At 43.2% G+C, this 126,013-nt stretch overlaps 1 protein-coding gene across 2 annotated transcripts; it reads right to left on the bottom strand.

The window, feature by feature from the left end:
• Window positions 1-25,717: 25,717 nt before the first annotated feature.
• On the bottom strand, window positions 25,718-110,597 carry ZBTB40 (zinc finger and BTB domain containing 40). 2 transcript variants are annotated; one of them, XM_059915745.1, is made up of 19 exons: window positions 110,464-110,597; window positions 86,481-86,572; window positions 72,100-72,869; window positions 71,496-71,629; window positions 54,922-55,114; window positions 54,163-54,320; window positions 50,373-50,565; window positions 48,486-48,622; window positions 47,876-48,077; window positions 47,381-47,514; window positions 45,593-45,761; window positions 44,838-45,305; window positions 43,894-44,100; window positions 37,916-38,080; window positions 35,142-35,356; window positions 33,754-33,916; window positions 32,964-33,050; window positions 31,510-31,736; window positions 25,718-29,692 (listed from the first exon to the last, which is right to left on the bottom strand). In XM_059915745.1, exons 3-19 carry the CDS (start codon window positions 72,794-72,796, stop codon window positions 29,498-29,500), a joined length of 3,744 nt encoding a protein of 1,247 aa, XP_059771728.1. In that variant the 5' UTR covers window positions 72,797-72,869; window positions 86,481-86,572; window positions 110,464-110,597; the 3' UTR covers window positions 25,718-29,497. The 2 variants fall into 2 exon arrangements, with proteins under 2 accessions (XP_059771728.1, XP_059771733.1); XM_059915750.1 differs by lacking the exon at window positions 86,481-86,572.
• Window positions 110,598-126,013: the final 15,416 nt, after the last annotated feature.

Genomic DNA, 126,013 nt, shown 5'->3' with positions numbered 1-126,013 from the left:
ACCCGCGGACACCGACCCGCGGACACCGCCGCCCGCCGCCCGTGCGCACGCTCGCCCTCGCCCGCCTCACGTCTGCACGTGGACTCAGCCGCCGCGCACCCAGCCACGGTTCGGACGCCACGCGACACCGGGACCCACGGACCCACCCGGGGAGGCCCCGCGTGGACACGCGGGCACACTCTTTCTTACACACGTGACCCTCAGGCACACGCGCCCCCTCAAAGTGCCTCGTGGGGTGATGCACACACACTAGTTCACGGACAGAGGCTCAGAGGCAAACTCAGAAGCACTTCTAGTCAAACATTCTCTCCCCTCCCCCATCCCAATGACTGGGCACCCCGAGTCTCGAGTCTCGGGAGGCCTTAGAGTGCAGTGATCATGAGCTCAGTCTCAGGGACCAGGCAGACGTTTCAATGCTGGCCTTGGGCAAGTTTCTTAACCTCCCTGAGTCTCAACTTCCATGTCTGTAAAACAGGGACAAGAGTGTCTATGTCCTAGGGTGGTTTTGGGAACTATATTCAAGGACCCAGGTAAAGTGCCCGGCATACTGCCAGGCACACAGCCAGGTGGCCAGCTTGGATGATGGTGGTTACTATTCCTTGCTTTCCCCTCCCCTGACTTCATTCACTCCAATTCTGTTCCCAGGATTAGAGATCTCATCCTGGGAAGGCTGCAGGCTGTAGGCGGAGGACGGTGTCGTGGGGCTCCCTCCTGAAGCCTGACCTACCAGCCTCCAGCCCGGTGAGCACCTGGTGGGTCAAGCTGTCCAGGAAGCAGATAAGAGATCTGCAGCCCCTGGGGACTCGCTGGCAAGTGTGTGCCCACTGGGGCAAGTCTCACCTCTGCTCTGCCTTCCAGCTGGTGCACACCACTGCTCAGCCCCCCTCTGAATACACTTCCACTCCTGTGCTCACTGGGGAAGAGTTGGACCAACGGCTGGAGGTTACATGGGATGATAAAGGCCATTTGGGGAGTGTGTGCTGTAAAACAGACCCTGTTTTAGGCGCTTTATAAACTTGCGCTACTTTAAGCCTCACACAGCCCCGCAGGGGAGGTGCAGCTAAGGAAACTGAAGTGCAGAACGGCCATCATTTGCCTTAGATCACACAGCTGGTTAAATGCTAGAGAGGTGCTCAGATCCAGATCCGCTGGACTCCAAAACCCACTTATTTCCTGTGCGTCTTTCTTTGTTACAGAAAGGGGAAGATGGCTCGTATTAGGAGCCCTTTTCTAACAGCTCAGACCAACTGCCTCAAAGATGTAGTAAGCCCCCTGTTAGCTGAAGCGTTCAAAGCGACACTAGCTAGAGACTGTTCAGGGATGCTGTGAAGGGGGCTGGGGTTCAGGGGAGCAGATTGGATTAGACCCGGAGAGGCAAACTCAAATGCCCATGTGAGACAGGCAGGCAGGCTAATGAAACCTGCCAAGGGAAGTGTTCCCAGCTCCAGTCAACGTTGCCCTGGGGGTATGAGCCCAATTTTCTGCGTTTTCAAGAGAAGCTGTATATCTGGAATTTTTATGCGGTGTCTCCTAATATTTAAAGTTGGCAGCTAATGGAAACATTTTAATAACAAGTGTGTGCAAACCTGTGGAGAGGTGGCCACAGCCCGCAGGACTCTAGACCTTCCTTCTTGGCTTCTTTTAGACAGAAGAGTCCCTGGCTGGCACCTCACTCCTGGGCCACTGGGGCAGTGGGCAAGGTAGGGCAGAAAGATGCAGACCGTGCAGGATGCAGTCACGGCACTCATGGGCATCCCACACCCCGGCCAGGGCTCCCAGAAATATTTGCTGGTGGAGGAAGCTTTGTTGGGGGCTGGGGTTCTGCATCCCCAGGTTGAGGTGGAGCCAGCCAAACCTGGGTTTTGTCCATTTTGCAGGTGAGGAAGCTGGGGAATCCTTGAAGGACTTGGTGAGCGTGAGGGGTGGCTCTCTGTCAGGGGCCTGCTCCATATTCTGAATCCTCTTTGACAAAATAAGAAATTCATTTCACCAAACGTTCTGCGGGCCAAGAGCGGTTTGCTTTCAGTTGTCTCTCTGCACCTCTGATACTCCCAGGACACCCCAGCCCAGGTGCACCCTCTCCTGGGGTCTCTCCTCCCACACCTTCCCCTCTGCCTGTCCCGGGTTTCCAAGTAGCAAGTTGCCAGCCTGCCAACGGGAAGGAAGAAGCCATTAGCGCCCCCCCCACCCCGCCAGCTTCACTTCACTTCACTCACTGTGCGCCTCCCAGGCTGGACTCTGCATCCCTCTCTCATGGAATCCCTGCAACTTGGGGCTTTCACCCCATTTTAAAGACAAGGAGAGTGAGGTTTGCGAGGGCTGACTGACGGAGTGGGAAAGTCTGTGAGGTGCACGAGCGGGATCCGTGATGGTTGTGGAATGTGTCTCCTCTCCGGACTGGGTTCTGAAAGCCCACGGCAGGGTCCCGGCTGGGTCCTGTTGCATCCTCCTGGCGCACAGTAGGTGCTCTGGGGACGTTAGCTGAATGATCCAGCAAATCATGAGCAGACGGGCAGAAGCCCACACCCTGTTGACCCAGTGCTTGAGGCCGTCATTTCTGGAAGGCCTTTTCTGGGTTACAGGACACCTTGCTTTCTGGATTGCTGCACGGCTGCGCTAGCCGGATCTGCTACGAGAGCTTGACCTCAACTCTCCAGGGGGTGAATCTGAACAGCGCTCACCCGCTCCCATTGGCACACTGGCGCCTTGGGACCTTACTCTATGGAGCAAGGTGGAGGTGGGGCGGAAAGGGCTGGACTTGACCAAGCAGGGAGGCCTCTGAGCCAGTCCTTTCCCACCTGAGGGCCCCTCCCCGACCCTTGTCTTTTCCTTCTGGGAGTTGGAAGGGGAGTTGCAGGAACGTCTGACAAGTCCATTACACTCTCCATTTCCTGGAATAAATACTCTCCCAAGAGTATTTCTTCTCACTGTACCTTTCTGAGCCTCAGTTTCTCCAACTATGTGAGAATAACGAGAATAATGCATAATGAGGATATGCCACCAATTCAGAGGGTTGCTGTGAGACGCATGTGAGTTCACAGGTGCAAACGTGCTCGGATACCTAGAAAGACAGCTGGGATTGGAAGGCGTTCTGTACTTTAAAGGAGGGGCCTGGAGCCGGGCTGTTCTGCATCCCGAGGGATGAGCTCTGCAGGGCGCCACTTCGGGCACAGGTAGAAGAGGTGTCTGGCGGGAGGTGGGTGTGCGTCAGTGTGTGGGGTTGGGTTCAGTGGCCAGCGGTTAAACCCCGCTCATCCTTGAGCCACCCTAGCCCCTGCCCTGGATGTCTTATTGCCTCAAACTGTCCACTCAGGGCCTAGACTCCTGCAGAGAAACCCCACTCCGCTGCCCCTCCTCACCCTCCGCCTGGCTCACTCTGTGAGGGGACCGGAGGGGGTGGGCATTCCTCACATTTGCATAGAAACTTCTTCTTCTCCCCCAGGCCTGGACGAGCCATTGGAGATCTTAGCCGGCTTCCTAACCTGAAACCCATGTTGCTTCCCTGCTTAGGGCCTCAGTTTTCCCATCTGTGATGTGCCTGCTGTACCCATTTTCCCGAATTGCAATGGGCATGAAGGGAGCGTGGAGCTGACCCTCCACTGGGCTGGTGCTGGGGTTCCCAGGTCATAAGATAGTACCCTGCCTGTGATGTGCTCCCAGGCTGGAGGGGAGGAAGCCCCCCAGGAACTAGTGAGGAAGTAGCTTACATTACATAGGAGAGATTCACCCGGACCACGGGGAAGGTGTTTAAACTTTGTACTTCTAGAGCCAGGGCAGGAGTGCCTAAGACAGCCCTGTCAGATAGAAATATAGCGTGCGCCACATATGTAACTTAATTTTTTTCTAGTAGCTATGTTAAAAAGTAAAAATAGGTGGAATTAAGTATAATAATATATTTGTTGAGTGCAATTGCCGGTATGTAATATTAATTTTGTTAATCAATTCAGTAATTCAACAGCTATGTATTGAGCCCCTCCTGCAGGGCTGTGCCAGATGCTGGGAATAAGATGATGGGGGGGCCCCCCCGGCACAGAGTTTCCGTCTAACGGGGAAGCAGATCATTAAATAGGCAATTACAAAATCCCCCTCCACATAAGGGAATATTTCAGGAACTGTAGGCACCAAAGCTTAAAATAAAATTTACAATTTAAAATATTTCAAAAAAAAAGTCCTCTTGAAGCAGAAAATACCGAATGTAATTCAGCCCTTTCTCAGGGGCTTAGAGTCATTGCTGTGAACACAGAATCATTGAATCTTCATGTGGAAAAGGACCTAGAGATGAGTTAGTCAAGCCACTGCTTGCGGGACAGGAGGAGACAGAGGTGCCTTCAGGGCTACAGAGATGGGTGGACCTATTTTCCCTTGTCCACTAAATGAACCCGGGCTTCTCTGCTTAATAGCATTTCTGTCTCTTCCCTCACTCTCAGGCTGTCAGCTGCCTCTGCTCTCTGCTGTAGAGCTCCCACCTCTGGCAGTTCCCAACTGCCCCCTAAATTGCTGCTTCTAATCTATTGTGGACTTTAAAAAAATGAATGTTTATTAGCATTGCATGTAAAGTAAGAGTCAACGGGTTCTAAGTGAGGGACTTTCCCATGAGTAAAGAATATATGAGATTGGTGTCAATGGTTGTGGCTGTTCAGAGGTCTCTTCCGCTTATTCCTGGCTGGTCTCTGGATGTTTGTTCTCAGGTTGGAGGGTAAATGAGGTGTTGTTATAAATACATAAGAGGCTTATTAATGACCAGGCATGCACAGACTAATTGCTTCCTCCTGTTTGCATATAATCAATCACTTCCACAGTTTGGAACCACTGGCCAGCAGCAGAATGGAGCGGAAAGATGACAAGATTGGGATGGGCCTCAAAGGTCTGGGCGGCTCCATCCTTCATGCTCAAGTCTTTCCTGTCCTGAAAAAACAGAACCAACCCTTCCTTTATCCCTCATCCCCCTTGCCCATCCCTCTCTCCTCCCCTTCCCAGCAAACTTCTTGAAGGAATCATCTGTCCTCACGGACTCTATTTTTTTCCTCTCTGTTCCTCTTTGTCCATTATCACCTCCACGGTCCCCCAAACACACCCTGCCCAGATGCACACTCCGTGATTCTCTGTCCCACGCCTGGTCCTTGTCCGACACCACCATCCACCCAGTTGTAAGTGTCAGGAACCTGAGCTTTATCCGCCTTCCTCCTTCTCCAGCAGCTGTGTACCCAGGACATCCCCAGGTCCTTTGATTTTACCACTCAAATGTATCTCGACTCCATCTTCCCCTCACTATGGCCAGCAGCCAGGCCTGAACCCCATCAGCTCCAACCGTGACAACTGCGGGGCCCACATCACTGGCCCCCCTGCACACTCTCTAAGCCCCTTCAGTCGTGCACCACACTGCAGCCAGGAAGACTGGTCAGTGCAAAATATCATGGCCGGGCCCTGCCCCATGCCCTCCCCTCCCCTGATTAGAACCTTTCCAGAGCCTTCCACTACTCTCCCACATAAAGATGCAAATCCTTACCATGCCTGCAAGGCCCTGTCCAGGTGGTCTGGACTCTGTCACCTCTCCAGGCACCACCTCCTCCCTGTCTGCACTTTCTCGAATGCGCGGTGGTGGTGCCCCCTCCCACGCACAGCCTTTGCCTCTGCAACTCTGCCTTTGGGACGGCCCCCGCCCCACCTCCAGTACCCCCTGATCGTCCTCAGGGAAGCCATTCCTGAGCCCTGGCCCAAGTCAGCTCGCTTGCAGAACCTCCACACCCTGGCTCAGTTAGGAAACTCACCTGCACCTTCCTGTGAGAGCAGGGACCACCTCTGCTCCTGCTGGACTCCAAATCCTCAATATCCCGTATGTGACCACCTCCATAAGGACTTTTGCCTTGGTCCTGGCACCTTTTGGGGGCCTGGCCCAGACCTGGAATGGGGGCTGGATTCTCTTTGCCACTACCTGCCTGTGTGACTCCAGGCAAATGACGTTACCTCTCTGGGGCGCTGCTCAACGTGGGGGAGGCCTCCAGGGGCTCTCAACATCTAGGATGATGTGGCAGAGTATTCGCTATTCTTATTAATCTTAATAACAGCCCTTGAAATAAGTTCTATTATTATCTACACTTTATAAATGAGGAGAATCAGGTGGGGGTGGCGGGGACATTATTTGTCCACAATGCCCCAGCTACAAAGCGGCAGACCCAGGATTCAAACCCAGATCTGTGGCTCCAGAGCCCATGGGCTTCGTCTTGAGGCAGCTGGGACAGGGGAGAGCGGGGGTACTCAGATGAGTGGGAGGTCCAGACTCGCGGTTGGTTGGCAGCGAGGGAGAGCAGATGCCATACTGGGCAACAATTTGTGGGTTATCCCTGGGGGCGTGCTGGCCCTTCCCTGAGCTGTGTGTCTTTGGGAGGTCACTTCACCTCTCTGAGCCTCAGGTCCCGGTCTGAAAAATGGGACACCACCGCCTGCCCTTTAAGTGGTATGGTGCTTAAAAGGGTGCCTGGCACACAGGAGGCCCTCATGCATCACAGCCCTTTACCCACTGTTCTCCGCCCGGCCCCAGGACCTTCCTCAGGGAGCAGGAGGGATTGGGCTGTGGCTCATTATCAGAAAGAGGAGCATTAATATCCCTGATATTAAAAAATAACCTTATCATCATTCTGCCTGTCGGGAGGAGATGAGCCCACATCAGCACTCTGACAGATGGGAGCAGCTCTCTGTGTTTGCGGGTGTTTGCGGGAGAGAGTCAGACAGAGAAGGCGGGAGAGAGACGCAGAGACACACACACAGAGACCCTATGTGTGTGTGTGTGTGTGTGTGTGTGTGTGTGTAGGAGAATGAGAGTGCCTGGGTGACATGACTTGCTGGGGGTGGGTGTGAGTGTGGGGCTAGGGGTGGGTGGGTAGTGATGGCACGTCTCCAGAGCAGGGAATAGCTTTAGGAGGGTGACTTGGTAATACCCAATATTGAATGTACTGAAATGCTAAGCAGCTCTAAAGATCTGTGTCTGATTTTCATTAAGGCCGCTGAGGCAGAGGGTGTGACGGGAGGGGCAGGGGCTCCCTCACTGCCTGGGAAGGTCTGATTACAGGAGCCCGAGCCAGGGTCGTGACCAGCACCGAGGCCACTCTCACCCGCACCACGGCTGCCACCTTCCCAGCTGCCACGACCACTGCCATTGCCACAGTTGCCGCAGCACAGGGGAAGCCCTGGCCCTACGTTGCTTGGTCACCGAGCAGCCTCAGTCGCTGCTGCTCCAAACCAAAGGGTGTCCCCCAGCGCTGCACCAGGCTTCCTTCCTGGGCCTGTTTGCTCCTCTGTCATACGGGCAAGGAACCTGTTGCACTTTCATCCCATTCTCTCCACCCAATTTTCTGAGGCCCAGAAGTGTTAGGATGAGGAGTGGGTGCTGTGCTGCAGGCTGGAGGGGGGGTGCACACCAACGGCGCTGCGGGAACTGCTTGTCTGACAGTACAGAGAGACCTAGAATAGATCCTTTCATGGCCATGGTGGCAACACCGACAAGCTACTGAAGAGCCCAAAGGAGGGAGAGCTAAACAGGGCGGTAATGGTGTGCATGTGGGGAGGAGGAGGGGAGGCGTCACAGGCCCAGAGAAGGCAAATGATTTCCCCAAGGTCACACAGCCAGCAGCAAATCTGGGACCAGAACCCAATCTCCTGGCTCTTTGTCCAGTGCTATGGCCCTCACGGGAGGCCATCTCACCACAGAGCAGCCAGGACATGGAGAGGGGACCAGGCAGGGGCTTGCTCACATGCCAGCCTCAGGGAGAGGTGGGGTGGATCTATGTGCTGCTTCCCAGTGGCAGGGGAGACGAGCAGCCAGAAGGGGTCGTCATCTATGAGGTGCCAGCTGGGGGCTGGGTGCTTTGCAGTTCCCCTCTCCAGTCACCCCACACCAGGCTTGCAGGGGTATCATACCATTTACTTTAGGCTCCCTGGAGGCTCAGAGAGGGAGAGCAAGCTGTCCAAGGTCACCCAGCCAGGAAGTTGCCGAAATGAGATGTGAACCCAAGGATACCTGACGCTCAAACCAGTGTATGTCACTCTCAGCCAGACGACTCCCTGGGGCGGGGTTCTTGGGAAGGAGACAGAGTGTAACTCGGAAGCTGGAGACCCATCTGTGGCTGGGGTCACTTAGAAGGAGCTCCCAAGAGTCCAGTTTAGTTTGTAATTATCCCAGATGTAGATTTACTCCCTGGGATGTGACTGGAAGAGGGGGTAAGAGCCCAGGGCTGACGGAGGCCCAGGCTGTTTGAATTCCGGCCAAGCTGTTCCCGGCCCTGGCCCAAGGTCATTTGTTCAGGAAAGAAAGACAGCTTCTCAGCCCTGTGCGCCCTGCCCTCCCTGCTCTGAGCTGGGAGCCGGGGGAGGCTGAAGGACAACGTTCCTGGTGAAAGCAGATTACCCAGTGAGGGGCCGGCTGGGCGGGATGGCACTGTGGTGACAGGTCCATCAGGGCCTCTCCAGGGGGATATTTCCTGGGGCTGCTGGTGACAGGCCTGGGCTGTGGAGGGAGTGCTGATGAGGGGGAGGCAGGCTGGCCCCTCGCCTGGAGACAGCGATGGGCAGGGGCTCAGCCTCTCCGAGCCTCCTCCCCAGACGCCCAAGGCATCGCCCAGCCACCATCCCTGCTCTGGTTTGGGACCACCCAGTGAATCCATCCCCCTCTTTAACCCCATCACCTCCCTCTCTCCTTGCCACTCCTCCAATCCCGCTTCCACCCGCAGGCGGGGTAATCTTTCTAAAGCGCGACACTCCCCTGCTTACCACCTGCAGCCATCCCACTGTCCCAGGAGAAAGCCCTGGCTCCTTGGCCTGAGAAGCGAAGCCCTTTGTGGCCTGGCTTCTGCCCTTTGTGGTCACACCCTGCACTCTTCTCCTATCTGCACTGGGCCTTTGCACGCCTTTGCCTCTGTCTCCTAACACCCACCCCTCGCCCTGCCACTTCCCCAGGGGGCCTAATTCTACTTCTCCAGTAGGTCTCAGCTTGGACATCGCCTCCTCCTTGAAGCCTTCTCTGAACTGAAGCCCAGAAGTCTGCGTTGGGTGCCCCCCTCCCAGTGTCCCTGGCACTTACCCCTTAATCATCCTAACAGCTCACTGGGGTAAATTCTCAAGGTGTGCAGGGTGTGCGCTAAGTGTTGTGTCCATGTTGCCTCATTCCATCCTGGCACCCACCAGAGTGTGGTAAATGCCCGTTTGTCTGTCTCATCCACCTTATGATTACCTTGAGTGCCTTATGATCACCCACTTTATAAAGGAGGAAATGGGGGCTCCAGGTGGGAATGATGTGCTCAAAGGTACCAGCAGGTAAGTGGCTGCTGTGAGCCAAGAATTCAAGGATCCTGATCACCTACGTTCTATCTCACATCCTATCCTTGGTATCACGGCTTCTGGGGGCTGGTCCCGAGCTCTAGCTGGAAGTAGCCCTGGTAAGTCAGACTGTAGCCAGGGCCGCCCCTCCCAGCAGCCCGGGGCCTCTGGGGCCCTGACAGATCCGAGCAGCCTCTAGCTGGTGGCAGGAAGGGGCTGCCCTCCCAGTGCAGCCAGGAATTCACAGCCCACTCCTCGGACTCTCTCAGCTCCATTTCTGTCAACCCCTCAGCTGACTCTGGAGTTCCTGACCTCACCCAGCTGTGACCTCCTGGCTTCCAGATCGGATCTTGTCTCCCGCTTGTCCCCGATCCCCATCTCCACATTCAGATCTGCCTCTGGCCCAGCCCACCTCCAGCCTGCTGGCTCTGTGCCAGCAGCTGGGGATCCCACCCAAGGCCCTGCCCCGCCCTCAGTCTGGGCTTTGGGCTTGTTCTGTCAGCCTGTTTCCCCCACCAGAGCTTTGAACCCCAACGTGGGAGCTCAGCGCTCTGACCCCACCTCCTCTCCCCACCACTGCCGAGGGGCTGGGGTGCTGGGGATGATGAAGTCGTCTCCGAAGGAGGAAGCTAAAGATGTAAACGAGCCCGTGAAATCCCGGATGACAGCCGTGACCACTGTGGCCATTAAACACAGAGCTTTAACGGCCCCTGAAATACACCTGGGGCACTTGTCAGCAGCGCCTGCTCATCACACGTGCACACGCGAGCCACGCACACGTGTGCAAACGCGTGCATGCACACAGGCTCAGCGAGCAGCCCAGCAGGGTAGGATAGGGAACCCCGGCAGATGGTTTCAGCAGTGCCCTTGGCCTCAGGATGGGGAGAAAGGGGTGCAGGGTGGGTCCCAGGCATCTTTCCATAGTCTGCATCCCTCGCGGTCTCTTCCTCTTTCAGATAGCACTTTATATTTGCATAGCACTCACTCATCCCCTGCATCCTTCTGAAACGGCTTTCTTGTGGGTCAGATGTGATCTAATATCTCCCCCCTCCCCCCGCTTGTCCCACAGCACAGCCTCCGAATGTGCAGCACAGTGCCTGGCACACAGCAGGCACCGGGAGATGTGTGTTGGCTGAATGCATTCAGTTGCTGCAGCCATCAGGGAGACTCCTAACCGAGACCCTTGCGCTTTGTCTGAGGCTCATTTGGTTGAGTTGAAAGCCCTGGATGGGGAGTCTGGGCTCTGAGTTCTGGCCTTGACACTAGCTCCTGTGTGACCTTGGCTTCTTGTATGACCAAGGCTTCCTCCTTTTTGGTATCACTTTCCTTATCTGAAAAGTCCTTGTCCTGCCCTGGTCATCAGAGCATCCGTGATGTTTGTCTGAATCACGTGGTGAATACTGGCTGGCCTGTGGCCCCTGCAGCCTGGCCAGGGATGATGGCCTGGCGGCTGTGGGATCTCAGAGCCTGCGGGGACCTCAGGGCCGAGGAGGCTCTGTGAGGGGTGTTTCCTCTGTTGACAATCATCTTTGTTCACGTAGTGCTAAGTACACGGCACGTAGTAGATACTCAGGAAAGTCTGGCTAGTCTGAACTCAGCCACCAAATCCCGTAAGAGTGAATTTTCAAGAGCGTTCAGAAATCCCTTCTTCTGTGTCAATTCCCCCCAGAGAGAGTTCTGTGGCCTGGCTCTTGCTTACCTCTTCAGCCGCAGGTCTCACCACTCCTCCGTCCCCACACTAAGCAATAACCACACTGAACTTCAGTTTCCGCAGTCTGCCGTGGTTCCCCAGCGCCCCTCCGCCGGTCCCTCGGCTGGCACACTCCTCTTCCCCTTGCCCTATCCCTTCGCCTGGTGAACGCAACTTCAAACTACTCAAACTTCAGGTGTCCAAAACGCCTTCCCTGGCTCCCCGCCCTGGGTGGGTGCGTCCTCAGGCTGCCCAGCCTCCTGAACTTCTGCCATCACAGAACTCATCTCGGTGACATGCCCATGCTGGGCGCCTTCTCCGGCCACCTTGAACTTGGGAGAGCTGGGGTGGTGTCCTCTCCAAGGGAAACTCAGGGTTGGGGGGGTTCTGGCATACACTCATGTCCCCCCACTGGTTCCCACTGCATGATTTGAGTGCCCTCCTGGCTCTTCAGGCAGACGAGGGCCTGCCACATGTGGCCATTTCTGGGGCCAAGACCCCTCCACAGGGCTGCTTGCCCAGTGGGCTCCACCCCTGTGCCAGAGCCACACTCAGCTGGGGACTGTCCTTCTACAGTGCCAGGCACAGGGCTGGTGCCCAAATGTCAGCCATGCCCTCCTGGGTGCCTTTTCCGAACACAGCAGGTCCCTCTCACATTCCCAAGGGCCTCGGGGTTCAATCTTCCCACCTCAGTCTCATGACTTTTGCCCTTTCCAGGGATCATCTTTCAGCGACAACGGGAAGAAGAGTCCAAGGACTTTTCAAGTTCCTGAGCAGAAAACTTCCTGTCCTCGCCGGTGGTAGCTTGTGACAAGACCAAACTCAAAGGATGATCTGCAGTGGGAAAGGTCAGACTGGTGGGGGGACAGCAATGGTGGAAAAGCAGGCAGGCAGCAGGAATAGCGAGGGGCCCGCAGACACCTTGTCACAAGGGCGGGCGGAAGGCTGCCGGGGAAACTGAAGTGCGGGCCACCGGCGAAGGGCAGGCTCGGGACAGAGCTCCAGACCCTGGGACTGGGGAGGCAGGAGGGCCAGCAGGGGAGGCTGTGGGAGAGCCGCTGGGGAGGAGCCTGAGCTGCTTAACAACTCTGTAAAATGGGGATAATCCCAGCAGCTTCCTCCCAGGGTTGTTCTGAGGATGGAAGGAGTGGACGTAGACACAGCTCTGAGAGGCAGGCCTGGTGCGTAAGTTGATGAAGATGCTGGTTGACTACCCACGCTTTTGCTCTTACTGTTGAAGTGATGGTGGTTATTTATTGAGCAGTGTGCTGGCCCTAGTCATGTGATGGCTCATTTCACCCTTGCCACACCGTGTGGGTAAATACTCTCACCCCGGCCCGTGGAGGAAGCCCCGAGGGGTGGAGTCAGCCGCCAGGGAGCAGCAGAGGAACGGGGCCCTGGGAGAAGAATCTGTGCAGAGCCCGCATCACACCTCCCCCCAGGGCCTCAGGGTCTCCGTCCGGGACTCCTTCCTCTGTTTCTTGCTGCCTCTCCACAAGTCCAACGCGGGCTGATCCCCTGGGGAGAGGTGGGGAGCCTATGGGGCAGCGGGATCTCAGCCTGGTGAGGCTGGCGGCTGACCCAGGGAGCCCCCAGGGGGGACCATGTGACAGGGCATGTCTGGGGGTGGCCTGGCAGGGAGGGGACCCCACTCCAGGCCCGGGGATGGTGGCCCTGCCCAAACCCTCTGCCCAACACTCATTTCCAACAGAGACTCGTTTAAGAGCAATGACCAGCTTGCTAGGGGACTTCAAAGATAGTATTTGATGTGTTTTAGCAGCTTCAGCAAAACTCTAATTTGAATTTCAGGCGCTGGTGTGTGATTTCCTTGGTGACAGCTCCGAGGGAGGCTTGGGCTCGGCTGTCATCCAGCGGGGCCTCTCGCTGGCTGCCGCTGCTGCCACCCACATTCCCGGGGAGGAGAAACAGGAGGTTGAGAGGAGCCGGGGCTCCACTGAAGCTCAGGGAGGAGAAGAATAAACAAGTGACAGGGAGAGAGGGGAAGGGGGCGGCGAGAGCAGACACAGAGGAACAGAGAAGGGGGAGGAGAAGGAGGATGAGGAAGAGGAGGAGGAGGCTGGAAAGGATGAGGGTGAGGTTAGAGAACTCGGGAGAGATAGAGCCCCAGAGATCAACCCTGAAAGGAGGGGAAAGAGAAGAAGACCCAGAGGGAACCAGGCAAGAGAAGGAGAGAGGGAGAGAGTCAGAAAGGAGGGGAAAGAGAAGAAAACCCAGAGGGAACCAGGCAAGAGAAGGAGAGAGTCAGAAAGGGGCAGAGAGACAGGCTGAGGGAGCCAGCAAGAGAGCCTCACACGAAGCCCAAGGACGGAGGTGGAGACAGAGATGCAAGGACAGGGGAGGGCAGGAGAGAGACAGGGAGGGGAGCATGAACAGACAGATGGGAACGCTGGGAAGATGCTCGTTCACGAAGCGCTCAGGGCCAGGCCCGGGGCGCTGGGGTCCCAGCGAATACGTGGGGTGCCGGATCCTGGGGTGTGGGGAGGGGGTGTAGCTCAGGGCACTGGGTGGGGCAGGAGAAGAAAGTTCTGCTCCCAGCCTCCCTTCCCCTCACACCTTAGCTGAGGTGAGGGAGCTAAGTCCTGTGTCTCCCGATGCCAGAATACTGCTGTGAACCCATCCTCCCTGCACTGCGCCGACCCCCAGCAAAGGGGCAGCTTGCAAGCAGGAATGATAATGCCTAATCCCAAGGCAGTGTGTGTGTCCCAGGGAGATTGTAGTCCCCCCTACCCCAACAAACACAAACTCGCACATACGCATGATGGCCGGGAAGGAGAGGGAAAGGGAGAGGCAGAATGAGAGAGGGTTCAAGGAGCAAGGAAAAGAGTCACTTCATCTCTCTGAGCCTCAGTTTCCTCCTCTGGGGGAAATCAGGATCGGAATATCACACATCCCACTGGGCTCTTGGGAGGGTAAATGCGATGATTCATGTAAAGGGTTTAGCCCAGCACCTGGCTCAATTGAAGGGACACACACTCAAAAATGGAACCCGGGTCCTGAGATCTATTTTCCCCATGACCTCACCCCCTCCTGGGGACGAGGAAGGCAGTGCCCTTCTCCCCTCTGTCCTCTCTTCCCATGCTGGGCAGAGAGAAGCCTTACAGGGCTGCATGTACCTTCAAGCCCTCGTAGGACTCCCCCAGCCTCAGAGGGAGCTCTTGGTGTCACAGGCCCTATAGCTGCTGTCCAGCCTGGCTCTCAGCAGGTGGGGAGGGATGGGGAGAGAGGGCAGTCCACAGGCCCAGGCAGGGGCCACAGTTCTCCTGGATGCGTGAGAGCAGAGGCTGGGGGTCTGGGGGTCAAGACAAGGTGAAAACTCCAGCCTAGCACCATCCAATATGGCAGCCACTAGTCCCACGTGGCTATTGAGCACTTGAAAAGTAGGTAGTCTGAACTGAGATGATTTAGTACGAAAAAAAAGTCAGATATCTCATTAGTATTTTTATATTGATTACACATTAAGATGAAAATAATTTGGATGTGTTGGGTTAAATAAAATATATTGTTAAATTAATTTCACCTGTTTTTTTCTTACCCTTTTCACATGGCTGATAGAAAATTTAAAATGACACTTGTGGCTTGTATCGTATTTCTATTGGTTTCAGAACATCTGAGCTGGAAGAACTATTAGACATCCTAGAAGGGAAGGGACTTGCTCCAGGTCACACAGCCAGAAAGGAGTGTCCAGAAGATGGAACTTAGGTCTCAGGGACAGAATTGGGAAGACAAACACTAGTCTCCTCTGGTGTTACCTGGGCCACTGGACGGGATGAGAGGGCAAAATTTCGGAGAGTTCTAACAACTGCGAGGTGGATTAGGAGCTTGAAAATGCTCCTGCTACGGCCATCAGAAGATCTTGACCTGAGGCTCTCACCAAGGATGGGGACCAGAGAATTAATGATGCCACAGCCACTGAAGGGTGTGCTCATTTAAAGAGGGGGAAAAAAAGGCAAAGCTGAACTCTGGGCAATTGTGAAGGCTGCAGTCCTTACGTGCTTAATAAAAGGCAGAGTGGAAGTACTGCAAATAGGACCTGCTCTGGGCCTCAGGCCCTCAGGGACCCAGCAGAGGGCTGTGCAGAGAACAAAGCCAGGGTTTTCAGGCAGGAGACCGGGGCCAGTCCGTTAGCCTCTCTGGTGCCAGCTTCCTCGTTTCTGGCCTAGTGTCTGAGAGTGCAGGCTTTGGAATCTGATGGACCTGGACACTGGCTACCTATCAGAGGCCCTGAGCAAATCCCTACTTAACGACTCTGAGGCCCCATTTCCTCTCTGAAAAAAATATGCCTACCTCCCAACTTCAAGGATTGCTGGGAGGATGGGTGGGTGACAGATGTGAAGGGCTCAGGCCCCCTGGGCAGGTGGGCATGGGAAGTATTCATTCGTTCAGCAAGTGTTTTCTGGGCTCCTGCCCTGTCGTAGGCGCTGGGAATCCAACAGTGAGCCACACCTATAAAATGGGAAGGAATCTCCTCATCATGGGGGTGTGTGTGAGTAGATGAGCTCATGTGTCTGTAGGCTGAGACTGGTGGCTCCTATGTGTCTTCCCATATCCATCGCCCTTGTGAAGTAGGTGGGGGAAGAGATTGTACTTATCTCCCGTTTTAGAGATACAGAATGCTGACTCAGTACACTGGGGCACTGCTGGGACCAAGAGTCAGGTATTTTGGCACCTGGTCTGGAATTCTTTCCACCATATCTGCTTGCCATCAAGAGCAATATTTCAAGTTGAGGGATAGAGCTCTAATGGGAGGATTCCAGGCATCTTCCAGTGGTGATGTTATTTTTGAGCTGAGGGTCTGAAAGAAGGAAATTCTCAGCCTCCCCTCAACCCACTCTTCACCCCGTTTACCCAAAGGAATCACTCTATGTAGGCATCTGCTCACTCGGCCCCTGGACGGGGAGCTGGGATCCAGCAGGCTGCCCTTGCCCAGAGCTACCCAGTCACCTGTCCAGCCCTGTCTTTGGAGCCTTTCTGATGCTAGAGCCCCATCCCCTACTCCTACCCCTGGCCCCAGCACGGCACTTGTCATTGGGTATAATGATTGCCTAGTTTCTTGCCTGTCCCACACTAGATTGTAGCTTAAGGGCAGTGTCTCTGAGCTTGGTCACCTCTGTCCCCAGCACCAGGACTGAGCCCTGTTATTGTGTGGCCAAATGAGTGTGTGCTCCAGGCCCTGACCCTCCCTCCCTCCCTCTCTTAACCGCTGCTTCTCTTTTGGCTGTGCCATGCGGCTTGTGGGACCTTAGTTCCCTGACTGGGGATTGAACCCAGGCCACGGTAGTGAAAGCGCCCTGTCCTAACTACTGAGCCGCCAGGGACCTCCCCTCACTCTTTTTTTCATTATTGCTCCCCAAGGAGCCTTTTAAGACATCCTCTCCCCTAATCTCCATGCTCATGAAATTTTAATACCATAGATACACTGTATATTTGTGTATGTACTTTTCACATATCTGCACTTTATACATAAAAAGAGTAAGATTTTTTTCACTCTCCAGTTGCCAATTATCATCCCCCTTAACCTTAACCCATGCCTCCTGCCCCCCTGCCAATTTAATTTTTCTCTTTGATGCTCAGTAATACCCAGCAGACTATATATATACTCATTTATTGTCTGTCTCTTCTACTAAAATATGAGCTCCACAAGAGCAGGGACTTTACTCTGTTCTGTTCACTGTGGTGTCTCCAGCACCTAGAACCCTGTCTCAGCCACAGTGAGTGCTTAATGGATGCCTGTCGTCACATGAATGAATTCTAGGAGGTCAGTGATGTGAGGGGCGTGGCAGGGGACCAGGCCTGTCTCAGGAAGCCTTAGGCATCACCTTTGTTCTTTTGCTCCTTCATTTGCCGCTTTTACTCAGTCGCTCAGTAGAGGCACAGGGCTCTATGGAGGGTTAAGACATGAACACAGACAGGTACTGCATAATTCCACTTCTATGAGAAACTTAGACTAGCCAAAGTCAGAGACAGGAAGCAGAATAGAATGGTGGCTTCCAGGAGGAGTGGGGAAGGGGGGCTGATGCTAACGGGAATGGGGCTTACTTCAGGGCTGATGAAAATGTTCAGTGGGGACACAGCTTCAGTAGGAAATGATGAGAAAGTTCTGGAGATGGACAGTGGTGATGGTTGCACAACAATGTGAATGTAGTTCACACTGAACTTTACACTTAAAAATGGCTAAAATGGTAAGTGTTATGTATATTTTGCCACGAAAAAAAAGTTAAAAAAAAAAAGACATGGGGGCTTCCCTGGTGGCGCAGTGGTTGAGAATCTGCCTGCCAATGCAGGGGACACGGGTTCGAGCCCTGGTCTGGGAAGATCCCACATGCCGCGGAGCAGCTGGGCCCGTGGGCCACAATTACTGAGCCTGCGCGTCTGGAGCCTGTGCTCCGCAACAGGAGAGGCCGCGATAGTGAGAGGCCTGCGCACCGCGATGAAGAGTGGCCCCCGCTTGCCACAACTGGAGAGAGCCCTCGCACAGAAATGAAGACCCAACACAGCCATAAATAAAAAAATAAACAAACAAATACAAAAAAACCCAGGTCTGATCTATCACTCCCCAGTAAAAAAAAAAAAAAAAAAAAAAAAGACATGAACACAAATTACCATATGATCAATATTGTGGGTCATACCGGGTATCAGAAAAGTCCAGGGGAAGACAATTTTGGCTGAGGTAACTGAAGGAAACTTCCTGGAGTGAGAGACATTTGGGCTGGGCCTTGAAGGATAGGGAAAAGCTGGGTGGGAAAGGCTGGCAGAGGGCATGGGTGGGTGATGGGGACGGCTTGGGCCAAGGCCTGGAGGTAAGCTTGCCCCTGAGTGTGTATGCGCGGCTAGGGTACACAGGGCTCCACGCTGGGAATGTTGAATCCCTGTCACTTCTCCCTTCCACCTGGCAGCCTGCGCATGAGCCCCCAGGAAGGCTTGTGGGGAAGCTTCTGACCAGAAGATGGGGGCAACCTGCGGAATCCAGGGGATCCTAGCTCCTCAGGCCTCTTTAGGGGTGGGTTGAGGAACCCCCCGTAAACCTGGGGTTCTGGTCTCGATTGCCCAGCCAGCCAGCCGGGCCCCTCCCTGTTAGAGCTAAGGCCGCAGCCTAACTGAGGTCAGGGGTGGAACTCCGAGCAGGATTGCCTCCTGCTGTTACCCTGTGGGCATCAGAGTCCAGACTGTGAAGCACAGTCTCCTCCGGCAACAGCTGGCCTTTCTGGGGTCAGGTCCAGGGAAGCTAATAATAACCACTTATGGAGTCCCTTCTCTGCCTGGCACGTAAGGGCCTTCACGGGTGTAATTTTATAATCCTAAGAGGCAGGCAAGGACTATTATCCTTCCCATTTCATAGATAAGGACAGTAAGGCTCAGAGAGGTTAAGTGCTTTGCCCAGAGCCAGAGAGCTGGGCAGTGGCAGGGCTGACGTTAGACCACGTGACTCCACAGCCCTGACTCTCAGCCCTTGGGCTACCCCAGGCCCTAGGCTTGCTTCAGACCAGGGCTCGCAGGGCCACTGTGCTGATGGCCCTCTAATCCTGGGGCAGCTCCTCCCCACAAGCTCCAGGAAGCTTCTCTCTCCCAGGCCTAGATGCTTTTGTCGCCTGTCCCTGCCAGCTCCTCCCCGTTGTGCCGGCGGTGGGCGCAGCCCCTCCTACGGTGAGGAGAGGCAGGGCTGTACCAGCTGGACGGCGCCACAGGAGGCTCTCTTTGGCATAGCTCTTGGCACCTGCGCCAGCGTCTTGGCCCAAAGAGGACACGTTCCCCTTCTTCCAACTTCTCTTCCTTGAGAGCAGGGTGACAAGGTACCGCTGGGTGCTGTGCGTGCAGCCCCGAAGCCCATCAGGGCCTTCCCTGAGCACTCGCCACATGGCAGCCCCTTGCCCAGCTCAGGCCTCACAGCTCTGTGCGGGCAGCACCAGGACAGGTGAGGAACCAGAGGTTCAGAGGTAAGTCACACAATGTGAAAGCAGCAGGGTCAGGCCCAGATCCTGATTTCTCTACTACTTGTGCTATATAAGGAATCATAGAACACTGGAGAAGGGCCCTTAGAGGTCATCTAATCCACTCGCTGGGGTGGGGCTGAAGAGACCTGTCCAAGGTCACGCAGCTCGTGAGTGACAAGGAATTTAGTTTTCCCATGACTCTCATTATAAACGTGCTGGCATGTTGCCACATATCTTATTAGCTCCAAGATAAACAAAACTTGCATTTAAGATTGTGGTAGGCTTTTTAAAAAATGTGTTTGAGGCCAGTGCCTTCTACTACAATAGTTGTCAGAAAGCCACAGACACACAAAGGTGAGCCTGTCCCCCCAAAGCATGCTTGGCCCCTGCCGCCCCCCTCCTGTGTGGGCAGTGGCTGGTGCCCAGGCGGCGTGCTCAGTGCAATGTCTTCTCAAGGACAGGACAGGGAGAGGGCTTCCTGGCTGCCTCCATGCCACCTTCTAACTTCAGTTTAGCTCTGGTCTAGAGCTGGAGAGAAACAGGAGCAAGAACTGGGCATTTTGTGTTTATACCAGCGTGACTCTTCCAGCAAGAGGTTACCCAGCTTGGACAAGTTTCTCAACCCTTTTGAGCATCAACGTGCTCGTCTGTGAAACGGGATAACAGTAACGTCACTGGGGAGGAATTAGCAGGATCAGTCACGATGGAGGTAGAGCCCCTGGTACAATAAACGGTGTAGACAACGACGAGGATGAAGATGGGGGGGCACAGAGCAGCGATGGCACTAACCATACGAGTGTAAAGCAAGGGACAGCCTTACTGAACGAAACTAAGTGTTCTGAGCCCTGCAGCCAATGTCTACCACTCACTCACGTGCACCTCCCTCCTGACACGGCACCGGGGGAAAGGTCATGGGTGTCGGAGTCTGACAGACCTGGGTTTGAATCTAGGCTCAGCCACTTCCCATATGACGCTCATCCCTGGGCCTCCAGCTAGTTCTGTGCCATCCAGACGATACCCACTAGCCGCACATGACTATTTAAATTAAAATGTAAAATTCGGCTTCTCAGTCACACTGGCCATGTTTGAAGTGCTCAAAGCCACATGTGACTAGTGGTTCCCACATGGCACGGTGCAGAGTAGACCGCTTCCCTCATCACAGGGAGTCCTCTTGGACAGCGCTCACCTGTGCCCTGAATGTGGACGTGGCGCCTGCTCGGGGCATGCTGCACACGTGGCCTGGCAGGGCAGAGGGCAACAAGGGGCGCTCAGCCCGTCCCTGCTGCGAGCACTCTGGCTGAGCCCCGAGTCTCCTCACTCACCTGGCCTCAGCTGTGCTCTTTCCTGCAGCATGGATGTAATGCCGGGCCCAGCTGCTCTGACTGCATTTCTGCTACTGACTTACCATGTGACCAAGTGATGTCACCTCCTGGAACTTCAATTTCTTCATTTGCAAACTAATAATTCATGCCCCTCCAGCCTCAGAGCAACGTTGCCAGTCAAGCAAGTAAATGATTGCAAGTGCTCTGAAATGTGGGGGCTATAGAGTCGCAGGGACAGCACAGTGAGATGGGGAAAGCCTCCATCTGGTGTCAAAACCGGATTGCAATCCCACTTATCACTAGCTGAGGACCCTTAAGTCCTCAGAGGAGGCCGCGTCTAAATTCCTTCACTGTAAAAGGGTAACAGTGAAGATACTGTAAACTTTCATGTTACCGTGAGGATCAGTGATGGATCTGAAAGCAGCAGAGTGCTACTCAAGAGCAAGGCATTATGGGACCGCTGCTCCTGTACAAAACGAGGGGGGCCCAGCTGAGCCAAGCATCTGCCACCTCCATTCCTTTCTGTGCTCCACCTGCCTGAGAGCCCTGCTCCCACTAGGTGAAACCTCTCCTGCTCCAAGCCAAGAGACCAGGTTGGGACAGAAATGGGGGCACCAAATGGGTCAAGACAGCCTGTTCCGCTGATGCCAGAACAAGACACCGAGCCCGCTTGGGCCACACGGCCAGGTCACATCTAGGAAGTCTGCTTACATCTGTGACATGTCCCTTGGGCTCTCACCTTGATCTCGCTCCAGGCGCCTCGAGGTGCAGCAGGGAGCCGCATAAGGAGCACGGTCCCAGGCACCCAGACCCCAGCGCTGCTCCTGGGTTTGCTGCTCAGCAGTCATACAGCAGGTGTTCCCTGGACACCAGACAGGTGCCAGACACCAAGGAAATGGGGGATGGAGAGATGGCTAATCCCGGGCCCTGCCCTCCAGGGACCCTGTCCGGCTGGCCCTCTTTTTCATCTTCCACTACCTCACAGAAGTCCACCCTACCTGAGCTTCAGAAGCATCCAGTGGGGTCTCTACACTGGGACAGGGACCACCCGAGGCTTTGGGTCCCTTGATAACACGAGTGGTATCATTTTTATTGAGCACTTCCTACATGCTATGATCTACACCAGAGTCTTACACATGTTCCTTTTAATCTCCACAATTCTTAGAGTTTTTATTACCTCCAATTTACAGATAAGAAAAAAAATATCAAGGTAAAGAAAAGTTAACATGCCCAAAGCACACATCTAACAAGGGACAGAGCAAGGATTTGAACTCAGATCTGAATACTCTAAAACAGTACCCTGAACCACTGCATTTTACATTGTCTTCTGATCCTGTATTCTCCAATGAAATGATTGCTGTTCTAGAAAACATTTTTTCCTTCAGAAGCCCAGGATAAGAGGAGAGATGGGGAAGGCAGAGAAGCCAAGATGCTTCCCTGAGCTGCCTGGTGGGGAATCACCCTCACCCACTTGGGCCAGGCCCAGTGCTGGGCTCAGTGGGAGCCGAGGCAGGACCTGTAGCTGTCCTCTGACTCTAAGGAAGAGCCCCGCCTGAGCCGTCAAGGGTCGACTGAGGATGGGTGACACTGTGAGGGGCAGTGGGGCCCCAAAAAGTGACAGTTCCTAGGCCACAAACAATCCAGTCCCCAAACAAGGCAAAGAACACGACTCTTGCTGCTACTGGACACATTTCCAGCTGAGAAAAGCAGAGTTTCAGGCCTGGCGGGCTGTCTCGGGCGGGATGGATAGAGGGGAAGAGGAAGGAGAGAGGAGGTTGGGAGACATGGTAGGCCCACGACAACAGTCCAGGTGGCACAGACCCGTGGCTGAAGGACTGGGAAGTATGGCTGCTAGTTATTTTCTGGCTACCTGGGTATTAAGCAAGAAATGCTTAAATGGGGCTTGGTGTTTAAGAAGAGCAAGCTCTGGAGGCAGGCAGCCTGGATCACATCCCAGCTGTGCAGCTCACTGGCCACTTAACTGTCAAGTGGCTTTTCTGGTGTAGGTTTCCTTGCCTGTAACGTGGGGTAACAACAGTACCTACATCATGGTGTTGGTGAAATAAAAATTACATAAAGCTCTTTGTCCAGTATCCAACACGTAGTAAGCACCTAATAACAGTTATTATGAGAATATTTCTCAAAAATATTAATCTTCCCCCCAAAGAAAAAGACAAAAATAAAACAGAAACATAGCATTTATAGGTATTTAGGTCATGCGTTTGGACTGGCATGGTGTTTTTTTTTTTTTTAATATTTATTTATTTGGTTGTGCCGGGTCTCAGTTGCGTTAGGCGGGCTCCTTAGTTGCGGCTCACCAGCTCCTTAGTTGTGGCACACGGGCTCCTTAGTTGTGGCATGCGAACTCTTAGTTGTGGCTTGCATGTGGGATCTAGTTCCCTGACTAGGATTGAACCTGGGCCCCCTGCATTGGGAGCACGGAGTCTTATCCATTGTGCCACCAGGTAAGTCCCAGGAATAGTGTTTTTGGTACTTGTTTCTCATATACACAATCCTTGCCTGGCCAACCAGGTTAACAGTCCCCTAGAAGCAGACATCACACACTATTTTAGCCTGATATGGCCCCAACCTCTACAGCATTGGGCATGGGTCCATGCACATAATAGGACCTCAGAGACTCCAGAACTTTAGGACTAAAAGACACCTGCTGTGCCAGGTTGTGTGTGTGTGTGTGTGTGTGTGTGTGTGTGTGTGTGTGTGTTAACTAAAAGGATAACGCACAGTTCTTGCCCTTGAAAGGGTCACAGTTTAGCGAGGGAGGATCTTAAATCATCCTGTGACAATCTAATAATCCCATGCTCCCAAACCCACACGCACTCTTACCTGACATCTCTCTCACCGCCCCCACAGTCATGCATGCATGCACATTTCCCCTCAGTTCCCTGGGCTCACAGGCAGCTCTAGCCCTGGCCTCGCTGGAAATGCTAGCTTTGGTCTGGACCGTGCGTGGAGCACAGAGGTTTCAACCTTAAATGGAGTGAAAAGCCGTTTGGCCCCGTGCCAGCCTCATGGGTCCCCTTCCCCACCCCCTGCCTATTTTTATCAGACCCTCCTGATGGCAGGTCTATGAAATCTCCCCTGGAGAGGGCTGTGAGTCCCTGGACTGATGTGTTTGATCAGCTGTTTCTAGTCTGCGCTGGGGGAACGAGTGCAAGAAGAGCCGGCAGGAGTGGTGTTTGATCAGAAAAGCTGGGAAGCTCTGGGCCCAGCTAGCTGCTGTTAGCCTTCTGCTACGCTCTCCTCAGAGGACAAAGAAAGGAGGATGTTCTGATGGACCAGCCCACAGGTAACCTGGGGAACCTGCTCGCCGGCCAGGGTGAGAGGTGGAGGCTGGGCTCTGCCTAAGCGCATGAGGGCTGCTGGGAGGAGCACTGCTCGCTCCTGGCCGAACGGCAGCAACATCGACCGGGCTCCCCAGGCTCACTGTCTGGTGCACGTCAGGGAGACAAGCGTCTAGTGGACGTGGGACCTCTGCTCTGGTAGCACTGTGTGACAGAGCGGAGGATGGGACCGATGCACGAGGAAAAGCCTGGAGAACATCCACCAGAAGGTGAGCTCAGCTTCCAAGCCCATGTCCTAGATCCTCTCTTCTCAGTGAAACCTTGAGGCCTGGAGTGTTTCCCAACAAAGGTCTAGGACGAGTCCACATTGAGCCATAAGCTATTTCTCTTTTTTCACCCAAACACATGCCCGAGTACCAGCTCGTGGAGGGGAAGATAAACAATGAATCTGAAAGCTCCAGAGGCAAGGTAGGAAGGCCGGAAATCATCACAAACGTAGTGCTTCCATTTCCCTCGCTCTCACTGGATGTGCTCCCGCCTGACATCCAGTCTGTGTCTTTCCTCAGACATGACCCCTCAGCTGTGGCACCAAGGAGCTCTGAGAGTCCGGCTCCAATCCAGGAGGTCCTGTCCCCCTCTTAGCACCGTCCACCCTGGCCTGGGACAGAGGCTCTGGGTTATTATATATAATGCAGCCCAGAGAGCTCCATCTGACCTTGGTCTGGGGCTCCCCTAGCCTCCACCCCAGGTCCTCTATCTTAGGATACATCAGGCATCCTCCTTTCCTGCCCTTCTCTGCCCTCTTCCCTCAGGTTCTTTTAAAGTATTCGAAACATTAACAGACATCATCTATGAAGCATCTATACTGTTAGCCATTTTACAAATGTTGACTATCCTCCTCACAGTCATCATTAGGGACGACTAGCCCAAGGTCATAGTCTGTTTAGAGGTGGGGCTGGGAAGCTCCCCAGCCCGTGCACTTTGCACCGCGCTGCTCTGCCTCTTGCAGCCAGCCCCCTGGCCCAGGCTTAAGATAACTACACCACCAGGGAATCGCTCGGCCCATTTCCTACCTCTGCTCAATCACTCCTGACCCACAGCAGCACTTCACCTCTGTACACACGCACTTTCATGGCCGGAGCTCAGCTGCCTGGGACACTCTCAGGATTATTGCTCCAGATACGACAGCTCCAGCCCCTCTCTCCAAAGACACCACTTAGGCAGAAAGGTATACTTCCTAAAGGCCCTGTGGGCTCTGGGCAAGGGTCAGGACTGTCCCAGGAGAAGTGAGCAGAATCACCCCCAGCCCTGCCTCAGGGCGGACCTGAGCTTAGGGGGTTGCAGGATATGACGCCCCCGCCCCGGCCTTACCTGCAGGACTCTTACTGCAGAAATTATGTACATCCTATCCGTGTGTCTGCCTCTCTTGTCTCCTTGTTGGCTGTCAGCAACATGACATTTTCAGCTGTTCACCATGAAAAGTTTCTGCTTATTTTATAGTTATCTGCTGAGCACTTTGTACTTTGGGGGCAGTTGAGATTCAAGAGATAAATGAAAAGTGCTGTTATAAAGATCCCTAAGGATGCAGACAGAGAGAGGAAGATGAGAGACACGTAAAGGTGCAGGAATGAACAATCTTCCCAGTGCTAGAAAATGTAGGGAATGGCTGACCTGTATGTGAAGGACTTTATTAATTACAACTGAAATTTTCAACACCAAATTTCAAACACCAAACATTAAATCTAGCCTTTTAATTAGTACTACAATTCTGTGGGGTAAATACAATAATTTCCTCCATTTGTGAACAGGAGCTGGAAGGAGGGAGCTCAGAGAGGATAAGTATCTCACCGAGGTCACACAGTCATAAAGTGGCATAGCTGGGATGTACCCAGGTTGGACACCAAAGCCTGTCTCTGAAACCCTGCACCACACTTGCTCCCTGGGAACGAGGGTTTAGAAAAATGAGACTCCACACGACAGGAGAGTTTTTTGTCCTTCCCAGGCCATGCTAACATGGCCCGCAGGTACACGATAGCCCCTCGGAAACCAGGCCTATCAAGCCTGGTCCCATCTGACAGCTGCCCAGAACCAAAGAGAAAACAGGTTTATGGCATCACAGCCCATCTGAAACTCATGCAGCATAACTTTTTTCAAAGTACATATTTTATTTACATAGAGCAGTGCAAGTTGAACACGAATAATGGTTTGTAATCCAATTGAAACAGCCATCGTGTGCTGGCTGACCTGGCCTGACATGTGCACCCTGTCCTGACCGTGGGTGGTAGCAGGTGTGACTGGCCTTCGTAAGGGAAATGATGCAACATTTCCATGACTTGGAAGCAATCTAAATTAGCCGATGGGATAATTTTTTTTTTTTTTTCAACAATGTAATCCCCGAAGCACAGCAACTTCTCCCTTCCTTACAGGCCAAGTCATAGGTGTAGCAAGTTTCTGAGTTCTGGCTGTGCTTCTGAGCTTTTGGCCCAAGTCCTACCAGCCCCAAGGTTTTCCATGGCAACAAAATACTCCCTTCAACCCCTAATTTTTCTTTCACTCCCACTTTCTCCCTATTTCCCAAGTATCCCTGCAATACACTAGGCCAAGCGGAGCAGGGCAGGGGCTGCTGAAGTCTTCCTTTGGGAGGACTGATTAAAGCATCCTGTGATTTTCTCCACCACTGTCCAACTTCCTAGTCCCAATTTAATAGAAATATTGCTTGTCCCCTAGAACCATGCTAGGTAAGGCTGGCAGTTCCTCCAACCCTTAGTCAATTCGTAGATCTCAGGCACATGAGAGTTAAATCCCCCACCCCATACTATTAATAAGTAATCAGCCTATGGTGACCGCAACATCACCTGGGGTAGAGAAACTCTTTGGGCCCATCTCATCTTTCTCCTCGATTTACACCATGAGCAGAGAACAGGGCCCTTGTCTCCCCATTTACCCCTGTTTGACTGGATCTATTTCACCCTCAGTCCTCGACTCTCAGGGCTCTTCCCTGGGGGATGAAGCTGAAATACATTCCATGGCTGGTGGGAGGGGAGAGTCAGACAGCTTCCTCAGAGAGGACTTGAATGACCAGGGAACCTGGCATTCACACTGTAGACTGTGGCACTTGCTGGACTCAGGCTTTATAAAATAAACAAGTCTCTGGCCCTTTGCTGCCCCTCAGGCTCTGCTCACACACTTGCACAGTCCCCTCTTCCCAGGGCGATCCTCGCTCTTGAGCCATCTACTTGCTGTCTGTCTCACTCACCGGGCATGGGCAAATGCCGTTCCGTAAGTGAGCCCCACGGAATCAGACTCCAGCTTGGAATCTGTCTGCCCTTTCCTCCTCACCAGGTGTTTTACAAGCTCCGGGAGCAGAGAAGAGTTGGGGTCTTACTGAATAAATATGCGTTCCAAGAAGTCCACAGACTCCTCTACACCACTGCCAGTGCCCCCAGGGTTCAGCCCTGAGGCCACAAGGGCAGCACCACAGCAACAAGGCAGAGACCACCACTGCCACACGAGAGCAAGTGATGTGGACAAGGGGACCCCGATAACATGTCCTCCGTGGCAGCAATTCAGAAGGTCTCTTGGGCAGAAGTGGGAGAAAAGAATAAAATGGCCAAGTAGGGCTAGAAAAAGTCTTCCTACAACAAAATCCATGCTCGGGCGTCTCTAGGGCGCAGCACTGTGAAATCGCTGTTGATGCAGCAGCTTCCGAGGTCCACTCGGAGCAGAGACGAAAGTCAGGACGGGCCTTTCCCTCATGTTGACCAGAACCAGCCCAGGCCTCGTGCTCCTGCTGGCTGTGCCGCGGGGTGAGAGTGCAGCTGGCAGCATATCCCACTGCTCTGTCTGCTCTTGGCAAAGTGAGTTGTGAGTCTGGTGATTCTGAAGAAAACCAGTGTCCTGCCACGGTCTGGGTCTCCACCAGAAACCTGAGAAAGGGTGCCTCAGTACTTGAAAAGATCTGGAAGTTGGGTTTAAAGCTTATAGCTTTCTTTATTCAGAAGACTTTTTAAAAAGAAAAATCACTTTCCCCTACAGGTCCTCAGCAATTAATTTTTAAATTTATTTTGTTTTTTTGGCTGGAAGAAGTTTTGATGACGCTGCGATTCCCACCCACCCCTGCATTCTTATGTGCCGGGCTTGGCCTCCATGCCCTGTAAGCAGGGCTGCTCCACTCTTTCAATGGGTTTTATCTGGTGCCAAGGGGAGATTCGGTGCCATCTCATCACTTGCTGATCAAGAGCAATCCCGGTCTGACAGCTCACAGAACTGAAAAACCTTAAGAAGACAGAGACGGCCTTGGCAGAAGCAGTGAGGGCCTCACAGGGAGGCAAAGTCTTAGAGGTTTGAGCACCATCTTCTGGTCAGTTATTGGCCTTTGAAAACTTCATTTACTTCAGAATGGGACGATCCCTGAGCTGACAAGCTCAAGTGATTTGCACATGAAATGAGCACACAACTGGAGGCGGGGTGAGCTGGCCCAGCTGCCTGCACAGAGCAGGATGGAGGCCAGCAGACACACTGGCCAGTGTTGAGGTCCCACCTTCTGCCCTTCCAGCAACGTGTGATGGCGACAGAAGTACCGACCATGACCCAGATCGACCCCTCCCCTGCTGGTACCTGGTGATGTGAAATGTGCTTAGAAAGAAGGGGTGGCCTTGTCTTCTGCCAGCCTGTATTTTGAGGGTGAGTGATCAAACTGGGCAGTACCTTCTGCAGGGGGTCAACCACACAAGGTGGCAGGGAGCCGCGCTGGGTGTGTAAACACTGCCCTAGCAGACGTCAACCTTCTGCCATCAAGGAAAGGAAGATAAATGCTAGTCATTCCCTCCATCTAATTGCACTTCATAATGGATTCCATAAACCATTAATTACCAGATTATATTTTAGGAACTGAAGATGAAAAAGCTTTGTAAAATTCAGACTCCAAAGGATCACTGACCTGCAGTCATAGTGGCAGCTGGAAAGAGCTCAGACAACAGGCTACTCACAGGCAGGGAAGACCCTGGCAGGAGGAAGACTCAGGGGCCACCACGGCGCTACTCCACCTGGCGCAGGTTCACTGCTACGTTACACGTATCACGTGCTCCTCAGGGAGGGGACGAGGCCTCCAGGTTGGGTAGAAGCTTTAGGCTTTGATTAGGGAAAGGGGATTGAGGACACCACAGAAAAGCTGTGGGAACCAGCCTCAGGTGCAGAACACCATGAAGAGTCTCCTGGAAAGGCAGAGACGGTTTGCAGCTAGATGGCCTCACTGAACACTCCCAGAAGAAACACGCCAAAGGCTTCGTTTTGGGAATGGCTGACTGTACTGACGAGGTGGGACTCAGCATGGAAATGAAGCCGTCCTGCGTCAGCATGCTGTTACCTGTCCTACTGCCACCATGAGGGGGGCTGGAAGGACGACAGACGTGAGGAAGGGGCTGAGTGTGCTCACGGCTGGGAGTCCCCAGATGGTCTGATGGCGCTCTTCTCTCAGTTTTAAATGGCCAGAAGGCACTGGCGGCGCCCGCAGCCCCACTCTGTGCGCCACTGCCCTGCACTGAACTGCCGCTCTGCACACTGAGGGCTGCCAGCACGTCACACCGCTCTGGTTGCTCTGGTCACCAGCTCTTATCCCACTGCCCTTTCAGGCTCTATTTCAGAAGCTATACTCCGCTTGGGGATGGACAGTGTCAGAGAGGCCACAGCAGCAGGCCTGTGAGGAACAGGCCTGCCTGCTACGGAGGGCGGTCGTGTTGGTGTTGATGACTCAGACTTGGTTTTATGAGAACCATGATGCTTCTGTCCATTTCCCAAGTGAGACCACTTAGGTTGGCGCTAAGCTAAGATGCTCAGTACTCAGGACATCGAGGGAGGAAGGGCAAAAGGCAAGTGGGGGGCATCCTCTCTACTGCAAACGGAGGACCCTCCACGGTGAGCAGCCACTCACTTGGCCTCCCCACAGATTAGGGTCACAGTACCGTCTAGCAAGTCCTCCACGGTCACTGCCACAAGCTCAGAGCTGGTCTGGGATGTCTGTGAATCTGGCAATGTCACAAACACCTGCGAACCAGCAAGCTGGGTCTCCTCCAAAGTGATCACCTGCTCCGTCTGGGCCACCGGCTCTGGGGTTTGGATCACCTGAAAGGGAAAGACCGTGAGGCTGCTCTGGGCAGTGTCCACAGTTGGCTCCCCAGAATTTACATGGTTTTCATCTCACGCTGTAATGATGGTATTCATGTTTTCACCTGAGGAGAGCAGTTGTTACATGTGCTTAATGGGAAGGGGCAAGTCTAACACACCAGTGATGCAAAAGAGAAGGCAGGCAAACAATTTAAGTAACTCTGTGTGCCAAACGGCTATAATGTAGCTCAGTGTGCCACCTCAGGGTGCCTGGACTCTATGATTACACACCAGTGAACGCGGGCTCAGTTTCTCACACTGGGTTTTCCTCTCTTGAGGATTACACTGCAGAAGTAAGTGCCGTGTGAAAGGAATGCTACTGAATCAAAGTGGTTTGTGTCATGCTTGAACCATGGAAATGGGAATGGTTTACCAGAAGCCTCGGGTTGCCAAAGGTGGCATGTCTGGACCTTGATCAGGCTAAGAGCCTTACTTGGAGGCTACGTGGCTACAGAGCTAATGGCTACAGGAAGAAGAACGGGTAGACAAAATGTGGCTTCTGTCAGCTCCCTCACGCAGCTCACCAGCCTGGAGGGCACTGGCTTCTCTCCTCCACAGCTCACACACGCCCCTTCCAAATCTGCAGCATCTGTTAAAGATGACTTTCCCATCTCAGGGAGAACTAGTCTGGTTAAGTACACCCAGTTCCTGCCTGAACCTCCGAGTTGATGTTTCTGAGCCACGGAGCTCGGAACAGCTGGATGTTTTCAATACAGAGCGCCCGCAGAGGGCACAGCAACCCTGGCTCTTGAGAGCTGCCGAGAGCAGAGAGTGCTTTCCACTAGATCTGAGTGGGCAGAAATGGGGACGCCAAGCTCAGCCACGTCTCTGCTGTAGGAGTGAAGAGACCAATTGTGATGTTCAATAAAAAATCATCTAGGATAGCAGTTTTCAAACTGTTTTTCTTTCTTTTTCTTTTAGCAATGGAATCTTTTTTTCGCCCCAAAGGACGTCTTACCAAGAATCCTAATATATAAGAAAGATAAAAGCAGAGCTGTTCTCATTGAAATGGCAGCAGGATTGGCACCCAGAGGCCTGGCCACCTGCCTTGCCCTCTGCTCCCCACAGAGGCCTGTAAGAACATGGCTATAAGGGGCTGCTCTACGGGACAGGACGGGGGGCGGCCCAGCCAGCTCACGGTTCCTCTCCCGTCCATTCACAAATTACTGTCAATCAACAGAATGGAGTTTCTTTTCCCTTCCTGCCCACCCTCTCTGGAGAAGACAGGAAGAGCAGTAATAGAACTAGAGACACAAAGAGGGGCTGGAGCAAGCGTAGCCTTGAAATATCAGAAGAGGGGGTCTTTTCACCCAGGTAAAGGTGAGAAGCCCAGACGTTCAAATGTGCCCTGTGCCCAGCCCAGAGGAGCTACCGAAGCATTTCAGCTGAAGGTGGTCTCAACAAAGAGCTCATCTACCCTCCTCCGAGGTTTCCTGCAACTCTCACCACATCCCATGGTGTTCTGCAGAAGGTGAGGGAGGGTGTGAATTGGGTGGAGAGGCCAATGTCATTCTGCTTTTGAAAATTCTTGTTCCAGCTTCCCTCTACTCAGGGGCCATTTCACATGTAGTCACCAGGAAGCTAGAGTTTTCTGTTCTGTTTGGTAAGAGGTCCAGAGAGACTCTTCTGCAAGATCCTCTTGGTCATGAATGTATCACTCACGGGGCCCTTTGAGAGCCCCGGGGAGAAAGGCTAGGTGTCGTGATGGGGCTGCCTCCAGAGAAGCCTCAGGAACCCCGTGTCAGCACCCTCATATCTGATGGCCCCAGAATCACCTGCACCATCTGTGAGGCGGCCGCTTGGCTTTCAGTGCCCGTCACCTTCGGGTGTTCAGACTCCAAGTGACAGTCCAGCTGGGCCTGGGAGGTGAAGAGCTCCCCGCAGAGCTCACAGGGGAAGGTGCTCTCCGACTGCTTGAAGTGCTCAGTGGTGACGTGGTGCTGCAGCGCCCCGGGAAAGCGGAAAGTGGCTGCACAGTACAGACACCGGAACGGCTGCGACCCTGGAGGAGGGGGACAGAGGGAGTGGCTGAGGGAAACGAGAGCAGGGAGGGGAGAGGAAGGAGCAAGCGGCGGGGCGAGGAGCACAGGCAGCTCCAGAGGCAGCTCTTCAGCTCCTGTGAGGCCTGGAGCTTGTACAATTTGGGGAGCCCTCTTTAGGAAAACTGATACAAAATTACACATACAGGATTAGGGGCAGATCTTTGGAAGGGTCCCGCCAAGTGAAAGGCTCCAAGGCACAGCTTCATTAGCATCAGATTCAGGCTAAATCTGCCTCTGCCAAAGCCCATTATTCATTCAACTGTAATGATGCTGACAATGTTTATTTCGTCAATTCTAAGAAGCACCTTTTAACGTCTCTGAAATGGGATCAATGGCCTCTTACTACTGCTACAGGCCATGGAGGTTGGGTGTAATTGTCAACAAGTGCACTTGCACGGACATCTAAAGGCGCAGCATCAAGACTTGCAGAATGAATGTCCACAGTCTGAAAGAAAAGCCCTAAAACAGGAGCAGTGCATGTTTTAAACTCACAGGAAACAAATGGTTTAGGAGGGAGGAGGTAAGGGTTGGATGTTCAGCTACATTCCCAAAGCAGGAATCAGAAGACTAGTTTTGCTAATGCTCGAGAGACCAAAACCACCTTACTGTGCGCTCCATCACCAATGCTCTTGATGGTGGAGGGCAACACCATGTGGGATAACACTCACGCCAACAATCTGAACTGAGAGCTACTCTGGGAAGCTGAACTCTTAGGTTAATCAACTTATTTCTTACGTTTCCTTTTTTTATGTATGCATACAAGAGTGCATAAAATCTACATCAAATTAAGTCCAAAGCAGCACTTAGGATAACCTGCAAACTCTAAGTGATAAGAAAGCATAGTTTAACTGGCAGCAGTTTTTCTTTCTTAACGGTTCATTAAAAATGGTGCCTCTTATATAACTGGCATTTTCGATTTGATAAGATATAGCAGGAACAGTGATAATCATGGGTAACGCTTACGAGATGCTTACTGGTGCCAGGCCTAAGTGTTTTCTGTGTACTAACATATTCAATTCTCACGGTTACCCTATGAAGTAGGTACTGCAATCGTCCCTGTTTTGTAGATGAAGAAACTGAGGCACAAGTCAGTTGTCACTTAGCCTGGGTTGCGCAGCTGTAGGTGGTGGAGATGCGACTCATCCCTGGGCGGTGTAGCTCAGGAGCATCTTGGAAGGGGCACTGACCTGAATGCTGGCACTTGATGTGAACCTGCAGCAAAGCTGGCGTGGGGAAGAGCTCCTTACACTGGTCACATTCATGGAACTTCATATCTGCGAAGCACACGAGGAAAGAAGTGGTGGGAAAGAACAAAAGGAAGATTCTCTGAGCCTGGGGAGTAACAGGGTTGGGGGCGGGGTGATGGCTCACACTTAGCGAGCATCTACGAAGTGCCAGGAACCTGATACCTATGCTACATTAGTGCAATCTGTGGTAAAGAGCGCCAGATCTGGGTCCAAATGCCCGGATGCAAAGAGGGTTGTTGTGAGAATTAAAGGAGGAAACACGCATGGGCGCTGAGCACAGTGCCGTGCACTCAGGCAACACTTCATAACTGCGAGCTGCTGTGATCATCCCCCCATTTATCTGCAACACAGGTATGAATAATTGACTTTCTGAAGAAAAGGAAACAGGTTCAGAAAGAGAAGTCACTTGCCAAGGTCACACAGCTAGAGTTAGGATTCCCACCCTGGCCTGTGTGCCACCCTTCCCACGTGCCATGACCAATCACCACCGAGGCTGGCAGGAGTCACACTGCTCTAGGTCTCCAGCTGCAAGAACTACTGCTACTCAAGCTAGTGCTACTGATGGACTGATGTGGCACTGCCGGTGTGCTGGGGAGGAAGAGGGTGTCACTGCAGCACACCACACTCTAGCACTAGAAGTCGGGATTTAAGGCTGGAACCCAGGACGCTACGTCACCAAGCCCCTTCCACTCCTCAGCCCCCACTCCCAGCCCAGGGCACCCCAATTCACCTGCGTGCTCTGCTTTGATGTGCTTCTTGTGTTCGATGGTGTTGGGAAAGGTTTTGTCACAGGAGCTGCACTGGAGTGACGAGAACTTGGAAGATCGATGGTTCTGAGCAGCAAACACGTCAGGGTGGTGGGTCCGATTGTGGTACCACAAACCAGACAATTGCTAAAAGGAACGTGGCAAATGTTAGGTCTTGGATGTTCTAGCAAGCTGGAGAGTTCACAAAGCCTCATGAGAGAAAAGTGCTCCCAGGGAAGCTTATGGACCTGCAGTCATGCTTTTACCCACCACAGTGAGTGCTGACATGCGAGGGGACGCTGGTGCTCATGGGAACAAGGCACCTGTGTATTTACTGAGGCCACCACAGGGCAGGGCCGGGGCCTTCAGAAACCCATTCCTCACAAGCTTAGGAGGGAGGTGTTAGGCTCTTTCCAGCGACGTGGAAGCTGAGGCACAGAGGGGTGAAGTGACTTGCCCAAGGTCACACGATTAGGAAACAGGAGGACCAGGATTCACACCCTGGCTTTCTGAATGGAGAATCTGTGCTTCACCACTGAGCTGTCTTGCTGCCTGTCAGAGGCCCAGGGCGCAGCAGGGAAACCTGCTGGAGAGGGGCAGGTGCTGTCCCTACTCCGTAAGCCAGTGCCCCCTTCTTCCCGGGTTCCAGAGCAGCGCTGCGACGCTCTCCGTACAATTCCATGGTTTCCTAGAGACCAAGCCCAGGTTTTACCCAGCTCTGTAACCCTAATGTCACAGCACAAGGCTTGGAACAAAGTTAGCTCTCAATTTTTGTTGAGCTGAAATTAGCTGCTGGGTTTCCCTCTCTGTACCCAAATGCTATAGATGCCAGCAAGGGCCATTCTTTTCTCTGTGGTCTTAAGAGTTTCTCAAAGAAGTGGTTTCTTTTCAGATGTGTATGGGGTTTCCCTTTAATTACATAGCAAACTCTAAGGTAAAAAAGCAGAGCTCTTCCCCAGGAGTTAAAAAAAACCCCACAAAACACCAATAATTGTGCTAAATAAGATAATTCCAGGTAGTGTTACACACCCCAGTGTCATTCTCACATCCCTCAACACACGGGATCAATAGGTTCTAAAGAATGTAAATATCCAGGGAAAAAGCAGGATTCAGTTCAGGACAAGGCTGAAATCTAAGAGAAGAAGTGCAAGAACTCTTGGCTCCAATTAAAGCTCCCCCACTGACCCCACTCTGACCAGGTCACCACAGAGGGTCTGAATAACCTATCAGCTGCATTCTTCATGAGAACCAGCCAAATGGTCATATCCTGGAGACAAGAGGTGTTCTGCAAGCCACAAACACGGGGGCCGAGGGAGACCAAAGGGAGAGTGGGTGAGGGCCCGGGAAAGGTGCCCGCAGAAGCTGAGCTCACCTGGTAGGCCTTGTTGCAGATCCCACAGCTGAAGGGCTTCCCTCCGACGTGGGTCACCATGTGCCGCTCCAGCATCGAAGGGGCGCTGAAGATCTTCCCACACGTGGGGCAGGGGTGGTACTCCTTGGAGTGCACCTCGTGGATGTGCTTTCGGTGATCCTGCAGAGTCGGGAAGCTCATCCTGCATTTCTTGCAGTCATACGGATCTTCTATGTCTGGTTCCATGAGGAGAGGGAGGGGGACACCACAGGCAACAATCAGTGACAAGTGGTTTTCTGTGTGCAGCTCCAGAAGCAAGACTGTTTAGAGGTCATGCAGGGTGACAGACTCGAAGGACCAGAAATCACTGCATCCATCACCTAACTACTGCCTACCTTCATCCTGGGAGGTGGGGTTCCTCTGAGGCTTCTGGATTAACCACCTCTGAGCATTAGTTTACCTCAATTCCTCATCTTATATCTTACAAGTTAAATTCCATCTTACTACTTTCCAGGGAGTATCACCTTTGCTCTTCCCCTGCCTGCAGTGGGTGTTTTGGGGTTTTCTAATTCTCTATAGAGATTTCCCACATACTCCCCAAAGCATCACTATTTCCTTTTTTGTCAGTAGTACAATGCAGAGGATGAATGCTTCCTTGATCCCCACTTTAGATTCAACAACAAAAACATTTTCATAAGTAATGTTTATTGAGTGCTATATGACATGCGTGTTTTAAGTGCCTACATATATTAAATCACTTAATCCTTCCAATAACCCTATGTGTAGGTTCTACTACCAGTCCTATTTTATAGATTAGGAAAATCAAGGTTTAGAGAGTACCCAAGGGCACAAGTATGATATTGCTGAGCTGGGTAACAATCCCAGCTTTCACTCCCAAGGCCATTGGACAAGGTATTGTCCCAAGGCCATTGGACAAGAATACATTTGCCATCCCTGTGGCAGGAAACGTCAGTCTTTTTCTGAAAGTAACAGAAAGTAAAATGTTTGAATAATAAAATCCTTTGCCCACAGAAAGGCCCAGCCCATCAGCCAATCTTGTGCGCGCTGATCCAGGTTAATTCAGGGATTCTGACACGCAGCAGCACTCGGCATCATTAACTAGTTTCCCTGTGGACGTGAGCGCTTGAGAGCTCAGTTTCACACTATCTTTTAAGATACCCTGAAGGAATTCTCCGTAAGCAATGATGTGATCCTGTGAAACAGGCAAGGAACAGTCAATGAGAGAGGGGCCTGGATGCTGGGCCTGCTTTGGGTGATCTGCTCCAAGTCATGGCAAAGTATTTCGGGTCTTCTCTATTCTGAAAATTGATAATGTCTTCCCCTTTCCTGACTTCATGTGATGCTATTGGGAAAAGGAGACTAAAGTGGAATGTCATTTAAAGAGATTGAGAGGACTTCAAAGTTGTGGCATTGGATCCAAGCCAAATCCCACGCACCTGGAAGTCTACTGCAACTGGATCTGCTGGACAACCTTGTAAACTCCTTGGGGAGAGTGGGGGGCAGCACTTTATGTTTTCCTGTATTGCCCAGTGCCCAGCCACATGCTGGGCACATACAAGCTCTGGCCAAGTGCCTTGTTGGCTGGCTGACAACAGGCTTGAATGTGTTGACAGAAAGCACATGTTTGTGAGATACTGTATTTGCCAACAGCTAGAAACTGGTGTGTGGGGAACAGAGGTAGGGAGGGGAAAAGGGAAGAAGGGTATGCAAGGTGCATGGCATGAAAAAAAAGGGCAGGCTCTTATGGTGACAGATGGCACTGGAGAAGGCTGCTCTTGTCACCAATACTCTCTGGCATTTATTGAGCATTTTCTATGTGGCGGGCATGGAGCTTCATGCTTTACGTGTGATATCTCTTTTATTCTCACAACAGCCCAATGTGGTAGTATTACTATTTTCTCTACCTTACAGAAGGGGCATAAGAGGCTTAAAAAGGTAAAGAAATTTGTCTAAGGCCTCAAAGAAGTAAATGGCAGACTAGTCAAGGTTCAAGCCCAGACCCGTGTGATTTCAGAGCCCAAGCTCTTAACCACCCTGCTGGGCTCTGCTGATCACACGACTGCTACAACAAGAGCAGCTGAAGATGATGTGACGTGACCAGCGGATGCCTCCTTGGCGATTTCCTGATGATGTGATGAGGAATCACAAAATCTCCTCTTCCTCCCCTGTGTGTGTTGAATGGAAGTGTGTTTTTGTCTGTATCAGTTCTAGTAGAAGGGGACAAAGATGGGGGCAGACCCTACTAACTGGGTGAATACAAGGCATTTGGAAGAGAATGCTGGGCAGAAGACTTTTAAGGGAGCATGACTAGGGACCACTCACAGTGGTACACATTAACTCAGAAAGTGTCCAGGCTGCTCCTATGGGGAAAGGCAGGTTATGACCATAAGATGAGAGTGGGAGAGGTGGGGTGGGAGTAGGAAAAAGAAGCTCAGCGGACAAATGGAAATATTCTGGTGCTCTGTGAGCCTGTCTGTTATAGAGGCTCTTTCCTTCAAACATAATGGGCCTTCTGTCAGCCAAAAAGAGCCAGGTGGGCTAAAACGGAAGACAAGGAAACAGCCTGGACAGAGAATCACACAATGACACGTTAAAATGCGATTCTTCTTGAAATAGGAATCAGGGACTCTGGCTTTTGCAGGAGAATAGGAGAGGGGAAGGCACTGAACGGGGCCCAGCTCTGGTGGAGTGATGACTTCTGTTATGACTGCTGCGTGCCTTCCCAGCGCCAGGCCTGGTGCTGAGTGCCTAATAGCCACAATCTCAGTACATACTGTGAAAGGTGTGCAGGTGGATGGAGAGGCCATTGGCTTGCCGGAAGCCCTTGCCGCAATCTCTGCAGACATATGGCTTGTCCCCGGTGTGGGTCCTCACGTGGCGGGACAGCTCAATGGACTGGGCAAACACAGCGTCACAGTACTGGCACGCATACATTTTTCCTGGAAATATACATGAGCTTATTAGAGGCAGCACTAAACATTCATAAAAACAAAATCACATTCTAAGGCACACAGCAGGGAAATATAATCTGGGAGATGACAGTAAAACATGAGGCAATTTGTAATACACTGGGTGAGAGGTCTGAGCCATCCTATCAGATGGCACCTCACAAACACAGTTGATCACACAGAGAGGGTATCAGTGTCTCCCTACCCTGAGGGATAAGGACAGAGTTCTCATCACACAAGACTACCCATCTGTTAATCTGGCCACTACAAGTATGCAAGAGCTCATTCCATTCCCAGGAAACAGATATATCCTTGAGCCCAGAAATACGTGAGTCTGGATCCCTTGAAAAACATACAGGGCAGAAATGCAACTGCACATAAAAATGACAGACATGGATTCAGAAAAGAATGAAAGCTTTCTGCCAGCGACTTGCTATAAAGATTCTCTTGGCTTCTCTATTTTCTCATGCACTAATGAAAATACAATGACCAGACTGCCAGAGAGTATTAGAAAATACCGGTAAAGAGCAAGTCTGGAAAATTGGCATTTGTAAAAAAAATGCTAGACCAAATGTACCTTCAATCTCCCTTATGGGCCAATAGAGAAATGGGAAAATCAATAAGGTGAGGGTCCAGACAGCCCAGATCCTAGGGCCGACCTCAACTAGGGCAATCCACCTCATTTTCATTTTTTATATGTTACACTTTGGAATAAGATTTTGTTAAGAAAAAAAGGGTTTCTTACCATTTCCTAGAAGATCAGAACAAGACAAGGGTGCCCACTCTCACCACTATTATTCAACATAGTTTTGAAAGTTTTAGCCATGGCAATCAGAGAAGAAAACGAAATAAGGAATCCAAATTGGAAAAGAAGTAGAACTTTCACTGTTTGCAGATGACATGATACGATACATCGAGAATCCTAAAGATGCTACCAGAAAACTACTAGAGCTAGTCAATGAACTTGGTAAAGTAGCAGGATACAAAATTAATGCACAGAAATCTCTTGCATTCCTATACACTAACAACGAAATATCTGAAAGAGAAATTAAGGAAACAATCCCATTTACCATTGCAACAAAGAGAATAAAATACCTAGGAATAAACCTACCTAAGGAGACAAAAGATCTGTATTCAGAAAACTATAAGAAACTGATGAACGAAATCAAAGATGATACCAACAGATGGAGAGATATACCATGTTCTTGGATTAGAAGAATCAACATTGTGAAAATGACTATACTACCCAAAGCAATCTACAGATTCAGTGCAATCCCTATCAAACTACCAATGGCATTTCTCACAGAACTAGAACAAAAAATTTTACAATTTGTATGGAAACACAAAAGACCCCAAATAGCCAAAGCAACCCTGAGAAAGAAAAATGGAGCTGGAGGAATCAGGCTCCCTGACTTCAGACTATACTACAAAGCTACAGTAATCAAGACAGTATGGTACTGGCACAAAAACAGAAATATAGATCAATGGAACAGGACAGAAAGCCCAGAGATAAACCCACGCACATATGGCCACCTTAGCTTTGATAAAGGAGGCAAGAATACACAAAGGAGAAAAGACAGCCTCTTCCATAAGTGGTGCTGGGAAAACTGGACAGCAACATGTTAAAGAATGAAATTAGAACACTTCCTAACACCATACACAAAAATAAACTCAAAATGGATTAAAGACCTAAATGTAAGGCCAGACACTATAAAACTCTTAGAGGAAAACATAGGCCAAACACTCTATGACATAAATCACAGCAAGATCCTTTTTGACCCACCTTCTAGAGTAACGGAAATAAAAACAAAAATAAACAAATGGGACCTAATGAAACTTAAAAGCTTTTGCACAGCAAAGGAAACCACAAACAAGACGAAAAGACAACCCTCAGAATGGGAGAAAATATTTGCAAACGAAGCAACTGACAAAGGATTAATCTCCCAAATACACAAGCAGCTCATGCAGCTCAGTATCAAAAAAACAAAAACCCAATCCAAAAACAGGCAGAAGACCTAAATAGACATTTCTCCAAAGAAGATATACAGATTGCCAACAAACACATGAAAGGATGCTCAACATCACTAATCATTAAAGAAATGCAAATCAAATCCACAACGAGGTATCACCTCACACCAGTCAGAATGGCCATCATCAAAACATCTACAAACAATAAATGCTGGAGAGGGTGTGGAGAAAAGGAAACCCTCTTGCACTGTTGGTGGGAATGCAAATTGATACAGCCACTATGGAGAACAGTATGGAGGTTTCTTAAAAAACTAAAAACAGAACTACCATATGACCCAGCAATCCCACTATTGGGCATATACCCTGAGAAAACCATAGTTCAAAAAGAGTCATGTCCCACAATGTTCATTGCAGCACTATTTACAATAGCCAGGACATGGAAGCAACCTAAGTGTCCATCAACAGACAAATGGATAAAGAAGACGTGGCACGTATATACAATGGAATATTACTCAGCCATAAAAAGAAACAAAACTGAGTTAATTGTAGTGAGGTGGATGGGCCTAGAGTCTGTCATACAGAGTGAAATAAGTCAGAAGGAGAAAACAAATACCATATGGTAACACACATATATGGAATCTAAAAAAAAATGGTTCTGATGAACCTAGGTGCAGGACAGGAATAAAGACACAGACGTAGAGAATGGACTTGAGGACACCAGGGGGCAGGGAGGGGAAGCTGGGACGAAGTGAGAGAGTGGCAATGGACATATATACACTACCAAATGTAAAATAGATAGCTAGTGGGAAGCAGCCACATAGCACAGGGAGATCAGCTCGGTGCTCTGTGACCACCTAGAGGGGTGGGAAAGGGAGGGTGGGAGGGAGAGAGACGCAAGAGGCAGGGGATATGGGGATATATGTATACGTATAGCTGATTTGCTTTGTTATACAGCAGAAACTAACACAATATTGTAAAGCAATTATACTCTAATCAAGATGTAAAAAATAAATAAAGTAGCAGTACAGCAGGGAAAAAAAAAAGAAAAAAGAAAAAAAGGGTTTCTTGAATCAAGAGTTGAAATTATTGAGAAGCCCAGGACTCAGCCTTTGGCCTTCTTCTCTGTCTCTACTTTCTAGATGATCTTATCTCAGAGCCTTACATTCCACCTGTACATGGCTAGCTCCCACATTCTCTCTAGCTCCCACATTTATATCTCTATCTCCCAGCTGTCCCTAGAACTTCAGACTTATATCCACTGCCTATCAGTCTAGTTCTCCAGCTGGAGGTCCAAGAGTAGCTCAAATTTATCACCATGCCAAAACAGAGTTCCTCAGTCTCCACCACCACCACCCCCGCAACCCACCCACCTACATACACACACTGGAAACTCCAGTTTCCCCCCGTTTCAGTAAATGGCAGCATCATTTACCTGGCTGCTCATGCCAAAACCCCCAAAGCCATCCTTAATTCCTCTCTTTCCCTCATATCCCACATCTAATCCATTATCAGTCCTGTCACTTCCACTGTCAACAACATATCCCCAAACTTGAACATTTTTTTACAACCCCTCCAACACAGCTTCGTAAGACCCATTCTGGATTTTTAACCTCCAAAGTGGTGAGACTATACATTTGCGTTGTTTTAAGCCACTGTTCCTGGTAATTTTTTACAGCAGCAATAGAAGCGAACACACCTCACATAAAAACCAAAGTCCTTATCTTGGCTTAGAAGAGCCTATAAGATCTGGCCTTTTGTTGTTGTTCTTTTTAAAATAAATTTATTTATTTTTATTTATTTTTGGGTCTTTGTTGCTGAGCGCGGGCTTCCTCTAGTTGCGGCGAGTGGGGGCTACTCTTCATTGTGGTGCACGGGCTTCTCATTGCGGTGGCGTCTCTTGCTGCAGATGACTTCTCTTGTTGAAGAGCATGGGCTCTAGGCACGTGGGCTTCAGTAGTTGTGGCACGTGGGCTCAGTAGTTGTGATTTGCGGGCTCTAGAGCGCAAGCTCAGTAGTTGTGGCACACGGGCTTAGTTGCCCCGCGGCGTGTGGGATCTTCCCGGACCAGGGCTCGAACCCGTGTCCCCTGCATTGGCAGGCGGATTCTTAACCACTGCGCCACCAGAGTCCCAAGATCTGCCCTTTGGTGACCTCTCTGACCTTATCTCTCAACACTTTTCCCTCATATACTGTGCTTTAGCCCCTTCTAGTTTTCTTCGGTCCCTCAAACAGGTGTCTCATTCGTTCTCACTTGGAGAGGGGGTGCTCTGCACTCGTGATGTTCTTCTCCTAGATCTTCCATTGGTTCTGTCTCTCACTGCGTTCAGGTTTCTATTCAAATCTCCTCTGCTTTCTCTGATGATACAAATATTAATAAATAGTTCCCAATCCCCACCCCTGCTGCTTATTCTGCTTTATCTTTCCTCATTGCAATGACTACTATCTGAATTTATATTACACATTTATATATGGTCTGTTGTACCCACTCGAGTGTTAGCTCCACGGGCTTGGGTATAGTTACACTATCCCTAGTGCCTGGAATAATGCTCAAGAAATTCATTCACTCAGTAAATGTTTATTGAGGACCTCCTATTGCTAAGTACTATTCTAAGTTCCACAGATACAGCAGAGGGAAGGAAAAAAAAAGACTAAGAGGTTTACCCTCATGGAGCTTGTATTCTAACAGGGGGAGACTAACTGTAAACAAAATAAATTATTACGTAGATGATAGATCCTATGATAAGTGAGAGGGAGAAAAATAATGCAGGGGAACTGGGGCTGGGGCACTGAGATTTTACACAGGGTGGTCAGGAGAGGTCTAACGGAGAACGTGAGGTGTGTGTAAAGACTTGAAGGCGGTGAGGAAGTGAAGCCTGGAGATGTCTGAAGGGAAAGCATTCCAAGCAGAGGAACAGCAGGAACACAGGTCCTGCAGCAGGTGCCCTGCAGGTCAGAGGGCTTGCAAGGAGGCTGCAATGGGTAGAACAGGTCAAGTGAGGGGGAGAGCAGTAAGAGATAAGGTTGGAGAGGCATCGGGGACTTGATCATGCGGGGCCTGGCAGGCTACCCTTCAGATTTTACAATGAATGAGGGGAAAAGCTTTTGCAGGGTTTTGAGCAGAGAAGCGACCTAACATGGCTTAGCTTTAGAAGGATCACTTGGGCCTGTGTACTGAGAACACTGTCCAGAGAAAGGGTGAGAGGAGGAGACCAGTTAGGAGGCTACCACAATCCAGGCGAGATGATGGTGGCATTTGTACTCACACACAAATGCTCCAAACGATGTCCAGAATCCTCCGAGAAGCCTTCCCTGACAACCCACCGCCCCCCCTCCGCCTGGACTAGAAACCCCTGCTTCATTCTTCCGTATCTCCCTGTAATGCTATTATTCCATATCGCACCTCTGATGGGTGACCCTGACCCTGCACGGTAACTGTCTCTATACTAGAGACACGCTGGACCGTCAGCTCTGTGATCCCAGGTATTCCAGGTAAGTCACTTAGTGCCTGCCATTGCCTGATCCACAGCAGGTGCTCAACCAAGGGTTTTCTTATGCTTGAACTCCACCTCAAACCCCAAAGAATTCCTGGCTTTATGTAAATTCTATAACTAGAAAGCCATAATATTATGTTAGCCAGCCTCTCTTCAGAAACTCTCACCAAAAGCATTTTACATGTCTGTGCACATATTGCCAGCATCTGTGTACCTAGAGAGTCCACGTCTATTCCTGTTTTTGATCTCTCTGAGATACTTATCACGCCTAAGCCCAAATGGGTTTTTAGGCAGCTCACAGTGTTAAAGTTTGCAGGAAAAATGAAGAAGTTCTCCACGCCTTACCTTCTGAGTGCTTCTTCTTGGTGTGGTAGGCCAGGGCAGAGGCCTGGGTGAAGGTCATGAGGCAGTGCTTGCACATGAACGGACGGTCCCCAGTGTGAAGGCGAAGGTGGTTCTTCAGGGTAGAATTGGCCGCAAACTTTGCCCCACACTCTTCACAGGAGAACGGCTTCTCGTCAAAATGCTCCGTCAGTTTGTGGTACTGCATGCCTAGGGAAGCCATGCCAGGGACCAGAGATGCTAGTGATCAATGTTATGAATTCAGCAGGAGGATACACCCGAGCACTGTCTCAGGCCAGGCCTCAAGAGGAAGCACAGCGTGAACCACAGGACGCCAGGCCACGCTGCTCATCAGCCCACCACCCAGCGCTCCAAGCCACCTTGGTCCCTTCCTGGCTGGGTCAGGCATCAAGTGTCCCGGGTTCATCTTTTCTCTCTCCTCTCTCTCTCTTAAATAGGACCCAGTCACCCAGAAAGAGTGAAACAAAACTCACTTTTCTGTTTCATTAGGTTTGGGGCAAGGGAAAACAATTCAAATTCTACATCCCCTGGTTTCTAGGACTCTTGTTTACTATCAAGAAACAAGTGATACATGGAAACCTAAGAGTCAGGTGTGAAATAGCTGGTTATTATTATGAATAATAATAGCCACAATTTACTGAGTACTAACTCTATTGAAGGCACTGTGCTAGGTGTTCAGCTATATTATCTTAAATCTTCATAGCAATTCAAAAAAGTAGGTGGTATCAGGGTGCCTATTTAACAGGGGGAAATTAAAGCTCAGGGAGCTGATTCCAAAGCTCATGCTCTTCTCAAAACATTACCCTGCCTCTGCTCTATTTTCTAAGCCTTTCCACAGCCCTTATTGCGTACTGGAGGCAAGGCCTGGAATCCAAACTACAATATCTGAATTATCATCCTCTATTACTTCGCCTTCTTGAATGTACCTGAGGCATGAGCAAATTCTCTCCCACAGAGGTCACACGTCACTGGAAGCCTCTTCTTCTTCTTCTTGGGGACGTCAGGCTCTCCACCTGTACCATGCGCCTCCAGCTGATGTTTCTCCAGCTCCTTCTTAGAGTCTTTGGTCTCGTTACACTCCTTACACTGCACCTGTTTGCTCTTGGCCACCCGACAGCGCTTCATGTGCACCTTGAGGCGGCAGTAGAAATGGAAGCTCTTGTTGCAGGCCTTACAGACGAAGCTCTTCTTGGCAGAGTCTGGGGAGGCAGAAGTATCTTTCTCTTGTTGTTCTGGCAAGGAACCAGTCTCTCCTTGACCGTCCTGTTTCCCAGGCTGGCAGTTTTCTTCAGCTGGCTCAGCTGCCTTTTCATCTGCTTTGTCCTTGGCTTCAAGGTGAAATTTATTACTCACCATCCACCTTTCCTTCTCTCCCTTTTCCTGAGTAAGGAAACCTGCACAGGAGAGAGATCTCATGGCTCTGGGAATTTCCTATGTTTCTACTTTGCTTTCTAACTTTCCTCCTTAGGGGAGAATGGAGACTACTTGGGACTGTTCATCTTTATTCTCTGATAAACACAGATAGCATCATTTTACATCTATGTCTATGACTTTTCTAAGTATTTGAGCGCATATAAAATAAAGCCGCGATGGGTGAACTCTTAAATGAACTGCTGCCTCTTCTCTCCAATAAGGAAACAACCCGGGGGCGTAACAGGACCCCACCCACCCTGTTTCTTACCGGCATACGCCAACTCCTGCATGACAGGCTGCAGGCCTGGGAAAGATCTGTGGATGCCGCACAGGAGCTGACATATTTCAATGGCCGAGATGGATTTTTCCATGGCTCTGCTCAGCAATGCTCTCAGGGAAGCTTCAGGGCTGGCTGTCTCAGAGGAAATGCTCAGAATCTAAATGAATACCATGAGACAAAGGTTTGCGGTTAATATCAGCAGATTTTCTCCATGGTTTTCAACTTAGAAAAAACAAAGCTAATTTCAGGGAGGCATTGCTCCATCTGTAACAAGTATACATTTCGTGCCATAAATATAGTGGAGAGCCCTCTTTCTCCAAGAACAGGGAAATTAACACAATTTTAACAAGGAGGCACAGATGAAGACAAATGTGCAAATACAAAGGTGCAAGCAAGGAAGCACTGAGGATTTTCTGGTGAGAAGTATCTTCTCAGAAACCAGGAGTCTCCCAAAGAACTTTTCTAGATCTTAGTATTATATGCTTGGAAAGCTATAGGACTTGGTTGTTGGCATTTCTGTCTTGATGATCAAGATAATTTTTCATAATATGTAACTGTCTGAATGTTGGGAAGTAATTCTGCATGATCAGTGGCTTCACGTTTTTAGATACTTATATGTACCCTTTTAAACATCATCTTCTTTCATAAAGAAACTCAGGTTTTTAAGGAAGGTTCAAATAGGGGCTTTAAAGAGGCCAAGAATATTATTTCAAAGCCATCCTCTCAGAATGTTAGAGCTATCAGCAGAAAAGAGTCAGTACACTGAGAAAATAAAGCTAAACCATCCACAGATGGCCAAATGGAATTTTCATTTTGGAAGATATTCTATTTCTGCTCTTTTCAAGTCTATCTAAATAAAGCTGATGTCCCTGGAGGCAGGCTTGAGACTAATTAGCGAGGCTAAAACCGGTCAACGGCAGAAGCCCCGTCTCTGAAGTGCACGGCGTGCTGGGGACTGTGTAGCGGATGAGTCTCTCCTCTGAAGCCCCACAGCAATGGGTGCCATCTTCTGCCCATCTGAGAGCCAGACCAAGGTGGGGCTGTCACCTGTGTGGACAGAGTTAGGACAGCCTGTCTACACACCATCCATGCCTACTTGGATCAAAAAGCACGACAGGTGAATCTGTAGTTTAATTTTATGTTCCTTTATAATTCTTTCCCACTCAAAACGCACATGATCCTGGGATGAACATCCGTGAATTCCCCCTGCAATCCCCACCTGGTTTTTCTGGGATGCTGGCCACACTGTGAGAAGCCTTACAGAAAATGAGTTGGCACTATTTGTTATCCCATATGGGCAAAAGCTTTGTTCTTTCTATGTTTATTTTGGCTCTTTCTAGAAGCCAGAATAGAGCATGTAATAAGACCAATTTTACTTTTCTTCCTCTGAAAAAAGTTGCTTCTTAGAACATGTGAGAGACCAGTATCATGGTTCCCTTTGAGTTTTCCTAGGTTTAAACAAATGGAATAGATCTGGGTTTGAGTCACCTGAACCTGAGTTCCAGTCCTGGCTGCTTCTCTGACTAGCTGGTACATCCTAGATACATCACTGACCCCTCAGAGCCCGAGCTCCCTTATCTGTAAAATGTGGGTGGCATCACCTGTCACCCAGAGTTGGGAGGATTATAAGAGCAAAAGCATGACAAGTGTTGGTTAGCCTGGGCCTGCCCGCAGCAGGTGCTCCAAGGAGCTGGTTCCTCCCTCAGGAGTGAAGACAGTCCCGGGCATCAACGCTGTAAAACTTCCCCAAACATTGTGTTGTTATCCCCACCACACCTCTTTCACAGTCTCCGCCAGGCGCTCTTCCTCTGAGGCCAAGCACTTGAGTTCAGCCCTTTGCTGGATGGCCTCTAGGATCAACCTGCGATGCCTCAGGATGGTTTCGAAGGCGGCACTTTCTGGGGTCATCACTGAACAAAGAGGGATTGAAAACTCATTAGTAAAACTATGAGCACCATTTTTCCCTTTCATCTTTTCTCAACTCAGTTCTTCATAACGAGAATATACTTCATCTATCTCCCACCTGGAGTTGGGAGTGAAGAAGATGGCAAACATCACTGTAATCAGAGTAGAATTAATATAAGCTTAGAAGAATTGCTGCACATTTTACTTTGAAAGGTTTACAAACTCCCATGTCCTTGAACAAAATTGCCAGTCCTTACTTCTACCGGTCAGGATGTGGAAGACTACCGTAAGAGAGCTCTATTTTCTGCAAAGACTGACAGTAACCTCTGGTGGGGGCAAAGCCAGCACAGAGGCCAGGCAACCTACCTGCCCGGAAGAAAGCGTCTGCGCCACGCTCCCTTCGTATTTCCTCCGTGAGCAGGTTCAATGGGCAGGCCTTTGTCTCCTGAGCCACCAGCAGCAGTTGCCAAATGGCTGCTGCAGAGAGAGTCTGCTCTTCTAGAACTGCTGACATCAGAGCACTGAAACCACCTGAACCAGAGTCACGTTTCACAAGCTTCTCCATGACCTTCAAGATGCGGCACAAACATACACGTAAGGGACTTTCTAGCCACTGGCCCAGCTGCAGAGCTGCAAGTCTGAGCACTGGGTCGTAGTGAACATATTTCTGGGGAGGAGTTTTTCAACATCCTTCACTTCTTTCAACCTGAGAGGTGTTTATACACGAGAAGGTTCTTCATTCCTCCTTTTGAATGCTTTTCCTTATCACTGCAGAAATTACAACTATCCTACTTGTCACTCTGCCTTAGAAATTGAATCACCTACTATCTCCTTCTCTGCTGACCCCTTAGCATTTCTCAACATGGCTGTGTGTGTGTATGTTTATATAAAATAAAAATATATTTAAAAAATATATATGTTAATCTTTTTTCCTTCTCCCTCAATTTTGCCCACCCTTCCTCCCTCTCTCTCTTACCTCTCTTTCTCCAGGGGCTAAACTCTTCACATGTGGGATCATTTTTTGTAACATCTGGTTGTCTGTGAAAATCTCTGAGAGGTTTTCGTGATACCGCCTCAATAGTTCAATCCCATAATCATCAGGGCTTGCTTGGACTGTAAGGATATTAGCAAAACAACAACAACAAAACCTCCTTAAGGCCTTTTCTACACGACACGAGGGGAGTTACAAATGCGGGCAGAAGAACAGATCAGCACAGGAGCTCTGTCTCCTCTGGAGCACAAGTGCAGCTCGTGGCTTGGGGCCTCACACATGTGTGCTCACGTCTCCTCTGGTCTACACTTAATCACTCAGTGTTGCAGGGTCACAAAACCACCAACACTTTGAAAGTTAGCGCCCAGTGGTAGAAGCTAGTGATTGCTCAACCAGGGGGTAATTAGAAGGCTGCACTTGTAAGAGGTGCAGATGTAGAGATTCAAGGGATGTTACCCACCAGGTCTGAGGTAAAGGATCCATGCGGCGATCCAAAGTACAGGCAGGCACGAGTCCGGACGGCGGTAGCAAAGCTGACCCACTGTTCTCCTGTTTATATGCCCTCTGAGCCAATCTGTTAGTTACTCTCTTTTAAGAGGTTATATTTATTTGAAAGTAAAGAAAAATCAAAACTATCAGGCATTCCCCTCAGCTTTGTAGATATTTAAAAATTTGTTTTCCTCTCTGGCCCAGTAACTCCAATTCTGGGAATCTAGCCTTAAGAAATGATCTGAAGGCAAAAAAATTCTGTGTACAAAGATATTTGCCACTGAGAAGCCTGTGACGATGATGATGAAGATAACAACTAATATTTACCGAGTGCGTATTATGTGCTGAGCACCGTGCTCCGTGTTTACATACATTATCTCACAGTAGCCACAGAAATGAAGGTGGAAGGTACCATTCTTACCACCATCTCACAGAGGAGAGACCGAGGTTCAGAAGGGTTAAGTCGCTTACTCAGGGTCACAGAGCTACCAAAGAAGTCAGGATGCAAATCCCAGTAATCTTGATAGTCTTAACCATTATGCTACGTGTGCCCCTAGACAAGGGCATGAGTAAGACAGCATAAGTATACTTATGATAGCAACTACATAGCCTTAAAAAAATAGAATTCTAGGGAGTGTTCTGAAGTGTGGAGGAGAACGTTTATGTTATATTGATAAGTGGGGGAAACGGTAAAATAGGGTAGAGCATCTCAACATTGTAAAAATAATGTGATAGATAAAATATGTCAATGTGTTAACAATGAAATAATCAAGTGGTGGGATTTGAGGTTTTCTTCTTTATTTTTTAAACTGTTCAAGTTTGTATAAGTATATATTATTCTTATAAGCTAGTTAGAAAGTTCTCTCATTTCCCAAATAGCCTTCTTCTGAAAACCACTTCATTCTCAAACGTTCTGGGACGGGGGATGATTGGCTAGAGTTGGGCTGTTTTTCTAAGGGATAGTCCCCAGACCGGCTGGACACGAGGGGTGGTTAATTCTGGGCACTGCTGGAAGCAAACAGCACTCCCGGGGGAGTGGCGACATCAGGACCTGAGTTCCTGCTGCTCACACGTGTGAGTGCTGTCAGTCCATCTGCTCCACAGGCGTTTACAGGTGGCACGTGACAGCCCCGGGGAAGCCACACTTGTAAACCCTGAACCACGGGACCATCGCGGGGGAGCTTAATGGAGAAGAAATCCTTAGATTTCCGATCCTAACTCCAGAGATATCGAGAATCACTGATTTGTGACAGCTAGTTTCTCTTTCACAATGGCCTTTCTTAACATTGTCTTATCTCCCCAGCAAGGAGCCAAAAGGGTGTTTTAAGCTATAATTTTCTGTAGGAGTGGTTCCAGTCCAGAGAGTCAATAATTAACTAATACCTGTGGTGCTCGGCAAAGCAGCTAATTTCTGCAAATTCTCCAGCAGAAGGCCCAAGTTTGGGAACGTCATCTTCACAGCCTGAAGGAGTTTTACCAAACTCTCAGCGCTCAGGGTCTTCTCTTCAGCCATTCTGTGCAACAAATTTTCTATTGTCTCCTTGGGTGTTCCACCCTCACAGCAATTCAGAATCACCTGCAGTGGCAAGCAATCAACCCGACACCAGTTACTGGCAATTCTAAATGCATTTGACACACCACTGGAAAGACCAGCAAGACAGCATTACAAGCCGCCCCGACTCCAGGTCCTCTTCTGCTTGTCTCTAGCACTAGTTTTGTCATAGTCTCTTCCTTGTTCTGTTTCAATAAAAATCCAAAACATTCTCCAAACAAACAGCTCCATGAAAATCTTTCTTTTTCAGTTGCGGGTCTGTGCATATTCTTTGCCTCTGACAGTTTGCATTTTGTGAAAATATTCTTACGCTAGCAAGCAGCTTACATCTAAGCTTTAGATTGAGTTTGTTCAGACACTAAGATTGCAAAACTGACTGGCAATTAATAAATACAGTTACAGTGTTTTTCATCTTTGTTCAGTAAAGTACATGACAGTGGCAGAGGCTGCAAGTTCAGAGCAATTCTATTATTTTACTTCCTTTTACTTTATTTGCATTGCAATTTGAATACCCGGATACTTCATACATTTGTCTGTGGCCTCCAAAATAATAGATTTCAAGTGCACTTCAGGATCATTTTTCTAGCGGATTTCTCATTATCTATCCCCCTCCTCCCCAGCGACCACATGCACCAGCTCAAGTCATCATCCCACAGTTCTACCCACTTGTTCTTCCCTGGTATGCTAGAGGGTTTTCTGAGTCAAGAGGGCACAGGCCTCCAGCAAAAGGTTGAAAAATCAAACACCTGACAGTTATTTTAAAGGTATTTTCCAATTACAATAAAACTAGCTCTTAATGGACTGCAACTAAATATGTATAACTCGGCTCTTGTGGATGATACAGGGGGTTATTTCAATACATGTAATCTACAGGTTCACAGTGACTGAATTTTGAACTTTCCTTTGGGAAAATGCCAGCTCTCAGGAGAAAGAGTCAAGCAGATGGTCATGGTAGCATGCCAGAGGACGCTATTATCGAATTACTTCTGTTTTAAAATAATAAATTTAGCTATAAAACCAAATTGGTTTTATATATGTAAAAGAAATATCTATAGTACATATATGAAAGGCATGTGTATATTATAAGTTAAGTTGTCACATACCTTGTCCATACAGAATAGAGTCATTCTCTTTGTTTAAGGTCTAATATATATCAGATTTCTACTAAATGAGCCATAATTTAAAACTTAAGGGCTTGTATCTAAAAACCGTACTGATTTCTGTGCTATCTCTTAGCTCGTAAACAATAACCTGATACAAAATGAGGCAGCCAGATACTGTTAAGAGTGGGTATGAACTTTAAAGCCAGACAGGCCTAGTTTGAAACCCAGTTCTAAAATGTACGGCCTGTGTGACCTTGGGCAAGTTACTTAAGTCTTTAAACCTTATTCTTCTCATCTGCAAAAGAAGATAACAATACCAACTCTTGCACTGTCAGTATGACAATTCTCTAAAATGAAGCTGCCATTTGTAGAGCCGAGCATAACTCCTAGGACACATGTGATTGTTAATAAATGACAGTGGTTATTGATATCACTCGGAAGCAGGATGCACAGTGGTTAAGAGATGTGCTTTGTTTAGAAGTCTGGGTTCCGGTGCTGGCCCCAAGCAGCTGCGCCTTTGGGTACGCTGCTTACCATTCTTAGCTTCTGTTTCTTCATCTTTAAAGTTAGGGTATTAACCATAACTTCATAAAGTTGCTGCGAGGGTAGAATTTAGTAATGCTTTAAAGGTCCTCAGCACGCTGCTTGGCACACAGTAAACAATAAATAAATGGCAGCTATAGTAATTACTATTTTTGTACCTGTTTTCAATCCTGAAGTGAAAAAATGCCTATTTACCCCCAGAACCCAAGGTATGTTTACAGAAGGGCCATGGTACCTATGATTAGCATCATTCCATAAGAGAGAAAAAGTTCCAAAAGGCCTGAGAACATGTTCCACATGGTGTAAAAACACCGTGCCTATGCGATCAACATTCACCTCTACACTCCTGCTTTATTATTTTGCTTCAATTTTCATGAGAAAGAGTAGCCTAATGAAGCTCTGGTGGAACCTCAATCCTAAGAAGTGTTTTTGTGATTTACAACTAATTTAAGTTCTTCTGCTTCAGCCCTTTCTGTCAAGGAAACTGAAAGTGACCGAAGAAAATGACAGCACGGCCTGCCTGGCTGCAGGGAATGGGGCCGAGTTTGGGCTCCACCTGTAAAGGCTACTTTATCAAGATAATGACACAGTTCAAAGGACACAGTCAATCCAGCTAATAAGGAAGAAGTCTGAATGAGTAATTGAATGAAATCGCTAAACAAGGAATGAGATATTTCTAGAGCTATAAGCAACTTACTTAAACTGAGTGCCTGAAATTAAACTTAATCTGAAGTCTAAGGAGAAAACAGGGGTTTAATCTTACTCTGTTCGTATATTATCTTTCTCAAGAAGTGCAAAGGAGTTAAACTTTTAAAAACATAATTTGCAAAATATAATTTTGAGATTAAAGGTTTTCCCATTTTATATGAAAGAAAGAGCAATATAAGATCGAGAAGAAGAAAATCTAGGATCCAGTCCTCACTATCAATCCAGTACTCAGCCATCACACCAGTGGTTTCTAAACATTTTCTCTCCTGAACATTTAAGCCACTTCCCACAGTTTGACGCCACAAAAGTTCTCTGTCCCTATTCCTTCCTTCCAGATATAAAAATATTTTTAGCACAAAGTTGAAATCAATAACACCAACAAATACAGTTATCTAGTTGACTTGAGAAGTCATGCCAGCAGTTTTATGAGGATTTTAGCAGCTGGCTGGTGGGAGTGTAAATTGGTACAACCTTCCTGAAGGGCAATTTGGCAATATATATCAAACACTTGAAAAATTTTACTCTCTATTCCAAAATCTCACTTCTTAGTAATTATCCTGAGAAAATAATCTGAGAATTATGCAACGATTTGTGTGTAAAATGTTCCCCTGTAACATTATTTATAATAGCAAAATACTGAATAGCAAAAACTAAGAAACAAATGCCCCAAAATAATTAATGAATTATGGTATATCCATTAGACAATACAATGCAGCTACCAAAATCCGTATGTAGGTATATATTCACAATATATTCAATTAAAAAATAAAGTTACAAAGCTATATGATAATCCCATCCCAGGATGATTCAAATGAGAAAAAGTGGGAGCACATGTTCTAAAATGTTAGTAGTGATCATCTCTGGGTGGTGAGATGGTGGAAGATTTGGACTTTTTTCTTTCTGCTTGTTTTCCCAATTTTCTGAAGATGAACAGTGTATCATTTCTGTAAAAAAGTGTCATAACAATTAGAAATGTGCCTAAACACTTCAACTCTTGGGGCAAATGTTTTATATCAAAATCCCACGGAGTCAGAGCAGGAATAGCCATCCATCCATGCATCTAAAGATGTAATGTCTGACTACAGTACGCAAGGCACTCAGCAAGCTGGTGCAGGGGATACACGGAGGTATGAAGCAAGAACCTGAGCTTCAAGGTGCTTACTATGTAGTATGTGAAGAAATACTGCAAGGTAAAAAGTGCTCTGTGTCACAAAAGAGGTTTAAAACAGAGTGCTGCAGAAAGGAGGAAGAGATACTCGACAGTTACCCTTTTCTCAGAGCCAGTCAGGAATTCCTCCTCGCCTGTTTCCAGGAACTCCAAAATAGGTCTCAGCTGTGTGACACACCGGATCAGGTCCTCTTTGTGTTCTAGTAACAGAACAGACAAGGTCTTTCCCTCTTCTGTGCTCCCTGGGGGAGAAAGAGCTAGAGACGAACAAGAGAAGCTCGTCAATTTGAAGAAAATGACAGCATGGTTTGTCAAGAGAGATCTAACAGAATAGTAAAGTGATTCTCAGCCAATTCTGAGCACCCGAATGCAGAATCTCTTTTTGGAGAGGAAAATACTTTATTATTCTGTTTAAACTCTATGAAAGGAAAAATGTTTCATGTATCTGTCGAAACACAAAGCTGTAGAGCCAGCCAGAGGTTAACCTCTGGCTGGCAAGGCCACTGCTTTGTATCTAACCCAAATGAGAGAAACTTCAGGCTTTAAGTGCTGTCAGCAAACCAGTTCACCGTGGGCACTCAAAACACTGATTTGGATGTGTGGCTTTCTGAAGGGCAGGAGAACACTGATGGTATTCTCCAACTCCAAGATGTCAGATTAGTTAACTAGGGGGTAGAAATGAAGACTCAAATTCAGTTTGCATATATTAACATGCAGTCTCTGGAACTACAGGTAGAATTTATGTGAAAATCACTTTAACAATAACTAAGCCACTGAAGAAATGTATCACTGGAGCAAGCTTTACAGCATCTTCCCAGAATAAAATTCAGTCACTCAGGTGGATAAGGTTTCTCGTACCTTTTGGCTGCACTGCTTCTATAGCCTCTGGCTGTCCGTCTAACAGTGCTGCCTTCACCGCAGGATTAGAATCTTGGAACAGCCTCAACAGGGACACGACAGTCTGAACATCCAGGCTCTCACTTCTTACTTTATCCAGGATTCTCTGGAATGCTGACTGTCCTTCTTCACCCACAAGACATCCCATTATGGTCTGTAGAACACAAGTGCCCAGAAAGACAGATTAGCCAGCCACAAGAACTCCATGCTCCTTGGAACTGGCAAGTGGGCCCTCAACAGTTTGATCCCCGCCTACTTGACCTTTCTATGGCATTTGACGGTACTATCACCTCTGCAGCACAATTCTCCTCTGACTTCTTGACACTGAAGCATTTTGGGTAAGAACTCGCCTTTCTGACCACTCTTTTTCTGCCTTCCTCACTGGCTCTTCTTCCAAATCCATAAGCAAAAGCAGTACCTAAGACTGGTTTCAACTCTTTATTTTTTCTCACTTTATATACTCTCCTTTTGAAAAGCTCTCAGACATATAGCTTTAACTATCACCTTTATGAAGACAACGCTGAAAACCAGTGCACTAATCCTGAACTCTGTCTCAATCCAGAGCCACAGTGTCTGTTAGATGTGCCTTATCCTCCAGGGGTCTCAGCACCATATGCCTAAAACCCAACTCCCTTCATGACTTTTCAAAACCTAGAGCATTAAAATAACAACTCCAGGGGTAAAATAAACAACATTAGCATTCCTTTCTTCGGTCTGACAAAGCATCTCTCACACAAATGGGAGGAATGCCAACTGGAAGGCAGAATTAATATTTCTATTTCAGCAATAATGAAAAATCTGGTAATCGAAAATTTCATGAGTATAGTCTTATGTATAATCTTTATATTTCTACTTGGCAAAACTACAACTTACCTCTGATGTTTTTTAGTGTCGATACTATAAAAGAAAATAGTTTTCTCATGAGAGTCTTTAGAGAGCAAAAAGGTTTTCTAGACACACACATGCACACACAGCCACATACACAACACAAAAGGATCTCTTGAATATGTATACTGGCAAAGTTCACCTAGACAGTTATTATATATTCTGACAGTAATTATATGTTTAAAATTGTTGTTTAGAGGGACTTTATCTTCTTCTCTCCTCCCAAATAAACAGGATTATAAATGAGTTAGACTTTGTGTTTCTTGAGTTTGTTCTAGCTTGTTTCCTGATCAGAGAGCTAAGTTAAACTTAAAAAAAAGGATCCTATGAATTTTGGTCATCTCCAAAAGTAAACATAGATAAAACACAATTTAATAATCCTTATTAAGTTTTTACTGGAATAAGTAACTTCCATGAACATAAGATAAACTCATTTTGTCTCTATTTTAAAAATAATAAACAAATGAGATAAAAATGTAAGTTGAATGTTTAATTCTCTTTGGTCACATTTATTCATCCTTTCTTGCTTTTATTAGTTGGCCTAAAATCTCTTTAGAATGCCTCTTCCCTGACAGCAGTAGGGACCTGAGGTAGGCAGCCTCAGGTTCCCAGTATGCCTCCAGGTTTTCATGCCCTTGAGCTGAACCTAATGACTTGCTTCTAAGGAAAAGAATATGGCAAAAGTAATGGGACACCACTTGTGAGGCTAGGTTACTGTGACTTCCGTTTGCCCATGTGTGGACTCCCTCAGTGTCTTTCTTCCATGGGATGCAAGCTGCCATGTTGAGAGGTACCCTATAGAGAGGCCCATGTGGCAAGGAACTCACATCCCCGGTCAACAGTCAGTGAGTGAGCTTAGAAAGAGACATTCCCCAGCTGAGCCTCGACATGTCTGCAGCCCAGGCTGACACCCTGAGTGCAGCCCTGTGAGGGACCCTGAGCCAGGGACCCAGATAAGCTATGCCTGGATTTCTGACCCACAGAAACCGTGAGGTCATAAACGTTTGTTCTTTTAAGCTGCTAAATTTTAAGACTAATTTGTTCAACACAGGAATAGGTATCTTATAAAGACCCACTATTGCTAATGCCCTTAGTTTTAAACCTGTTTCTTCCTCTTTATTTTCCATTTCTATCCTCCCTCCCTCCCTCCCTCTTGTGCACTTAACTGATACAGCATACAGCTATCTCATTCTATCCTAGGCCAGTTTTCTTCCCCCCGAAGCTCTCCGAATACCCCAGATCCACCTCTCTCAGTATCCAATTTGTCTGGCATTATCATTTGAGCCAGTGGGGAAGAGAAGCTTTCATCAATGGTGGCATCTGATGCGCTTCTCATTATCCTCTCTGCTGTTTCCTCCTCTGCAGAACTGCTCAGCAGTGAAATTAAAACATTTGTTAACTTCATTGCTCAGCAGTGACACCAGGGTGACCATCTGGGAAGAGAAGCAGGGGTAGGCTGATGAAAGGGCCAGGAGGGAGCAGTCAGCTGCCTGGAAAGCCCTGCTCTCTGCTCTTTCTTCCAGCACCTACTGGGGACCTGCACCAGAGCCAGTGCTGTAGCTTACTCCACCAGCCCCCTAAGCTGCCTGGGGCTCCACAGTGGAGTGAGCCCTTTTCTGAAATAGGGGATCTGACTAAATAGAAGGGTGTCACATATTGCAACAGGCTGGAATTCACTGATTGCTATCATGTAACAGAACTCTAAGAAATGGACCAAAACAGAGTTTTATTCTTTAACCAGACATTTGGAACTCCTTTGATTCTTACAGTTAAAGGTACTTCAATAAATTTGTATCAATTCATGGTCAGAGAAGTACTCAAAGTACTTTTATCTATGAGTGAAATATAGGTCAATGTATTTAAAGATGCGACAGTTTTCTTTCCCCCTGTTATATGTGAAAAAACCATTTAATCTTTCCCTTACACTCAGATCTTTTAATTGAATTTACTTATTTTCCCAACCACTTGCCTACTGCCTGCGGATTTGTCACTGTTACACTATATTCTTGTTCGCTCATGCCTTCCCGAATGCTGAGGGCCAGGCAATGGTAATAATACCATCCCAGATACCGTGCATACTTGCCATCTGCTTTACTCCTTACATCAGATCCTGGAGGCATTACTACGACCACTTAAAGGAGAGTCAGAGAGGTGAAGTAACTTGCCCAAGTTTGCATGGCTAGTGAGCAGAGTACCCGGATGAAAAACTGAGCTCATTCCAATGACCTGGCACCCCTTTCACCCAGTTCCATCTCCCAAACTTTGAGTGTAACCAAATCCATTTCACTGGATTTTATTGGACTTACTAGAATCAACATCACTTGAACACTGGGTAGCATCTAGACAATCTGTACCATTCCTCCTGGTCTCACTGATTAGTGAAGAGACTGGTATACAATAGGTGCTCAATAAATGTTTGTTTAACTGAATGAAATTCCCTTCCCATAAGACCACTAGCCCTTCTAGCTACAGCTGCATATCTTAGATTTAATAATTAGGAGAGAGGAGATCTGAAAAAAACAACTTAAGTTCATCTCTCATAGACCTGTAAAGTGAACCCTATCCACTCACTTCTCAAGAAGGTTACCCTATAGTGTGTCAGTGAACACAGTCCACAAAACACTGCCCTACAGGTCTTGGCAAACCTCTGAAGTAGTAACACGGATGAAAACATCAGATTCACATAAGAGCCTTCACTGTTGTTTGCCTTTGAAACAAAGTTGAAGGAAAAAAGGATGCTACCAGGTCTTCAGCTTTGGGAGTCTTTCTAGAACTTTAGGTGAAAAGTGGATCAAACAGCAAGGAAATCAATAGTAGAAAAAGTTATCTCCTTATTCTAGTCAAACACTCACCTTGCTATCTACACAATTAATTAAAAGCAGGGACACGGCTAGGAACAAAGCAAGTAGACAATTAAAAGTTCTAGCATAAAAGGTGAAAAAAAGTATAAGTTTGCCTTTAAATACAGGTTTTACTCAGCTCAGCCTGAAAGCCTCTTAGGTCAGTATCAGCTTTTTCTAATGGTAAGAGATACTACACTGAGATAAAGACAAGGGGAAGCCACTTTCCCATTCCGGCACCCAAGAGATTTCTCCTTAATCAGTTTTGGCTTTGGTTTCACACAATTCGAGCTGCCCAGGTTCTTCTCATATTGCTGCAATCACTGCTCAGAGAATGGCTTTGCCACCTTTCATCATTTATCTCAGGAAAGAAAATACTCAGGACACTGGTTCATGATGTCCTCCCTTAACACAATCCAGGCCAGGTACATACCTCATATCTGTTTTTAAGAAAAGGAACAGGCTGGTCCATCTCAATCAGAACATCACTCACAAGCCTTTAACAGGCCTCAAAATTACACACCTAAGTGTAGATTATAGTTAACATTGAGCCATCTTTTTAATTTATGATGATGAACCAAATAACAGCCAACAACAACAAAAAACATTCAAAGCTCTCTGGGAGCTAAAGATGTATAAACAGAACAGTGACAAACAAAACCCCCAAACAACCTTTACAACTGTAGCTGAAATGCAGAATGATGTTCCAAGTGAACAGTTCTAATAAATACATTCAACACTGAAGTATTTTGGGGATTCCTGTAGTTGGGTGACTTCTGTATACACTTCCCAAAAAATTACATACGTGGCAGGATTTCTTTGTTGTCAAGACATTCTATAAGGATAGGGATCCAGTCTTATTTATGTTTATTTTCCTAGCAACCAGCTCAATGCCTGGCACATACCAGTTGCTCAGTAAATATCCGCTGTATCAAGGAGAAAGCAAAGAATAACACTTGGGAAATGGGTATTCAGCAGCTACTCAAAACACTGAGAGCTGTCAGCATAGACACTGTGACGTCTGCCATCATACATTAAGAATTTTGTTAAGCCATTAACTTCTCCATCAAAACTTCTCAAAATGTAGTCTAGAGATACCAAAAAAGCAGTCCATGGGGAACTTGTTAAAGATGGAGATTCCCAAGCTCTACCACAACGTAAGAATCAGACTCTGGAAATGCGGCTGGAGGTGTACATTTTAACAAGTCCACCATTTTAACAAGTGCATCATTTTTATATATACTGAACTGCTGTTCTAGAGACTGATGGCTTTGTACGAGACACTACACCTGCAGTTCAGGAAGCTACTTCCAAGGGTAATGGTACCTATTTGAAAGCATGACTTGCAAATTAAGCTTAAACATCAACAGCAAACCATCTCATGTCAGAGTAAGTGACCACGGCACTAGGATATTATAAGGCATTACGTGAAAAAGGAGTTTCAAGACTGAGTCTAAAAATGACTTTTTTTAAATGACTTTTTAATTTTAAATAATATTTTTAAATTTTTAATCACTTTATTTTATTATTTTTTTATTTATTTCTTTTTTTTCTCCCTTTTCTTCTGAGCCATGTGGCTGACAGGGTCTTGGTGCTCCAGTTGGGTGTCAGGCCTGAGCTTCTTAGGTGGGAGAGCTGAGTTCAGGATATTGGGTCACCAGAGACCTCCCGGCCCCACGTAATAGCAAATGGTGAAAGCTCCCCCAGAGATCTCCATCTCAACACTAAGACCCAGCTCCACTCAACGACCAGCAAGCTACAGTGCTGGACACCCTATGCCAAACAACTAGCAAGACAGGAACACAATCCCACCCATTAGCAGGGAGGCTACCTAAAATCATAATACGGTCACAGACACCCCAAAACACACCACCGGACATGGTCCTGCCCACCAGAAAGATCCAGCTTCATCCACCAGAACACAGGTACTAGTCCCCGTCACCAGGAAGCCTACACAACCCACTGAACCAACCTTAGCCACTGGGGGCAGACACCAAAAACAACGGGAACTATGAACCTGCAGCCTGCGACAAGGAGACCCCAAACACAGTATGTTAATCAAAATGAGAAGACAGAGAAACACACAGCAGATGAAGGAGCAAGGTAAAAACCCACCAGACCAAACAAATGAAGAGGAAGTAGGCAGTCTACCTGAAAAAGAATTCAGAGTAATGATAGTAAAGATGATCCAAAATCTTGGAAATAAAATACAGGAAACGTTTAACAAGGACCTAGAAGAACTAAAGAGCATCAAACAATGATGAACAACACAATAAATGAAATTTAAAATTCTCTAGAAGGAATCAATAGCAGAATAACTGAGGCAGAAGAAAAGATAAGTGACATGGAAGATAAAATAGTGGAAATAACTAACACAGAGCAGAATAAAGAAAAAAGAATGAAAAGAATTGAGGACAGTCTCAGAGACCTCTAGAGCAACATTAAATGCACCAACATTCGAATTATAGGGGTCCCAGAAGAAGAAGAGAAAAAGAAAGGAACTGAGAAAATATTTGACAAGATTATAGTTGAAAACTTCCCTAATATGGGAAAGGAAATAGTCAATCAAGTCCAGGAAGCATAGAGAGTCCCATACAGGATAAATCCAAGGAGAAACACGCCAAGACACATATTCATCAAACTATCAAAAATTAAATACAAAGAAAAAATATTAAAAGCAGCAAGGGAAAAGCAACAAATAACATACAAGGGAATCCCCATAAGGTTAACAGCTGATCTTTCAGCAGAAACTCTGCAAGCCAGAAGGGAGTGGCAAGACATATTTAAAGTGATGAAAGGGAAAAACCTACAACCAAGATTACTCTACCCAGCAAGGATCTCATTCAGATTTGACGGAGAAATTAAAACCTTTAAAGACAAGCAAAAACTAAGAGAATTTAGCACCACCAAACCAGCTTTGCAACAAATGCTAAAGGAACTTCTCTAGGCAGGAAACACAAGAGAAGGAAAAGACCTACAATAACAAACCCCAAAATTTAAGAAAATGGTAATGGGAACATACATATCAATAATTACCTTAAATGGATTAAATGCTCCAACCAAAAGACACAGACTGGCTGAATGGATACAAAAACAAGACCTGTACATATGTTGTCTACAAGAGACCCACTTCAGGCCTAGGGACACATACAGACTGAAAGTGAGGGGATGGAAAAAGATATTCCATGCAAATGGAAATCAAAAGAAAGCTGGAGTAGCAATCCTCTTATCAGACAAAATAGACTTTAAAACAAAGACCATTACAAGAGACAAAGAAGGACACACATAATGATCAAGGGATCAATCCAAGATGAAGATACAACAATTGTAAATATTTATGCACCCAACATAGGAGCACCTCAATACATAAGGCAAATGTTAACAGCCATAAAAGGGGAAATCGACAGTAACACAATAATAGTAACACCCCACTTTCACCAATGGACAGATCATCCAAAATGAAAATAAATAAGGAAACACAAGCTTTAAATGACACATTCAACAAGATGGACTTAATTGATATTTATAGGACATTCCAGCCAAAAACAACAGAATACTCTTTCTTCTCAAGTGCTCATGGAACATTCTCCAGGATAGATCATATCTTGGGTCACAAATTAAGCCTTGGTAAAATTAAGAAAATTGAAATCGTATCAAGTATCTTTTCCGACCACAACTCTATGAGACTAGATATCAATTACAGGGAAAAATCTGTAAAAAATACAAACACATGGAGGCTAAACAGTACACTACTAAATAACCAAGAGATCACTGAAGAAATCAAAGAGGAAATCAAAAAATACCTAGAAACAAATGACAATGAAAACATGACGACCCCAAACCTATGGGATGCAGCAAAAGCAGTTCTAAGAGGGAAATTTATAGCAATACAATCCTACCTCAAGAAACAAGAAACATCTCAAATAAACAACCTAACCTTACACCTAAAGCAATTAGAGAAAAAACAAAAAAAACCCCAAAGTTAGCAGAAGGAAAGAAATCATAAAGATCAGATCAGAAATAAATTAAAAAGAAATGAAGGAAATGATAGCAAAGATCAATAAAACTAAAAGCTGGTTCTTTGAGAAGATAAACAAAATTGATAAACCATTAGCCAGACTAATCAAGAGAAAAAGGGAGAAGACTCAAATCAATAGAATAAGAAATGAAAAAGGAGAAGTAACCACTGACACTGCAGAAATACAAAAGATCATGAGAGATTACTACAAGCAACTATATGCCAATAAAATGGACAACCTGGAAGAAATGGACAAATTCTTAGAAATGCACAACCTGCCAAGAATGAACCAGGAAGAAATAGAAAATATGAACAGACCAATCACAAGCACTGAAATTGAAACTGTGATTAAAAACCTTCCAACAAACAAAAGCCCAGGACCAGATGGCTTCACAGGTGAATTCTATCAAACATTTAGAGAACAGCTAACACCTATCCTTCTCAAACTCTTCCAAAATATTGCAGAGGGAGGAACACTCCCAAGCTCATTCTACAAGGCCACCATCACCCTGATACCAAAACCAGACAAAGATGTCACAAAGAAAGAAAACTACAGGCCAATATCACTGATGAACATAGATGCAAAAATCCTCAACAAAATACTAGCAAACAGAATCCAACAGCACATTAAAAGGATCATACACCATGATCAAGTGGGGTTTATTCCAGGAATGCAAGGATTCTTCAATATACGCAAATCAATCAATGTGATACACCATATTAACAAATTGAAGGAGAAAAACCATATGATCATCTCAATAGATGCAGAGAAAGCTTTCGACAAAATTCAACACCCATTTATGATAAAAGCCCTGCAGAAAGTAGGCATAGAGGGAACTTTCCTCAACATAATAAAGGCCATATATGACAAACCCACAGCCAACATTGTCCTCAATGGTGAAAAACTGAAACCATTCCCACTAAGATCAGGAACAAGACAAGGTTGCCCACTCTCATCACTATTATTCAACATAGTTTTGGAAGTGTTAGCCACAGCAATCAGAGAAGACAAAGAAATAAAAGGAATCCAAATCAGAAAAGAAGAAGTAAAGCTGTCACTATTTGCAGATGACATGATACTATACATAGAGAATCCTAAAGATGCTACCAGAAAACTCCTAGAGCTAATCAATGAATTTGGTAAAGTAGCAGGATACAAAATTAATGCACAGAAATCTCTTGCATTTCTATACACTAATGACGAAAAATCTGAAAGTGAAATTAAGAAAACACTCCCATTTACCATTGCAATAAAAAGAATAAAATATCTAGGAATAAACCTACCTAAGGAGACAAAAGACCTGTATGCAGAAAATTATAAGACGCTGATGAAAGAAATTAAAGATGATACAAATAGATGGAGAGATATACCATGTTCCTGGATTGGAAGAATCAACATTGTGAAAATGACTCTACTACCCAAAGCAATCTACAGATTCAATGCAATCCCTATCAAACTACCACTGGCATTTTTCACAGAACTAGAACAAAAAATTTCACAATTTGTATGGAAACACAAAAGACCCCGAATAGCCAAAGCAATCTTGAGAACGAAAAATGGAGCTGGGGGAATCAGGCTCCCTGACTTCAGACTATATTACAAAGCTACAGTAATCAAGACAGTTTGGTACTGGCACAAAAACAGAAATATAGATCAATGGAACAGGATAGAAAGCCCAGAGATAAACCCACACACATATGGTCACCTTATCTTTGATAAAGGAGGCAAGCATATACAATGGAGAAAAGACAGCCTCTTCAATAAGTGGTGCTGGGAAAATTGGACAGATACATGTAAAAGTATGAAATTAGAACACTCCCTGACACCATGCACAAAAATAAACTCAAAATGGATTAAAGACCTAAATGTAAGGCCAGACACTATCAAACTCTTAGAGGAAAACATAGGCAGAACACTCTATGACATACATCACAGCAAGATTCTTTTTGACCCAGCTCCCAGAGAAATGGAAATAAGAACACAAATAAACAAATGGGACCTAATGAAACTTAAAAGCTTTTGCACAGCAAAGGAAACCATAAACAAGACCAAAAGACAACCCTCAGAATGGGAGAAAATATTTGCAAATGAAGCAACTGACAAAGGATTAATCTCCAAGATTTACAAGCAGCTCATGCAGCTCAATAACAAAAAAACGAACAACCCAATCCAAAAATGGGCAGAAGACCTAAATAGACATTTCTCCAAAGAAGATATACAGATTGCCAACAGACACATGAAAGAATGCTCAACATCATTAATCATTAGAGAAATGCAAATCAAAACTACAATGAGATATCATCTCACACCGATCAGAATGGCCATCATCAAAAAATCTACAAACAATAAATGCTGGAGAGGGTGTGGAGGAAAGGGAACACTCTTGCACTGTTGGTGGGAATGTAAGTTGATACAGCCACTATGGAGAACAGTATGGAGGTTCCTTAAAAAACTACAAATAGAACTACCATACGACCCAGCAATCCCACTACTGGGCATATACCCTGAGAAAACCATAGTTCAAAAAGAGTCATGTACCAAAATGTTCATTGCAGCTCTATTTACAATAGCCAGGACATGGAAGCAACCTAAATGTCCATCGACAGATGAATGGATAAAGAAGATGTGGCACATATATACAATGGAATATTACTCAGCCATAAAAAGAAATGAAATGGAGGTATTTGTAATGAGGTGGATGGAGTTAGAGTCTGTCATACAGAGTGAAGTAAGTCAGAAAGAGAAAAACAAATACAGTATGCTAACACATATATACGGAATCTAAGGGAAAAAAAAAAAAAAGCCATGAAGAACCTAGTGGCAAGACGGGAATAAAGACACAGACCTACTAGAGAATGGACTTGAGGATATGGGGAGGGGGTGGGGTGAGATGTGACAGGGTAAGAGAGTGTCATGGACATATATACACTACCAAATGTAAAATAGATAGCTAGTGGGAAGTAGCCACATAGCACAGGGAGATCAGCTCGGTGCTTTGTGACCACCTAGAGGGGTGGGATGGGGAGGGTGGGAGGGAGGGAGATGCAAGAGGGAAGAGATATGGGAACATATTGTATGTGTATAACTGATTCAGTTTGTTATAAAGCAGAAGCTAACACACCATTGTAAGGCAATTATACTTCAATAAAGATGTTTAAAAAAAAAAAAAAAAGAAAGAAAAAAAGGGAGAAGTCTCAAATCAACAGAATTAGAAATGAAAAAGGAGAAGTAACAACTGACACTGCAGAAATACAAAGGATCATGAGAGATTACTACAAGCAACTATATGCCAATAAAATGGACAACCTGGAAGAAATGGACAAATTCTTAAAAAAGCACAACCTTCCAAGACTGAATCAGGAAGAAACAGAAAATACAAACAGACCAATCACAAGCACTGAAATTAAAACTGTGATTAAAAATCTTCCAACAAACAAAAGCCCAGGACCAGATGGCTTCACAGGTGAATTCTATCAAACATTTAGAGAACAGCTAACACCTATCCTTCTCAAACTCTTCCAAAATAGAGCAGAGTGAGGAACACTCCCAAACTCATTCTACGAGGCCACCATCACCCTGATACCAAAACCAGACAAAGATGTCACAAAAAAAGAAAACTATAGGCCAATATCACTGATGAACAAAGATGCAAAAATCCTCAACAAAATACTAGCAAACAGAATCCAACAGCACATTAAAAGGATCATACACCATGATCAAGTGGGGTTTATCTCAGGAATGCAAGGATTCTTCAACATATGCAAATCAATCATGTGATAAGCCATATTAATAAACTGAAGGATAAAAATCATATGATCATCTCAATAGATGCAGAAAAAGCTTTCGACAAAATTCAACACCCATTTATGATAAAAACTCTCCAGAAAGTAGGCATAGAGGGAACTTACCTCAACATAATAAAGGCCATATATGAGAAACACACAGCCAGCATCATTCTCAATGATGAAAACCTGAAACCATTTCCATGAAGATCAGGAACAAGACAGGGTTGTCCACTCTCACCACTATTATTCAACATAGTTTTGGAAGTTTTAGCCACAGCAATCAGAGAAGAAAAAGAAATAAAAGGAATCCAAATTGGAAAAGAAGAAGTAAAGCTGTCATTGTTTGTAGATGACATGATACTATACATAGAGAATCCTAAAGATGCTACCAGAGAACTACTAGAGCTAATCAATGAATTTGGTAAAGTAGCAGGATACAAAATTAATGCACAGAAATCTCTTGCATTCCTATACACTAATGATGAAAAATATGAAAGAGAAATTAAGGAAACACTCCCATTTACCACTACAACAAAAAGAATAAAATACCTAGGAATAAATCTACCTAAGGAGACAAAAGACCTATATGTAGAAAACTGTAAGACACTGACGAAAGAAATTAAAGATGATACAAACAGATGGAGAGATACACCATGTTCTTGGATTGGAAGAATCAACATTGTGAAAATGACTCTACTACCCAAAGCAATCTACAGATTCAATGCAATCCTTATCAAACTACCAGTGGCATTTTTCACAGAACTAGAACAAAAAATTTCACAATTTGTATGGAAACACAAAAGACCCCAAATAGCCAAAGCAACCTTGAGAAAGAAAAACGGAGCTGGAGGAATCAGGCTCCCTGACTTCAGACTATACTACAAAGCTACAGTAATCAAGACAGTATGGTACTGGCACAAACACAGAAATATAGATCAATGGAACAGGACAGAAAGCCCAGAGATAAACCCACACACGTATGGTCACCTTATCTTTGATAAAGGAGGCAAGAATATACAATGGAGAAAAGACAGCCTTTCAATAAGTGGTGCTGGGAAAACTGGACAGCTACATGTAAAAGAATGATATTAGAACACTTCCTAACACCATACACAAAAATAAACTCAAAATGGATTAAAGACCTAAATGTAAGACCAGACACTATAAAACTCTCAGAGGAAAACATAGGCCAAACACTCTATGACATAAATCACAGCAAGATCCTTTTTGATCCACCTCCTAGAGTAACGGAAATAAAAACAAAAATAAACAAATGGGACCTAATGAAACTTAAAAGCTTTTGCACAGCAAAGGAAACCATAAACAAGACGAAAAGACAACCCTCAGAATGGGAGAAAATATTTGCCAATGAAGCAACTGACAAAGGATTAATCTCCTAAATATACAAGTAGCTCATGCAGCTCAATATCAAAGAAACAAATAACCCAATCCAAAAATGTGCAGAAGACCTAAATAGACATTTCTCCAAAGGAGATATACAGATTGCCAACAAACACATGATAGGATGCTCAACATCACTAATCATTAGAGAAATGCAAATCAAAACTGCAATGAGGTATCACCTCACACCGGTCAGAATGGTCATCATCAAAACATCTACAAAAAATAAATGCTGGAGAGGGTGTGGAGAAAAGGAAACCCTCTTGCACTGTTGGTGGGAATGTAAATTGATACAGCCACTGTGGAGAACAGTATGGAGGTTCCTTAAAATACTAAAATCAGAACTACCATACAACCCAGCAATCCCACTACTGAGCATATACCCTGAGAAAACCGTAATTCAAAAAGAGACATGTACCACAATGTTCATTGCAACTCTATTTACAATAGTCAGCACATGGAAGCAACCTAAATGTCCATCAACAGATGAATAGATAACGAAGATATGGCACATATATACAATGGAATATTACTCAGCTATAAAAAGAAACAAAATTGAGTTATTTGTAGTGAGGTGGATGGACTTAGAGACTGTCATACAGAGTGAATTAAGTCAGAGAGAGAAAAACAAATACCGTATGATAACACATAGATATGGAATCTAAAAAACAAATGGTTCTGAAGAACCTACGGGAAGGACAGGAATAAAGATGCAGACATAGAGAATGGACTTGAGGACACAGGGAGGGGGAAGGGTAGGCTGGGATGAAGTAAGAGAGTGGCATGGACATATATACACTATCAAATGTAAAATAGATAGCTAGTGGGAAGCAGCCACATAGCACAGGGAGATCAGCTCAGTGCTCTGTGACCACCTAGAGGGGTGGGATAGGGAGGGTAGGAGGGAGACACAAGAGGGATGGGATATGGGGATATATGTATACATATAGCTGATTCACTTTGTTATACAGCAGAAACTAACACACCATTGTAAAGCAATTATACTCCAATAAAGATGTTAAAAATAAATAAATACATAAAAATTTAAAAAAAATAAAAATACTGAGTTAATGTATCAGCAAACAATAGCAGTTGTCACCTACTGAGCTCCTTCTATGTGCCTGGCATTTTAGTATGAGTTTTACATAAATCTTAGTTAATTTCACAATGACCCTATGATGTAGGTGATAACACTCCCAAATTTTACAAATTAGGAAATTAAGGCTTTCAGAGATTAAGCTGCTGAAGCTAACAATACTAGTAAATGGTAGAGCTGGATAAATGAATGGTATATCCATACAATGGAACCCTGCTCAGCAATAAAAAGGAATGAACATGCAACAACTTGGGTGAACCTCAAAATAGTTATGCTGAATGCAAGAAGCCAGACCAAAAGGAATACAGATTATATGATTCCATTTACAAAATACTCTAGAAAATGCACATTCATCTAGAGAGAGAGAAAGCAGACCAGTGTTACCTGGGGAAGAGCAAGTGGAAAGGGGCAGGATGGAGGGATTACAAAGGGATGTGAAAACATTTTTAGGGGTGATGGATATGTTCACTATCTTGATTGTGATGATGATTTCGGGTTTCAAAACTTAGCAAACTATAACCTTTAAAGGTGTATAGTTTGCTGTACATCAATCATACCTCAAGCTGTCTAAAATAAAGTGAGAGAGAAAGAGAGAAGTACGGGGCCTACATACAAAGCAGTACCTCCCCAACTCTATATTTAATTTAATCTTACGTTCTTAAAGTATTTTTCCCTTTTTCTTTCTGTAGCTGAACAATTTATTATAGAATAAAACAGAATCAGTTTTAAATATAGCTACCAAGTGATTTGTAGTGCTCTTACTCTGACCTCTAAAACCGAGGAAGAAATAACATAAGCCTGTAATGATCACCAACAGTGAATCAGTGTTATTGCAAAGTACTATTAACGTTATTGCCATCAAATGATTAGGACAAGCAGTGGGGGGGAAATGCTGAATGAATCCCTGTACAGCAAACATTTCTTGAACACCTGTTATGTGCCAGACACTTTTAGGTACCAGTGTTAGGAAAAAAATGCATAAGACACAGTTTAAGTTAGTACAGAGGTGACACTAATAATTTGAGTATTGCTGATCTAAGGAATGATGTTGCTCCTCTGTAACCAAAGTTAAGTGGAGAGGAAGTCTTAAGAGAGAAAATGAAGAGGTGTGTCTATAAGCTATCGAGGTAACAAACTAGTGACAAAATGATGGATTGAACAGTTAAGAGAACATCCAAGTGCAAAAATATAAAACCATAATGTCCTTCAGCATAATCAGTACAAAGAGTACCAAGGATTTACCACTTGAAACCTCCCCTGAGAGACTCATCAGGGTCAGCCCAGTCTTGTAAACAGCTTCTCTCTCAAAAAAACAATTTATAGCCAACTGTCCATAAACCATGGTTAAAGTAAATACTTGACCTTGAATTTGTTTTTTTAAAAAGTAACTTGATATCAATCAGGGAACTATTTAAATAGTAGAAGGCATTTATTGCTTGGATTAATAGTAACTAACAGACACTAAATTGTCTACAGCAACATGGGAGGCCTCCCCACGCTACCCCCTCAGTCAGATGAGCAAGCCTACAGGGGCAGTGCCCGCTCACTCTGCCAGCACCTCTCAGAATGGGAGGCATGGCCGGGAGAAAGGGGAAGCAAGGGAGTCCTAAAGTGGCAGTGCAGTCAACCCTGCAGCGTCAGGTGTGAGGAACTGGGTAGTGAGGGAGCCCACAGGCGGGGATGCACCTCACTGAGATAATGGAAAAAACAGAAAACGTCAACTAAGAAATAGAGCATGATAACCATTTGACAGTTTTCTGTCAGGTGATGCCTATGTACGTTTATACATACATGACATACACGCATCATTTTTACCCCTTTAGGAGGTAACTCAATGTGTAAGAGAAGAGCTCTAAAGTCAGAATGCTTAGGTTTGAATTCTTGCTCAGAGTTTAGTTTTATGAGCTCTGCAACCTTGGCCAAGTTACATCACCTCTTTGAGACAGTTTTTCTCATCCATAAAACAGTGATAAAAAATAATAATATCCACCTCAATGATTTTTGTGAGGATTAAATGAGACAACATATGTATTGATACCAAGTGTATCAAAGTAAGTATTCAATAAATGTTCACCATTATTGTTTTTATGTCTGAAAATGACCACTGTATTCCTAAACACAATGCAATTTACTGTGTAAGTCCATATTAAATCCTTTTCGTACCATGCTTTGAGTATTTATTGTTGTTCGGTTTTTTGTTTTTATTACCTGATCTCTGATTTGGGGTTATCCATGACTACCTTCTGCCCCATTTTATTCCTGATTAATCAGGAGGAAATGGTAAGCTCAGTTAAATATCCTGGATCAAAACCCTGGGATCCACCTAGTGATCAAAATATAACTTCGTTTTGAAAGTATCTTGCCTAACACTTTTGCACAACTTTCCTTTAGGGGATAAATGTCAAAAAAAAAAAAAAATTTAAAGTTTGAAAAAAATTGAGACCCTGATAACTGATCTGCTATCCTGAGAACACTAAACCAGCAAACAAATAAAACTCACGGCACCTACCTCCTTCTGTGCACCTTTAATTTCTGAACATTCTTCTAGTCTTTTTAAAACATCCTGGGTAATCAAGAGTGCATCTGAGAAGATTTTTTCATTTTCTAGAAGAAAATTCAGCTGGTAATGTTTCCCCTCATACTCTGAATGTAAAACAAAACAAAATTTTAAAAATCGGTGATTGATTACTTGAAATGATTTTTAAAAGTTTAAGCTGTCTGAGAACCTTTAGGTCATGTACTGCTTTTGTAAATAACAGCTAATGTATCAGTTATGAGTAATAGCAAACAGCATCTCTAATAGCTTCCTCCTTTGTGCCATCGTCATCCTAGTTAAAATAATGGGTAAGAATCAAAAATGGTACATGGTTATTTCAATACTGTTTTTCTGCTCTGTGGTTCATCTTCAGGCTTGCAACACTCAAAACCACAGACACTTTTAAAAGAAGAATGTCCCAGTACAAGTATTGCATTGGATTTTGGTTTCCAATCTAACAGTGGTCTTTGATAAATTTATCAATGAAACAAACAAACAAAAAACTCATAAAGATCACTGAATCTAGTAATTGACAACAGAAGGACAGATTATAAAACAACTATTAAATGAATATTACCTGGTTCTGGGCTTGCTTCCTTTGCCTCACTAAAGGTTTGTACAACAGGAGAAGGGGAAAAAACTTCAGCTGTCAGAGGAGTCTCCACTGGGGTGTCTGCATTCCCCTGAATCCCTTGGGCAGCACAAGGATCCACACTCATCTCTTGCACAACTGTTTGGATCACTTCCCCCATCTCGGCTTTCACAGGGCCCCCTGGAGGGGTGGAAACCTCCGGGGAAGAATGAAGCTCTCCAGCACCCTCGGAGGAAAGGATTTCTACTTCAGGCTTCTCCAACTCCTTCCTGGATGACTCTGAGGATGGTGTGGAGACATCCCTCACCACCTGACCCTGAACAGAGCAGTTTACAAGGCTAGTTAGAAGGTTTTTACAACTAACAGCCACATCAAACATCTGTAGGCTGTCGGCTAAGGAGATGATTTTGGAGAAGTTGTGCTTGCCCACAGGTAGTTTGCCAGTGTACATCATTTCTAACAAGAGGGCAAACTCCTCAGGGCTCACGACAGATGCATCGATGGAGATGGTGTCTGTGTTGTCCAGCAGGGTTTTGAACAGGAGGCTGGCAGCAGCCAGGACAAGTTTGTGGGCCCTGAAGTAAATGGTACCAATGGAAATGGTGCAGTCACAGAACTGCTGCTCCTTGCACAGCGTGTAGAGCTGCTGCAGCAGCTGCCGGCTATAGTTGGGGAGCTCCATCGCATCAGCTCTGCCTGAGGACTTCCTTTCCTCTCTTCTTCCAGAATCACTTTGTGAGGATCAGCACTAGACCCTGGAGAAACCCCAAAAATGCCATGTTAATACTTCATAAGCACACAGGGAAATGCCCTGAATGAATTATTAAAATGAACAGGCAATTCACTGGTTCATTCAGCAAATGCTGCTGAATAGGAAGGGGTACTGTGCCAGGTATACTGAATTAATCATGATAATAACTGGCATGGGTTTAACTGCATAAACAGGACTATGCTTAGTGTGTCATCTGGATGATCTCATTTGATCCTCACAAAAACTCACTAGAAAAGTACTGTATCCTCCCCATTTTATAGATGAGACTGAAGCTCAAAGAGACTGAGAGACCCAGCTTAAGGAAAAATAGCCATTAAGTGGCATGCCCATGTCTCACTGATTTCAAAGCTGTAAGTAACTACATTGCTAAATGCATTCTGCTCTCAAGTTCTCAGCCAAATGAAGGAGACATATATATATATATAAACAGATTTATAATACAATGTCCTCATATTACTTGACCTATCTGCAGCACTGAATACAGGTCGTCATTCCCTCCCCTTTAAAATGCATTTTTCACTTGATCCTGTGCTCTCTGGTTCCTTTGCTGGGTCCTCTGCATCACTTTGGCCTCTAAAGTTTGCTGTGCTCCAGGACTGTCATCTCACTTCTTCTCTCTCATCTGATTCCACACCTTTGAAATATCTAAATGTTGAGAGCTTTCAGATTTATATTTCCAGCTCAGCCCTTTCCTCTGAACTGCAGACGCACACTTCCAACTACCTACTGAACATCTCCAATTGGAGGCCTGTTAGATTTCTTAAACTTAAATCCAAACTCCCCTGCCATCTTCCCCACTTCACAGCAATTCTGTCCCTTCTAGCTGTTCAGACCAAAAACCTAGAAATCATCCTTGACTCCTGTTTTTTCTCATATCCCTTACCCAATCCTTTATAAATCCTGTTGGCTCTACCTTCAGAATATATCCAAAATCCAATCACTTATTACTACCTCCACTGGTTCTACTCTGGTCAGCCCAAGCCACCATCACCTTTTATTTGGATATTGCAACAATGTCCTAATTGGTCCCCCATGCCTCCACCCCTTCCTAGCCCTACCCCTACCCTACTCTATCTTCAACCCAGTAGTCAGAGTGATCTTTTTAGCACATAGCCATATATGTCACTTTGCACAAAAGCCTCCATGGTTCCTGGTCTCAGAGTGAAAGCCAAAAGCCAAAATTCTTACTCTGGCTGTCATTAGCTCTAAAACCTCATCTTCTGCCTCGCTGCCCCTCACCCATTCTGCTGTAAGCACCACGCCTTCCTTGCTGATTGTGGAACACACTAAGCATATTCACCCACAGGTTTCTTCACATGTGTGCACGGCTCACTCTCTCACTCCCATCAGGACTCTGCTCAACGGCCACATGATCAACGAGGTCTTCCCTGACCACGTTCTTTATTTTATTTATTTATTTATTTTTTAATGATTTAGAACATTTAATCAAATCTGACCATGTTCTTTAAATAGCAACCTCCTCTCCAACCTCAGAACATTCCATCCCTCTTACTCTATTTTTTATCATAGCCTACTGACACATATTTTTACTTACTTATTATGTACCCCCCTTCACTAGAATATAAACTCCATTAGGGAAGGAACTTTTTTTTTTCATCATCTGCTGCATCCCAGTGCTTAAAATTCTGCCTAACACAAACATTGTTGGCTAGTTGGTGGAATGAATAAATGAATGGCAGGAAATGTAATGATAGAGATTTGTACTTAGAAGCCCAGTTTGGGGAATAGGGATATCCAAGAGTTAGAGTAAGGTTTTTGTGGAGGAGCTAACAGCTAACCTGCCTTAATAAATGAGCAGGCACTGATGAGGTGAAAAGAGTGGGAGAAAAAGGCACTCCAAGCAGGGAAGCCTGCGTGAGGCACACAGATAAGAAAACATCACATGGCAGGAAGGAGGTTTAGGAGGGGGGATTATAAGGAGTTCAGTGATACTGGAACATATAGAAAAGGACAGGGAGTATCAGGAGATGAATCTGGAGAGGCAGGCAGAGGTTCTGGCCACAGAAAGATACATGGGCCATGCTTAGGAGCTTGGATTTATCCTAAACACAATGACGAGTCAATGAAGGGTTTGAGGGGCTTTAAGCAGGAAAGTCACATGGTCTTTGACATTTGTCAAAATAACATTGGTTGCCTTTGTTACCTTTCCACTCCACCACTATTCCTTATTTTCCCACATTTGAAACTGACAAATAAAAATAAAAATAAAAATGAAAATATTTCCTAGTTCTGGTTTCCAGGTTTGTGGTCTGGCATGGAAGGAGCTTAAAAGTCACCATTCTAACTTGACAAGTAAAAAGGTAAACAGATGGAAAAATCAACAACTCTTCTTAGCTCTGTCAGAGAAGTGAGGTCACAGGGCAAAACTACTGCTCCCAAAATTGGAGAGACAGGCAGAGAATCACAACTTCTCAGAGCAGAAACCCACCAAGAGAAATCCATGGGAAGCAGTGCCAGAACAGGAACACTAAACCTAAGTTAACGAATTGATGGAGGCTCAGGGTGGACAAGTCTGAGAGTTAAAAACTCCAGAGGGACAAAGTCATAATTTTGTGAGTTTTAACTCCAGGAGCTCTACTGGGTACTCACAGTGAATACTGGGGGAAAATTCCCTTCTGCTTCTGGCAGGAAGAAGGAGAAAGTAACCATTTTAAAATATGACAGAGCGTTCTGTTCTTCTCAACAAGGCCTAGAATCAGAAGAAACTATTTTACCAGAGTCTAACCTAACTGGAGGAAAGGAAATACCCAACTTCAGGCCACTCTAGCCATCCTGTACCACTTAAGGAGGTGGGGAGGGGGAGACTGAAAAGTATCAGCGAAGTTCACAGTCCAGGGGCACAGACTTACCAAAAGACTGAGACCTAATAATGGGTCTATAAAACACACTTCCTCCCTTCACATCTTACCACCCCATCACTATAGGCATATTTACCACAGTTCCTTTTACCCAGTACTTTATGTCTACCTTTCAAGAAAAAATTACAAGGCATACTAAAAGGCAAAAAGCACACTTCAAAGAGACTGAACAAGCATCAGAACCACAGTCAGATATGTCAGGAATTATCAGACAAGGAATTAAAAAAAAAAAAAAGATTAATAAGATAAGGGATTTAAAGGAAAAAGTAGACAACATGCAAGAACAGATGGCAATGTAAGCAGAGAGATGGAAATGCTAAGAAAGAATGAAAAAGAAAAGCTAGAGGTTAAAAACACTGTAACAGAAATAAAGAATGCCTTTGATGCACTTACTAGTAGACTAGATATGGTTGAGTAAAGAATCTCTGACCTTGAGGATATAACAATAAGAAACTTCCAAAACTGAAAAGCAAAGTGAAAAAGGTCTGAAAAAAACAGAATCAAATATCCAAGAACTGTGAGACAACCACAAAAGGTAAAACATATGTGCAATGGGAATATCTGAAGGAGAAGAGAAAAAGAAACAGAAGCAATATTTGAAGCAATAATGACTAAGAATTTCCCCAAATTAATGTTAGACACCAAACCACAGGTCTAAGAAGCTCAGAACCCCAAGCAGAATAAATGCTCTTAGTAACTATACTTAAGCATATCATATTCAAACTATAGAAAAATCAAAGTTTAAAAAACAAATCTTGAAAAAAGCCAGAGGAAAAAGCACCTTTCCTACAGAGAAGCAGATAGGAATTACATCTAATTTCTCCTCAGAAACCATGCAGGCAAGAGAAGAGTGGAGTGAAATATTTAAAATGTTGAGAAAAGAAAACAAACAAACTACCAACCTAGAATTCTACCCTGAAATTTTTTCCTTTAACAGTGAATGTAAAATAAAGACTTTCTCAGACCAGCAAGATTGAGGGACTTGGTTACCAGTAGACCTGCCTTCCAAGTAATGTTAAAGAAGTTATTCAGAGAGAAGGAAATGATAAAGTACAGAAATATGGATCCACGTAAACTAATGAATAGCACTGAAGAATGAATAGGTGAAGGTAAAACAAAAATTGACATAGATAGCAGTTTTATTTTTTATTCTCAACTGACATAGATAGCAGTTTGTTCAAAATAATAACAGCAACAATGTATTTGATTATGTATGCTTATGTTTATACAAGTAACCCTTGAACAACACAGGTTTGAGCTGTGAAGACCCACTTACATGTGGATTTTTTCAACACTAAATACTACAGTACCATGTAATCTGCAGTTGGTTGAATCCACAGATACAGAGGGCTCACTACAAAGTTATACACAGATTTTTGCCTGTGCCAGGGGTCAGTGTCCCTAACCCCTGCATTTTTCAAGGGTCAATTCTATATGCTTATGTATAAATGAAATGAATGACAGCAATAATACAAGGGAGAGAAGGGAAGGATTAAGATTATGTTATTATTATTATAAGGTACTTATAATACATGTGAAGTGGTACAGTGTCATTTGAAAGTGGATCTAGATTAGTTGTAAATCTATTGCAAACTATAGGACACCACTAAAATAAGTTTTAAAAAGAAGTATAACTGATATGGTAAAAAGGAGTGAAAATGGAATCACATCAAATGCTCAATTAAAACTACAAAAGAATGAAAAAGTATGTTAGACAAAAGTAGGAACAAAGAACAAGGGCAACATATAGAAAACATTAACAAATATGGTAGATCAATGCTCTAAATATACTAATTAAAAGACAGATTGTCAGAGTGGATCAAAAGACAAGACCCACTCTGATGTTGTTTACAAGAAACCCACTTAAAGATGCATATAGATTGAAAGTAAATGCATGGAGAATGATATACCATGTTAACAGTAATCAAAAGAAAGCAGGGGAGCTATATTAATTTCAGACAGAGCAGACTTTAAGTAAGGAAAAATATTAGGGATAAAGGGGAGTTACTTAATGAAAAAGGGGTCAATACTCTAACAAGACATAATAATCCTTATTGTGTAGGCAACTAACAACAGAGCATCAAAACATGTAAGGCAAACTGAAAGAAATACAAAGAGAAATAGGTGCATCACTATTATAGTTGGAGACTTTAAACACCTCTCTATCGGAAATGGATAGAACCTAAAGGCAGAAAATCAGTAAGGACATCAGTGAAGTTAATAGCACCATCAATCAATTGACTATAGACTACTTCATCTATAGCAGATTACATATTCTTCTTAATATCACATGGAACATTCAACAAGATAGACCACATTCTGGGCCGTAAGTTACCCTTCACAAATTGAAAAGAATAGAAACCATACACTCTGTTCTCAGACCATGATGGAATTAAACTAGAAATCAATGACAAAAAGATAGCTGGAAAAATTTCCAAATACTTGGAGATTAAACAACACACTTCTAAATAACACATAAGAAGAAATCTTAAGACAAATTCAAAAATATTCTAAACTAAATGAAAACGTAAATACAACTTATCAAAATTTATGGGATGCAGCAAAAGCAGTGCTTAGAGGGAAATTTATAGCACTGAATGCATACAGTAGAAAAGAAGAAAGATCTAAAACCAATAATTTAAGCCTCCACTTTGGGATACTAAAACAAGAAGAACAAAGTAAATCCAAAGTAAGCAGGAGAAAAAGAAAATAGAGGACAAATAAATGAAACTGAGAAAAGGAAATCAAGAGAAGAAAAAAAAAAACAAACTTAAAAGCTGGTTCTTTGAAAAGATCAACAAAATCAATAAGCCTCTACCAGGCTACCTAAGAAAAAGGAGAGAACACCGATTCCTAATATCAGAAATGAAAGAGGGGACATCAGTACAGATCCCATGTACAATAAAAGGATAAAAAAGGAATAATATAATAATATGCCCACACATTTGGTAACTTTAATGAAATGGATCAATTACTTGAAAGACACAATCTGCCAAAACTCACACAAAGAGAACTAGACATCTGAATAGGCCTAATCTATCAAAGATACTGAGTCAATAATTAATAACTTTCCAACACTTGAAGCAGCAGGCCCAGATGGGTTCACTGGTAAATTCTACAAAACAGTTTAGGAAGAAATTATACCAAATATCCACAATCTCTTCCAGAAAATAGAAGCAGAGGGAATACTTCTTAACTCATTCTATGAGCCTAGCATTACACTAACAGCAAAACCAGACAAAGACATATAAGAAAAACACAGACCAAAATACAAAAATCTTCAACAAAATATTAGCAAATCAAATTCAACAATAATAAAAAGAATTTAACACCATGACCAAGTGGGATTTATCCCAGGTATTCAAGGCTGGTTCAACCTTTGAAAATCAGTAAATGTAATCCATTATAACAACAGGCTAAAAAAGAAAAATCTCATGTTCATATCAATAGAGGCAGAAAAAGCATTTGACAAAAACCACAAAATTCATGATAAAATCTCTCAGCTAAATAGGAATAGAGGGGAACCTCCTCAACTTGATAAAGAACAGCTACGAAAACCAACAGCTAACATTAGAGTCGAAGCTTTCTGCCTAAGATCAGGAACAAGGCAGAGATGTCTCATTTCACCACTGCTTTTCAATATCATTCTGGAATTCCTAGCTAAAAGGTATACAGACTGGGAAGGAAGGTGCAAAACAGTCTTTGTTCACAGATGATATGACTGTGATGAGATATGTAGAAAATCCAAAAGAACTGACAAAAAATTTAATAATAATATAACAAGCAATAGCAGCAAGGTTGCAGGATACAAGGTAAATATAAAAAACTTAATTGCTCTCCTGTCTATCAGCAATGAACAAGTCGAATTTGATATGAAAACATTACCGTTTAATTGGCACCCCCAAAAGAGAAATTAAAAATGTGAAAATACTTGAGGATAAGTCTAACAAAATACATACAAGATGTATATGAGAAAAACTACAAAACTCTAATGAAAGATATCAAAGAAAAACTAAGTAAATGGAGGGATATTCCATGTTCATGGATAGGAAGACTCAGTGGTGTCAAAATTTCAGTTCTTCCCAAATTGATCTATAAATTCAACACAATCCTAATCAAAATCCCAGCAAGTTATTTTGTGGATACTGACAAACTGATTCTAAAGTTTATATGGAGAGGCAAAAGATCCAGAATAGGCAACTCAATATCAGGGTAGAGGAACGAAGTAGGAAGACTGACACTACTCAATGCTCAACTTCAATACTTACCTACAAAGCTACAGTAACCAAAACTATGTGGTACTGGTGAAAGAATAGATAAATAGACCCACAAAAGTACAGTCAACTGATCTTCGATAATGGAGCAAGGACAGTATTTTCAACAAATGGTGCTGGAACAACTGAACATCCACATGTAGAAAAATGAATCTAGATGCAGACCTCATAGCCTTCACAAATTTAGCTCAAATTGGATCACAGACTTAAATGTAAGAACACAACACTATAAAACCTCTAGAAAATAACATAGAAGAAAACCTAGGTGACCTTGGGTGTGGCAATGACTTTTTAGATACACCTCCAAAGGCATGATCCTTGAAAGAAATAATGGATAAGCTGGACTTCATTAAACTTAAAGAACTTCTGCTCTATGAATGATAACGTCAAGAGACTGAGAAGACAAGTCATAGACTGGGAGAAAATATTTGCAAGAGACATATCTGTTAAATGACTATTATCCAAAATATACAAGGAATTCTTAAAACTCAGCAATAAGAAAACAACCTGATTAAAAAATGGACCAAAGACCTTAACAGACATCCCACCAAGGAAGAGATGCAGATAGTAAGTAAGCATACAAAAAGATGTTCAACATCATATGTCATAAGGGAATTGCAAATAAAACCTATTAGAAATGACAAAACCCAAATCACTAACAACACCAAATGCAGGTGAGGATGTATAGCAACAGGAACTGCTATTCATTGCTGGTGAGAATGCAAAATGGTACAGCACTTTGTAAGACAGATTAGGAGTTTCTTATAAAACTAAGCATATCCTTATCATACGATCCTGCAATTGTGCTCCTTGATATTTACCTAAAAAAACTGAAAACTTACGTCCACACAAGAACCTACATGCAGATGTTTATAGCAGCTCTATTCATCATTGCCAAAATGTCTTTCACCAGAAAAATGGATAAACAAACTGTGGTACATCCAGACAATGGAATATTAGTGCAAAAAGAAATGAGCTATCAAGCAATGGGAAGACATGGAGGACACTTAAATGCATATTAGTAAGTGAAAGAATCCAATATAAAAAGTCTCTATATTATACAAATACAACCATATGACATTCTGGAAAAGGCAAAACGATGGAGATAGTCAAAAGATCAGTGGTTGCCAGTGGTTGGGAGTAGGGAGGGATGAATAGGTGAAACATGGAGGATCTTGAGGGCAGTGAAATTACTGTGTATAAAACTACAATGGTGAATTCATGTATCATATACATGTCAAATTCCAGAGAATGTATGAAACCAAAAGTGTACCCTAATGAAAACTATGGACTTTGGGTGATAATTATGTATCCATGTAGGTTCACTGATTGTAACAAATGTATCACTGTGTTGTGGGACAGTGGGAGAGGTTGTGTGGGGACAGGATTATATGGGAACTCTGCACTTTACTCTCAATTTTGCAGTGAACCTAAAACTGCTCTAAAAAATAAAGTTCATCTATTAAAAAAATTTTCCTTTTAGGAATGTAAATTGTCAGTACTAATCACCCCAAACCCTATCTATACCAGGTGTAGATTGTAGAACACTCACGAATTCATATAATTTTTTTAAAGTTTACTCAAAGAGTAGCTTTGAGAACATCTACCCTTACTGTTTGACTATAGCTTGTTTTAATATCTGTGTTATAAAAATGCATACTTTTTAAAGATAAACTGTGGCCTAGGAGCTAACTGACTTGTAGTTGAAATAGTAGTAGCAACAGGAGCAGGAATGGAATATCTCCCGGTTCTTGTGGAAAACAGGAAAAAAAGTTCTGTAAGATTTAAAACAGGCAAAAGTAGGAGCTCTCTTTAGAAAAAAAGGAGGTAAGTCTGAAAATTTGTAAATTAACTTATTTTAATATCTGAGAAAAAAATCAGAACAAGAATTCAATTTGCAAATAACACAAAACTACTGAACAGGCACTGATGTGGTTTTTCTAAAGAACAAATGATATCAGGAGAATATGATTTTCTTCCTAAGACAAGACATAGGCTCTATGGATTACAGTAAATCAAAAGACTTATCTGGACATAAATCTTTTCAAACAATCCTATTAATAAGGAACACATTATCGGGATTATATTTTTAGGACAAACTAAAACTTACTTAAAATGTTGCTTTGGGGTCATTTTTCTGGTCATTTTTGGTCAGTCTTTCATCAGGTTAAAAAATACGAAGAGCCACCAATGATCCAGAGGGACATATTTTGAGCATTAACTACAGGATTGTGGTCAGAGCTATTTCATATTTTTGTTGACAACTAAATTAGATAAGAAAATAATAGAATAATTGTAACAGAATAAGCAACTGAGCAAGGTTAAAAAAAACTGAACAAAATTATGTGGTTTACCAATATATAGATACTAAAAACATGATTATAAACTTGAGCAATAAAAGGAGAATGGGGATAGTTAAGGCAGAATAAAATCAAAGGTTACTTAATGAATGTAAGCTGGTAAAGTTGAAAGTTGAAATTTTACTGAGATTAGTAGGAATACTAATTAAAGGAAAGACTTTTGGCAAAATGGCACACTGAGCTGATGTAAATGGACCTTTTCCTCCCACTTCACACACAGAAATGCTGGATAAAATGTAACAAAAATGTTTTAAAAATATATAGTCAAGCTAGGGATTCCCTGGTGGCACAGTGGTTAAGAATCCGCCTGCCAGTGCAAGGGACATGGGTTCGAGCCCTGGTCTGGGAAGATCCCACATGCTGCGGAGCAACTAAGCCCGTGCGCCACAACTACTGAGCCTGTGCTCTAGAGCCCGTGAGCCACAACTACTGAAGCCCACGTGCCTAGAGCCTATGCTCTGCAACAAGAGAAGCCACCGCAATGAGAAGCCCGCGCACCACAACGAAGAGTCACTCGCCGGAACTAGAGAAAGCCTGCAGGCAGCAACAAAGACCTAACGCAGCCAAAAATAAATAAAATAAAATAAATTAAAAAAAAAAAAAATATATATATATATATAGTAAAGCAAAAAAAAAAAAAAAAAAGGAAATCCCAGGTACCTGAAATGGAAGTGACATGAAAATCAAAGCTGAAACAGTAAAGTGGGAGTTGAGACCATGATGGCCCACAGGGGTCTCAAACTCCAATACAGGCCCTAGGCTTGGAGGAGAAAGCATTAATGCTCACATGGAGACTGGAAATATAGCTTCAGGCAGGTAGAAGGTGGGGGAGTTGGAACTGAGACCCTTGCACAAAACCCAGAGCCTCAAACACCTATCCCTCCTTTATATGCAGTCTGAAAAATCTCTGCTCACTGGCTCAGGGAAACAGAATAAAAGTTGCTAATTATCTGGGCCTTGAGTAGAAGAAAAGGCACCCACAAGAAATCTAAAATGTAGGCCTATGACATACAGAGGTGAAGGATCCAAATTTATATATTATATCATATAAGAATCTTGGGCTGAGAAATTAACATAAAAATTGGTCTTTGACATGCAGGAGAAAAAACCAGAATACTTTCAAAACCCAAGGCACAGAGACTCTCACGGGAAAAAAGAAAAACATAGAAAGAAATGAGCTCACTATTACAAACCATATGAGGAAGACCTGAATGTGAAAGGTAAATCTATAAAAGCTAACAGTAGAAAATGTCAGAGGGTATCTTTGAAGCAGGGGTTGGGAAACTTCTTAAACACTGCCCCAAAAGCTTAAAAAAAATGATGAATATGATTATACTGATATTAAAGGTTTCTGTCAAAGAACTCTTTAGTCTATAGGCATGATTAACAGACAATGGACAAATGGTAGAACCAGGAGATATCTGTAAAGTTTAAAGAAAACAAGGAGTTAATATCTAGAATACATAAGAAATTCCTGGAAACCTTAGGGAAAAAAATCCAATGGGGAGAAAAATGGGCAAATGACATAACTAGGCAATTCAGAGAAGGAGAAGCTCACTTAACTGGCTAACAAGTAAGAGTAGTTGTTACAATAGCAGTAAAAGCAGATGACATTTATTATATATTCAGGAAGTGCTTATTACATTCAGGAATATGCTTTACATATATTAACTCATTTCATTCTCTTAACAACCTGATGATGCAGATGCTGTTATTATTCCCTTTTACTGATGGGGAGACTAAGGCCCAGAGAGGTTAAGTAATTTCTCTAAGGTCTTACAGTAACATGTGGTAGAATATAAATTTGAATCTAGAGTAAAACTGGTGGTATATAAATTGATATAGCTATTCTGGAAAAACACTCTGGTAATATTTAGTGAAATTTTCTGTGCATATATGCCTTGTGGCCCAAGAATCATATTTCTGCGTACATTTCCCAGAAAAGTTCTCACATAGGTTCATAAGGACACATGGCCAGAAAGATCACTGGGCCATTGTTTTTGGTAGCAGGGAAATGAGAGGTAATTTAGATGTCCATCACAAAAAGAATTTAAGTAAATATGCAGAATGTATACTATGGAATATAGTGCATTAGAAAGAAGTAACAACTGACTATTCAGACAGAAACATGGACAGATCTTAAATACCCAGTTGAGTGAAACAATAACAACCAGAATGAGATCTAGAGCATAATGCCATTTACGTAAGTTAAAAACAGAAAAACAAAACAATGAATAACAATAAGGTAAAGCTACATTGTAGCAAAAGACATTTTATCAAATACATTAGAGTAAGTGCTATAAAGGGGAGGGAAATAGGAATAGGGGTCGGAGGTGAAGGAGGAAAAAAAATCAAACGAGAAGGGCCTTGCCAAGATAGATGCTAGAGTGTCTCAGATGAGGAGGATTCCTGTGCCACCCCCAAAAGGCAAACAGTAAAAACAAAAAGTCACATGAGGAAATGAATCACCACAATGGAAAGACATAAGATGCAAGAAAGAGCACAAATAGCATCTCCAAGAATTGAAAACCCTAAAAATTATAGAATACTATGAAAAATGCTACAAATTAATTGTTTCATTTTAGTAAACAGGCAAAATGAAGGAAAGCCATAATGAAAGAAAAAGATAATATGAAAAAAGAATAGGCAGATGTGAAAAAGAACCAAAAGAACTTCTAGGAATAAAAGTTAAGTCACTGAAATTCATCTAACAATGAATTAAACAGATTAGATACAGCTAAAGAGAAAATGAGTGATTAGGAAAAGAAGTCTGAGAAAATTACTCAGAAGGTAGCAGAGAGGTAAAAAAAAAAAAAAAAAAACCACAACAGAAATATGAAAGAGAGGTTAAAGGACATGGAAAACAGAATATGAAGGTTTCACATGCATCTAAATAGGTGTTCCGGATAGAGGTAATGAAGAACATGTGGGAGAAGCAATTTGAAGATATAATATCTGAGAATGTTCTAGGATTAAAGTCAGACATGAGTCTTCAGAATAAAAACTTGGAAGTATCAACAACACTGAGAAAAAGAAATTGTAAGCAAACCAAAAGAAAAGATTATTACTTAATCAAAGAAGACGGTTTGACTGGTACAGACTTCTCATTAATAACAATAGATGTCAGAAGAAAATGGAGTAACAGTTTTCAAATATTAAGGAAAATAACAATCAACCATGTATCTATATACAAGTTGAAATAAAATCACCTTCAAACAAAGATAAGAGGCTCAGAGACTGTCACTGAAAGAATTACTATAAGAAGGAACTTGAACCAGAAAGAAAGGATAGAATGTAAGAAAAAATAGCAAGTAGCAAGCAAAGAAACTGCTAAACGTATCCACTAGAAAAGTTAAAATCAGAAAAACTGATAATACCAAATGCTGGTGAGGATGTGGAATGACTAGAGCTTGCATACATTACTGCTGAAAGTGCAAAATGGTACAACTACTTTGAAGAACTGTGTGGAGGTTTCTTATAATAAAAGATTAACCGTCGATACAAGCAACAACATGGATAAACCCTAAAAACAGTATGTTAGGTCAAAGAAGCCAGGCACAAAAGGGTACATATATATGACTAAATCTACAGGAAAGAGACATACAGACAAAACTAATCTATAGTGATAGCAACCAGATACTGTAGTGGTTGTGGAGGTTGTGGGGTGGTGTGGGGGAAGGGAATTAAACAGGAAGAGACACAAGGAAACTTTCTCGGGGAATGGAAATGTTCTGTACCTTATTTTGGATGGTGGTTGAAGAGTAGATATTTGTCAAAACTCTTCAAATAGAATTCATTGAACTGTATGTTAATTATATCTTAATAAAAAAGAAATTAAGAAATGTGTTTTAAAATGCACTGGCTATTTTAAAATGGATATGGGAAGGGGAGGTTAAAAACAAAGTAGAATAATGACAACCATAGTAGCTACCACTTATTGAATGCTTACTATGTGCCAGGCACTGTTCTAAATGCTTTGCATCTATTAACTCATTTAATCTTTTCAACAGCCCTGTGAAGTAGGTACTCATCCCCATTTTACATATAAGAAAATGTGGCACAGAGAGGTTATATAACTTACCTAAGGTCACACAACTAGTGTGTGGCAGACCTGGGCTCCAAACTCAGGCAGTCTGGCTCTGAGGTCTATATTCTTAAAAATCCACTGCCTCTCTGAAATTAAAAATCAACAAGAACACGGAAGATGAGAGACGGAGAACTAGAGTTAGGATGTTCTAAGAGTCAAGGGGATGACAAAAATAATGATTAACTTTAGCTTTTAGCCTAAGTAAAGTATGTATGTTAACAGGTAAGGATATAAGGGAACAGAAACTGAACAAATATTTGCAAACAAGAGGTATAAAAGGGAGTTAAGAAAATGTGATTAATACAATAGCAAGTGGAAAAGGGGGAAAAGAAAGGCAAAGAAAGCGTGGTAAATAGAAAAAAACTTAAGACAGTAGAAATCAGTCCAAATGTATTAGTAATCACAATAAAGAAGCAGATTAAACTTTCCTGTTAAATGGCAGAGATTCTCTGATTGGATTCTTAAAAAAAACAGCCATATGCTACTTATAAGAGAATTAACGTGTAGGTGTGTTTACACTTAAAACAGTGCCTAGCACGTAGTAAATACTATATGTGTTAGCTGTATTATTATTACCAAGAAAGACTGAATTTTCCTCATTAAGTAGTTTTGAAACTAGCCATCTGACATGACAGCTAAAGTACCTACCTGTAAATAAACAGTTAAACTATATAATCTTTGTAGATCACTTTCAGGTACAGAATACTGTTATTAAATAAATCTAATATATAATCACGAGGGATACATTAGTGATTTGGGGGCTACTGAAATGTACTATAGAGGCTAAACTACACTTTGTTGATCGCACAACTAAAATGTAAAAGCCTCTAACATATATTTTACTGTTTCCCCCTAACTCCCTTTGTAAGGAAGTTAAATGGAGGGGAGAGAACATAGCACTAAATATAATGTCACGAAAGCGTGCTTTTCAGAGTTAAGAAACTACAGTGGAACACAGCATGTTGGAATCTTTAAGTCTTCTAGACTCCTGTATAGAGGCAACCTAAATTATGTTATTAAGCACTTAACTGAAATCACTAGGCTTGGGAAAAGTGTCAAAGGTCCCAAGGGAAGAACATTTAAGCAACAAAAGAGCACCAGAAAGATGGATGTTCCTCAAAGCAACAATATTAAAGCCTCAAGAAAAGACTATACTGATATAGAATAAAGATACTTAGAAAGAAAAAACTTAATTGGCTGAACCAAGTGCTGCATAATGACCCAAAACACAAATGGGAATTCAACACAAAGTGGAAACTAGGCCAGTGTTCTAAAAGAAGCACAAAGATTTTATTTATTTATTTAAATTTTTATTTTGTCTACTTCCAAAAAGAATCTGAAAGTTTGAGGATTCTTTAAGTTACAAAGAAACAACAGTTACACACAGGGGAAAAAAAAAACCCCAAAACCAGAAAAAGCACAAGTGAGAACTTAAGTCAGAGCTGGTAAGAAACATGGAATCCCTTCGATGAACAAGAAGGAAAGTAACACTAAAGACTTACAGTCTCTTATACACATCAGTTAATTAAATAGATGTTCTGAAATCCACAACTGCTGGCAATGTCCTCAGCAAGACACTCAAACAAAAGACTTTGCTGCCACTGCTGAAGGGTAAGAGACTCTTTTCTGGGCCTCAGGAACTGGACCTGCCATTCCCCAATTTACTGTACTTATTTCCCCATAAGTCTTCAGCCAGCAATACACATATGTCAACTAACAACTATTTATGGGTCAATTGCCTACCAATTACTCAGCCCACTGCTAGGTGCTGTGTGGGAGCCAAGTGAAGTATAAAACAAGGTCCTTGTTCACAGAGAGCTTGTAATAAAGCTGACTCAACTTATTTCAACTGGAATGACTGAAAACAGAAGTCTTAAAAGGACTCAATCCACAAGAGACAGGAAGAGGGAAAGGAAGAAGAGAGAAGGGGAAAAAACAGATTGATCCCAGTGAGTGGAAAGGAAAAGGGAAGGACTGGAGTTGGTAAATGCAAGTTAGGTACAATTTCAACAGGTAAGGGTGAAAAGGGAGGGAGAGTGCTCTGGAATCATGTATGTGCATAGGCAGTTAGCACTGGACCCATTGGAAAGGCACTGGAAAGCCCTCCAGTAAGTTGCTGCCATCATTATTATGGACACTGGGCTGGCTAGGGTGGGTCTCCAAAAATGCCCATGTAAGAGGAAATGTGGAACACTAGGCTGTCTAGGTTAGGGAGGCCAGAAAATGAGCAGAGGAACTTAACCTGCTTTGAGGGAGGAGCTTCTGAAATACAGCACAATTAAAGCAGAGGTATTCCAGTGACAGATGGCATGGTCTAATAGGGAAAAGTGACTAGCAATGGGAAGGAAGAACAAGCATCCTATATATATTGTCTAATAATAAATAAAGCTCCATAGGAGCAGAAGTTGGACACACATCTGCCTAGATTTCTATATCCCAATACCCAAGAAAGAAAAGCCATCCTAATACTTGATCAAGGGTCCTCCATTCCAGTTCTCCTAACAATTCTGCACTCTCCTTTGGGCACATCTATCTCACAGTCTGAGACATCTCTCATATGGCCTGGCTCAATGCAACCTTATCTGCTTAAAGTTTGTTTTGTTTTGTTTTTACTGTTGCTATTGATAATCCCTATCTCCAGAATATAATCTTTACTTCTCTCTTGATTTCTGGGCTCTGCTGGAACCAGAGAGCTGGAAGGGACCTTGGAGAGCCCTATTCATTGCTTTCAGCAAACAGAAGTTCATTACTTTATCTATCACGTACTCTTGTACTCTTGTCGAATGACCAAATGACCTTAGTCCAATCCCTCCCCTTTTTAACAGAGGAAACTGAGGTCCTGAGAGGCTGAGTTGCTCTTTGATCCGAGTCAGCTTTAACCCCATGGCTATTTAGTATCTCACAAACAACCAGAATCAGGTGAAATAACAGGCACTCTCAAGTAATCAGAGCAAAGATCACACACTCAGAGACAAGAAATGGGGCATGTGCTACACACAAAAAGATGATTTAAAATGTAACGTATCTAAGGAATCAGCTAAGTTAAAAGAGAACCACTAGCAATTATTTCTGAGAATGCAAGGAGGATTGGTGAGGTTAGAAAAGGGTGACCGTAGCTTCTGGCAGGCCCGCATTGCTCAAGTTCAAAAGCAGCTGTCATTTGGTTTCTTCTCTTACCCTGCGGGCCTGAAAGGCAGCAATATATATAGTGTAAGGGATGCAGATTTTTGTATTTGATGCTCCTGGGTTCAGGTAGCACCTTTTTATAGGTATTGTCACTGTTGTTTCTAATATTATTATCATCACTATCATCATCATTCCATCCCAAATGCTAGTCTACTACTGTTCCAATCTTTGAGATTTGTAGCAATACCTGAACGGCCTGTGTGCTTTCCTAAGGTACGGTCTGGTCATTGGGAAATCCAGGTAGCCAGAACAGCTCTGAAGAATTTCAGTACTGAAGATTCTAAAGCAGCTGAATCGGCCTAAGAGTCACCTTTGGGGATTTGGGAGGCTGCCTACTGAGCTCTATGGTACATATCAAGTAGGGATAATACCTTGCTATATTCTGGGATTTACACCTCATCCTTCCATTTACCTTTGTTTTACAGATGAAGACTAAGGCTCAGGGACGTTAAATGGCTTGTTAAGGGCCACAGGGCTAACGAGGGGCATAACTGAGCCCACGTCTCAATTCTCAAGCCATAGTTCTTTTCTCTATAATGTGAAGGCCTCACTGGAGGCCAAGACTTGGCTACCACTTCTGCAGATTATTCTCCCTCCCAAGAGCCCAGTAGCCATTAAGAAGTATAGCTGTCAACTCTTGGTTACTTAACAAGTACACTTACAGTCTCACCCTGAGGGGAACTGTTTAGTGAGCCAACCACATCCACTGGCCCATCGGCTCAGGAGACTGTACTTTTCTCAATTACCAATTCATGTCTCGTGAACAGAGTTAGCCGTAATGGTATCCTGCTCTCTCTTTTCATATTCTATCAAAGATATTATTTATCAAATAATCACAAGAGCTACTAATAAGCACATTTTACATGTTACCCCCTTTAATACTAATAACCCAGCAAGACAGTTAAACCCAATTTATAATTAAGTCCCAACAGTGGAGGGGTTAAGGAACAGGCCCAAGATCACATACAAAGTCAGTAGAGGAACTGAGTTGTTTTTTTTTTTTTTTTTTAGGAACTGAGATTTTAATCCAGTCTAACTGAGCCTTTTAAAGCTCATGCTCTTCTACCCACTAGAACAGTTTCTCATACTTTAGTGTGCATAAGAATCACCTGGGGATCTTGTCAAAGAAAAGATTCTGATCCAGGAGGTCTGCAGTGGGATCTGAATTCTGCATTTCTAATAAGCTCTGGGTTGACTCAGATGTTGATAGTCCAAGGAATCCTCTCTGAATAGCAAAGCACTATACAACATTGCCTGTTCTCAAATCACATTTTTTCACATCTAATTATTATCAAATATGTTTTAAGCAACCCTTCACCTCTAAAAAGTTCCAAGTCATCCTCAAAACCTTCCCTTTTGCACCTGCCCTTGCTCCAGTCAGAACAGCTTTAAGAATAAAACCTACAAAATACGGAGGATTCTAATAACCAGGCCTTAGGTGAATAGCTCTGTGGCCTGGCACCAACCAAAACTCCTTTAGAATGCATTCCAGCAACCCGGACTTCCAGGGCTAGACAAGCTTCCCTGGCTGCTGCCAAAGTAAATGGAGGTCAAACTGTTCCTGATCTAAAGTGGTCAACTGAACCTGGTTAAGCCCTGGCAGGTCCTAGGATGGTACAGCCAATCAATAAATGTATGCTGAACTGGACACAGTGAAGAGATCTGGGCTCATGACACCATATATGACCTACTGTGACATTTCCATTCTAACTACTACGCCCATCTGTCTTCCCCCACAGAACAGAACAACTCTGCTTGTCTTCCATAGCGTTCCATACCCAGATCCCCTAAAAGCTGTATCGAACAGCATTTCAAGGCCTATCTTCTCTTTGGTGGTATAAAGTCTAAAGATTAAGGCTTAATATTATGTGCTGCCTTGACAGCTGGTAAAATCAAGAAGGCCTCAAATGTCCTTACCACAAATTCCAGTACCCATTCTGCTCCCATGGACAAGGTCCCCTAGCCAAACAATCCTCCTTATCAGAGGGGCCAGGCACTGTTCCTGTTTATTCCTGGGTAGTGGGTTTCAGTTCCCTGCCAGCCCCCAAAATTATTCAAACAAGCCAATCACATCCTCTGGCATAAACCAGAAAGCACCCGCCTTCTTCATACTACAAGCCTGCCTCCCACAGCCCCTGGTTGTTAACTCTGCTCCTGAGTACACCCTCTGTGTCCTCCTCTGGGGCTGTGAGTATAAACTGCTTTCAGTCTCATCTGCCAGTGTCCAATGTTGTGTGCTTAGCCATCCCCACAACCCTAGGGTAGGAATCCCTCCCTCATCAACGAGGTGAAGAGGAGGTGATTAAAACATCGTTTTTTGCCCAATCCACTGATCTCTGCTCTTTTTCCTATCCTTGAATCTCTTGAATGCCTTTGGCAAGGTCATTAACTACTCTATGATGGTAATGATGTTCAGCATTTGTTCTAAGCTCTGTCCATACATTTTCCCACTTAACTCCCCAAACATCCCTATGAGGTAGACACCATTATTATCCCTAATACACAGATGAGGAAACTAATGTCCAAAAAGGTTATGCAACTTGCCCAAGACCATACAGGTATTAAGTTAGAGCAAAGCTCAAATGCAGATCTACCTGGCTCCCTGTTCTTAATTACTACCTTAGTCTTGAGAGGATTTCTGGGCTCAGTGCTATCATTCCTCAACTCCTCTCACAGACAGAGATGTGCGGCTAGATGCCCTGACAGGATCACCTGCATTTGAGATGCCATGTCTTTTGCTGGTCTCTGCTAAAAGATGGATGGAAATGCGTATCTGGGAAACAGTGCTATTGGAACAGGCCAGCTGGCTTGCCAGGAAGGGACTGGCAAGAGACTTTCCTCGACGGCTTGAACTTAATTTACCAAAGGTCTAGTTTGGTTATCAACCTCATAGATACAAACACCCTATCCTGTAAAAGTCTCAAAATTAATCAGACTTGGGGAGTTTGGATAGTACTGTCTAAACTTATTGTAAAAGAGAAGAAATATAAATCAGAAAGTCAATTTATTAGTTCATTTATTAGTAAAATATGCCTACTCTCTGCAGTCATCTGTGAAAAAATTCCAGCGGCAAGGTCAAGTATAATCAGAAAGCCTTTTAGGAATCACAGAAGAGACTACATATCTCAACATTCAGTGGTGGCCTGGTGCATCTGTCTTTGCCATGGAAGCAAATGCTTGGGCCCCAGACTGGGCAGGTAGAGTCTGAGGGTCAATGTCCACTGCATGGGCACTGCCAACTGACATTCTGTCTTGTCCTTTCCAATACCAAGTTCCTGGACTCTTCTGAGGCTCCAGCCTCTCTTCTGATACAGTTAAACTTAGCTTTGTCTTTGAGGTGACCTTGTGCACCTAACTAATAGCACTGACCACATGCTAATTTTTCAGTCTCTCAGAATGTAAGGAGTGCCCTCTGGTTGCTCCCGCCCTCAGGCTTTTCATCCGGTGCTCCAAACCTCTATCCACAGCAGATCAGAACTATTCCTCCTTCAAGGAGCCTAAGCCCAATGAAGCGCTCAACTCCGAACTTATCCACCTTCTAACTTCCATCTGGGTCATCTGCCTGACACCACTGTACCAGATTCAGTCCTTACTCCTTCTCCCTTGGTCCGCTCACCTCCTCCTTCCTTCCTCCCATGCACTTCTTCCACCTATTACTCTGCATTCCTTCAGGCCACTCTGCCACAGATCACTAAAACTTTAAAAAAAAATTATTTATCAATCACAAACATGAATGATTCCTGATCAGAAGGATAATAAAAATCAGAGAATTTTGCAACTAGAATTATCTGTAGAGACTATGTAATTCAGCCCACTCATTTTCCAGATGAAGAAACTGAAAGAAATTCAGTGACATGGCAAGTCACGTATCTAGGCAATGGTAGGGCCAGACCCAGGACCCAGGTTTCTGGTCTTTCAAGCTAGCACCTGAACCAAAGTACCAAACTCCTAAGTATATACAACAGGCCCTCAGTGGGGAGGGCTTCCTATGTATCTGACAGACTGGCAGCCACTAGCACCAGGCGTGTTATATGGTTTACTATCTTTTTCTTTGAATGTTGATTAAATATCAGTCATTGATAGATCTTTCAATGAGAAAATAATTATCCTCAAGCCATAAAACTGCCCAAAAGTATCTCAGGGAATATATGATTGCAAATTTCCCAATCCACTGTCATTAGTAGAACTATAAGGGAGGTTTATGACTTAACAAAAACAACAAAAACAAGGGACTTCCCTGGCGGCCCAGTGGTTAAGATTTCGCCTTCCAGTGCAGGGGGTATGGTTTGATCCCTGGTTGGGGAGCTAAGATCCCACATGCCTCCCAGCCAAAAAACCAAAACACAAAACAGAAGCAATATTGTAACAAACTCAATAAAGACTTTAAAAATGGTCCACATCAAAAAAAAAAAAAAAAAAACAATTTAAGTAACGATTTAAGATATTTAAAAGATAATATATTCATGAATAACTTAACTAAGGTCAGGATGGAGAATGCCTTTCTATGCATAAAGGAAACAATAAATTTACAAGTGATCAATAGATTTGACTACATATAAATGAAAACTTCCCAAAAAACCACCACTAACAAAATTAAAAGATAAATGATAAACCAGTGAACACTTCATGTCATATGAAGTGAAAAATAAGCAGTTAATATTAGAGTAGAAAGATGATACAAAAATAAGAAAAAAATTAACATTTAAATTTTTTTAATGGACAAAGAAAAACAGATAATTCATAAAAGAAATAAACAGTCAATAATCCAATAAAAAGTTCACCCTGATGAATAAAGAAATACAAATTAAAACATTAATACTATTTAGGGGCAAGCAAATTGGAGAAGTTTTCAATGACAATATTTCATTGGGAAGCAGTGGTTTTAGACCATGGACTCTGATTTAGCAGACTTTGGTTTGAAGCCTAACTTGGACATTTACTCAGTGACCCTGGGCAGGTCACTTTAATCACCGTGAGCCTTAACGTCTTTACAGTTTTGGTGCGAAGATGAAATGAGATAATGCATCTTAAATGTTTTAGCAAAGTGCCTGTCAACAGTAAATGCTCAATAAGTGTTAGCTATTATGATAAAAATAATATGTGCATTAATAAGGCAGGGAAGGGAGCAATGAGGTACCTACACAGTGCTGATGGGAGTGTAAACTGGTAAAAATCATTCAGGGAAGTAATCTAGTAAGTAATCTGCTCATCTAGAGGTATAAAAAATGTCCTTGGAGAGGGACATGAGAATTTGGGGGTACTGAGGAGGATATACTTCACGTGCACTGTTTGAATGTTTTACCAGGATGTGTTTTACAGAATATATCTGTAATATATATCAGTTGTATAATTACAGATTAAAAAAAGAATGAGAATCCTATGATATTAGAAGAAAAAAAATTGTTAATGTTTATTCCTTCAGACCCACTTCTAAGTATCTATCTATAAAGAAATAATAATTAGAGATATAATAAAATATTTATGCACACTGTATTCAGAGCAATAGATTTAATGGTAAAAAACTGGAAACTTAGATGTATGAGATTTTTAAAGTAAACATGGTATACAGACATATTATAGAATATCATGTAGCCATTAAAAATCAGGCTTTCTATATGGTACCTACAGCACAAGTAACCAAAGGAAAAAAAATAAATTGGACTTCATCAAATTTAAAAACTTCTGTGTATCAAAGGACACTATCATGAAAGTAAAAAGACAATCCACAAAATGGGAACAAATATTCACAAATCATATAACTGATAAGGGTCTGGTATCCAGAATATATAAACACAGTATATCAGAATAAGGTATTCAGAACTCTTACAACTCAACAATAAAAGGACAAATATACCAATTTTAAAATGGGCAAAGGATCTGCACAGATATCTCTCCAAAGAAGATATAAAAAATGGCAAATAAGCACATGAAAAATGCTCAACATCAGTAGTCACTGGGAAATGCAGATCAAAACCACAATGAGATATCACTCCACACCTACTAGGATGCTATAATAAATCAAACAAACAAACAAAAAGTACAAGCATTGCTGAGGATGTGGAGAAACTGAAAATCCTATATGTCGCTGGTGGGAATGTAAAATGGTAGCCCCACTGTGAAAAATAGTTTGTCAGTTCCTCAAAAAGTTAAATACAGACCCAGCAATTCCACTCCTAGGTATAGACCCAAGAGAAATGAAAACATATGTCTACACAAAAACTTGTACATTAATGTTCACTGCCAGCATTATACATAACAGCCAAAAAGTGGAAACAACTCAAGCGTCCATCAACTGATAAATGGACAAACAAAATTGTGTTTATCCAGACAATGGAATATTATTCAGTCATAAAAAGGAATGGAATAATGATAGTGCTACAAACATGGGTAAACCTTGAAAACATGCTAAGTTAAAGAAGCCAGACACAAAAGGCCACATAGGGTATGATCCCCTTTATATAAAATGTCTAGAATAGGCAAATCCATAGAGACAGAAAGATTAGTGATTGCTAGATGTTGGGAGGAGGATTAGGGAGTGAATGCTAATGGGTATGGGGTTTTTTTTTGGAGTGATGAAAATGATCTAGAATTAGAAAGTGGTGATAGTTACACAGACTTTGAATTGTACACTTTAAAACAGTAAATTGTATAGTATGTGAATTATATCTAAATAAAAAATTTTTAATTAGGCTCTTGAAGATGTTTAATAATGTGGTGAAATGCTCTCAACATACTAAAAGGAAAAAAAAAACAGGATGCAACTGTATATATAATTCCAACTTGGTTTAAAAATATATGTACATGCATATATACATTTACATTGAAAAAAACAGAAAATATATTAAAATGCTAATAGTGGTTATCCCTAGGTAGTATCACTATGGGGGACTTATTTTCTTCTTCATATATTTCAAATTTTTTCTACAGTAAACATGCATTATTTTTATAACCTGCAAATTAAAAAACCCAGGTAGGTTTGTCTGGCTTCAAAGCTAGTGTCATTTGCAACATACTATACCCTCATTAGACATTTATTTAGCTCCTACCATGTACCAAGCAAAGTTAAATAAGATATAATCTCTGCCCACAAGGAATTTACATAACCCTATGGTGGGGTCTGAACCCAAGTCCATGGACTGGGAAGGGGAAGAGGCATCTATAATGCTCTTTAAGTTACTGGACACACAGTGTTATTCAACTGCACACTTTCTGGGAGACAGGTCATGAGCAGCAGTGTAGCTCAGTGGTTAAAGGCTGGAGCTAGAGCCAGACTACCTGAGTGTGAAGCTTGAATGCCCAATTACAAAGCGTGACCTTGGGAAAATCGCCTAAACTCCATGGGGCATAGTTTCCTCATCTACAAAATAGGGGTAATAATAGTACCTCTCTCACTGGGTTGTTGGAAGATTAAATGAATAAACACAGCTAAAGCACCAGCATCATATGCTGGGGACACAGCAAGTGCTCAATAAACTGATGAGCTGCTAGCTGCCGGCATCAGCATCAGCGTCAGCGTCATCGTCATCATGATCATCACTACCACCACCTCACCACCATATTCTCAAGGAGGTAGAGACAGGAGATTAAGGACCACTAGAAAGGTTGTTTTTCACGTCTCAAAACTGGCAGCTAGCATCTGATTCTTGATAAGCCTATAATAACCATTACATTCAACTAATTTTTTTCCAGATTCTCTCAATCTCTAATGAAACTCTTCTTTTGAGGTGTTCAAAACAATGAGGCAAAACATCAAACTGTTTGGCATAACAAACTGCTTGTGTTCTCTTACCTTTTGTCTAATTCATAGAAACAAGCAATTTTTCAAGGCTATTATAATGGAAGGAGGCTTTGAGAGACTTATCTGCCTTTCCCCTGCCTTTCCAGGCCATGCTGCTCTGGTCCAGTAGTTCATCACCGATGACTCTTCACAGGCCAAACTGCAAAATCTCCTGAGCAACATATTCATCTAATGAGTGGCTGGGGATTGTGACTGCATGGCACCTAATGCCGACTCTTCCATCCTGCAGTCAAGACTCTCAACAAGCAATCATCACTTCAGAGCTTTCACATTCAACCTCTTAGGTGTTACAAAAGACCCTTGGCTTCATCACTGACACTTCTGTCCTGACCTGAAAATGTGGATGAGTTCTGAGTTTTCACCAATCTGATTATAATACACTTTTCTTCAGGGGGGAATAAATCTCAACCACACAGTAGCAAATTCCAAAATCAAAGATACCCATCTAATGTAAAAGTAAAGAGCTCAAGAAACTGAAGAATACCAAAACAGGCCTTGTGACTCCGGAGGCTGTGTGCTTAACAGTAAAGGTTTAGGGCACAGGCTGTAGAGACAGCTCGCCAGCAGGTGAATCACAGCTCTGCCTCTCTTACCAGCTATACAACTTTAGGCAAGTTGCTTATCTCTCTGGGCCTCAGTTTCCTCATATGTAAAATGGGGATAATATTAGCTTTATCTCATGGAGTAGTTGTAAGCATTAATAAGCCTCTGTTAGTGAGTCAATGCACATGAAGGGCATTTCCTGTAACATTGTAAATATTCATTAAATGTTAAAAGGAAGCATAAAAATACACCTGCCAAAATATTTGTTTTCACAGTTTTGGGCTGTGTGATCAGTTCACAGATTAAACTGTTTTTCGTTTTTTTAAATATTTATTTATGGCTGCGTTGGGTCTTCGTTGCTGCACATAGGCTTTCTCTAGTTGCAGCGAGAGGGGACTACTTTTTGTTGCAGTGTGCAGGCTTCTCATTGCGGCGGCTTCTCATTGTGGAGCACGGGCTCTAGGTGCGTGGGCTTCAGTAGTTGTGGCTCGCAGGCTCTAGAGCGCAGGCTCAGTAGTTGTGGCGCACGGGCTTAGCTGCTCTGCAGCATGTGGGATCTTCCCGGATCAGGGATCCAACCCGTGTTCCCTGCATTGGCAGGCGGATTCTTAACCACTGACCACCAGGGAAGTCTGATATACTTGTTTTTAATCACTCTGCCTCATCACTTATATAAGTTACATATGTATCTTCTATATACTGTATGTCAAATATTACATAATTTTTTAAAAAGAATTTATAGACAATCACATTGCTAGTTTCACAGCTGAGTCAAGCTAGGAAAGGGAGAGGGTTAGGCCTCTCATAACAGCATGCTGGACTATACAATGTGAGAGATTTCACACAAAGCCTTTAACTCACTGAAAATCAATAGGACATACAAAGAACTTTTGAAATCACCTGCTCCAATTCTCTCATTTGTAGATGAAGAAACCGAGGCCCTGAGAAGTGTTTTAAGATCTTCCAGTTCACTAATAACAGAAATCAGACTCTTCTGTTAACTATGACTCAGATATATATTTTTTAGGTGGAAAGCAATGAGGAAGACATTATGGAAAGGGGGAAAAGAAAGACATAGTTTGGAAGGGTTAAGGCAGCAACCTAACAATGGGAGCTAACATTTTATGAAGATTTATTATATCCCCGACACTGTGACAAGCATTTTGCATGGGTGCTCTTATATAATTTTTGCAAAACCTGGGAGGTAGTTACTATTATTAACTCCACTTTAACTGAGAAAGTGGAGACCTAGAGAGATTAAATGACTTGCCCCAAATCATAAAGCCAGTGAGCAGCACAGTCAGTAAATGAACCCATGCTGTCTGACTCTGGAGCCGGAACCTTTACCACTGGATATTGCCCAAGCTTAAGAATTTAAAAAGCAGTGAAGCTCCTGATCCTTGAGTCATTCTCCTGCTTTTTTGGTAACTTCTCTGTTCAGAGGCAGTGCAAAGATACACGGTAAATGAAGTAGTTTTTAAGGAAGAACAGATGACCTTGATTGAGAGCCTACTTATTCCCCGCTATATGAGGCACCATACACACATTACTCTGGCCCCCTGACTTGTCCAAGGCCATACAGGTGGTAACAGTGCCACTGGGGGATGTGGAGCCCATGCCGTCCCAGCAAAGCTCCAAGACCCATTTCCCAGCCTAGTCAGTGGACAGTGTGTGCTTGTCTGTCCAGCAGATCTTTACTGAGCTCAGCCAAATGGCCTTAACTGGCTTCGAACTACACAGAGAAGAAATCAGCAAACTCCCTGCTCTCAAGGAGTTTATGGCACAGCTGGGAAGAAGAGACCACGTTCAGCTTAAAATCCTTCTTTTCTTTTTTTTTTTTTAACATCTTTATTGGAGTATAATTGCTTTACAATGGTGTGTTAGTTTCTGCTTTATAACAAAGTGAATCAGCTGTACGTATACATATATCCCCATATCCCCTCCCTCTTGCGTCTCCCTCCCACCCCTCTAGGTGGTCACAAAGCACGTAGCTGATCTCCCTGTGCTATGCGGTTGCTTCCCACTAGCTATCTATTTTACGTTTGGCAGTGTATATGTGTCCATGCCACTCTCTCACTTTGTCACAGCTTACCCTTCCCCCTCCCCATATCCTCAAGTCCATTCTCTAGTAGGTCTGTGTCTTTATTCCCGTCTGTCTTACCACTAGGTTCTTCATGACTTTTTTTTTTTCCTTAGATTACATATATATATGTGTTAGCATACTGTATTTGTTTTTCTCTTTCTTCTACATTCTGGTTAAGCAGCAGAAGCACTGAAGAGTCTATGGAGCCCCAACTTCCTGTGTGACTGTCCTATTACCCTACTCAGATCACCCAGCCTTCAGGACACTTCTGTGTATATTTCATACATGAACTCCATTCTCCTCTCCCCTTAGTACTGTAGGCTTTTTCTCTTGCCTTTGAAGAAGTGGGAATTATTTTCATCTCTATCTTTCTCCCATCCATCACCAGGGATTATGACAAGAAGGTTAACTTAAGGAACTAACATTAAAAAAAAAAAAAGCAAAAGAGGATAACTTCTCTATTGTCTTTAACGTTTGGAAAGAGCTTATGGGATACCATAGGGTTTGCTCAAAAGTGTTCAAAGAAATACATGGAAATCTTCATTTTCTGCTGCCCAGGAAAAAAAAAATCCAGAACTCTAGGGGCCAATTATTCTGCTGTCTTGGACTTTGACCTTAGAAAGTCTCCCTCTGGTTTAAATCTGACCGGAACTGAGGGCAGTTGACAGCAGAGTACCAGCTATAAGAGCAGCTTGCGTCTAGGTGGTCAAATTTAATGACTGCCAGGGCTTCTGAGCATCATTCAGAAGTTATAGTGCCGTACCAAACCTACGGGCTAAATGAATAAGAGCAGCAAGTGTCACTGTTGTTTAAATTTATAAGTTCTTACTATGTTCCCAACAGCATGCTAGGAGCTGGGTACTCAAAACAGTGACAGGCCTTTAAAAATGAACTAAGATCAGATTGCACTAATAAAACTAGATAAAGAGAAGGCAGAGCAAAAGCAGAGAACATAAGAGAAGCAATAAAGAGGGAGAGAGAGGAGGGATTACTGTTTGCAAACAGTAGAAGTGAGGGAAATATTTGTGATGTGAATTAGAAGGGAAGACTAATATAATACTACTACCAGTTAAAGTTTAGAAGAGTAGCTCTTGACCATCTCCCTTGCTTCTGCTTTTCCCTGGCCAGCTGGAGTTTAAAATTTTAAAAACAATCTTAATAAGGAGCTAAAAAGAGTTGGGTTCTACACCTGACTTTAGCTCTGTAACCTTGAGTTACTTAATCTTTCAAAACCTGTTTTCTCAAGTGCAAAATGAGTGAACATGTATATGGGAGCTCATAATGCTATTCTCACTTTTATGTTTGAAATTTCCATAACAATTTTTTAAATGGGGATAATAGTATCTATTGCTTAGTTGCTGTGAGGATTACAAGAAATTGTGTAAAACACTTAGTACAGTGCCTGGCACTTTTTAGGTGTTCATTAAATGCTAACTATTATTATCAACATGGTATTTTTTAAGTTCTGGGATGGGGATAAGGAGGAGAGCAAAATGCTATGAATCAGTGAATTAAGGCTACAGACTGCAGACTTAGGAGCAACTGTGCAAGGAAAACCTTCCCAAATATAGCTCTTATAGGCTTCTCACTCTTTTATTCACTTTGCTTTTCCCCTTACTGCTTTATTCATTCCATTCAACAAATATGTACTGACTGCCTACAGTATGCAGGACACAGAGCTAGGTACTGAGAATGGGAAAGAGAGGAAGACAGACAACAGAAGGGGTGTTGAGGGGACAATATAATGGGATGGGCTTTTGGAGGAGGGTACCTATGAACCACCAGAAACAATATGCAAAAATTTTTGAGTATGTGGGTGTATATAACTTCTCTGAGAAGTTCTGGAGGGATTCTTAAAGGAATTATTTATTTTTTTAAAAAGTTAAGAATGAAAGTCTAATAAACTGAGCAAGAAGCAAACAAACTTTATATAAGGAAAAACATAAAATACTCTTGAAAAATCACAAAAGTAGCCTTGAGCAAATGGAAAGACAGACCGTGATCTTGGATAGAAATATTCAACATCATAAAGATGTCGGTTCTGCCTAAGCTAATTTATAAATTTAACATAATCTCAGTAAAAATACCATCAAGTTGTTTCACTGGAAATTAGGCAAATTTATTACACAGCTCATATGGCAGAATAAACAAGCAACACAGCCAGGAAAACTCTGAAAAGGAGCAATATGAAAAAACTAGCCCCTCCGGACAGTAAAACAAATTACAAAGCCTCTAAAATTAAGATAGTTTTGTAATGGCATATGAATTGACAATCAATGGAACAAAACAGAAAATCCAGTAGGAAACCCAAATGCACATAGGAGTTTAGTATCTGCTAAAGACAGCATCTCAAATCAGTGGAGAAAAGATAAGAGCTTTTAATAAGTACTGCTGGGACACCTGGCTGGCCACTGGAAAAAAGATAAAATTGGATCCTTCCTCAAACCAAATGCCAAGATAAATTCCAAATGGATCAGTCTTAGATACTAAAAAAAAAGAAAAAAGAAAAAAAAAAGTGAAACCATGTATGTACTAGAAGAAAACATTAATGAGTTCCTCATAAGTTGAGAGTGGCACAAACTTCCTAACTCTGACTCAAAATCTAAAGTAATACACTGTAAGACTGATCATTATGACTATGTAAACATGTAAAACTTTTGTATAGCAATAACACTACATATGTAAAGTCAGGCATGTGACAAACTGGAAAAAATATTTTTATAACTTATACCACAGACATTGGGCAGATATTCTGTAACTCACAAAAGGAGAAAACAAAATTAAACTATACTGAAATGTTATTTCTTACCTAACAAACTGACAAAACCCCAAAACTCTGGCAGCAAGACTCAAGAGAAACAGAAAAGAAGGGTCAGGCATGAAATAAAAACTTCTATGAATATACCTTGTTGTATAGTTTTGATCTTGGAAACATGTAAATGGTTTTCATAGTTAAAAAAACAAAATTAGATTTTTAAAATCAATTCTTAAGTTTTAAAACAAATGGGTCTGTTTATCAAGTTGGTGGCATAACCACATAGAGAAAATAATTACATGAAGTGACTTTAGGACAGTGTTTGACTATACAACTCAAATAGCATATACTCTAAGGACAAAAGGAACCACATAGAAAACGAAAACAACGTTCAGTAATCTAATGGTCAGGACAGACAGCAGCATTGCTACTTGCCTGGTTAATAACACGGCCAGGGAAATCCAGAGAGAAGGAACAGCCCGAAAGCCCCAGAGCATGGCCCACAGTCCAGGAAGGGTGAAGTTCCATGTTGCCCATTGAGTGTTAATGACTGACGCTCAAGTAGAAGGGTAAGAGGGGAGTGGAGAAAGCGCTAAGAGTTGAGGCTTGAGGTGGGCACAGCCAGGGCTTGAGCGCAGCCCAAGCCATGCCAAGGAACCACACAGAGGGCAGGTAAGCCATCTTGGAGTTTTAGCCTGGAGAGTAAGGTGTTCCGATCTGTGCTTTATAAAGATCACTGGCAACAGTGCACAAAATAGATTGGATCGGAACAAAGGTGGAAAGCTGGCTGGCCAGCTACAGACTGCTGCGGCAGTAATCCAAGACAAGAGATTACAGTGGCTTTAGCCAAAAGAGAAAGGGGACATCAACAGGCTTGCAGTCTAAAAAATGTGTGCCATTGTGGGTGGGGAGTGGAAGCGGGTGGAGAGTTGAGAGAAGGGGAAGAACACTGGATGACTCCCAGGTTTCTGTCTCTGGCAGCTCCGTGGTGCCATCCCCTGAGACCAGGAACCCAAGAGAAGTACCGGATGGAAGAAAACTGCTAAGTTCACTGCTTCCAGAGCCCCTAGTGGGGGCAGGGGGCTAAGGGAGTCAAGAAGGAAGACCCAACTGTCAGGCCACAGTCCTAGAAAGCTGAGAAAACAGATGAAACTGCAGAGTTAGATTACCTCTTGTAAAATTTTCTCAAAGCCAGAAATAGAATCATATACTGTTCATTTTTGTTTTTTATATTAAAAAAAAAAGTCAAGTAACCAGTATTTGGAGCCTCAAAAGCTATTATTCACACTTATAATCCTTTGTTTCTAATCTCCCTCAACCTAGTTGGGCCCTTTCCTTCATAAAACATGCCCTATTGTATGTCCCAGAACCAGATTCTAGAGCTTATAGCAGAAGTCACTCATGCAAACACCTTCAGGGGTCAGACAGATGTAAAATCTCTCATGTTTAAATGTAAGCAACTAATTGGTAAACACAACACGGGCCAAACTCTGGCCTAAGCCATTTTCTATTGAGATCACATTTTTACAAAATATCCTAACATAAAGATTTAAAAGATATTTCCTTCCTTTTTTTTTTTCCTTTCGGGTACTAATAAAACCAGAAATTACATCACAAACTGACTTTTTCAGAGGTCCTAATATTAGACAAGTTCTGAGATAAGTTTGGTTTCAAAATAGCAGCTCTACTGTCACAGACACAGAGGGTCTCCAGGACAAATGCAGGCGAAGCATCCTCGCCTCCTGTCTCTGCTTCCTTGAATCTATCCCTCTCCTCCTCTCTCCCTTTTAACCCTACTTTCCTAACCCTGAGGAACTGACTCCACCTGCAAAAAGCTGATGCCTAGAGCCAAAGTACTGGGCTTCTACTACTCTTCCTTTCACCTGTCAGAAGAAACAAATACGTTCATCTGCTAACCAGGTTGTCGAGACAACATGTCTCCATTTCACCAGTCTCATGTAAAATAACGACAATGATCTCTAAGGTATCCCTGAAGCACCTCATTGGGTGAATGCCTACATTATACACAAACATTCAACTATCTTTGACCAGTTTAGACAGGAAACAAAGCAAGAAAAGATACTTTTACATCTTTGAGGTCAAGGTCCCAGAGCAATAGAAAGTACTAGTTTTAGGGGGATTCTCCTCACTGTTTCAGTTCAGTGGTGTTACATGTTCATTGTTGGCTCTGTACCTTTTGAAGGGTCAAGGACCCCTCTGAGACCTGACTGCAGTACAAGCATACCATAAAATACCATTTTATTGTGCTTTGAAGACAGTGCACAATTTTTACAAATTGAAGGTTTGTGGCAACCATGCATTGTCAGATGATGGTTAGCATTTTTTAGCAATAAAGTATTTTCTATGTGACTCGCTTTATTACAATATTCACTTTACTGCAGTGGTCTGGAACTGAACCCGTCATATCTCCAAGCTATGCCTGTAATGGGCTCTCTTCCCAGAAAAAAAAATGGCATTCACACAAATCTGCAGGCAAATTCAAAGGATTCATGGATCCCTTGCAACTTGACCATTTACCCCAGACTAACAAGCTGATGTGGATCAGCAATAACGTATTTACTTTATGGAAATGAAATACTTGATGTCATGATTTTGAGGATATGGAGTTAAATAAAAACATTAGGGAAATGTAAGGAAAGATAGCTTTCTTTCCCTACCTTTCTCTCCCTTGAGAGCTGTAGGAGTCTTACAACTGCACACTCTCTGCAAATGAAATACCGCACCCTCTGCATGACTTAAAGAAAGTGACAACCTCATCTCCGAATTTAAATGCCTTAATATTTAATTCTTTCCTCTATTTGGTTATAGCTTGCTTTCTCCACATTATCAAGATGATGGCTTTAGAAGGCAGGCTATTGGAGATCCAGAAAACAATATATCCCAATTCAGTTTCCTTGTGAAAATCAAAGAGCTCACTCTCTTGAAGAGTTGAAAGAGGCTGAAGGGTCACCGCTTCCCCCCAGGGTGCTGGTACAGGCAGTACTCCAGAAGGGTAATGTAAATACTCAGTATGAGGCAACAGGGCATACCAATTTGTTTTTCAATCTGTTTTATTTCAGTTCAAAGCACCTTTGCAGATAGATAGTCCAGGAAAATAAGCCACACTTTGGTTATACCCAGTCTTCCTCAATCTCCAAAAGCAGGTGAGTATTGCCAAAGTGTGGCTTGTTTCCCTGCGCTGCCTGTCTGCAATGATGCTTTGAACTGAAATAAAATAGATTGAAAAACAAATTGGTATGCCCTGGCTCTTCCTGCAGTTTTATATTATCCTTCAAAGCTAGTGTTACCACCTACTCTTTACTGGAATCCAACAGACCCAAATCTCAGAGTAAAACTGCAATACTTTAAATGTGAAGGTCCCACCCAAACCTAAAATAGCAATTTAATTCAGGGCTTGTTGGTTAACATTGCATTAACATGCCACTCTCCGTCCAGTTCCTTGCTCCATTTGCTGGGCTGAATTACATCTTCTGATGACACGTGCAATATGGTTACTGGATACAGTTTAAAACAAAACTTGACACTGCTGACCTTCCTATATGGTTTGCTCAATTTATTACTGCCTCTGTAATTTTGCACGGTCATGAGCCCAAACATCATCATTTATTTCTACCTATTCAAAAAGTCTACCTGCTTTAAAGCATGCAACATTCTGCTTAAAGTATGCAACATTATTTTCAAAACTTTTAGAGGAAACCCCAAATCATTTGCAAACAAATTCTAAAATTACTACCAACTAGAAGAAGCCTATCATTTTCTTAGAATGAAGGAACACAAATAGTTTCAAGCTTAAAACACTAAAATGATGAAAAACGCTCTCCATAGACAGTTGTATAATTTTGTTTAAAAAATTAAATCCTATTTGGAAAAGCTCCTCTCTTAACAAAACATTAAGAAAAAAATAAGATCTGTTCTCCTCCCCCCAAAGATAGAAACACACACACATATACCCATGCACACCCCCCCCCACACACACACACCCTCATCTGTAACATACTTCTGAATTTTTGTTATTATTTATCACTTTAAGTTTCCATTTGGGGTCAAATTTGGTTAGTTTTCTCTAATTGGAATTCAGCAATATGTGTGTAACAAAAAGAAAACACACAACAATCCTTTGAGAAGGTACCATTATCCACATTTGACAAATTAGACAATAACCTGTAACTGGCCCAAGAGCACGCAGCTCTATCAGCAGTAAAGCTGGGTACAGGGCCGGGACTCAGAGCACAAGACTGTGAAACACAACACATTCACTGGCTTCTTTCAGTTCTGTAACTCTCCAAGTTCTTGCCAGCTCACAGTCTCTGAACCTACCGAAAAGTTCTTCCTCTCCAATTCTCTCCCCTTTCCCTTCCTTTGGACTGGATCCTGGTCACTCAACAAGTTTCAGCTTAAACTACCCAGAAGAGAGGTCTTTGGGGACTATCCTGGTACTAATAGGTGGTCTCCCAGGTCAACACTGTTTCATTTGCTTTATAGCTGTTGCCACAATCTGGAGTAACTTTGTTACCTCTTCACTGTGTTAAGACACTCGGTTTTGGGTCCATGTTTCACCCTGATAATCATAGCCACACTGGTGCCTGGTAAATAGCAGACACTCAAATATTTGTTCAGTGAATGGCCTGGATTTATTTACTATTTACCAAATACCAGGTTGTGGGCACTGGCTAGCAGCTGATACAAGAAGAGGTGAAGTGTGGTCCCTGCCCTTCAAGACCTCCCAAGTTAGTAGGAAAGGTAACAAACAGATGGAATAATTCAGGGTGGTTAGTGTGATCAGTTTAGGTTCAGATCCCAGCTCCCTTATGCATTAGCTATGTAACCTTGGTCATCTCTCCTGACTCTGTTTCCTCATCTTTAAAATGGGAATATTAATACTATGTCATGGTGTTGGTGTGAGGATTAAAAGATAAGCCATGGAAATAAAGCACACAGTGAAGTCCTTGGCACACAGGAATCACTCAATAAATATTAACTACTAATTTTATTATTATGATGCAATGACAGCTATATATGAAATTATCTTTGTTTACCTATATGCCACCTGTCCAAGCCCCTACAGAATTTAAATTCCATGGAAGGGCAGAGATTACATTGATCTTGTTCACCACTGTATTTTCAGGGATTTGAATCATCGCTAGTATATTCTAGGTGCTCGACAAATACTGAATGATTCAACAAATGTATGCATGCAAGCATGGGTGTTCTGAATCTATTTGTTAGTTAAATTAGTGATGAATAGTTAGGTTTGGGAACAACTCTTATAAAAGAACAACGCCTACTAAATAGACATGTCTCCAAAGAAGATATACAGATTGCCAACAAACCCATGAAAGGATGCTCAACATCATTAATCATCAGAGATATACAAGTCAAAACTACAATGAGGTATCACCTCACACCGGTCAGAATGGCCATCATCAAAAAGTCTACAAAATAAATGCTGGAGAGGGTGTGCAGAAAAGGAAACCCTCTTACACTGTTGGTAGGAATGTAAATTGATACAGCCACTATGGAGAACAGTATGGAGGTTTCTTAAAAAACTAAAAACAGAACTACCATATGACCCAGCAATCCCACTACTGGGCATATACCCAGAGAAAACCATAATTCAAAAAGAGTCATGTACCACAATGTTCATTGCAGCACTATTTACAATAGCCAGGACATGGAAGCAACCTAAGTGTCCATAGACAGATGAATGGATAAAAAAGATATGGCACATATATACAATGGAATATTACTCAGCCATAAAAAGAAACGAAATTGAACTATCTGTAGTGAGGTGGATGGACCTAGAGTCTCTCATACAGAGTGAAGTAAGTCAGAAAGAGAAAAACAAATACCGTATGCTAACACATATATATGGAATCTAAAAAAAAAAAAAATGGTTCTGAAGAACCTAGGGGCAGGACAGGAATAAAGATGCAGACGTAGAGAACTGACTTGAGAACACGGAGAGGGGGAAGGGTAAGCTGGGAAGAAGTGAGAGAGTGGCATGGACATATATACACTACCAAATGTAAAACAGATAGCTAGTGGGAAGCAGCCGCATAGCACAGGGAGATCAGCTACGTGCTTTGTGACCACCTAGAGGGGTGGGATAGAGAGGGTGGGAGGGAGACGCAAGAGGGAGGGGATATGGGGATATATGTATACGTACAACTGCTTCACTTTGTGATACAGCAGAAACTAACACACCATTGTAAAGCAATTATACTCCAATGAAGATGTTAAAAATAAAAAATAAAAATAAAAACAACGTCTAAATTAGGAAGTGGGGTGTGGCAGAAGTTTGATGATTTAGCCAAGTAGAGAAAATTTTCAGTTGAGGCTGTAATTAAATCTCCACAAGCCTACAAAGATTTGGATTCGATTCCAAGGAAGAACCAATAGTCCCAGTTTGAGAGATGTGAAAGAATGAAGTCCAAGCAGAACGACATGGGTCCCCAGGCAGGGCGCTCCCAGGGAAGAGCTCAATTTGCCAGACCTATAATCTATTACACTCTTAAACAGCTTAACCTCTCAGAACCTGGGCTTCCTCCTCTTACGCAAAACAGACACGGACACTTCTAAAAAGTTGTTGGTACAAAAAAGCTGTGTATGAATATAAATAAGCAACTGGCTTACCGTAGGCGCTCGGTAGAATGGTATTATTGTTATTCAAAGTAGGAGAAACAATTCCATTTTGAATAATACACCAATAAGACCAGAAAAGGTAATGGAAGCCAGAGTGGTTGGTCAAATAAAGAGCTCTGGGTGCATAGGGCAGTTGTAACTAGAGTTTCCCACTCCGTGAGAAGGGACCTGAGGAATCCCTGGAGGACAACACCGACCCAGTGTACTTGTGTCTAGAGCTGGGGCCGCCACAGTTTTTCTGTGAAAGGCCAAAAACATTTTCGGCTTCGTGCGCCAAGGGATCAAAGCCATCAGATATCTGTTGCAACTACTCAACTTTGCTCTTGTAGAAGGAAAGCAGCCATAGGCAATACATAAACCATGAACACGGCTGTGTTCCAATAAAACTTCATTTACGTACATCAGAATCTGATTTCATACAACTGTCACAAATTATGTGAAATATTCTTCACAGCCATTAAAAAAAATGTAAAACCTTCTTAGCTCCCGGCTGACAAAAACGGGGGAGGGGTGAGGGGCGGATTTGGCCCAAGACCCTAACTTGCCAGGGTCCCGGGGTCGGGATTTGGCGGGAGGGGAGGAGGGGTGAAAGTGCGAGAAGCAGCTGCGAGGAGTGGCCTCCGATCGCGCCGAGTAGCAGGCGACGAGGGTTGAGGGCAGGTCCCAGGCGGAGAACAGGCCCCAAGCGGGGACTAGGCCCGGCCGAGTGTCCTGGCCGGGACCCCGAGGCCTCTCCCCGCCACAGACGACAGCGGAGCCTGCGCTCGGGGTGCGGGCCGCCCCAGGGCTAGACGTCCCGGGGCGGGGAGAGACGGCCGGGACTTGGCAGAGCGCAGCGGACTTCGCCACGCCGAGGGGGTCTCTGTTCGCCCCTCATTCGGGGCGCCTCTTAGGCCACAGCTGCAAAAGGGGTCTCCACGCTGAGTCCCAGCCCCGTTTCTATGGTTACCTGTTCAGCACCGATTCAAACTGCGGTTCTTTATTGACAGCGCCATAAAGGACACGAACACTCCTGCCCGAAGGGAACAATAAAGCTTTCTCCATTCAACAGCGCCAGAGACGCCAGCAAGCGGCCATTTTAAGGCCGGCGCGGAAGGGGTATAAGCAAGGAGGGGGCGGCCCGGCCTGCCCCGCGCGCCACAGTCACGTGCTGGGGGCGGGCCTCACGGGGGCGGGGCGCGCGCTCTCCACCAATGCTAGCACGCTGGGACAAACCCGTTGCTAGCCGCTTCTCTGACCTCTGACCCTTGACCAGTCCTTCCCCTCCCCACACTCCCTTAGGAAAGTTCTAATGGGTTTCTACCTTCCCTCGCCCGGGCAGCACTAAAGTTGAGATCTTATCTCAAACAACGGCAGAGAATTAGGCACAAAAGATTTCTTTCCATTTTTCCAAAACAAGTTCACGTGCAAGGCGGAGACGTGACGTGAGCCGCGCCCCAGACGCATTCTCATTGGTGGAGAGGCTTGGCTCGGACGTAATAGGCTAACAGACCCGTATCAACCAATTGTGGCGTCTTGAAGGCATTTTGGTCACGCCTTTCCTTCCTCCCCATTTTGGGATGTAGAGGCTTGCGGGTAGAAGCGTTAGTTTTGCTTGTGCTCTTTTTTCGTGTTACGCACCGTCGCACCTTATGCGTTCCGTGTTGGAATTCCTCTTGCGACCTTCACACAGCCAAACAAATGAAGTCATATCCATACAGTATCAGACAAATTAAGTCACATCGGCTCTGGCCCACTGAGGCTCACAATGTCTGTCTGTCCCTGACACGCAATTTTTCTGTCACTGACAGTCATGCCGCCCAAATCCAGTTGTCTCAGTACAAAACGAAGTTCCCTCTTTGGTTACAGCTGTTGCATCCACAGGGTCGATATTGTGTCGTTCTGAGGGATGTCATTGTTGGACTGACTCCCATCACCGTTTTAATCACAAATTCAATCTACTGGGCAAAACTCATTTGCATTGTTGCTGTCATCCAGTTCATCATTTTTTTTTTTTTACTGTCACTGTCCAGTATGCGACCCCTCTCTATAACCACAAACTTCAAACAGTTCTGTACAATATAGCAGTTGGAATGTGTGCACAGCTGTCACCCTTTCAGTTGCTTTCACCATCATTATCACTCAACTACTTTCACTGCCACAAAATCAAGTCAATGTTAGTAGACCCTAACAGGGTAAACAGCTGTCCTTGTTACTGACCATTTAGTCATTTTCACTATTATACTCACATGTCACTGTCACATTCAGGGTCAAATTTACTGTCGGTAACAGTAACTTATGTAGTCACTAGAGTCACACCTACAGCTATTGTGTGTCCTAATCACTCATTTCCACCATCTCTGCATTCTCCTTTAGTGGGAGCCCTCAGTACCGGCTTGTCAGATTTAACAAACAAATGAACACAGAGAATGGTGCTTGGTATGTAGTAGGTGCTCAGGAAATATTTATCCAATCAGTGGATTTTTGAAAAGCAGTATTATTGCCAATGTACTGTATGGGAATGTGGATGGCTTGATGCTTATCATTCTCAAACAACAGGAATAAGTGCAGACACAATCTGTCCTCCCTATTTAACTTAACAAGACTCTGCATCTTATAGGGACAAGAAGGAGAAAGCAGGCGAAATGTGGATATGCTGAATTCCTGGGACCATGGTTATAAAGAATTGGATGGTTTTTTAAAGTTTTCATTTCTTACTTTAAAAGGAATATATGTTTGTTGTATTTAGAAAATATAGGAAGGACTCTTTCCTTCTAAAGGATTGTTTTTATTTTTTTTTTAATTTTATTGAAGTATAGTTGGTTTACAATGTTGTGTTAATTTCTGCTGTACAGCAAAGAGATTCAGTTATATATATATTTTTTTCATATTCTTTTCCATTATGGTTTACTACAGAATATTGAATATAGTTCCCTGTGCTATACAGTAGGACCTTGTTGTTTATCCATTCTACACATAATAGTTTGCATCTGCTAATCCCAACCTCCCAATCCGTCCCTCCCCTACCCCCACCCTACCCCTTGGCAACCACATATCTGTTCTCTACATCTGCGAGTCTGTTTCTGTTTTGTACGTAATTTCATTTGTGTCATATTTTAGATTCCACATATAAGTGATATCATATGGTATTTGTCTTTCTCTTTCTGACTTACTCCACTTAGTGTGGTAATCTCTAGGTCCATCCATGTTGCTGCAAATGGCATTATTTCATTCTTTTTTATGGCTGAGTAGTATTCCATTATATATATATATATATATATATATATATATATATATATATATATATATACATGCCACATCTTCTTTATCCATTCATCTGTCGATGGACAGTTAGGTTACTTCCATGTCCTGGCTATTGTAAATAGTGCTGCTATGAACATAAGGGTGCATGTATCTTTTCAAATTATTGCTTTTTCCAGATATATGCCCATAAGTGGGATTGCTGGATTATATGGCAACTCTATTTTTAGTTTTTTGAGGAATCTCCATACTGTTTTCCATAATGGCTGCACCAATTTATTCAATACATTCCCACCAACAGTATAGGAGGGTCCCCTTTTCTCCACACCCTCTCCAGCATTTATTATTTGTAGACTTTTTAATGATGGCCATTCTGACCAGTGTGAGGTGATACCTCATTATAGTTTTGATTTGCCTTTCTCTAATAATTAGCAGTGATGAGCAAGCATCTTCTCATGCGCCTATTAGTCATCTGTATGTTGAAGGATTGTTTTAGACATAACAAAGAATGCCATTCCCCAACACACTCACACACAGTCAGTGGAAAATGGCTGCAGTTCCCCTATAATTGTTCACCTGAGGTTTTACATTATTAGAAATTCTCATGGAAATGACTTGCTTACAGTCCATGAAGAACAGCATAAGGTGATGGAGAGCAATGGCCCTGGCTTCTGGCTAGCCATCATACGGAAGAGTAAGAAACCAATGGTGAGATGCAAGAGGGAGGAGATATGGGGATATATATATTTGTATAGCTGATTCACTTTGTTATAAAGCAGAAACTAACACACCATTGTAAAGCAATTATACTCCAATAAAGATGTTTAAAAAAAAAAAGAAACCAATGATGGACTCTCTAAGGACCTCATCTCTTGGGAGAGTCTCAAGAGTTTTGGAGAAATAACTTGTGCTTCCCAATCACCAAAAGGACCCAGCCCTTGACCATGAGGGGGAAGGTGCTTGAGGTCTTTTCACTCTTTTTTCTACCTTGACAAAGAATGTTCCCAAGCTGATGCCTGAGGTGGCCCCAGCTAAACTACCAACTGTTTCCAGAGTGACTACTACATGCCAAGAACACTGAAGTAAATAGAACGTGATCCTTGCCCAAGAAGGAAATAACACAGCCAGGACTACTTCTACTGCTAGTAGTAACAGTCATTATTTATCTCACTCTTACTCTCTGCCAGGTACCATGCCAAGCTCTACCTAGATTATCTCATTTAATTCCCATAACGACCAAATGAGGTAAGTAACATCATTATCCCTTTCTATACAGGAGAAAACAGACTCAGAGGAGGTAAATAATTTGCTCAGGGTCACACAGCTATTAATCAGTGGAGCTGGGGTTGAAACTTAGGAAGTCTGACTCCAGAGCCTTCATTTTTTCCCCCCAGAATAATGACTTGTGGTTTTTACAAAATATTTGTGTTCATTATAAAGAATTCAAGGATTACAGAAAAATACAAAGAAGAGAGTTAAAAACATACTCACTATAAATCCGACCACTTAGCAGTAACATATCATTATAGATGAGCATTTCTCCATCTCTGGGCAAATATATGTAGGTAGGTAGATTGGGAGATAATGATGGTAATAATGACAGTTTCCCTTCAGTAAGCACTATGAGCTGGACACCGTTCCAAGCGCTTTCCATGAATTAACACATTTAATTTACTCAGAGAGAGATGGTTAGACATAATTTTATTAAAATGAACTCATTTAACATATTCAGTGTTCATATCAGCGACCAACAACCTGGTGATGTTTTTCCGCAAATCTGGTTCTTTCCTCAGTCTTTGCTGTCTTCACTGTGCCTTCCAATCAAATCCTAAGCCTGGAGTCCTTGGGCTGCAAAAGCTGAGTCTTTAAATAGCACTCTCTGCACAGCTGCTGCCTGGTCAAATGTCTCTGCTGTTCCCCAAGGCGGTGGTGTTATTTGTAGAAGTGAAGTTTGCTAGAGGCTCAGCATATGCTTTTCATCTGCTAGAGTAGGTATCTGGGCCTTAGCATTCTTTTTCCTAGCTTTCTAAGTGTTAGACTTTCACTACCTTTTTCTCCAATCCAAATGAAGTTTGGTCTTCAGATCTTGCCCAGTGGAGGCCAGAGAGTCTCAGATGAGGATGCTGTTGGAATTTGCCAAATGACTCAGAAAGGTCAGCTTGCTCATCCATCTGAGATGGCAAAAGACCAGGAGAAGGGAGAGACTGCCTCGTTCCAAAGGGGCTCCCAGCCAATGAGAGTCTAGGGTACTTCCGTGGGGTCTGGTCCTACCAATATCTCGTATTGTGAATGAATCTCTTGCCCCAATTTCCCCTGAGACAAAAGGCTCTGCTGCATTCAGAATGACAAAATCAACATCTTTGGAGATGGCTCACAGCCCATCATATCCATCTAATCCAAAACAGAAGCTGTAATTTTCCAGCCAAACCTGCTTCTCCCCTCCAGCTCCTCAGTTCAGAGAGGACAGCCCACCCACCACTCTGCCTGATTGCTGCAGTTAGACAGCTGGGAGTTGTCCTTGACACTCTGTCACTTGCCCTCGACTAGTCACCAAGTCTTGTTGATTTTACCTCTAAATATACTCTCTCTATTTCCACGGCCAAAGTCCAAATGACTTTTATCCCTCACCTACTGTATATCCTCCTCCTGCAGTCTCTTTTATTATCCTTTACTTTGTTCTGCAGACAGCAGGCCAGTGTAATCTTTCATCTCGTTTAGAATCAACTTTATTAAATATAATTTACATAAAAGAAAATGTACTCATTTAAAGTGCATTTTGGCAAATACATACACGCATGTAACCACCACTATAACAAGATACAGAATATTTTTACTTTTTAGAGCAGTTTTAGGTTCACAGCAAAATTGAGAGGAAGGTACATAGATTTCCTGTGTTCCCCTGCCCCAGCAGTCCCCACCAGAATGGTACATTTGTTACAATTGATATACCTACATTCACAGATCCTTATCACCCAAAGTCCATAGTTTATATTAGAGTTCACTCTTGGTGTTGTATATTCTGTGGGTTTGGTCAAATGTGTAACATGTATCCACCACTATAGCATTATACAAAGTAGTTTCGCTGCTCTAAAAATCCTTTGCTGTACACCTGAATCTAACACAACATTGTTAATCACCTATACGCCAATGTAAAATAAAAAGTTTAAAAACCCACAAATATATGTACTGTTAATAGGATTTTCTTCAAGGGAAGGGAATTTAATTGCTGGAAACAGGGAAGGAAAGAGACAATTTTTCCTATAAACTACTTGGTAACTTTTGAACTTTGAACTATTTGCATATATTTCCTATTCAAAAGTTATTGTAAAAATGAAAAATTATAAACCCATCAAACTGCTTAATAATGCTATATATAAGGCAGAGAATGAGATTTGGGGATGGCTGTTCACTTTTCTGCTATATATTTGGTGATGTTTGAATTTTTCTAACAAATGTGTTCACATGCTATGTTTATAATTTAAAATTAAAGCTAAAAAAAATCACTTGAAAAAATAAATACATAAAAATCCTCTGTGTTCTGCCTATTCATCTTCCCTACACCCAGATCTCTGGAGGTCACTGACCTTTTGACTGTCTCCATAGTTTTGCCTTTTCCAGAATGTCACATAGTTGGAGTCATACAATATGTAGCCTTTTGAGATTGGCTTATTTCACTTAGTAACATGCATTTATTTCTTCCCTGTCTTTTCATGGCTTGGTAGCTCATTTCTTTTTAGCACTGAATAATATTCCGTCCTCTGAATATACACAGTTTATTCATCCATTCACTTACTGAAAAACATCTTAGTTGCTTCCAAGTTTTGGCAATTATGAATAGAGGTGTTATAAACATCTGTATGCAGGCTTTTGTGTAGGCATAGCTTTTCAATTTGTTTGGGTAAATACCAAGGAGCACAATTATTAGAGCATATGGTAAGAGTATGTTTAGTTTTGTAAGAAACTGCTAAACTGTTTTCCAAAGTAGCTGTACCATTTTGCATTCCCAGCAGCAACACAAGAGAGTTCCTGTGGCTTCACATCCTCACCAGCATTTGGTGTTGCCAGTGTTCTGGATTTTGGCCATTCTAATAGGTGTATATCAGTATCTTATTATTTTAATATGCATTTCCCTGATGACATATGATGTGGAGCATATTTTGGTATGCTTACTTGCCATCTGTATATCCTCTTTGGTGAGGTGTCTGTTAAGGTCTTTAGCCCATTTTAAAATCAGGTTGTTTTCTTATTGTTGAGTTTTAAGAATTCGTTGTATAATTTGGATAATAGTCCTTTATCAGGTATGTCTCGTGCAAATATTTTCTCCCAGTTTGTGGCTTGTCTTCTCATTCTCTTGACATTGTGTTTTGCAGAGCAGAAAAGTTTAATTTTAATGAGCCCAGCTTATTGATTCTTTCTTTCAGGGATTCTGCATTTGGTGTTGTATCTAAAAACTCATCACCATGCCCAAGGGCATCTAGATTTTCTCCTATGTTTTGCATTTTACATTTGGGTCTGTGATCCATTTTGAATTAATTTTGTGAAGAGTAAGGTCTGTGTCTAGATTCATTTATTTGCATGTGAATGTCCAGTTGTTCCAGCATTATTTGTTGAAGCTATCTTTACTCCATTGTATTGCCTTTGCTACTTTAGTCAAATATCAGTTGACTTTATGTGGGTTTATTTCTGGGCTCTTTATTCTGTTCTATTGATCTATTCTTTTGCCAATACCATAGTCTTAATTACCGTAGCTTTATGGTAAGTCTTGAAGTTGGGTAGTATCAGTCCTCCTACTTTGTTCTTCTCCTTCAATATTGCATTGGCTATTTGGTCTTTTGCCTCTCCATAAAAACTTTAGAATCAGTTTGTCAAAATCCACAAAATTATTTGCTGGGATTTTCATTGGGATTGCATAGAACCTATAGATAAGTTGGGAAGAACTGATATCTTGACAATATTAAAGCTTCATATCCATGGACATGGGATATCCCTCCATTTATTTAGTTTTTACTTTTTTATTCACTATTAGTGGGTGAGTTTATTTTTTTTTAATTTTTATTGGAGTATAATTGCTTTACAGTGTTGTGTAGTTTCCACTGTATAGCAAAGTGAATCAGCTATACATATACATATATCCCCTCTTTTTTGGATTTCCTTCCCATTTAGGTCACCATAGAGCACTGAGTAGAGTTCCCTGTGCTATACAGTAGGTTCTCATTAGTTATCTATTTTATACATAGTATCAATAGTTTATATATGTAAATCCCAATCTCCCAATTCATCCCACCCCTCCCTTTCCCCCTTGATATCCATACGTTTGTTCTTTACATCTGCATCTCTATTTCTGCTTTGTAAATAAGATCTTATATTTATTTAGTTTTATGATTTCTTTTACCAGAGTCTTGTAGTTTTCTTCATATAGATCTTGTACATATTCTGTTAGGTTTATATTTAAGTATTTCATTTTGTGGGGTGTTAAGATAAATAATATTGCATTTTTAATATCAAAATTTACTTGTCATTGATGGCATATTGAAAAGTATTGACATTTTTGTATTAATTTTGTATCCTGCAACCTTAATATAATTGCTTATTAGTTCTAGGAGGTTTTTATTGGTTGATTCTTTCAGAGTTTCTGAAGAGACAATCATGCCATCTGTAAACAAAGACAGCTATATTTCTTCCTTCCTGATCACTATACCTTATATGCTCTTTTCTTGTCTTACTGCATAGCTAGAATTTCCAGTATGATGTTGAAAAGCATTGATGAGAGGGGAAATCCTTGCTTTGTTCCTGATCTTAGTGGGAAAGCTTCAAGTTTCTCACCATTAATTATGATGTTAGCTGTCGGATTTTTGTTGATGTTCTTTATCAAGTTGAGGAAGTTCCCCTCTGTTCCTAGTTTGCTGAGAGTTTTTATCATAAATGGATGTTAGATTTCGTCAAATGCTTTTCCTGCATCTATTTTTATAAGCTTTTTTTTTTTTTAATTTATTTATCTTTGGCTGTGTTGGGTCTTTGTTGCTGCGTGCGGGCTTTCTCTAGTTGCAGCGAGCAGGGGCTACTCTTCATTGCAGTGCACTGGTTTCTCTTTGTGGTGGCTTCTGTTGTTGCAGAGCACGGGCTTTAGGCGCACGGGCTTCAGTAGTTGTGGCGCACGGGCTTAGTTGCTCCGCAGCATGTGGGATCTTCCCGGACCAGGGCTCGAACCCGTGTCCCCTACATAGGCAGGCGGATTCTTAACCACTGTGCCACCAGGGAAGCCCTCCTGCATCTATTGATATGATCATGTGATTTTTCTTCTTTAACCTGTTGATGTGATGGATTACATTGATTGATTTTCAAATATTGAACCAGCCCTGCATACCTGGGATAAATCCCCCTTGGTTATGGTGTATAATTATTTTTATTCATTGTTTGATTTCATTTGCTAATATTTTAGTAAGGATTTTTGCATTTATGTTCATGAGAGATATTGATCTGTAGCTTTCTTTTCTTGTAATGTCTTTGTTTTTGGTATTAATGTAATGCTGGCCTCAAAGAAAAAAATTAGGGAGTATTCCCTCTGTTTCTATCTTTGAAAGAGATTGTAGATACTTGGTATAATTTCTTCCTTAGATGTCCAGTAGAATTCATGAGTGAAACCATCTGGGGCTGGTGCTTTCTGTTTTGGAAGGTTTCTAAGTATTGATTCAATTTCTCTAATAGATACAGACCTATTCATTTTGTCTATTTTTTCTTGTTTGAGTTTTGGTAGATTGTGTCTTTCAAGGAATTGATCCATTTCACTTAAGTTATCAAATTTGTGTGCATAGAGTTGTTCATAATATTCCTTTATTATCCTTTTATTGTCCGTGAGACCTGTAGTGATCGCTTTCATTTTTGATATTAGAAATTTGTGTCCTCTCTCTGTCTTAGCCTGGCTCGAAGCTTATCAATTTTATTGAAGTTTTTCCCAAAGAACCAGCTTTTGGTTTTGTTAATTTCCTCTATTGATTTCCTCTTTTCAGGTTCCTTGGTTACTACTCTAATTTTTATTATTTCTTTTCTTCTGCTTCCTTTGGAATTAATTTATTCTTCTTTTTCTAATTTTCCAAGGTGGAAGATTATATTATTGGTTTTTAGCTCATTCTTCTTTTCTAATATATGCATTCAATGCTATAAATTTCCTTCTAAGCCCTGCTTTTGCTGCATCCCCAAATTTTTGATAAGTTGTATTTACATTTTCATTTCGTTTAAAACGTCTTTACATTTCTCTAGAGATCTCTTCCTTGGCCTATGTGTTATTTAGAAGTGTGTTGTTTAATCTCCTAGTATTGGAGGATTCTCCAGCTATCTATTTTTTTTTGTCATTGATTTCTTTTTTGATTCCATTGTTATCTGAGAGCAGAGATTGTATGATTTCTATTCTTTTCAGTTTGTTAAAGTCTGTTTAATGGCCCAGAAATGTGGTCTATCTTGGTGAATGTTCCATGTAAACTTGAGAAGAATGTGTCAGCTGCTGTTGTTGGATGAAGTAGTCTATAGATGTCCATTATACCCAGTTGACTGATGGTGCTGTTGATTTCAACTATATCTTTACTGATTTTCTGCCTGCTGGATCTGTTCATTTCTGATAGAGGGGTGCTTAAAAATCTCCAACTATAATAATAAATTCATCTATTTCTCTTTGCATTTCTTTCAGTTTGCCTTACATATTTTGATGCTCTCTTGTTTGGTGCACACACATTAAGGATGATTATGTCTTCTTGGAGTATTGACCTTTTTTTCATTATGTAATGCCTCTCTTTTTCACTGATAATTTTCCTGACTTTGAAGTCTACTTTGTCTGAAATTAATATAGCTACCTCTGCATACTTTTAACTAGTGTTAGCATGGTATATCTTCCTCCATCCACTTACTTCGATTTATATGTGTCTGTATTTAAAGTGGGTTTTTTGCAGACAACATAATCATGCCTTGTCTTTTGATACACTCTGAGAATCTGTTTTTAAGGAAAACCACTTTATTGAGGTATGGTTGACACAAAAACTGTGCATATTTAATGTATACAATTTGATGAATTTGGAGATAAGTATACAGCTGTGAAACCATCACCACAGTCAATGCCATACACACATTCATCACTAACAAAAGTTTTCTCCTACCCTCTTTTATTATTTTTGTTGTTATTATTATTTTGTAATAAGAATACTTAACATAAGAGCTATCCTCTTAGTGAATTTTTAAGAATACAATACAATATTGTTAACTATAGTATAACTACTATGCTGTACAGTAGATCTCTAGGACTTATTAATCTTGCTTAACTGAAATTTTGTACCCTTTGACCAATCCTCCCTTATTTCCTTTTCCTGCAGTCCCTGGCAACCACCACTCTACTCTCTGCTTCTGAGTTTGGCTATTTAGATTCCCCATATAAGTGCAATCATATGTCATTTGTCTCTTTGCATCTAGCTTATTTCACTTACCTTATATCCTCTAGGTTCATCCATGTTGATTAAAATGGCAGAATTTCTTTCTTTTTAAAGGCTGAATAACATTTCATTGTATGTATATACCACATTTTGTATCAAGTTAAATGTTTGATACAAATATTTACCTGTTTATGGACATTTGCACTACTTCCACATCTTGGCTATTGTGAATAATGATATAATGTACATAGGGATGTAGGTATCTCTTCAGAATCCTGATTTCAATTCCTTTGGCTATAAACCCAGAGTGGGATTACTGGATCATATGGTGGTTCTATTTAATTTTTTGAGGAACCTCCATACTGTTTTCCATAGCGGCTGCACCAATTTACATTCCTCCCAAGAATGCACAGGGGTTCCATTTTCTCCACATCCTTACCAACACTTGTTATCTCTTGGTTTTGTTTTGTTTTGTTTTTTGTTTATAATAGCTATCTCAAGAGGTGTGAGGTGATATTTCATTGTGGTTTAGATTTTCATTTCCCTTATGATTAGTGGAGTTGAGCACCTTTTTCATGAATCAGTTGGCCATTTTTATATCTTCTTTTGAGAAATGTCTGTTCATTTCCTTTGTGCATTTTAAAATCAGATGATGATGATGACTATTACTACCACCACTATTGTTATTATTGTTGTTGTTGTTATTTTACTATTGAGTTGTAAGAGTTCCTTACATATTTTAGATATTAAGCCCTTATCAGATATATAGTTTGCAAATATTTTCTCATTTTACAATCAGGTTATTATTATTATTATTTTGCTATTGAGTTGTAGGAGTTCCTTATATGTTTTAGATATTAACCCTTTATCAGGTATATGGTTTGTAAATGTTTTCTCCCATTCTGTAGGTTGTCTTTCACTCTGTTAATTTTTCTTTTGCTCTGCAGAGCTTTTTAGTTTGATGCAGTCCCACATGTGTACTTTCACTTTTGTAGTCTGTGCTTTTGGCGTTGTATCCAAGAAATCATTGCTAAGACCAATTTCAAGTAGATTTTTTCCCTATGTTTTTCTTTTTTTCTAGGAGTTTCATGGTTTCAGGTCTTGTATGTAAGTCTTGAATTCACTTTGAGTTGGTTTTTGTGCATGGTGTAAGATGGGATTCAATTTCATACTTTTGCATGTGAATATGCAGTTTGTCCAAAATCATTTATTGAAGAGACCCTCATTTCTGTGCTCTCAATTCTGTTTCATTTGTCTATATGTCTTTTTTTATGCCAGTACCATACTGTTTGATTACTGTAACTTTGTAATATATTTTGAAATCAGGAAGTGTGATGCCTCCAGTTTTGTTCTTTTTGCTCAAAATTGCTTTGGGTCTTTGAGGACTTTTGTGGTTCCACATGAATTTTAGGATTGTTTTTCTGTTTCTGAAAAAAATGCCAGTGGGATTTTATAGGGGTTACATCGAACCTATAGATTGTCTTGAATAGTATTCAAGGTTCCTTTCCTCCTCTCCTTGCCCAAAGCACTAGGGGATTTTTCTCTGTTATTTCTCTGTTATTCACTGTGAGAACCTATTAGAGCTCCAGGAGATAAAACTCACAAAAGTGTGGTGTTTCCCCCTTCACCACCACCCCCCCCCCATGACTGGGTCCCTCTGGAGTTTTTAACTCTCAGACTTGTCCACACTAAACCTATAGCAATGCATCAATTTCAGTTTAGTTTTCCTATTCTGGTACTGGTTCCCATGGAGGTTTCTGTTGGTGGGTTTCTACTTAGATAAGTTGTGATTCTCTGGATGAGCCTATCTGTCTCTTCAATTTTGGGAGCAGCAGTTTGACCTGTGACCTCACTTTTCTGATGGATTTAAGAAGAGTTATTGATCTTTCAGTTTGTTCAGCCTTTTACTTCTTGTTAGAATGGAGTGGTGACCTCCAAGTTTCTTACGTGGCAGACTAGAAACCAGAAGTTCTAGAACATGTTCATCACCTGAAAAAGTTCCCTTGTGCCCCTTCCCAGTTCAACTCCCCTTTTCCCCCTCCCAGTCCCCCAGCAACCACTGATCTACTTTCTGTCAGTATAGATGACTTTTTATCTGTTCTAGAATTTCATATATTGGAATTATGTAATAGGTGATATTTTGTGCCTGGCTTCTTTCACTTAGCATAATGTAGTAGAGTTTCATCCATGTTGTTGCATTTATCAGTACTTTATCCCTTTTCATTGCTGGGCCCACGGTTATAGATATACTACAATTTGTGTATTAATTCACCTGTTAATTTGGATATTTTTAGTTTTAGGACATTAAGAATAATGCTGCTATAGATATTTGTGTGCAAGTCTTTGTGTGGACATATGCTTTCATTTCTCTTAGGAATGCAACAGCTGGGTCATATGGTGGCTATTTACTTACCTTTATAAGAAACTGCCAAACAATTCTCCAAAGTGGTTGTACCATTTACACTCCCAACGTCAGTGAATGAGAGTTCTAGTTGCTCTACATTCTCATTAACATTTGGTATTGTCAGTTATTTTAAATGTAGTCATTTTAATGAGTGTGAAGTGGTATCTTATTTTGATTTTCTTTTGCATATCCCTTTGCATGTTTATTGACCATTATTATTTTGGGAGAGGGAGAAGTTTCCAAATATTTTACCATTGCTTTTGGTTGAGTTGTTTTTCTTCTTCTTATTGAGTTATAAAAAATTTTAAATGTATTTTGGATACAAGTCCTGTATCAGATATATGTATTAGGAATATTCCAATCTGTGGCTTGCCTTTTTGTTTTCTTGGTGGTGTCATTCAAAGAGCAGAAGTTTTGAATATTATGAAATCCAAGTTATTGGTTTTTAAGAGGAAAACTATTAGCATGGTGCATCTATTAAACAGGGAAACCCTGATACCTTCCTTCTAAAAGTTAGGAACAACACAATCATGGCCGCTTCACCACTATTTTTTTTTAACATTAAATTAGATATATTACTCAACACAATAAGATAAGAGAAGAGAGAGATAATAGAATTATATACCTGGAAAACCCTAAAGATTTGATTGAATAACCTATTAGGAGAGAAAGAAGAGAGAGAAGGATGGTGGGGAGAGGGAGGAGAAGGTGGTAGAGCAAGGTGGTGCCAGGGAATTAAACAAATATACAGGAAGCAGTTAGAATAGAAAGGCCCCAGGCCTTGGGCTGGGAGATCCAACTCAACTCCCCCAGTTCTCATGCCTTTGGATTCAGACTGAATTATACCATCGGCTTTCCTGGTTCTTCAGCTTGCAGATGGCAGATCATGGCAGATCTGTATCTATAATTGCAAGCACAAATTCCCATAATAAACCTTCTCTTTTGTAGCTATATGTATCCTTTTGGTTCTGTTTCTCTGGAGAACTCGACTAATACACCAATGTATAAACTTTATACAGAAACCGGGTAGAGGAGATAATGGAAGAAGAGACCATATATACAATAGCAACAAAAAATAATCAATAAATTTTAAGTATAAACTTAAAACATTGGTGAAGAACACAACAGAAAACTTGAGTGGAAAGATATATCATTTCTTAAATATCAAGAAGACTAAACATCATAAAAATGTTAATTCTCAGCAAACACACTAACAGAATTTTTTCTGCAACTGGAGAAGCTGATTTGTAAAGTTCAAATGGAAAAATAAACAACAAAGAATATGGAGAACCAGACCTATCAGATATTAAACTGTATTCTAAAGCCTCAAAAATTAAAATAGTGAGTAATTAGCACATAAACAGACAAACCAATGGAACAAAATAGAAAGTCCAAGAATAGACCAAAATTCATATAGAAATTTAATAAATTATAAAGGTGTGAGAGTAAAGATAAACTTTATAATTAATGGTTTGGGGATAACTGGGTAATCATTTGAAAAAGGAGTTTTATCTATACCTCACATGATATGCTGGGATAAACTAAAAATAGATCAAAGATCTAAAGCTAAAAAATTGTAGACATTAAAGTACTAGGAAAAAATGAGCAAATTTCTTTATAACCTTGAGGTGGTGAAGGACTTTCTAATTGACTCAAAATCTAAATACTGAAAAAGAAAAGATTGATCAATTTAACCACATTAAAAAAAAAACCCATAAACAAAGTTTAAATACAAATGGCAACCTGGGAGGATTTATTTGCCACACATATTATAGACAAAGGACTAATTTCCCTAATACATGAAAAGCTTCTAGAAATTAATAAGAACAAGACCAAAAGTCTTCTGAAAATCAAAGAGAAAAGAGCAAAGACACGAAGAGGCAGTTCACACACACATAAAAAGACATGAAAGGACTTCCCCGGCGGTCCAGTGGTTAAAACTCTGCCTTCCAATATAGGAGACATGGGTTCGATACCTGGTTGGGGAACCAAGATCCCACATGCCGTGGGGTGTGGCCAGAAACTTAAAAAAAAAAAAAAAGACATGAAGATGGCCTATAAACACAAAAATATGCTCAATCCATTCATGATATGAGCAGTGTGAATTAAAACTACGCTGAAATATTTTTTCAACCTATCAAATTTTGAAAAATTTTGGAAGTTTGACAATGAGATGGTAAACAGGCACTCCATTGCTTATTGGAATGTAAATTAGTACATTCCTTATGTAGATTAACAACTTTTATCAAAATTTAAAAATGCATTTTCCCTTTGGATCAATAATTTCACTTCCAGGTATTTATTTTGTATATATACCTGCAGGTGTACAAAATGGTACATATACAAGGTTATTCACTGAAATAATCCTTGAAATAGGAAAAAAAAGAATGGAATTTAAACCAAAGGAACAAACTTAAGTATATTGTGATGTGTCCATTCAA

The sequence above is a fragment of the Balaenoptera ricei genome, chromosome 1 (genome assembly GCF_028023285.1).
Source record: "Balaenoptera ricei isolate mBalRic1 chromosome 1, mBalRic1.hap2, whole genome shotgun sequence".
Taxonomy (NCBI): domain Eukaryota; kingdom Metazoa; phylum Chordata; class Mammalia; order Artiodactyla; family Balaenopteridae; genus Balaenoptera; species Balaenoptera ricei.
The sequence above is the reverse complement of the archived record's forward strand: the minus strand, read 5'-3'. Positions and strand labels throughout refer to the sequence as shown.

Coding starts and splice junctions, on each gene's coding strand:
- ZBTB40 (XM_059915745.1), bottom strand. CDS start 72,796: ATGGAGCTCCCCAACTATAGCCGGCAGCTGCTGCAGCAGCTCTACACG. Junction 71,630..72,099: donor GGAAGCAAGCCCAGAACCAG/GTAATATTCATT, acceptor TTTTACATTCAG/AGTATGAGGGGAAACATTAC. Junction 45,306..45,592: donor GCAGGAGTTGGCGTATGCCG/GTAAGAAACAGG, acceptor TCTCCTGTGCAG/GTTTCCTTACTCAGGAAAAG.